General features: G+C 43.4%; 2 protein-coding genes across 11 annotated transcripts in view; one reads left to right on the plus strand and one right to left on the minus strand.

Moving 5' to 3' along the window:
* Positions 1–6,892: 6,892 nt before the first annotated feature.
* GAB3 (GRB2 associated binding protein 3) lies at positions 6,893–119,931 on the minus strand. Of its 10 annotated transcripts, none has more exons than XM_032788217.2 (12): positions 111,165–119,931; positions 86,226–86,282; positions 79,088–79,156; positions 37,078–37,381; positions 24,532–24,748; positions 21,481–21,956; positions 18,015–18,070; positions 16,415–16,670; positions 13,378–13,459; positions 11,379–11,481; positions 9,982–10,095; positions 6,893–8,918 (listed from the first exon to the last, which is right to left on the minus strand). In XM_032788217.2, exons 1-12 carry the CDS (start codon positions 111,234–111,236, stop codon positions 8,802–8,804), a joined length of 1,923 nt encoding a protein of 640 aa, XP_032644108.1. In that variant the 5' UTR covers positions 111,237–119,931; the 3' UTR covers positions 6,893–8,801. The 10 variants fall into 10 exon arrangements, with proteins under 10 accessions (XP_032644108.1, XP_032644113.1, XP_032644109.1 ...); XM_032788222.2 differs by having other exon boundaries at positions 111,539–119,929; XM_032788218.2 differs by lacking the exon at positions 86,226–86,282 and having other exon boundaries at positions 111,165–119,930.
* Positions 119,932–138,686: 18,755 nt separating this feature from the next.
* SMARCA1 (SNF2 related chromatin remodeling ATPase 1) overlaps positions 138,687–140,489 on the plus strand; it is a 76,829-nt gene continuing 75,026 nt past the window's right edge. The window contains exon 1 of the mRNA XM_032788226.2: positions 138,687–138,913. Coding sequence (XP_032644117.1) covers positions 138,833–138,913 — 81 coding nt within the window. The 5' untranslated portion in view covers positions 138,687–138,832. The remainder of the gene's footprint in view (positions 138,914–140,489) is intronic.

Below are 140,489 nucleotides of genomic sequence, written 5' to 3' on the forward strand. Positions count from 1 at the left end.
TGTTCTCATAGGGCAGGCGGTTATAATGAATTAATAATAATACCCTCTGTAGACTGTGCTCGCAATAAGCAAGTGCTCCCAGGTGCTACCTTTTTCCAGCCACGGGTTGACTATACGTCGGAATTAGCCCTCCCTCCCCCAACATACTTCATTTGTATAATCTTGAATATATGCAAAAGGCTACATAAAGTCCACTGAAACCTATTAATAGCCACCTGTTGGACAAGTATATTTCTAGCAGTTTTACTGCGTGGTTTTTTTAAATTTTTGCACATTATGATTAATTCACCAATATTTTCCCAAGCACTGAGATTTTACTAGCTTTCACAATGGGTAACTCATTGGTATTTCTTGACTATTAGCACAGATCTTGCTGTCAAATCTTAAAGGAAATCAAAATTTCTAAGTAAAAAAAGAACAGTAAATTCCAGACTCTGTTGTTCAGTGTTTGCTCCTGCTTTACACCACATCCCTGTAATCAGCTCCCCAGTTGAAACATGGGTTGCAGCATGACCAGACTTCTTTTTTTAAATGTCTAGATGTGGCATTACTGAGACACACACGGATGGATTTTTTAAATATGACTGCTTGAGATTCAGCAACAGACCTTCTATACTGTCTCTTCTGAATAACTGGCAGGGCTGCTTTGGACTCTGGGGTGACCAGATGTCCCAATTTTATAGGGACAGTCCCGATTTTGGAGTCTTTTTCTTATATAGGCTCTTATTAGCCTCCACCCCGTCCCGATTTTTCACATTTGCTGTCTGATCACTCTAACTCTCTTTGAAAAAGAAAGCTTATCTTAGGACATGTCAAAACACAGTTTTATGGTGCTTTAGCTATATTGGTGTGAAACTGGTACAGTTGTGTTGGTACAATGCTTACAGGGGAATAAGCTGTAGCAATATAAAGCACTTTTATACTGTCATAACTGCATCCACACTAGGGGCTGTACTGACGTAACTATTTCGGTAATAAAATAAATATATATAAAATTTAAAAAAAACATAGCCCTAACACGAAAATAGTAAAATCAGTACAAAAACTGTGTGTTGAGCAAGCCTTAGGATTCAGTTCTTCAAAGTGAAGAGGAAAAACTGTTTCATAATAAATCAATGAAGGGGGATGAAGCATTTCCAGGCAAGTCATAGCATCTCCACTTTTTTGCTTGTTATATGACATTGGATATGCTTAGGAATGGAGGAAGGTTTGCACTGTGCAAAAGTAACCAGGATTTGATAACCCAGCAGTTCACTGTGTGTCTTTGTTCTTCAGTCGATTTGTAAAGGGTGTTTTGGAACTGCAAAAATGTTGGTAAAGAAAGGTGGCTAATCTTTACCAAATCTGTGTATAAATCCAACTGTATGAGACCTCTTGATCTGTGACTAGCAGTCAACTTCTCTCTGTGTCACTTTGCACCACTGACTGTGTACCATAGGTATTACATTCCTGGGTTAATAAATAGTTTCTTGAGTTTGGTACCAGCCCAACAGCACTTTTCTCCTATAATATTTATTCATAGATTCAAATTCAGAAATGTTTAAGGTCAGAAGAGCCCATCAGATTATCTAGTCTGATCTGCTGTGTAACACAGGCCAGAGAATTTCACCAGTTGCTCATTTAGGGGGCCCAATAAATTCAGTCTGACAACTGTTTATATGACTCCTTGGCACACGTACCTGAGTTTTCATCAACATCACTCTCAGCCCTCATAGTCCATCCCTCTTATCAACAGCACAGTGCGTATCTAGCAAGGACCTACAGTTCTCAAAATAACAGGAGCTTTAAGTAGCTGGTAAAATATTTTCCAGACCTTCTCATCACTTGTGAATATCTAAAAGAGACGCTAATGTTGGGCCGCTTGGACTGTATCTTGTTTTGGCCTCAGTGCTCCTGAGATATGTATGTTACAATGATCCCAATCTTGCCAGCATTTTGTGTGTGGCAATCCCATTAAAATCAACAGGAGTGCTGAACACCGGTTGATTGCAAGATCGCCCAAATAATAACCAGACTTTCTATTTAGGCCGCGATCCAGCAAAGTGCATGCCTCACTTGAACTTCAAAGCATTTACAAGCAGTTAATTTGTGCGCACGACACCCCTGTTTGGTTGATATTAGCCACATGTTAAAGGTGAAGAAACTGAGACTGAGAGGCTATGACCCCGGGCCTCAAAGGTATCTGGGCACCTAACTCCCACTGAAATCAATAGGAATTAAAGGTGTTTAAGTGATTTCAGTGGGAGTGAGCTGCCTGAGGGTATGACTACACTACCCGCCGGATAGGCGGGTAGTGATTGATCTATTGGGGATTGATTTATCGTGTCTAGTGTAGATGCGATAAAATCAATCCCTGATTGCTCTGCTGTCGACTCTGGAACTCCACCGTGCGTGAGAGGTGGAAGCGGAGTTGATGGGGGAGTGGCAGCAGTCGACTCACCGCCATCCTCATGGCCAGGTAAATTGACTTAAGATACGCCAACTTCAGCTATGTTATTCGCGTAGCTGAAGTTGCGTATCATAGGTCAACTCCCCGCACCCAGTGTAGACCTGGCCTAAGTAACCTCGAGGATCTGGGCCCAAGTGACTAACTACGGTCACCAAGAGAAGTCAGTGCTGGAGCCAAGATTAGACCTAGGACCTACCCACCACCACTCTCTCCCAACTGACACATCCCAAACCACCAGCAAATGATATTTCTGATATGTTGTTGCACAAAATCAGTTTGTAGACAGAAGACACATCCATGGAATTTACCATGAACCTTTCACATGCCAATAGGAAGAAAGAGTGTTTAGGAGAATGAATGAAAAAAGTGGAAGGGGGATACTTCTGTGAGCCGTCTAGATCATTAAAATCACTAAAGATCAAGATTACATTTTATCTTAGTTTATTAGAAAAAAAGGAACACAGTTTAATGTGCAAATATATACAACAAACATCAAATGAAACAGCAGGAAGACAGAGTCACTCCCCTCTGTTTAATGACTTTTAATCCTTCATATCAGAGATGACTGTTTTAATGCTTTTCCAAAGATTTACATATACAAAGTGTAATGCTTTGTTTGCACAAGACTTCCTTTATTTATTTATTACTAGAACAACAAATACTCTGGCTTTGAAACTGAAAAAGTCTGTTATTTTGGTGACTTTTTTTTTTAACCTGAGGAATTCTGCAGAACAGGGGAACAAAGAAAAGACATTGCCCTGCACTTCATTCTGATCACAGCATCTGATGGTCTTTTAATTACTAAATCACTGAATTATTTAAAATGAATGCAGTTCCAAAACCCACATCTATTACAGCACAAGCAACAGTGAAGAGAGGGAGCATTACCCCTGGCTGAAGTGAACTGATTGAAAACACCGATCTTGAGTTAGAAACATGTTGAGATTTTTCAGTTATAATGCTCATTTCTGCCTCTAATGTAATTAATGCTGTTGCATGTGATGGTGGCCTTAGAAATAAGTGAAAAATATATTTTATCCTTCTGAGCAAAAGGGTCCTGCAAAACCCTTGTGCAAATCACATACAGACTGCAGAATATGGCTTAAGCCCCACTCAGGAAAAACAATTTAAGCATGTGCTTAATTTTAAGCAAGTACTTAAATCCCTCCCAGATCAGCAAAGACCTTAAGCATATGATTAAGGAGGGGCTCAAGTGCTTTGCTGAATTAGCACTGTGTTGTGTTGTAGCATACAGGGGATGTCTGTGCTGCAGCTGGGAGGTCTGATTCCCAGTAAAGATAGACAGATCTGTGCTAGCTCAGCTTGCGGCAGCACACTAAAAATAGCAGCGTGGAAGTTACGGCATGGGCAGCAGCTCAGGCTAGCTGCCCCAGTCCAAGCCCATTTGCCCCCGGGTCCAGGTTCAGATGGCTAACCTTAGCCGCCATCAGTTCCACACTGCTATTTTTAGCGAGCTCGCAAGAGCCTGTCTGCTCACACCTCCCAGCTGCAGTGCAGACATACAGAAATTAAGAAACAATAGTTCAAATCTGCCATCTTTACTGAGGTCAGGGGAAGTTTTGTCTGAGTAAAAACAGTGGGGTTTGACCCAAATACCTGCATTAAGAAGTTAGAATCATATGGTCCATTCTGTATTAGGCTGCTATTCCCAGAGGCAGATCAGCTCACGCTAAGAAAGATTTACAAATGGGATGGCAGATTCTTCAGAGCACTGAGTGCCTGGTTTGATGGGATCCTGCCTCTTTAAAGGATAGCAAAGGAAGACACCAGGAGAAACAGTCCTTTTTCCGTTGAGTAGGCATTAAAGCTCTTGCTCATAAATCGGCTATGTCCAATAGCTTGGAAAAATCCAACTGATCAACATAACATTCCAACCACGTGGATCTCTCATGAGAAGCACATGGACTGAAACCACTTTCCTTGTTGACTTTTCACTTTGCCATGCTACTGAGTTTCATCTGAATGCTCCATTGAACCAAGCTACATTTATAATTAAACAAAAGTATTAGGGTTGTCTAATGCTTCCCTCTGGCTTAAATAAAAAAAGAGTGGTTGGATAAGGCACTGCTGAAGGACGTGTGCTGGACCACGCCTTAAGCAGATTCCCCCTAAAAGAAAATTTAAAAAGAAACTACAGCCGCAGTTGCTGTTAGCTAGATTGCCCCACCGAGGGCCACACTTCCCTCTTCATCTCTATTCTTTACTTTTTTAAAAAATAAATAAATAACAATAACTCAATAATAAAGAATTAGCCCCCGGTTAAGGAAGGATGCATTCTGTGCTTCAGTAAGCTGCGGTTTGGCTGACTCAAAAATTAGCACTAAAGAAGGATTCTCAGACTAGCTAACATTTTCAGATGTGAAAACAATGAGGAGTCCTTGTGGCACCTTAGAGACAAAAGATATGTCACTGTTAAAAGATAAATCTATTTCCAAGTGCTTTTCAGCTTCCCTCTCCTCTTTGGCTGAGGGTCAGTGATGAGTGTGTTTAAGTAAATACAGGCTCCATCTTTCACTGTAATACCTTTTTTCTCCTGATATTCTATGATGGAATAGCTGATCTACAAGGGGGTGCAACTATATTCAGACTGAATCCTTGAACTATAGCAGGTTAATGCACAAGTGTACTGAAAAATAATACCATTACTCTAGTGTGTCACATTATGGAATTCTCCATTTGAGTAAAAAGGAAAAACCCAGTTGTTTGCAAAGATACATTTCATTGTGATCAAGGTGCACTCAGCACTGCTTTTAACTTTCACCAAAACCCAAACTCAGTAGCTTGCACTTCCCCACATTATACCCACATGTTAATGCCAATGAGAGTTACCACATATATTAGAGGGAAATGGATTGCTACACTGGATCATGGGGAGAAAAGTTAGTTTCTGGATAAAAAGTGAAGGTTAAAAGCAGCACAGCCTTGTTTGATCAACTGCAGGGTCAGACTGTGGCGCCACTGGCAGGCAGGAGGTACATTGACACTAGATATAGACCCACATTCACAGATATTCAGATCCAGGTTTATGGTTCAGGCCCATCTCTCAGAAACACTGACAGAAAAGGCACCTTCTAGACTCTTCAGTGACCCTCCAAGAGCAGCAAAGAATCCTGTGACACCTTATAGACTAACAGACGTTTGGAGCATGAGCTTTTGTGGGTGAATACCCACTTCGTTGGATGCATGCAGTGGAAATTTCCAGGGGCAGGTATATATACGCTAGCAAGAAGCAAGCTAGAGATAATGAGGTTAGTTCAGTCAGGGAGGATGAGGCCCTGTTGTAGCAGTTGAGGTATGAAAACCAAGGGAGGAGAAACTGGTTTTGTAGTTGGCAAGCCATTCACAGACTTTGTTTATCAAAACTGCTGGCTTCGTTCATCTGCAGACTTTGCCTCATAGCTCGGATTAAACAAGACTATGAATGCTTGCCACTACAAACCAGTTTTCCTCCCTTGGTTTTCTCAGCTACTGCTAGAACAGAGTCATCTCCCTGACTGAACTAACCTCGTATCTCTCTAGCTTGCTCTTGCTTGCTATTATATCTCCCGCCTGGAAATTTCCACTACATGCATCCGACAAAGTGGGTATTCACTCACGAAAGCTCATGCTCCAAAACTTCTGTTAGTCTATAAGGTGCCACAGGATTCGTTGCTGCTTTTACAGATCCATACTAACACAGCTACCCCTGATAAGTGACCCTTCAGTGCATCTGCCAAAGTTTAAATATTTCAAAGTGGGGAAAAACATCCCCCCCTATTTTTCTTTAAAATTTTTGACTTTGTATTTTTCTGCTCCAGAGTATTTTTTACATCATGGAAGAACATATTCCAGTAAAACAGAATGGTTTTTATTAACGTTTTACTTTAAAATGACTGAGATGCTACCTTGTTATCGTTAAGCATTTGGGGGCCAGGGCAGTGTAATGCAATTTCATTCCTACTTCTACAGTAGCGCCTGCTTTGACTTGTACCTCTCCCTGCTCCTTAGGGTTCTGTTGTCTTGCTGTCAAGCTCACCTGGTCTTGTGTTTCCTTGTCAGTATTTCAGTATGCACAAAGCACATTCAGCCACTGATGATCTGCATAGCCCAATAGACACAGGCTGATATCTTGCCTACCTCCTCAAAATTAAGGGAAGGCTTTTGGGCAGGAAGGCAAACCTCAGTGCCAGCATTCACAGAAGCGTGCTCTGTACCACTGAGCACAGGCAGGCTCCCTGAATCCTGCCTGTCGTGCAGCAAAACTGCATCCAGGATAAAGCCGGTTGAAGATTTCCCCTTTTCTAACCTGTTTATTAACAGAAAATTGGTTTTTCAACAAAATTAAAATTTCCACTAGAAGTGTGTTTTCTGCAGAAAATATTGAGCTTTTGTCTATACTCTTCTGGCCAAAATTGGCATTCTTCAGCCTTTTTTTTTGCGGGGGGGGCGGGGGGGAGAACGACAAAAAGTCAACAATTTCCGCAGAAGGCAGAAACACCCTATTTTCCAAACAGCTCTAATCCGTGACACTTGGTGCCTGCAGACTGGGATGTGTGATTTGCCCCCAAGTCAATAAATGCACAGGTAAACCCCATCATTCTCACTAGCAAAAGTGAGCAAACATTCATCGCAGAGTCACAAATGTGTCTTGCTCTGATGAAGTAGCAAGAACTGCAAACACTTCAGCTATCTTGAGGTAGGAGAAAATGATGTTTTCATCAACTAAGCTGCCCTCTTCTAGTGGTACAGTGAGAATCAGGTAGTCATCGCTTTCAACCTTCCTATGGGCCCAAATGTGTGACAATAATACAGAATAAGGGATGCATGACACATACGACAGAAGCTTGAAAGGATGTCAGAGTCATTTCTTTGACATAAACAACATTTTTTCTAATCCCAGTTTGGTAATTCAGCATTTTTGGATGTCAATAATTTACAGTAACATAGTGTGACATCAGTAGAGATGAGGAAGAGGAATGTGAATTTGGATCCAGCATGAAGGAAAATCCTTCATAAAGTTCCTGATTCTGAGGTCCTTGCTCACAAGAGTAGTCCCGGTAAAGCCAGCGGGATCTCTTGCATAAGTAAAGACTTCAAGACTGAATGGGATAACTGAAGGGTGCTGCACTTTCTTGATTTGACCTGCCTGTGCACATCTCGAAATAAGGATTTTAAGTAAATTAACAAAGTTAAATACACTATAAAACATACACTTAATCTGATCCTGAGATTGTCCCCATAATAAACACCAAAGGAGATAAGCTTCCTGAACACATGTCTTGACATTGTTGAAGTGTATTAAGTGACTGTTTTACATAGGCAGAGTTGCTTGCCTAACAGTACTCCTTCCCTCATTCTTACCTGAGTGCCCGACTAAGACTGTGTTTCCTAATTATCTCATTTGCTAGGATGAGACTAACAAAACACTCGGGTGGGGTCAATCACTGTTATCAGGAATTTCATTTGCATTTCTTCTTTTGCAGTTCGGACAAAAACAGTTTTGATATTTTGCCAGGATTTCCAAGACTTGCAGAGTCTTCCTTTTTTTATTTTTCAGCCAGCAAAGAATTGTGTGTCAGCAGCTTCCTGTCAGAGGAGCTGCTGTGTTGTGCTGAAGAAAGTCCTCACACGTGAGAGAAAACATCAGGATCAATTGGACGGAAAAGGTGATGACGTGAACCGCAACAGAAAGAAGAAATTCAATATGATGAACGTCAGTCAGGGTGCTGACTACCACGCATTCCAGTTCCATCAGTGCAAAGACCTATTTGTAGTCTCTAAGAGTGTCACTCAAAGTCAGAGATTATATCTGGGGTGGGAGGGGAATATTCTCCAAAATTCTGTTTGCTTAAGCACTATATATATATTAAAATGTTCTGCTTTTTATTATTTCAGTATTTTAGCCCTTGGTCGAATAGTCACCAACATCTGTATGATACCAGAATCTCTAAGCAGCCTTAGCACCTGCAGTATTTGTAGAATATCAAAAAACAGCCTTAGCAACAAGGAGTTACCTAATACAGGGAGAAGGCAGGGTTAAATAGATAAATGCAACATGTAGTGGCATTTGTTACCATTAAATGTGTGGCTCCCGCGATCAGGCCATAAAACTGTACCATGTAACTTGCTTGCAAGGGGTGGCAAAGAAGACTAACGTGTTACTTTAATAATCTTATAAACCACTCTTCAACATAGTATTTCCAGCTGAACTTGAAGGTTTTTCCTTAAAAATGTCATTCCTCTAGAGACCACCAGGATTTTACACTCTGCCTGCCTTTGAACTCTGCTGTTACAGCTGTTTGGTTAACAATGTTGTTCCAGTGCAAAAAATCAAACCCCAACCCTTCCTTCTTTAAACTTTAGATTGCCTCACATCTGTCCATTCCTGTTTAGTGTTCTGTAGGGCTTGAGTCTTCTGTTCATCTACCTGGACATAGTCTACTCTCTGCTCTTCCGAGAGAAAAGGTTTCTGTGGGACAAATGAAGAAACAATTGTTTTATATTAGAGAGAACATGGATGCTAGTAAAACTGGTTTTGTTTTCTATTCTTCCTTTTCTTCTTTTCCTGGTCATTTCATTTCACCTTGAAGGGACATCAGCTGACAAGAGCATTGCTTTGCAGTCTGCTTTAGATAGAATTATCCATGTGTCACCCTGCCCAGCATAATGAGATATGGAAACACTCTGTATGGGCTTACTCCATCCCAGAGCAAGGATCATTATTCTCTTGCATTTAGTAAGATCCTGCTACACTGACGACCTGTGTGAATTTTAACCATAGGAGGGTTTAAATTAAAGGAGGCCTAGAAAGCATCCAGTCAATCCCCTCAAAGATATATGAGCAAAACTGATGATTGAAATGATGTAAAACGAAAACTCAGCAATCTATCAGGATAGTCTCTACACTTCACAGTAAATTTATTTGCTTTCACTGTATTCCTTCTTTGTCCGTCATTGTCTATTTAAATTGTAAGTTCTTTGGAGCAGCAGAGACCTTATCTTTTGGCTGTGTCTAAAGAATCTAAGACACTTCCGCAATGACATAAATAATATTAATACATATTTTTGCCGTGTTACAAGATCTCCTGTAATGTCTTCCTGTGACCCTGCTGTCAGTCATGCTCACCTCACAGAAAGTTACTGCAGATAGGATTTGTGGGAAAATTGGCAGGAAAGTTTTGTGGGAAACTGTGCCTCTTTTGAGAATGAAAAAAGAGCTTGCAGAATTCCTGCAAGCACCTACAAATTTGCCCATATATTCTTAGTACTATATATTCCAGTGGAGCCATTATGCCTAATGTGATTCCATATCAGCATGATACTGGTACCACTGTAATAACTTTAACTGTGGTTTTATCACATTACCAGTATGTTCACGTTGAGCCTGTTATGAATGCAATCAGCTGGAAGAGGATGACAGATTTCATTCTGTTGAGACTACCCAGAAGTGAGAATCTCTGTCTGTTTGCCTCCACCAGAGAAAGACACCAGGATGTAGAAAAAAGGGTGGTATTTGCATAAATGATTCTTACCTTCTGTACAGGGGATGGGGAAGCAGAATTAAAATCCAATGCTAAGTAATCGAGGTTGGACTTCTTTGACCATGGGAAAGCACCACTGCATGGAGATGTTGCCTGGCTGTGCTCCTGTTGAGGAATGAGAGAAACTTTTAATGAGTAATTCAAAACCCTTAAATCATGATCCTAAAAGGAAAAAGACCAGACTGCTTAGCATTACTCCTAATCCAGCAGTAAGCAAAGAAGGAGAGCTCTGCCCACATCGTTTGTATAGTATGTCAGGGGATGCATTCATCAACTAATTGCAAGATCCTATCAATGTCTAATTACATGACTGTACAAAGAAATTCAGGAACTCTGATTTGGGCTAATTACAGTAATATGGGCAAAATGGGGAGGGGGTGATTTTCATTCACGTTTAGCAAAACATCAGTAAGGATTTTGTTTTGCAAAACCAAAACCTGGGATGGCTTACATCTGGATCCCATTTCATCTAAGTCATTGAAATTCTGGGGGGTAAGAATAAATGGTTCTGGTTCTGATTCATCTCTGTCAATTGCATATCAAAATGGAGAGTCACAGACGATGACAAACATGTTAAAGGTTTTAGCTTTTTGAACAATACAATAGGAGTGTGATTATCACTAGAGCTGAGCTGAGTAGCTATTGTGTAGGTTCAGATCAGCTTCAGGTTTAGTCCGGAGTAAGGAGGTAAGATTTCTGTTTCGAGCAGCCAGCTGTGTAAACTCTTTGTGCAATCATTCCCAAACTGGAAGTGGAAAGCTGGCCCCTTCGAGCTTTGCATTTGGAACCAAATCTGCCACAGCTGGTTCAGACCTAGGAATTCTAGATCAATTCCCACCTGAAAATTCGAAGGGGATTAGGTTCTGGCCTATTTCTAGACATAGCCAAAGAATTAATGAAGAAAAGGAAGCCACAACGTTTTTGTTTTATGTAATGGGAAGTAGGGTTAATGCAACTAAGACTTTAATAGGAGTTCTCTTTCTATACAACATTGTGTGTGTTCCTTTAGGAAGTGCACTGAAGATTGTCTGTCATTTCATAGGAGATTCTGCAGGGGGCCCTTGTAAAAGGTGAAAGGACTTAGTTTTCCTTTGCTTTTAATGAGTTCTCATGTAAATATGCCTGATCCCAGTGATCTCTTGGAACTGCTCAGCAACGGTTTGTGGGGTGAACAGCTGAGATCTGCATAGCAGAAAAAAGGCTTCCCTTATCTCTTTGTAAATCAGAACCAGTGTCTTTAGTTTAAAACCATTTGATTTATTTTTTTTTTAAAGAGGGCAAAGGACAAACCTGCTGAACATTCTTCTTAGAAAATGAGCTTCAGAATTCTCAGGGCATGTGACAGAGCAGAACAGAGCAAAGGATAGCTGTGTGAAAATGAAGATTACCATTTGAATGTAACTTTCTTCCTCTTCTCCGGAAACTGAATTGCCAAATATTCTTGCTGAATTAATACCGTCTCTATCTGGAGAGATAAAGCTCGTTCGATTGCTAGGAAGAAAAACACAGGAGAGGTTAAGGAAGCATCTAACAGATGCTCTGAAAAGAAGCCAAAGTCTGACATGGCCCATATGGCGAATAAACTCAACCTAATTCTGAAGCTTTAATGAAGAGGCTATCCAAAAATGTTTTTTAGCTATAAAGCATGTAACAGTTAAATCAACAACATCTCTGGTGGATTTTCTGGGATTTATCTTGACACTATAAAAGTTTGCCAGCTATGGCAGGACAGAAAGCAGGAGATATCAGAGCAATTCTCTAGCAAGGAACGCAAATGGAGGCAGACATTCATCTGTGTCATATGCGCTGATGGAGCGGTTACATTGTTGTATGGGTACCACCATTTCTGAGATTGAAATGAATTAATCAGCTACTGTAGCTGCCTGCAAAGCAACTTGGCTGGCTTTGAATGCAGTACAAACACATGTTATCTGTGCTTTGGAGCTGTCTGCAACTCAGTTCTTTTAAAAGAAAAATGTAGCTTCTAATCTGGCTGTCAGAAGCAGTCTGTATAATATAATTCAAACCTACTGCAAATCATCGCTAAATTACTGTAGTTTGGCCAATATGGCTAGTTAACCAGAGATTAGCTGTGTACTTCACACAGCATAAACAATTTAATCCAAACAGTTATCCCTTTGGTTTTCACTTTATTTGTTCTGAGCACATTTGGTCATTTAAACTCTTGTTTGAGTTGTTTAATAGAAAAAAACTTGATATTTAGCTTACAATGAATGAACTCGTCAATGCTCCTCTTCCCTGCAGACCTTGTACAGAAGTTGAATGTGTCAGAGTTCATTAACCATAGCACGCTAGCAGGGATGTTCATGAGGCAGCACTGAACTGTGGGATTGCCCAATATGCCAAGTACACAGCACCTCAGGGGTGAGCCAGTGTTTAACTGCTAACCTGGAAGCCTGGGGAAGATTCTGATTGCTGGCACCAGATTACCTGGCCCTGACAGACTGTGTCAGCTTCTCCCAAGAGACCAAGCTCTTCCTCTGAGTACCTGCCACGTTAGCTAAAAAGGCAGTGTTTGACATGCCACTGTTAAAGTGCCAGGCAGTAAAAGGATCCACACAGGAAGGCTTGTGAGAATTCTCTGCTCACCCAGGTATTTTCAAGAGGAAACTGGCAAACCCCTTCCAACTTTCCCCAACAGCTCTGAGAACTTACTGCCACCATTGCCTGTGGTCAGCATGCTTCTTCTCATGTCATTGCTTCGATCCTACCAGCTAAGAATTCCTGGCTGTGACTCCCTTCGGGGCACACTGATACTGTGGCTTTGTCATCATTTGGGGAGAGTGACCTGAGGCATTCCCTCCACCCCACAACTGGTTTGCAGTGACATTAAATGACAAGCAAGAATCGAGTCTCCATTTTGGTATGGCAGCACAGAACGTTAGCCCCAGGTCATCAAGCCAGCCAGGCCTTAAATCAGGTTCGTTTTCCCTTTGCCATCTTAATCTTCAAGAACAAAGATGTCTGTTCTCCTCCGGAAAAATATTAGAAGGCATGAGGGCTAACATTATGGCAGCTGTACCAGAGAACAGATTAGCTCTAGCCTTCTAAAAAGTTACATAAGGAGGTTTCACAAGAGACAATTTAGGCTTTGAGGTAGTGCTAATTTGCAAGAGATCCAAACCACAGAATTTCTCACGGCACAGTCTGAAGGGAGTGTACTGTCTGTCTTTAAAAGGAGCCCTTTTTTTATGGCAGCAAAAGCCTGTAAAATGCTGGAAGGAGTCCCATGGAATTTGCATAGCATGTTTGTTTATAGACTTTGCCAACAAACTATTTCTTGCGGAATGTGATAAGTTATTTATAACTCCATTTCATAATGCTCATGCTTAAGAGGTTTCAATGTCAGGTTTTTCATCCACTTACTAAGGCACAGTCCACATCCTGGTCAAGGTAGCATGTTCCCGGATTGTGGAGAGGTTTCTCAGATCCAGCGGAGGGGGTCGTGCTGCAAATGGGTACAACAGGAATTTTAAAAGCAGGATTTATTAATGTCTCTAACATAAATAAATGGGAGATACCTCCCCCAACTCTGAGGGCACCAGAAGCCTAGTGGTGGCCCCCCATGTGGCCTTGGTGAAAAAACTGCAGAGAGGAACCAGCCAGAAACTCCAGCTGGTAGAGGCAGAAGCAGCCAAAGCAGGAACGTTCAGATGCTCAGAGAACTTTCCACTTTTCTCACTGGATCTACTCTGCCTTGTGCTGAATGGCTGTTTGCTCCAACTCCCTCAGTCTCTTCATCTCAGCTTCACTCCAGACCTGCCCCTCTTACCACTTCTGCCCTGTCATGTTCCCCTCATCTCCCTTCCTTTCCTATTTATCTGGTTGCCTCCTAACTAAACCCTCCATTCCACCCTCCCAAAAGTCCTGGAACTAACATGTAATTTGCTGCCATCACATTGTTCACTTTGCTTGTGCGCTCTACCCCTTCATTGCCTTGCATCTGTGCTGTGTATTTAGACCAGGGGTCAGCAACCTTTCAGAAGTGGTGTGCCAAGTCTTCATTTATTCACTCTGATTTAAGGTTTCACGTGCCAGTAATACATTTTAACATTTTGAGAAGGTCTCTTTCTATAAGTCTATAATATATAACTAAACTATTGTTGTATGTAAAGTAAATAAGGTTTTTAAAATGTTTAAGAAGCTTCATTTAAAATTAAATTAAAATGTAGAGTCCCTGGACCGGTGGCCAGGACCCGGGCAGTGTGAGTGCCACTGAAAATCATCTCGGGTGCCGCCTTCGGCACCCGTGCCATAGGTTGCCGACCCCTGGTTTAGACCGTAAGCTCTTCAGGCAGTGACAGTCTACTCCTGCGTCTGTACAATGCTTCGCACAATGACGCCCTATTTGTGGTTGGCACCTAGGCACTATTGTAACAAACAAGGTTATACAGCCTAGCATTTGTGCAAGATTATACTCAGGAAATCTTGTGGAATAAATGGACCGTTTAAATCTGCCTTGGCGACTAAAGACCTTTGTGGCTCCTAAAACAAGGAGATAAACACGATGAGCAGAAGGAGAACAGACTTTCCAGAATGACTGGGAACACGCCTGAACCCGGGTCAGCAAGTGATGTCTCCACAGGGGAGGGGCTACTTCAGTGTCCATGTCCAGCCAACCCTTGGCCTGTCTTCTGAGACGGTTGCTGCCCTTAGGGGTGCCAAGTGTGATGGTACTTTCTGTGTTGTGAACATCTCTCCACGGGGAAATGGATTGAGGCCTTCAACTCATTTCATCTAGGTCACCAAGCAAGCCAGAGGTAGTAACAAATTTCTATCAATAGCCGCCTGGGCTGCATTTCAACCAGCAACCAGAAGTGAAAGCCATAGCTTTACCTTTCCCCTGAACCATCCTCTCCCATTTCACCAGGTTTCTCCACATTTTCTACATGGTAACAACATCTAGCACTTGTTCTACGACAATGCCGAGTGCCACTCAGTTTGAGATGGAAGAATTCCACACTGGAATTTAGTTTATCCACGGGTGCTAACTCAGGAAGGAGTATAAAACCCTCCAGTCCACTTCAGAACATCACACAAATCCTGTGGTGTTCCAACAAACAGGCAGAACATTCGAGTGTGTGCATATTAAGCAGTTTAATGTAGCTGAGTGAATGAGAAATATCACATATTCTGGATCCCTGTGGCACAGGCTGAGGAAGGCTGTGGGAATAGAAATGAATTTTTCCTCTTCTCTTGTCTACTTAATGGGACAAATCCTGCTCATCCTCTCATGAAAGCAGGCCCATAAGGATACTTGTGTGAGTAAGGCAAGCAGGATTTGGCCCAATACGTAAACAACTTGTAGTCTAAGGAACTTATGCCCCTGAACTCCCCTCTGCTTCTGACAGGGGACGTGAGCTTGCACTTCCTGATCCCAGGTTGAGGGTGTGTGGAAATGGGAAGTGCCACTTCCACGGTATGCTCCTCCCCCTCACCCAGTGGAAGCCCCTCTGTATGGGTTCTCTGTTGGGGTTCCAGCTCCATTTGTGGGAAGAGAGAGCAAGCCTGATTCTCCACTTGCCTCCCCAGCCTTCATGACAAGGGTCATTCCAGGGGCAGCTTAGTTCCTCCAAGGGCCCCCAGGAAGCTAGAAGGTCCATGGGGCTGTGCAGAGACAGAGGGCTTCTGTGAAGATGGATCTTGTCTCCAGGTGGATCCTCCAAATGTGTATGAATCACAGAGAATTTGGAGGTGGCATGGGGCTTGGGGAAAAAATTCTCCCTTTCACCAAACCAGTGGAAGGACATTACTCCTCTCCATCTCCTCAACCCCCGGTGAACTGCGGTCGCGATCCGGGGTTGGGAGTGGGGCTATGGTCGGGGCCAGGTCCAGGGCTGTGGTTGGGGCTGTGGCTGGAGCTGCGGTTGGGCCAGGAGCCAGAAGCTGATGCCAGGGCCAGGAGCAGAGCTGTGGCCAGCCTGTGAGCCAGGAGCTAAGGCCACAGCTGGGGGTGGGGCTGGAGCAGAGCTGGGGACAGAGCGAGTCCTGCTGTGCCCTCCCCAACAGGGGGCATGCTCCACAGTTTGGGGGCCACTAGATTAAAGCATGTCATTCAGCATGCCCCAAATTTAACACAGCCAGTACATAACAGGTTATTGCACTAGGATCTTTCTCCTAGGATCTTCAGCATCCCAGAAGAGTGAATACTACCTTGTTTTTTTTTTAAATTCCATGGCACTTTTAATGAGATAAGAGGTTTGCCCATGTGATCTTGGCCAAAAAAGTCTTCCCCTCAAGGCTATTGGCTACCATCTTCCACCCTAGAGCTGGCTGCATCTATAGTATGTGAAGTGCTTTGTGATGCCCTGGGATGCCAGGTGCCATGACATAGAAGTTAGTGGTCAGTGATAGCAATGTACCTTAGCTTCAAATTGCTTACTAAGTTGGTCTAATGCCTTACATTTCCTACGGGGCTTGAGATCCCGATTCACTGGAGGTGGTTCCAGGTCTGTGGGAAGTTCCGGCAGTGGGCTGGAGAGTTTGTCCTTGGTGACTACAGGAAAGGTAAAGGTCGCTGAGCTTGGGCTCATGGGAGTGTAGCCATCAGGTGAGCAATCTGGTCCTGGGATGGGTGCAGAGGTGCTGGGGTGCATGGGTACATAGCTGTCCTCCGTATTGTCTGATGCTGAAGAGTAGAGTGGGGTGAATCGACATGGCTTCCGAAAGGAGAAGGAAAAGAAAGAGCATTCCAGTCAGCTGAACAACTCTAATACTTAAGGAAGGCTAATCCAGACATTGCTACAAATTAGCCTGAACTAAACCCCATGCTTGAACACCCCCATCTGATTTTTTGGTGTGGCCTATCTCTGGAATGGCAGGAGCCAAAACTACCAAGACAGACATCCATGCCAACTTTGGAAAAGTTCAGATCTGAACTTGGCAGCTGAGGCCCATGATTGCTGGAAACGTGGGCACAAATGAACTGTTGGCATCAGTCGGTTCAAATCTACGGACTTCCAAGGAAGAGCACTTGTCTACAACAGCAGCAAATCTGAGCCACAGGATGAAAGGAGGCTTATAATGTAAGGAGCATTTTCACATGTCAATCATCTAGTGAGTTATTCCGTTGCAAAGGTGAAAGCTCTGAGTGCAGAGACACATGCACTGGGATAGCATTGGGTAGCTGAGGTTTAACCCTGGGGATTCATGTCATGCAGGTTGATGCTGGTTGCGTATCAAGAGGCACTGACTACAAATCAGGTAAGATCAATTTCAAATGTGAGAAAAACATGGCGTCCGTCAAAGACAATGGAGCCTGCATCTGGCCTAGCAGCCTAAAGGCAGCATAGGGCCTTCCTATTTGGGAGGATCCAGATCTGGCTCTCAGGCTCCCCAGACTGGTGAGGCAGAGGCAGCATAATCAGCCCTGGGGGGCAGGGAACACCTGGTGGGAACGTCACTGCCTAATGTGTTTTCACATCAACATTGACCAGCGTCAGCTAATTCTCTGCAGTCAAAAACTGGGTCACCACATTATAGGGGATTTTGAGAGTTAGGACAGTTAACGGGTCCCCAAAAGGAGGTAACCCGCATGACTCCAAAGTGATACAGAAACTTGCAACACATAGGCTCCATTCTCGGTTGTGACCTATCCCCTTAACATGGAAATGGACCCCAGGAAACACCCCTTAGTGCAAGGGCCCCTGTGAAGAGCTGACCTACATGTTCTGCTCTGTCTTCAGGCCTGCAGCATAGGGGATGTCTGATGGGAGAGAAGCAGTATTCTAGGAGCGTGTTAAGAGGGACCCCTAAGGGGCTATGAAAAACCCTAGTACCCTAGTGTGAGGCTTCTCTAACTTACAGCAGGGGCTGGGAAAGCCGTCACACACCCCAGAATACAGGAGGTGCAACTGTGATATAAAGTCACCTGTGCTCTCCTCTTCCATTCCTGTGCTGAGCACAGGAGAGGAGTAACAGAACATCAGGTCACAAGACAATTAACTTTAGTGCTTTAGTCTGTTTTGTGCCAGTGTTTAAATATATGCAAATAGAGTACTTACCAAATTCAAACTAAGCCGCTTATCTCGACTTCTGAGAGAGCTTCCTTCCATGCTGGCTGAAAAAAAAAATCTGCAATGATTAGCAATGTAATAAGCAAAAGGGGAATGGAAGCCGAAGGATATAATTCTGGAGCAAGACATATGGCATTAAAATAATTATGACTTTCTAAAGCTCATGAAATATCTTGTTAGTCTTCCTGGACTGGGAAAACCTGATGAAATACGAGATCAAAAATAACTCTTTATAATTCTATGAGTGGGCTACTTATAATGCTATATTAGTTTTAAGCACATTGAAAACAAGAAACAGTCAGCACATATCTATAAACCTATTCTGAGTTTTCTCTAATCACATTTAGATAAAGAGTAAGATCCTTGTCCATGGGAAAAGAAGTCAGGAGATAGGAGATTTAATTCCTGTTCGGTCAGCAACTTGTATAACCTTTGGACTTTTCTATATCTTAACTTCCCCATCTGTAAAATGAGGACAATTCTACCACAAAGGGGCGCTGGGAAGCTTCATTCATTACTACTTGTTAAGTGCTCTGAGATCCTCAGATCTAAGGCACTAGGGAAGTGCAAATTATTTATAGATGGAATACATGCTAGTATGCACTATGAGAGGAGAAGTATGTGTATAAATCCACCTCTCCAACAAGTGAAAAGGTCTCTGTCACAATGCCTGCTAGTGCAAATTTGGCTTATGATACTTCTAGTGTTTTCTTTTTGGTTCTTAATATGTTTTCTTTTCAAAACAGAGGTAGAAGAGGTTGTAAAATGTATTCAGTGCTGATCAGCTGCTGGACAGAACTTGTGTGATTGTTTCCACTGCATGGTGGACAGAGGTAGTGTACCTGTGGAGCAGTAGTGGGACTCGGTGGCAGATTCTGTTAGCTGGGTAAGATTTTGCTCTAAAGCTATGGCTGTATATTGCCATTTGCTTTTGGGGAGTTTGTTTATAGAAGAAAAAAAGTAACTCAGAGAGTGGGAGGGCAAATGGCTGCCTCTTTCCACTCAAACCTTTATTTTTCTCCCTATGCTTAAACTGTCCATCCTTTTCTCTTTGTAGAAAACATCTGTAAGTAGAGAAATGGGCCATTTCCCTACTGAGATCCTGTAGAGCTTTTCTCTGGAATACCATAAAAAAATTCCACGAGGGTAAATAGTATATAATGGAGTATGACACAATCGGCCTGATGTGGAGTTCTATCCTGTAGTGGGGAATTTTTTTAGTAGTGATAACAATGTAATGGACAATATAAAGATGACAAGATTGAATGAAACTGTGTTATTGGTCCCCAAAATAAACAGCTTTCTAGATAGCTGTTATTAGCTACTTGTACTTTCTCAGTTACACGCAGATTTTGTTCTTGTATGACTGTGTTGATCAGGGGAGCTATTTTTTATCAAAATAGTTATACTGATACAAGTTCTAGTGTGCATACCATTTTACCGCTATAAAAGGGCCTTAGACCAGCATAGATTAGTCCCTTTCCCATGTGGGAATAAACTACACTGGCATAAAGCATCTTTATACTTGCAGAACTGAGTTCACACTAGGGGGTTGTACTGCTTTATCTATACTAGGATAGTTAAAGCAGTACAACTTGTATGTGTAGATAAAGCCTACGAACAGACAACTCACTAGGGGTGTGCTCACCTCACCTTCTCAACTGCTGAGAAGCAGCTGGACCATTTGTATGTCTTTTGCATGTCTCAATTTAGATTCACACTTGTATTTTAAAGTCAGAAATAGTATTTTTATGTCTTATTTTTATACCCCAAAAGTTGGGGTATAAAAATAAGAAGCAATGCTTATTAATTCATTGCTGCCCCCTGTCAGGCTGAGATAACCTTGCAGCACATCCACAGAATACGACATTTGGGCACTTAATCCTCTGAAATGCACTTCAGTGTAAATTAGAACAGAGAGATAGTAACTGTCTCCAGCCAGATTGTGTTTGTGTGTGAGACACACACACACACACACACACACACCCCCATAAGTACCCAGAACATTTCACAGGCAGCGTTCAGTCATAACTGATTATTAAGAATACTATTTCCAGCTATGGGTGTTCCTTCTAAAAGCTTCCAAGAATTCCTTGAACACTGATAAACAGGCTGGGCAAAACTCTCCATGCTTTGGGTTTAATAAGAAGAGCTAAACACCTTGACTCTGCACAATGCACAAGTGACTGTTTAAACTGCAGAATAAAGGAAGCCAATCAATAATGCTGAATACAAATACCTGTTGTTGCCTCCATTTAGAACGTTATGGCTCCTGTACAATACATTTGATAGTTTCCAACTGGACATTTTATCTGCCCATTCTGTTCTAAGACTCTGCAGAATACAACTGTATTTGGGTCACACTGTACCACTTGCTTTTTCGTTTGGTTTTTTTCCTTTTCTTTTTAAACAATGTCTCAAGAAAGGGTCAAATTATCCCACTCTGCTCCAGTGCAGCATAGCATCCCGCTTTATACCCAGTTTTCCAGCTAGGCCTTATTGAGATGCAGGGACATCAGCTGATTCGCTTAATATCACACTGGGCGCCACTGGTTCTTCTGGGATTATGTCCCATCGCCAGCTTCTTCCTGTCTTCCAGTCCCTTGCTTTCTACATGCTAAGAAACATTCTCCTTCCATGGAGTGTACTACCTGCAGCAGCAGAGGTGTTGCACTTAAAGGATCCCTGCATCCGAGGAAGTGGGTATTCACCCATGAAAGCTCATGCTCCAATACGTCTGTTAGTCTATAAGGTGCCACAGGACTCTTTGCCACACTTAAAGGGGCACTTAACTTGAATAAGCCTGAATTTTGACTCATCTAAGGATGAAAAAAATTCCAAGAGCCATGTAAGTGGAAGTAGGCCGTGTGTGTGTGTGTGTGTGTGTGAAATTAACAAACCAAACTCACAACAGCTGTCTGCTGACTGGTACTTACACTGATAATGCCACATACAGGAGCAGGTGCTGTATGTAGCTGAGGGATACCACGTCTGCCTCAATCAATGTTACAATGATACTTAGCCTTTATAAACCACCTGTCAGTGACTGACTGAGCTGCACGGTGGTCCTAGAAGCTGGGAATACTAAGGCACAGAAGGGCCTGACTTTGAAAAGTTCTTGGCTCCTATTTAGGCACCTGAATGCTGTGGCAAGATTTTCGAAAGTTCTTAGCACCTGGGTCTCAAGGGGAGCTGAAATCCTGGCCACTTCATTCAGGGCTCACCCAGGGTGACGCAGGAGGTCACAGAACCAGGAGGAAAACCCGTAAGTCTTGTCTCCCACTCTCTTTGGGCAGCACAACCTGTAACCACTGTCACTTGGACCCCACTTCATGCAGAGCAGGAGCCTGTGCACACTCACAAAGGCATTCTCATGCCTTTAGACACAAGAACCTCTTTAGATGTGATCACACTGTCACGGTACAACAGCTCAGGAGGGGAAAGGAAGAGTTACCTTTCCAGTGCCGCATATTATCCAAACTGGACAAGGAGATTCTTCTCGGCACCAAGGCAATCTGAGCCCCACAGATCCCACCGTGTCCATTCTGAAGAGCCCCGTTGGATAGCTCCTCCCCGCTCCGGTCTGAGAAATAGGTTGGTTTGGGTGGCCGGGGTGGTGGTGTGTTAGACAAAATATCCAGTTCGGTTACACCATAGGGCAGCGCAGTCTGGCTTTTGTCAATCTGAAAGGTTGGTGTTAAAGGAGGCCCTAAGAGTGGAGAGGAGGAGGGGACATCACTGAATGGCCCGCTAACGTCTATGCTTCTGGGAATAATCCCATGATTAGCTGGCTGGCCCCCATCCTGGTGCACGATGCTGTTGCTGGATGACTGTACGTGAAGGGAGGGTTGAGACTGCAAGGCATCAACGAAAACATCATCTGATGAGGTCTGCTCCAGGGATCTGTCAGAATTCGACCAGCTGTCACATCTGGATGGAAGACAAAGACCAAATTTCGTATCTTTATTCTACTATTGCAAGTGAGCTAGTATGTACTCTAGTGAGTTCACACTGTATGAGAGGTACACATACATACCCATTGGTCCACAGTAACACAGCCAACCCAAGGCTTCAACTGCTTCATACAATTTTCTGGGTTTTTAAATTCAAAATCCAGTCTCATCAGATTTAAGTCAGTTCTTCAGACCAGCCTCACGCTTTGGCTTTTCTATCCCACTTTTGAAACTGTACATTGATCATTTAATTTCATTCACCCATTGTAAGCACCCACCCTGGGAGTGCTGTGTGTGTTTGTCTTTACTCATTATTGCAGGAGCCATTTTCCACAAAGGGTCCAATCCATCGAGTGGCAGATTCGGCCCCTTTGTCTCTTTACAAAGGATGTGGGGCAGTGCAGCTGTGCAGAGAGGGGGAACTGGACATAAGGGGACCAAGCAGCAGGCTCTCACGCTGTGTGGTGTAGAAACCTGCTCTGATTGAACTTAGTGTGGGGCAGCATGTTGGGAAACCAGGGCGGAACCAGAAAATCCACTGCTGTGAGGAACCTCCCTTCCACCTTTATCAGGATAGGGGAGATTGCATGAAGCACTTTGTGTAGTCTACGCCAGACATCTTCCTGGCACTTGGGCTGGGGTTCTGGGCTTTGGATGTATGCCTGAAGTCTTAAGTGATATTATGTACATGCTCATCCACGGGACAATGTGCACTTTGGGGGTACAGCTCAGAGTAACCCATGTCATTCACTTTTACTTCCTGTTTACTAAATCCTTGTTTACCAGCCAGTTAACAGTCTATAGCAGCAGCCATGATTCCAACTAGGGTCTGATCCTATTCCCACTGAAGTCAATGGGAGTTTTGACCTTTCTGTCAAAGTGACTGGTAGTATACATGAAAAGGGAAGATGATTCTTGGGTCACGTTGCTACTGGAGTTTCAACCTCAACATCACAGCCAAAGAGGATCTACACACCCAGACTATGGATAAGTGGCCTCCACAACATTACTTCAATAACTCGTGCAGCTCTTCTTGTTGCTCCAACTCAAACCATGGGGGCTTTCAGGACAGCCAGGGAAGTTTGCGACTATGATCCTTGGCTAAGGCTTGTGTCACTTTTCATTGTGTAGTGAATGCTGATGGAAGAATGATGCTACCTGCCCAAAAGTGTACTATGGGCTATATCCTGCCCTCTCCTCCATGGGTACGGAGCCCCTCCCCCCCCGAGAACAGAGGATGTTCCACTTGGAAGATATAGGGGGTAGGATTAGGGGACTCAGCACAGTGCTAGTTCTGCAGGGGCTCCTTGCACCTGAGCACATGGAGAGGTTTGGGAGCAGGCTATGAGCAGCCGATGGAGCCCCAGATACAGGAGTCCGCCAGGCTTTCAACATGTGAAGGGGTAACATGCCAGATACCACCACTACTGCGGCCACTCGGAGGCTTGGGGTAGGAGGCTTTCTCCTCCACAGCCCTCAAGGAGCAGCACAGGCGTTAGTGCTTCCTGCAGGACAGGCGATTGTGTATCTATATTTGACCTATCTATACATAGGAATGATGTCACCCACCACTGAAGAACAACCACTTCCAGGGAGACATGCAGCTACTGTTTAACACCACATAACAACAGTCCTAACTGCTGGGTACTGTATCAACCACAGAGTCAAGTTGGGGGAAGGAATGTTCTAACCCCATCTACAGTGTGTCCTGGACACTGAGGTTAACAGCCTAACTCTGGAAAAGTGCCTGGGCCCTTTAAAAGCCACTGACTGTCAGAACCTCAGTTTTACATCCTGTCTGAGAGATGGCACCTCTGGGAACACCTGGCCCTCTAGCTGCACCCCCTAGGCCTTGCTTCAGTACTGGCTCCCGGGGGGACAGCAAACCCTCAGTACCATTTCCTGAAGCCCAGTGCTCCCTAATGCCATGCTGGGGTATTGGAACCGGAAGAGGCAGAATGAGCTGAGCTTTTCTTGGTTCTTTAAGATTTCATTCAACCATTTAGAGGAGAGGGACAAAGGGACTAAGGATGAGTGGAGTGGAGAGGGGGACTGTCAATTTGTTGGGAATACAAACCCTGCAGCATATTTCTGGAAGTGCAGCAGCCCCTGCAAGCTGCTCTCGGGATGTAAAAGGGCTGTAACCAGCCCCCAGGGAACTTCCTTGGTGCAAGAGGGTATCCGGGGTGGGGTGGGGTGCAGAACCAGGCTAAAGCCCTACTCCTCACCCTCTTGCAGCTCACAAAGGGGACGTTGGGAGGAAAGGGTCATGGCTGGAATATGCTGCACTCCAGCTAGTCTCATCAGCAGAAAGGCCCCTATAGAGCTGTTGTAGCCCAATGTAAGTTAAAATCAGCCTCAAAGGTGCTCTAACCTATGCTCGGGGCTGCAGCACACCATGGCAACATGAATACGGAAAGCACAAAAGTGGAATGAAGCCCCTTTGCCCCCGACTCTGCTTCCTGTGTCCAGTGCAGGAATGGTGGATGTGGCTCATTGGCAGAGAGACATATCACCTGTAAAATGGCTTTAAAGCACGACCTGCGGTTTACCTGATATGATTGAACTTGCCCGTCTCGCAGTTTGATAGGAAGAGGTAATCGGGGAGGAAGACTGACTCCGACTCACTCCTGGTCTCTTCGGAAGCAGAGGCGTCTGTGGTGGCACTGCCTACAGAGGAGGAGGGGTCTGTGATCCTTGAGGTATGGGTGGAGATGGCTGGCGAGGGCTGGCGGGACGAGGTGGTGTGAGACAGGCTCTCCACAGAATCTGCAATGGAATAGGATTGCACCTTGTGATGGATTTGCACAGCCTTCCTCCCTCGAGAACGCTGCACACCCACCCATTCCTTAAGAGCATTGTGCAGTCACAGATCACACCAGGTGTTGATACTGACTGGGAACGTTGCCTCCCTACCCCATAAACAGTGTCTGGGGAAGGAGGCCAAGACATTAACTCATGTAATGTTCTAAGAAGTGCAGTATTTACCCAGTAAGAGACATTAGGGTCCAAAAATCAGCAGCCAAAACACGCTTCCCACAACCACTCTGCATGGACGTTCACTAGAAAGAGTGAACAGGACTAGGAAGCATGGGATTCCAGGCCGGGACCCAGACCCCAACATCTGCGATGAAAGGCAGCCCTAAAACACAAGCAAGTTTGTGTCCATAACAAACTGAATTCAGCAAGTGCCGGCAGCATTTGGAAATCCCCAAGGAAAATGCCGTGCCTCTGCCTCTTGGCAGCCTCACCGTCATTACCACAGTGGTTCCTGAGGTTGGACCTGGTGCTCCCTGCACAGACAGTATAGAGAAGGAGAGCGCTCATGTTCTAACTGTACTGTGCATTACACGTAAGTCACCCCACCCTAACAGCCATTTCACAGCATCCATGTGAACGCAGATCCTTCCTAGGCCAGCCCTGACAGCTCCTGAAGATCCTTTTTGCTCCGGGGAAGCATCATCTTAAATTAGAGATTAGCCTAAACCAAAACCTCAGATCTAAAATACCCCTGAAACCCTGGGGAGCTTTGGATCCAGACTTTCTGGCTGCCCTTCACTCTGAACGGCCTGAACCAGAACCCTAGATCAAAACTTTGCTGAAATACAGAACACTGGGGATCCATCCAAATCGTGTGGCTTGGAGCCATCTATCCTTGAAAGCCTTGAAAACTCCCTTTCTAACCAACTCGGTTGCTGCACTCCTCTCTCAGGTCGAGAAGAAAACAAATCACTTCCTCTGAGGAAAGCACCTAGCTGGAGCAGTCAGTTTTATCAAGTACGGTTTTGGACTTCTCCAGCACAAATAAAGAACCATGAGACCCACTTGAAATTAATGGAGACTAGAGAGGGTTTTCTTCCCACTCTCCAAACCTCTGAGGATGAAACTGATCTTTACTTTCTGCTTGCAGAATATCCAGATTTGTTGCACTGCAGAATTTGTTTGTGGTCTTCTTGTCTCTCTTAATGTTGAACAAAGCCTATATGAGCCAGGGATGTGTTGCAATATGATCCACACAGTTAGGGGCTCAGCAACTTAGTCTACTTACGCAGCAGACACACGCTCTTTTTCCATGAGCCGCAAGGTATTTGAGAAGTGGCGATTACAGCACAAAACCCGATGCTTGCATGTGGCAGTTAGCTGCATGTACAATGTGCCCAATGCTCTTTAAAATTTTGTATGGAAAAAATCCTAAGCTCCAAAGGGTTAAAGACAAGTCTAAATCACTTAGAAATGATGGCTAGAGGTAAATAAAAAAAGTCATCCTCCACTTTATGAGGACCTACAGTTCCCCCAAGGGGCGGTATTTGCAGTGCAGCACCCATAGGAAAATGAAAATCTGGCACCACCAGTATAATGATGACTTCTCTTGATTGGGTGCTGTGACTTTTTCAGTCTGCCCATGTGATGTGCTTGTGGGTTCCCTGACTGCTCCTCTTACAGAGCCCGATCCTGCACCCATTAAAGTCAATGACAAAGTTTGCGTTGGGCTCAATTCTCCCTGTGCCTTAGCTCTACTTGGGGCACAGGCAGGGACATCAGGGAGACAGTTAGGGCCCCCTTATTGGTTGCCACCTGGCCCCAGCATTAGTTAGGGACTCCTGAGAGACTGGGTGCCACAGGCTGACAGATGCCACATCCCCAATGGCAAGGCTGGTGCAGGAGCAGCTTCCACAAACTTGATACCAGCACTGGGTTTCCACCCACTAGGAAAATTCTCAGCAGGCTGATTATGGCCAGGATCTGGCCAATTTGTGTCTCCAGAGCAGCACCAAACAGCCAGAGCAGAAAGTGTGTCCCTTTGATTTCAAAGGGGCAGGATCAGGGCTAGAGTCTCTTCTTCACACACAGTGTCCTTCGTGTTTTAATCCCTTGGGTACATTTGAACATGGAAGTAAATAGCTTAGTGATCAAAAGAACGGAGAACAACCTAAAGCCGGGTCTGAACCATAACCTAGACACGGTCCCCATCCTCCCCAAACTTTGGGGGAGTTTCAATCTGAATGTGATTCCCCCAATTTGCAGTTTGGGCCCATTTGTAGCTGAGCAGCTATGGAACAGTGAGTTCCCTGTGGAATTTGTACACAATTCCCTGAAGGTTCTGGCATAATTCCTCCTCCCTCCGCTCCAACAGGCTGTGCTAAAAGATCAGATACATGGAAACTCCTGAAAGTATTTGAGAAAAAGCCTGACAGAAGCTACAAAAGCCGTCCAAGAGAGAATTATCCTTTTTCCCTATTGGGTTTTGAATGTAATCCAGCAATAAGATTTCATCGGAGTAACTGGTGAGAAATGGAATCCAAAATAATTCCTATGATACTGCACTACCTCATTACGGCCGCCAGATGGTGTGCATCTTGTTCCACGACCCATTGTTTTCCCTATTGTTAGTGTTACTCTGACGTTATCAGCAGGTATTTACCATCCAGGGCAAAGCATATGTCTCAAAAAACCTACACATTTCATAAATGAAAGCAGCTGTATTCCACCAAAAAACAGCAACTGATCAATACAGAACTCCACAAGTACTGTATGCTTTCAAAGTCCTAAGTATTGCTGCATCAAGATTCAGTAGTAGCAAGCTTGTCAGTTTCTCCAAAGTCCCAATTTCAGGGGCTGCCTGTTAGAAATCCTGAAGACATCTCATGGTCAACCAGCATTAAAAGGTGGGCCAGATCTTACTTTGTGGGCTAGATCCTGAGGTCCTTACTCAGATTTTACTCAACTGACATCAAAGTTCTTGTGAAATATTAGATTAAGGTGTATAGTTTCTAATTTTGGACACCACTGCAAAGTTGTTGATAGACGCAAGGTATAAGTGTAAACACATCAATAAGGACAGAGCAAGGATTTGGTCCTGTATACCTTGATGTTGGATAACGCCCCCTCTCCAGCTCACCCCCCCAAACAAACAAACCCCTGCCATATAATGAGCACAGAAGTACACTTCACCCACGGCAGACTCTAAACCAGCTCCTCAACTGGCATAAATGCAGCGCAGCTTCATTGACTATCTAGTCTAAGAGTATAAAAACCCATTCAGAGCCACGTTTTGCCAGCCTAATGCTGAGTAGTACCATACTCTACTGACTTCAGCGAGCCTAAGGGAGCAAGGTAATACTCATACTCAGTATAAGAAATGCCAGCAAAATCTGGCCCAGAGCAATCAAACAGCTACTTATCAAAGGCCCCAGTACTGTACCTTTATCAATGGTTCTCAACCTTTTTTACTGGTGACCACTTTCACACAGCAAGCCTCTGAGTGTGACCCCCCCACAAATTAAAAACACTTTTAAATATATTTAACACCATTATAAATGCTGGAGGCAGAGCAGGGTTTGGGGTGGAGGTTGACAGCTCACAACCCCCCCTGTAACAACCTCGTGACCCCCTGAGGGGTCCCCACCCCCCCGTTTGAGAACCCCTGCTTTATATAAAGTTTAGCAACGGAGTTACTGGGCATTTGTTTTTTTCTTTTCAATATTGTGCCTGACAACTATTTCTTCTTGCTGGATTAGGACCCAATCCTACACACAATTAGGCCCCGATTCAGCAAAGCATTTAAGCATGTGCTTAAATCTATGCCTTTCACATGTACTTTAACTTTAGGCACATGCTTAAGTGCTTTCCTGAATTTTGCATCGAATGGTTTCAATAGCACTGTCCACAGCACGAGGCATTACATCTGAAAGTAAGTGTTTCCAGGGTCAGGCTCTTAAAGTGTATTACATCTCCTGGGTGGTGTTGATGGCCCAAAGCATTACAAACAAGCTAAAGAACTTTTCCGCAAGTTTTACCACCAAGACTCTCTTTACAGGCTCAAATGGTGAACTGAGCTATTCAGACTTTGAATTCTTAGAGCTATATCCTAAGCTGTGGCAACTCAAATATACACTGAGATAATTCTGTGGGAATCTCAGTGTCACCATCTGACTGCATCGAAAAGACCTCACAACAAGCAGAAATCAGTGGCTCTCTGGATTATTAATACAAACACACAACTGATAGGCACTAATTCCATCTGCTATTCACTACCTTTAGCATCGGAGTTGTCCCACTGGTAAAGACTCTTAGGTCTGGAATACATTGTAGTCACAGTCAACTGCACTGATGAGGGGGAAGGTGGCTGTGCCCTTTTGTAACCTTTGGGCTGTCCTGACATCTGTAGTCAGATCGGTGTGCATTAAAGTTATACTGCAGCAGCCGGGGAGAATAAATTATGCATGGCCATTTTCTACAGAGAGAATGCAGAGAATAGGCTTTATGCTGCTTTGCCTCCTCCCACCCCACCCCAGCAAGAAAGCGAGCTGACTCTGCTGCCAAAGTAACTGCTTCATTTAGTATGACTTGCCATAAGGGAGAGCCGGGGAGTGGGGGGCGGGCTGGTTATGTGTTTTGAATGTAGCACCATCCTGTATGGATTTGGGCTCTGTATTTTACAAAGCGGTAACAAAGCGGCACGGTTTTGTAGAGGAGCTCATTTGCAAGTTAAGTGACGGCAATGAGTAAAAACCCAATCTCTGTAGTGCAGTAGATCCTGAAGGACTGATCTCCCCATTGCACCCTCTAGCTGGGTGATCTCCCTTCAATGTACATGCATAACTCCCCTCAATGGAGTTTCTTTGCCCCTCATTTGCTGGTTCAAATCCTGTCCAGAGACTGAAAGTCGTTACCACCTGATGGCTGTTTGGGGATGTAGGTGAAATGACTTCAGCGTTTCAGGACACACCTAGCCGGGTTCCATGTTGGCCATATCAGCAGAAAAATCAAGGAGATGAAAGTACCCTCCCACATCTTGTGGCAATGGGCCAGACCATGGCATTAAAGAGGCCCTGGGTCACACTGCCCCTGGATGAGCTCAGGGAGGGATTAGTCCCTTGCGGAGGGATTAGTCACTGCGTTCTCCAGTAAGCACTGGGAGGTGCCTTGACACTTTCTCTCATGCTCACACAAGGACCAGAGCCATCTAGCCTGATGGGGGTAAGCTGGTTGTGCTGCTGCCTACACCATCCCATGCTGTTTGGAGGGGGGAGAGGGGAGGGCTGTTCTGTGGGGCACCCATATTGCATGAGCACTAAATTCAGAGGGAAAGAAAAAAAAAAAGGGAAAATAAGAACCTCTCCCCTGGAGTTGAAACCTACCCCTGCCCCGACACACACACAGAGAAGTGAACAGCCCCTTTGGAGAGGTGTCTTCAACAGCAAAGTGTTAGGCTGGAGCCTGAGAGGTGCTGTGTAACCCACTCTTCTCTGTCAATGGAGGTTGAAGGTTCACAGCCCCCCTCAGGAACTGCCCCTGCCTGACTACCCTGTGTTTTAACCAGAAAGAAGCAACTGCTACTGCAATAGCGGCATTGCCAAGGCCTCTGTCAGAGTTAAAAGAACAAACCACACCAGATCCAGCAGGGAACTAAACACCAGACAGGTTTATATTTTTCAAGAAAAGGATGGAGGTTCCCAGGCTGAGTCTGCACTCAAAGCAAGAGCTGGTGGGGCCAGAGGACAGAAAAATCCCATTAGAAATCCACTCATTAACTGTGCATGTTCCCAGCCTAGATCCCACGCTGAAGAGCCTCCTGGCTTGCACCGCTCTCACCAACAACTGCTCAGCGCTTTGCACCTGATGAACTTTGCTTTCCCTCTTGTGCGCTGCTCGTGTCCATTAAGATGCCAGCGCTTACCTCTCTTTGCCTTCCATTTGCCACTGATTTCAAAGCACGGGCTAGGGGTGTATTTATTTGTCACCCGTGCTCCTTCCTATTTCCAAACCCTGAAAAAAAAGGGGAATTAAAGAGCAATCATGACAGTACGGACCTTCAGAGACACTAATTAGCTAGTCCTCATTGCACCCTAATAAGTATAATTTCCATTGCACAGAGGGGAACCTGAGGCGGCAAGGTTACTTACCCAAGCATTCAGAGACTCACAGTCAGAGTTCCTGGCTCTCAGCCCTCTGCTCTCATTACTCACTTCTCAAATCAGACTCACTTATTTCACATTTTTCTAGTTACCCGCCACAAACATCATGTCTCAACAGCACTCACAATGGAAATGTAGCATATGCTTTATGAGCTGGAATAAAATAATTCCTCCTAATATTCTGATGATCAATAGCAATCTAAAGGGAGCTAAAGACAAATATAGTTATTCACTAGAAGTCAATTATTCTGCTTGGCAGGTGTGATTTCAGAAATCAAAATGTGGCACCAGGGAGCCTCAGAGGTTGCTGTCTTATGGAAACCAGGGGCTTCTCCCTGGATGGCCCATATGGAGGACCGGAGTATCAGCCCTTCGCCTCCAGAAAGGACGGTGTTAATCCAGCAGCTATTGCTGACTGCGATGGTGCATTTGTTCTGGCTGGCTTGCCACTAGCATTAAACCGTCTCGTTCAAGTGTGTTCCATTGCACTTCCATTTCCAGATTGACTCTCTTCCGTATACTTGGGTTACCCCACTTTTCCCTATTTGCAGATAATATATTGTACAATTTCCTCAATAGACTCCAAGCATGACCTCAAAAAGACAGAAAGACTGTATCCCCATGCAGTCTCTAATGGCCCCTTGAGCCATTATTAACTGGCTGTTTTTATAAGAATTGTGGCAGGTCTGACAGAGGGGTGCATAGCACCTTATGGATCACTTCAGAGAGGGTGTTCCATGCATGGCGGGGAGGGGGTGGTCTGGAAGAAGGCACAGAAATGTGTTTGTGAGGAGCTAAGAAGGGGGCTGATGAGGCTGGCATTACCCACAGACCAGAGGAGGTGGGGGCAGGGCAATAAGACACAGGAGCACACAAATAGGAAGGTAAATGTTATGAAGGATAAAATTACACACAAAAAATTCAAATTTCTTTTTCAAGGGGTTATGGTGGCTAGACAGCTGGACATGAGCTCCCATGAGCTAATGCAATCCTTGGATGTATAACGGGGAACGTAGACTAGAAGTAGAGAGGTTATTTTACTTCTGTATTTGGCACTGGTGTGACCACGGCTGGAATATCGTGTCCAGTTCTGCTACCCACAATTCAAGAAGGATGTTGATAAAGTGGAGAAGGTTGAGAGAGACAAGCCCTGAGAATGGTCAAAGGATTAGAAAACATGCCTTACAGTGATAGACTCAAAGAGCTCAGTCTATTTAGCTTAATGAAGAGAAGGTTATGGGGTGACTTGATTACAGTCTGTAAGTACCTGCATGGAGGAATATTTTGAAATATTTTGAGCTCACCTGTGCAAGGCATCAAGCCCAGGAATTTCACTCTAGACTCTGTGGTACCTGGAGCAGTTTATGGGGCGGGGAGTAACACAGTGATTGCCAGGTGATTGCCTTTGTAAGCAAGGAGCAGAACAGTCACACTCAATGTGAAATGTTACCGGGGTGCATGGAGGAATTTGAAGGGAGAATTCAAGATGAAAGGTCCCTCCTGGGCTGAAGAGCTCCTGGAGGAGTTTTTAATGCAGAGTTATAATCTTTGAAGATAGGGCTTGGTAATGAGAAAGCCTAAACAAACTTAACAGGTTCTCCAATGAAATCCTGTTAGATTATATTGCTCCAGTTAACCATCCTTTCAGCATGCATGCAGTATGGGGGGTGTTGTGCTTCTCTGCTGCCTGGTCCCCTCTTCCTCCTCTCTTCTTGCATGGGCTTCTCTGTTCCTTGGTTCCCTTTTTCCTTGGACATGTTGCCCAGCCACTTACTCCTCTTGTTTCCCTGGGTGCCTTCCTTGTGTAAGCAGCGAGGCTGGCTCCTGCTTCTTCCCATCTGATTTTGCAGTTCTTTGCCTGGCAGCCTGTAAAAGCTGCTGGGAACAAAGATGAGAGCCAGCACCACATGGCCAATCAGCAGCGGATCACCAGCATGTGCTCTGTGGACCACAGTTTGCGAACACCTGGTGTTCAGCAAAAGGGTGACTAAGTAGCAAGTGAGGTTAGAGTCCTCTCTTTGGGAATGGATCCTGCCCTTCATGGTGATGGGACTTGATGATCTGATATGTTTTTCTATGTCCCTGTACACTGGTACCAGCGTGCCGTATTCATGCTGTATCTGCACAGGCATCTGTGGCCTGTGATAGGGAAACAAGGCTTGTATAATCTGTCGGTTTAGGTTTTTATGCCACTTTGGTAATGTCTTAATTATTTCTCCCTGGCCCATTTTAGGAAGTATAGGCAGAAGTGCTTCCGAGGGAGTTCTGTGCTTCTCAGCTATGCCAGAGATGGGAGCAGGCTGTTAAAGAGAGGGAGTAGGGAAATACTGGTGTGGAGTCTCACAACTCCAGCTGGACTCCACTACAGCAGAAAAGGATGCAAAGCAGAAACACGATGGAGGATTGCACAGTTCCTTTTCTAGCTGCCATTTCCTAGTGTAACCAGTAAGTGGCATGGTTTCTTGGGTTACTCAAATGTTGCAGCCTGAACACCCTTGCCTGGTAAACCCTTCCCGACAGCTATGCACACAGGTGCTTCCTGACATCTGTTTGGAACTTGCATTTCTCTTCACTTACTCTTTGCTGTCCCTCTCTGTGTTGACTCAAAACAGCTACTTGCGGTGGGCAGTACAGACCCTGTGTAGGACTCACAAATCACAATTTGTGTCTGGCCCGCCTTGGCTGTAGAAATGCCAGATTAGTAGCTCTTTGATCATATGAGCCTGGCCTATTAACCCCGACTCTTCTCTGTTTGAAGGGGCTAATTTGAAGCACAGGAGCGCTGGGCATATGGCTGAGTCACTGAGTAAACCTGCCGCTGCCCTTTTGCGCCCATCACGCAGAAAGAATCTGAAATTAGATTCTGGCCCGACAGTCACAAACGAATGAAAAAGGTACATGGATTAAGAATGATCGGGTTAGCTGCATAACATTGGTTTGGAGATTAATTTTTAAATGCACAGAAAAGCTTATTAAAATTTCCCACTATCGACATATCTTTGATATGATTATTCACTCCTGGGAATATTTTTACATACAAGACTTCAAATCAAAAAAGCACATGGCATTTTACAACTCTGTTCTCTTCTTATATTCATGTTTAATGGTAATTTGTTGAAATTTACAGACACTTTGGGGATTGAGGTGCTTCTAGTAAGCATGAGTAATCAGCAGCAGTTCAAATGTTGATGTACAACCTATGCAACTTTATAGGTGTGGTGGTAAACTAGCCCAGAATATGGTCCTCAATCCAACCCTTCCCAATCTTCACCAGACTACCAGGCATTTCAGGATAAACCAGGTATAGTCCTAATGACTCCGGAGATAATGACTGCTCTTAAAAGTCTGAATAAGGGGGAAGACTCCTATAGTGTGGCAGCAAGACTCATGGCTTGTCTATATTAGATAAATATGCACAGACAACTACAGATTCAGTAACTGAATTAAACAACATGGATGTGAGGTTTTAAAAACCAATTTAAGAGTGCCCACACAAAGAAGTTGAACCAAATTAATCAGTTTCTAAAGCAGGGGTCGGCAACCTTTCAGAAGTGCTGTGCTGAGTCTTCATTTATTCACTCTAATTTAAGGTTTCGTGAGTCAGTAATACATTTTAATGTTTTTAGAAGGTCTCTTTCTATAAGTCTATAATATATAACTAAACTATTGTTGTATGTAAAGTAAATAAGGTTTTTAAAATGTTTAAGAAGCTTCATTTCAAATTAAATTAAAATGCAGAGCCCCCTGGACTGGTGGCCAGGACCTGGCCAGTGTGAGTGCTACTGAAAATCAGCTCATGTGCCGCCTTCGGCACCCGTGCCATAGGTTGCCTACCCCTGTTCTAAAGCACTTTAGACCTTGCATACAGCTATATAGGCATAGTTAAACCAACAAAACGATCTAGTGAGGACACAGTATTATTAGTATCAAAGTGTTTATACTGGTTCCCTTGCCATATCAGCGCCTAAGGCTACGTCTACACTACCCTTCTGCTGACATAGCTGTGTCACTCAGGGTTGTGAAGCGACGTTATCCCTGATCAATACAGTTGCACTGGCAGAAGCCCGTAGTGCAGGTGCTCGTTATGCCAATAAAACTTCCAAGGATACACAAAAGCTTTAGACTAGAGCACAAACTGTGAGAAGATAAGGCCTGAACGTTGCTTGAGCACTAGCTCTGAAGGTATCCTGACTTCAGGGAAAAACTTACTGCCTTTATAAAAGGATCATTTCAAATGCCATTGGAGAGGTCCTTCGAGCGAAATACAGCCGAGGCCTAGTCAGCTGGGCCTCACTGAAACGAACCTCATCTATCTTGTTCTTTGGCTTTTGATGACTTTACTTCTTTGACTCACTTTGTCTTTAGCTTCACAGGGACAGTCTTACCCTCATTTTAGACTTTTTGTCAAAATTATACATAAAGTAATAACAACAATGCAGCACCCAACCTCCCAAACCTTACAATTTCAGCAAGGTTGAGAGAGTTTGTTTCTGAACCATCCTCATATTTCATCCAAGCTCAGGTGAGCGAGTGATTCCAGCCCTCTCAAGGCTCCTAGCTCATGCTGCCTGTGTCTAAGTCCTACTTTGCTAGTTGGGAGTTACGGCTATACACTGGCACACACCAAACATGACACCAAGTTTTCCTGACAGACTCTAAACTGAATGTGAAAATTGCAGCTATTGGGATTATAATGGGAATTCTGCCAAAATCTCCCCACTCCCTTCCATTCCTCCTCTGAGCATACTAATGAAGAGAAGATTAAAGAATGCATGAACTGGAATAGAGGAAATTAAAGCATCCCAGCATGGTCTTCTGTCTCCTTTCAGGTGTATGAGATTAAAAGTGTTATTATTCCTTTTAATGAGACAAGTCTTTCAGTGAGTTCCCCCAGCATCATCCACTTCTGTTGTTGCAATGGCCTTCTTCATGACCATGCAACAGAGGCCTGGTCTACACCATGCGTTTAAATCGATTTAAACAGCGTTAAATCGATTTAACGCTGCACCCGTCCACACTACACTGCTCTTTATATTGATTTAAAGGGCTCTTTAAATCGATTTCTGTACTCCTACAAAACGAGAGGAGTAATGCTAAAATCGATATTACTATATCGGATTAGGGTTAGTGTGGACGCAAATCGACATTATTGGCCTCATTATCTTACAGTAGCTACCCACAGTGCACCGCTCCAGAAATCGATGCTAGCCTCAGACCATGGACGCACATCACCGAATTAATGTGCCTAGTGTGGACGCGCACAATTAACTTTATAATATCTGTTTTATAAAATCGGTTTAAGCTAATTCGAATTTATCCTGTAGTGTAGACGTGGCCTGAGTCTGAATTATATCCTTTACTGCTTTCAAATCACTGCTGTATCTGTCCCTTGGAAATATCGGGGAAAATACAGTTTGCATTTATCTGAGGCTGAATTGCTCATTTTAAAAATCAAGCTACAGGTCCCTGTGTTAATTAATGGCCAGATTCAACCTGTAGTGGCTAATCCCAGGACCCACTCCAACAAATTCACTGTAATGAACTATCTTACGGGCTCTTTCTCCATATGGGTGGAGGCCTTGACAAAATGCTTTGTCCTCATTTTCACGGGCAGGAATATATCTTGGATCTAGACACACATTCCTACCACACTCCTGGAGCATTTGATTCTCTGCCTCTTTTTTCTGCCTTTTCTTCTCTTTACAAGAGTAAGAGGGCTTTACAGCATTAGCATTAAGATTTATAGATCACATCGTATAATGCTTGAGACAATGTGAACTTTGTAGAACACTTTCTCTCTCTCTCTCTGAGATGGGTGATTGATGTTAAGTCAAACTAAATAAATACCGAGCATGTAATGAAATACAAGTCCCATTAGATAATGTTCAGTCAGTATTGTACATAAACAGTACCGTCTTTTATAAAAAATCTGTTGGTTTATTCAAAAAGGAGTTAGTTCATGGAAGTGAGACCAAAACCAATTGGCTATTATTTATATTCTGCAGAACTGATATCTTTGGTAGTTTTAAGCAATCTTTCTAAAATCAAACCAATTACCACAAGTACTATGATGTTCCCCAGCAGGATAAGTCTCCACTCCTCTCTGGCCACTGTGCTGCCTGAGGGAGATTCCAGCTCCAGGTTATTTCCACAGAGCTTGAGCCATGATTCCATTCCTACCTGTGCCATCTTCCAAGTGTCCAAAGTTGCAGATCTGGCTGATGTTGTGCACCCATATCTGCATTTCCTCCTCCGTTTTCGCCACCAAGTAAAAGGAGCGGTAGGTGGTTTTCACAATGAAGACAAAATTATTCTGGAATTCTTTCTTGATGAAGTTGGACCCTGAATGCTTCAGCACTTCACATTCGTTAAGGTCTATGATCCGAATGGGTTTCTTTGAATGGTTGTTTCTGTAGTACTCCAGAACGTCTGGGTTCCCACTCATGCGGCCCCTGCGGAGCACAAACCAGCGCTTCCGCCATGCCTGCAGGAGACACAATTGGACACATGTCACAGATGGGGAATTTGTTTCCTGCTTTAGCCTTCAAACTGGTTGTCACATTTTTGCCAACAGATCTAAATATGCATATTTTCTTTAGCTTCTATGCTTATCTTAATCACTGCGCTGAATGGTGATTGGTGATTTGAAATCCATTCCCATACGGCGTGTCTACTCTAAGAAGAAAGGTGGGTAGTTGTAATTTTAACATCAGTTTGCAGGGCAGGTAAGCTATAGGCTTCTCCATAGTCTCTACCTCGATCTAGTACCATGTGTTAAAGCTACAAATGGCCTTGTCTTCACTAGGATTTTAGTTGCTACGTTAGCTAACATGAAGTAAGAACACATCTTTTATCTTAGGATAAAATCCTAGGCATGCCTTGTCTTCACTGTGTTAGGTCTGGTCTACACTTGAAATTTAGGTCAACATAGCTACAGTACTCGAGGGTGTGAAAAAATCTACACCCAAGTGATGTAGCTATGCCGACCTAATCCCCAGTGTAGATGCAGCTAGGCTGACAGAAGAATGCTTCCCTTGAGCTAACTACCATCGCAAGGGGAGGTGGTGTTCCTATAGCAACAACAACAACATCAAAGCTCCATCGCTCTAAGCTGTGTCTACATTATTGGGGTATGCCAGGATAATTATGGTGCTGTAGCTATGCCGCTACAGTCCCCATACTGTAGTCATGGCCTTACTTGCCATGTCTTAGCTAGCACCTGGTAGATAACACCTTTTCTCCTAGTGGAGACAAGGCCTTAAGATGAACCCAGCATGTTTCCATTAGATGGTTTTCTGTGCTCATAAAGAGCCGTTAATGAGCTGACAGTTACTTATGCAAATTAAGGAGAACAGATCTTGAGGGGGTTGCAGTGCTAAAAAGTTAAACAGATGACTTCAGAATGCTACAAAATCCTGTATATCTCACATAACGGCTTGTATAACTCTCTCTGCCCAAAACTGTACATTCATAAATATTTATCTCTTTTTGGCCCAAATGATTAATAGCCAGGATTTCACACAGGGTTAAGTAAAGTCACTTATAGATTAAGACACCATATGATTTTATAAAGCTGTATGCAGGATTTGGGAGGAGTGGGGGGGAAGATATTCCCCCCCCTCCATTTCACCAGCTGTTTCAGTTCACGTACAGTGCTGTGTTGGTTACAGCTGTCACCAATATACTTACTACAAGACCCAGAAATGACCCTCCCCTCCATATTCCCTATTCCATGGATAAATATTAAACTAAGAAATTAGGAGCTCTTCACCTACTGAATTTGTATAAAGAATGTGATAGGATAAAATCAGGTCACATGATCAAAAATAAAACAATGCTGTTTTATGGATGGCCCAGGGAAATAGGACATGTCCCTGTGATGTCACCAACCGTAGAGCTGTTTCCTACCTTCACAGAGCTTCAATTACACTGTATAAGAAACATCTAGCCAACTAAGAACATCTGTTACCACTACCCTGCACACTTGGTCAGCTGGAACTTCAAAGTGACAGCAGAGACAAAACTCAGATTTCTTTGCTCCAAAAGCATTTGAATGAAAGGAGCATCTTCACTGGCTGCAAGCACTGTAAAGCTATGTAGAGCTATGACCCTTAGATGAGCAATTCTGATTCCACCCACTAGAGAGCAGTGGGCACACACATACACACGCACGCACACTTTAGCCAGTTCACTACATCTACTAAATGGCCATTGGCTGTGTCATACTTCATAAAATTCAAAAGGAACAACAAGAAAAACAATTTGAACAACAACAGAAGAGATGATCTCCTTGCCTGAATCTTACTCACCTCCTGCTTGCAAAATGACTAGTCATCATAACACAAAACTGAGCAGTTGTCTGTCATTTGAGAAATCTTAGCGTGAGTTATGATCACACCCATTTTGTGGTAGGAGGCTATTTTTAAGCTGGCAAACAGGTCCAGCATCTCTTGAGACCGAGCAATTGGTTGCAAAATGTTTCAGCTGCTATGTAAAAATCCTCGTTTATGTACCTTAAAAGTCAATACAATTACTACAGTTTTTGCTGATTCTCATATCCAATGGGTACAACGGCCACTAAAATATGGAAGAAAATAAACCCTATGGCCTATATTAATCAAAGGAAATGTACCATGACCCCCAAAGTAGCTGCCTGACAGCGAAGGCTTTGAAGCTGATTTCCATTATTCTCATATTTTTTTGATGCAAATAAACTGAACATGAGGGGTGTCCAGTCCTCCTGTCAGGACTCCTCAAAGCTTTTGGAGTCTACCATCAGAGATGCACATGGAATAAATACTCCAATAAAATATTAATTGACTTGCTTACTTAAAAGCATGTGCATTCAGCCAGTGCATGACCTATTTCTAAAGTGCAAGGCTATCCAAATCAGGGCAGAGACTAAAGTAATATGTTAAACAAGGATTTTGCGAGCCTGAACCATCATTTGTCAACCTATGTGAAGAAGTGGGTTTTGAGAAGGGACTTGAATGAGGCATGGTGAACCAGGTTAGGAAGGGGGTGTAGGGTGGACAGCACAAGCACCGGCAATTCAAGCTTTCCCCCCGCCGCATGCTGACCACTATGGTATACTCTTCATCTTTTGACCTCTAAAAGTCAGAGGGTGATTTGATCTCTTTGCCCATTGGCCCTCCTGTTGCATCTTCCAATCAGGTTATTAGCCAGCATGGTTGTGGTTTTTAATACGTGGAATCCTGTCCTAGAGGCCATCAGGGACTGTTTCTCACAAGGCCTGGAGATTAAATCTCTTAAGGACAAATTGTGAAATGTCATGCCTTGAAAACATGATTATGCAAATACAAACACTGTAAAGTTTTTGGTTAATGATTAGGTCTGTAAAACAGGACCGGTCATGTCAAGAGTTAAACATCTGTTTCTTTGTTTGCGGAGAAACTCAGGGCAGCTTCGGGAGAACACCAGCAATTTTTGAAGTGCTGAGGTGTATAATATATTCATAGAATACATATATTTCTCTCCTAACCAACTTCTGGGCTTCTCTACTATCATGCATAGTTCCTGAGTTGGCAGTTGATCGGACAGACATGTCACTAGCCTCAGTGAAGAAGCACAGTTATATTTTTTTTCCACTGTTTCTTTCAAGCCACATGCTTTAATGAAAAAAGAATACTGGTATGTAATATTTGCCCTTCCCTTCCAAAGTGCCCTTTTAATTGCTTTCAAATGCTGCCACTTAGGATATGCCACCAAACTGTGAATTTTTATCCAACCTTTCGAAAATACATAGAACCTCAGAGTTACAAACACTGGAGTTACAAACAAGCCGGTCGACCCCACACCTCATTTGGAATTGGAAGTACACAGTCAGGCACCAGAGACAACAACAACAACAAAAGCAAATACAGTATAGTGCTGTGTTAAAAATGTAAACTACTAAAAAAATAAAGGGAAAGTTTTACAAAAGAGTTGACAAGGTACGGAAACTGTTTCTGCACTTGTTTTGTTTAAATTAAGACGGTTGAAAACAGCATTTTTCTTCTGTATAGTTGTATTAAGTCAATGTTCAGTTGTAAACTTTTGACATTTTGTTCAGCATTACAAACAACCTCCATTCCCGACGTGTTCGTAACTCTGAGGTTCTGCTGTAATTACTGTTTATGTGGGAGAATGCCCAGAAGTTTCAGATGTGTCTGATCTCATTAGAGCCAAAGAATTTATGGACAAAAACCCAAGAGAATGCTGTTTCACAATTTCAAAAGTGGGACGTTTGCTGAATAACCTAGCAGGGAACAGCCCAATACTCAATGAAATACCATGCTTGTATCATGAACAGTCCATCACAAAACAAAATGTGTAGGGCTCAATTCTTTGGTACAATTCTGGCTCTAAATGATCAGCAGAGAATTCCTATTAAACTCCCTGCTGGCATAAACCGAGAGGAAGCACTCCTGTGCCAGCTGCTCTGATTCCCCCAGGGTAGCTAGTCTAGGCTGTACTAACTGATGCTGGAGCTGGGCTGGCACATGATCAGGGAACTGTAAACAGCTTCCTCCACCCCCTCCATGCTGAGAATGAAGCACATAGTCTGAGACATAACATTCCTAAGCAGTTCAAGGTACAGTGCAGGACAGCCCTATGTCTCAGTTTGTTTAGATTTTATGCTTTGCTGAATCTAAAGTCTGTAGGATCTCAAGCACAATTCCAGAGAGCACAGTATCATCAGCTGGAACAGAACTCTGTACAAAGTATTTCAGATCTGCCATTTCATAACCTTCGGCCAGATTCTTCATTGCTGTAAAATGATTGTAATTGGATTGGTTTCACCTTCACACCATTGTGGCCATACAACTCGATTTTATTTTTGTTGTTAGTTACAAATATGTGATAAAATTAATATTATTCTTAGCTCTATCATAAAGAATGTGTGTCAGGGAATGATGGAGGGGGATGGACAGTTAAGCATGCAAGACTCAACTTCAGTGGAGGTCTGGGTGTGCAAGGAATGCCAGGTTAAGTCTCAGGGTGACGTGCTGAATTATGTATGGTGACACAAATCAAAGCAGTTACATGCTTAGCAATGATGTAGATTCCAAGCAGAAGACTCATTTTCTGTCTTCACTGCACAATGTCTCATAAGAGCACAGATGACTCCAAACGTAGTCATATAATCCATGGCCAATTTACCCTCCCTTACCAAATCTATAAAGAAAATCGAGCTGAAAAAGAGAGAAAACAGTGTAGGGCCTTTGGTTCTTGTGAATCCCAGTCCTGACATTCAGAAAGATGACTAAATTCCTAATGCACTTTCGGAGAGCATTTGAAGTAAACAACCATAGCAGAAGGTGGTTTCTACCGCAACACAATTTCTTTTTCTCTGTAATCAAATGTTTGGGGCTAGTAAGCTGCTCTGTGGTTTCTAATGATAAAGAAAATGAGTAATAGAACATGCGTCAGAAAATGCCACTGCCTTCGTCCATGTTAGCATACATAGCAAGTCACATATGTGCTACAGAGCCCACACAGCGGAGACACCCCTAGATTCCACAGAAACCCACCAAAGAGAACTGAAAGATTCCACGGAGATGAGCGGGGTTAGCAACAGGCCCCACAACTCATGACCAGGAGTCAGGGCCCTTGGGTTCTACTCCTAATTCTGGTTCGCCATTTTAGCCTGGGGAAGTGGCTGAACTGTCCAGTGCCTCAGTCTACCCATCAATACAGTAAGTCTAAGACTTTCCTCATGTGGGTGCTGAGACACCGGATTCATTAGTGATTGTAAAAATACTAGCAGTGTGATCCTTCGATAAAGAGCATTACAGTACATCTACCTTCCTTGGTGTTTAGATGGCCTTTACTACCATAGGTATCTGCAAACCTCCCAAACTTGAATGTATTTATCCACACAACACCCCTGCAATCCCTTCTACAGACCAGGAACTGAGTCACACAGAAACTAAATGACTTGCCCAAGGTACCGGAGTAGAGACTTAAATCCAGGTCTCCTAAAACCTAGGCTAATTCCTAATCACTTGGCTGACCCTCCACTTTATAAGTGACAGGTATCATCACTTGTTTTCAACCAACATTATTACTTTCTAAGGGCCCACAACACGGCATGTCTCACACCTCTGGGGAAAGGCAACGTCAGGCTTTTACTTGTATCCGGGTTTTTATTTCGTTAGTGAGCCTGTTTTTCACCTCTTTTCCCTGTTTAAACTTTCATCATACCACCATATCATGGTACAGTTAACAGCTACTGTAGAAAAGGTTATTTCCATTTTAAAAAGCTTTCTTCATTATTATGCCTCTGATCTGCCAAAATATTTTTAACCTAAAAAGCTTTTGCACATTCAACTATGCTAAATGCATTATGTGCTGAGAGTTTTAAGCACCCATGGACTGCATTGCAAAACTCATCTGAAATGGTTACACATTTGCCAATATGTGATATTTATGCAGGTCTATGAGATATGCAAATCTGGCTGACGTTGAATGCATACTAAAGAAAGCCACTCACATGATATCACCTTTATCTGCAAGCAACTACAGGGGTCAAACTTCCTCTGCCTTTTCTTGGGGTGTGTTTACAGATGGTTAAAGGACTCTCCTACCGCAGTGTAAGTGGGATCCAGAGATTGTTTTAATTCATTCCTCACAATCCACTCAAAGTGCTGCTCATCGAGCTACCAGAGTTGCAGGATCACTTTGAAATAAAGTTGCGTCACTGTCTCAGCAACAGTTTCTGTTGCTGCTCTGGTTTGTCAATACAAAACAAGCAAGGGACTGGCACTTTGAGGGGCAGGGCAATATGGTGCATGCTGATCGTGCTGAGCTTCATGGACACTTCAAAAACTAGCAAAACCAGAAGTGGGAGCATGGAGGTGGGGATAGTTTGGTTTCATCTGATCAGAGCCAGTAGAGTTTGGAACGAGATTGTTTTGTTTACAGGCTCAAAACTAAATATGGTATCAAATCTACAGGGGAGTTTAGTTCAACTGCAGTGAGAGAAGGGCTGGTTCCTCTCCAGCAAGGAATTTCCCAGTTTGCATTTGGTTTTGCTATTTTAATCTAGACAGTCTCCAGGAGAAATATTACATGTATTTTGGTGCCTTTCGAAATTGTTGAGGACTTCACTATATATTTATATAGCTTCAGAAGTCTGCCATTGTTGGCACTAGAAAGCCATCTTTGTCAGAAAATGACAACTATCAGACAAGAGGTAACATAAATTAGTAATAATTTTCATCTGTCCTTCATACGTGGAATGGTCCACTGCCAATGAGAGGAGAGGTTTTAGAGCAGCGTTGGTCTGATGCCCAGGTGTTGCTGTGTGCAACACGAGACATGAGTGTTTTCTGCTTGCCTCTGAGTTTTTAATGTCAGGAATCTCCACAGACACTTCTAAAGGAACATCTCGGTCATTATTATTACAATAGCACCTTCCATAAATAACTGCTGCTCCCGCAGACCAATATCTTTATATCTGCCAAATAAGTGGTGTGAAGTTTGTGTGAGCTGTAAACTCTTGGATATTGCACTGTCAGGTAAGACAAGCCACAAACAAAATAATAACGTACTGAAAAACAACCAGAGCACTAGTAAACAACAGAGGAACAATAGGCATGCCAACAAGGGTTAAGTTTCTACTGAAGAGGTGTCTAATGAGCATTTTGTTTGGTGAACATATTTTCATTTGTAAATACTCGTGCAAAATACACACCAACAGGTAAGCACAGATGAGAACACATACTAGCTATGTGATATAACATTAGCATAAAGTACACAGTTCATACTTTGTATTTTTTAATCACAACCCCTTTCATCCAAAGATCTAAAAGGTCTTCACTAGGGCAGATAAAAATCAATGATTTAAAAAAAAAAAAAAAAAAAATTAAAAAATCGATTTTTATTTAGATCAAATTTTTTTGATAAAACGCTTTTTGAGGAAAAAGCCTGTCTAAAGATAGTTTTAATTACGATATCTTTGAGCGATAACATATATCATCATGGAATAGGGATTATTAATTCTATAGTATGAGACAATATATTCATGTAATGTTTAAGAAAAGTTTTGTAAACGAGTTCTAACAGTTCTTGGACTACGGACCCAATTTTATGGGGTTCCAGGGGCGTCTGTATAGATTATTTAGGTTAATCTTTCTATCTACCCAATGGGTCTCAGAGCTCAGTCCAGAAGATACCATCTGAGATGCTTAGTTTTGCAGTTCTCAAACTGTGGATTTGTGTCTCCAGAGATAACATGCTTGTTAATAGCAAAAATATTTTTAAATAAATAAATAAATATATAGAAGTGAGAAATAAGAGACCTCAACCCTACTGTCCCTCTGCAAATTTGTGTACAGAGTCAATCCCTTACCTCTCTCTAAGTGCAAAATTTCAAAAAGTTCAATGAATAGAAGATTGTTGGGAGTGGAATAGATCTGGACAAGGAGAAGAAGTCTGGAGACAAATGTGAGAAGGGAGGGACAGGCAGTAGAAACAAAAGTGAAACTGTTTGAGCAACATATTCCAGAAGTCTTGAGGTCTTTCTGAGTGTAGCTTTCATTGATTTGAGCTCTACCATACCATTCTCTCACTAGAAGGGAAAACCTATAAAGGCAGCGGGCCGTAAAAGAGACCCGGTTTGGGAATATTTTAATGAAGTTCCTCTACCTGTGGGTAAGACAGGCATGCATGCAAAATGCAAACAGTGCAACACAGAAATGCAAGGCCTGGTTGCCCAAATGACACAACATTGTGAGAAGTGTTCCTTCTCAGGAGGAAGCTGTGTTGAAGATGATGAAAGGAACACGTCTGAACATGCAGGATCTTCAGGTTGATCAACTTTTTTATTTCATACTTCTTTCTTAAGGACCGCCTGTCTTTCTTCTGGACTATTTTTGAATTTTTGTGTTTGAGCAAAAAAATATAGTTGTTATTCTGTGGTACTATCATTTTAGATGCAGTTGTGATAAAAAATAAATAGCTGAAATAGGCAGATCTTCCTTTTACAATTTCACCTTTAAAGGAGTACTGAGTGTCAGTGAATGTAATAAGCAATACTAAATGAGCAGTATAGTAATAATAATTAAATAACTGCATTGACTTATTTTGTTTAGGAGAACCCACCCTCAACATACAGGATTCTGAAGACTATCCACCTTCAAGATCACCATAATTTTCTATAGTTTCAGAGTTATCTGCCAGTGATACAGTTTCAATTGCATCATGTATGTCACATAGCCACAGTATATCACCTGTAGCAAAAAGGAAAAAAAAAAGTCTGTCATCCAGAAACAGCCACAGATAAGTTTGTGATAAGAACCAGCAGGTTACAAAAAAAAGGTAATTGATGAAAAAATTGCCCAGTTTCTTTATGCAACAAACTATCCTTTCCATATGACTCAGAACCCACACTTCATTAACATGGTTCAGTCATTAAGACTAGGATACAGTCCACCCAAAAGCGCCGATGTTGCAGGCAAATTGCTGGATAAAGTGTATGAAAGAGAAATTGAGCAGTGTGCAAAAGGTTTAGAGGGTGAAATTGTTAACCTGACTCTTGATGGGTGGAGCAATGTCCACAATGATCCTGTTGTATGTGCTTGTGTGACAACAGAAGAAGGGAATGACTTCCTTACAGAAACAATTGATACATCAGGAAATGCACACACAGCAGAATACTTACAAGAAGTAGCAGTAAAAAGTATAACAAACTGTGAAAAAAAAATTCAAATGTCTAGTAAGCAGCATGGTCACAGACAATGCTGCAAATGTATCCAAGATGAGAAGAAATTTAGAAAGAGTGCAGAGAGTCCCCAGCTAATAACATACGGTTGCAGTGCTCATTTGATGCACCTCCTAGCCAAAGACTTCAGTGTTCCAGAAATAAAGGCTAATGTTGAAATTGCAAAATACTTCTGTAACAACCACTCTGCAGCAGCTGCTCAGAAAAAAGTGGTAGGAACCAAGCTAACTCTCCCACAAGACGTGTGATTGAACTCAGTAGTGGACTGTTTTGAGCACTATATCAAGAACTGGCCTAATCTAATGACAGTTCGTGAACAAAACTGTGAAAAAATAGATGACACTGTCACAGCCAAAGTTCTCAACATTGGGCTTAAGAGAAATGTTGAACACATACTGAGTACCCTGAACCTATTTCTGTAGCCTTGAACAAAATGCAGGGAAATAGTTGTTTTATTGCTGACCCTGTTGAAATTTGGAAGGAACTGAGTGAGATCTTAAAAAGAGAACTATGCAATGACAGAGAAATTACAAGCATTAAAAAAACAAATGGGACAAGCACTATCTCCAGCTCATTTTCTTGCAAATATCCTCAAACCTTAACTGCTGAAGAAGAGGAGTTGGCTATGACACGGACATCCAGCAAACATCCCTCCATAATGCCAACTATAATAAACTTCAAAGCTAAGAGTGAACCAGCCAAGAAACATGTTTGCTGAAGATGATTTAAAGAAAGTCACACCAGTCAACTGGTGGAAGTCACTTAAGCACTTGTACTCAGAGACTGCTGAAGTGATAATCTCATTTTTAACAGCAGTAGCTTCTTCTGCCGGCATAGAACAAAAATAAAACAATTTAAATGTCTGTCTCGCAACGTTCTCCTCCTAACACAGCATGTCAAGAAAATCCTCCAAATATTAATGATTAACCTGTTGAATTGGGGATATTTATGAAGTCATTGGGAGGTGAACTACTGGCTTCAATTACCTTTGGTAAATGAAATAACCAAACAATTATTCATTTTCTGATATAGCTGTAAAACTAATCTTTTGAAAAGTTTTCAAAATAGATTACTTTAAAAATGTATAGTGTGTACCTTCTAAAAATGAAACCTATATCTATTTCTGAGTTGTGAAGAATATGTATTAAGGTTATAACAACCAACAAGAATGCACTTTTATGTAGAAATCAATGATTAAATCGAGTCTTCCTGACTAGTGATTTAAATCAATTTGATTTAAATTAAATCCACCCTGGGTGTTCATCACCAAATTAAGACTCACAGCTCCTCTGTGAGGCAGAGAATTATCTTATTCCTTTTACAGATGAGAAGTTGAGGCCAAGAGAAATTAAGTGACTTGCTCGAGGATGCCTACAGGAAGTTTGGGAAACAACTGATGTCTCCTGACTTCCAGTCCCATCCTTCTTGGGAAAGTGATTTGTGTTAATCTATTAGCCTACAATGGACAGGTTCAGAAATGAATTCGTAACATGCACACAAAAGGGCAAAAGTTCAGCAATGGGTGAAATTTAAAAGAACTGAAAGCTTGCGACAGGTCTACACATAGAAGTTCCCATATTTAACCAAACTCCGCAAGGCCCATCTGAGCCTCTAGAAATGGCTGGGCTGGAAACCTCACATGAACAAGGTTGGGAAACATTTCACTCCTGTTGAAGTTCTGGTGCAATGTGATCATGCAATGAAGCATCAAACTACAATGAAACAATGTAACGTGATGTGTCACAGGGCACAAGGGTGATTTTGGAATCCAGGCCATGAATATTCTGCAAGAATGGCTCAGAAAATGTGGAGTGATGATTGGGCTGATCTGGGAGAGCCCAGGATGGAAAACAATGGGAGAAATGAACTGAACTAGTTTAAACGCTCCGAAAAGGAGTACGTTTGGGTTCAAGTCAAGATCTGACCAAAGTTTTGGATTTAAATTCATTTTAGTTGAGTAGGTTCAAACACTCCTAATTAAGATACTAAGGGCTTAGTTCTGGTTCCCTGAATGGCTGCACTAGGGAGCGTGCTGGGAAGAATCCCTTCCTCCACCACCTCTTACTTTGCAGCCAATAATACAGAGGGAGTGCTGGGGTGTACAAAGGGCTGTAAACTTTCTAATCATACAAAACTGAACATCCTTGACCCACCCCTTCTCTGAGGCCCCACCCCCCACTCACTCCATCCCCCCTTCTTCCATCACTCACTCACCCTCACTCACGTTCACTAGGCTGGGACAGGGGGTTGGGGTATGGGAGGGGATGAGAGCTCTGGCTGGGGTTGTGGGCTCTGGGTTGGGGCCGGGGATGAGGGGTTTGGAGTGCAGGAGGGGAGTCTGGGCTGGAGCCGAATGTGGGAGTGGGCTCAGGGCTGAGGCAGGGATGCTGGAGGAGGTGTGGGCTCAAGCTGGGGCTGTGGGTTCTGGGCTGGGGTGGAGGGGTTTGGAGTGCAAAAGGGGCTCAGGGCTGGGGCAGGTGCATGAGGGGGTGCAGGGTTTGGGCTCTGGGAGGGAGTCTGGGTGCAGGATGGGGCTCAGGGCTGGATTTGGGGTGCAGGCTCCAGGAGGGAGTTCCAACTTGGGGCAAGGGATTGGGGTACAGGAAGGGATTTGAGGTGCAGGCTTTAGCCAGGCGGCACTTACCTCAGGCACGTCCCGTTCTGTGGCGCAGCGGGACTAAGGCAGGTTCCCTGCCTGCCCTGGCTCCACATGACTCCCGGAAGCAGATGGCATGTCTGGCTCCTAGGCGCAGGGGCAGCCAGGTGGCTCTGCACGGTGCATGCTGCCTGCGCCTGCAGCTCCCATTGACCATAGTTCCCAGCCAATGGGAGGTGCAGAGCTGGCGCACAGGGCAGGAGCACCATGCGGAACTTCCCTGATTGCCCCTGCACCTACGGGCTGCAGAGACATGCTGGGCACTTCCAGGAGCTACTTGGACCTTTTAACAGCCTGGTCAGCACCGTCTGACCGGAGCCACCAGGATCCCTTTTCAACCAGGTGCTCCTGGTCCTGGAAACCGGACACCTGGCAACACTAGGTGTACAAGGAGTGGTTGCAACTTGACAGTGCTACTGCTGCAGCATTCTAAGCCCCAGAAGCAGCATTCTGGGAAGGGCTACTAGGGCGGGCCTAGTGTAGTGGGTGTGGCTGCAGAATGGCATGGAGGATAGGGGGAATCCCAAGAGGACAGACTGGGGAACCATATGTACCTGGGGGTTGCTGCACTAGCAGTGTTCCTCGTGTACCCGCTGTGGCTGAGGCTTCTAGAGCGATAAGACAGACCTGAGATGGGTACACGAGCAGAGCAGCAAACCAAGTCCTACGCATTCAAGACTGAAGTTTTCAGTGCTTAAAAAAATAAAGCATGGAAATGCTTTAAAATGGGTCATTTGAGGGGAAAATGTTAAGAGGAACCTTATAGCATTTCCTATAAATGATTTTAAAGGAGGAAGTTGAATTTCATACATAGCTTTGAGAGCAGCTGATGTCTAGCCTGTTGACGATATATACGTCAAACTAGTTTCTCCCTCTGCACCAGCCTGGGGAGAGATGGGACTGAGGAAGGAGATTTGCCTATGTAAGGACCTCAGGACTGAGCTGCAAGGAAGTATGCCTGGATTCAAAGGGAATGGGATGATACAGTCGGTGTATCATGTGCTGTTGGAGCAAACACTCTACAAGCCAGAAATCAGGCAGTAGTTAATAAACCACATTCGCTTGGATTGTAAACGCTTTGTAGCAGGGACTGTGTCTTCCTTTCCATTGCATATTATCACACACAGCACTGTGCACAGAAATCTGAGATGTCAGAGACCAAATCAGCCATCTAGTCCATCCCCCTGCCAGAGCTATTACTGAGCGATTTCAATCCTGGCTCCCGTCAGCTCTGCATAATAAATCTCTCTCTAATGCGGCTGCCTGCTGGTGCCTTCTAATGTGTCTCCTTGCAATACTCTGCAATCAGCTTGGCTGTTTTCCCTCCTGCCCATACATTTAATTCTTCACTCCTATTTTTTGGTAGTTGACTTACCTACCTAGATCCACTAATTATTTATCTAGGATCTCACCCCACACCCATTTCCACAGCATTGACCTACCTAACCCTGTGCATTATGGTTGGAAAAATTCAATGAAGATCCAATTTAAAGGTGAGAACATCCTTCCTTCTGGAGACAAGGATTCCCTCTGTCTCTGTGGCCAGGTAATCCCAGCAAAGATAGCCCAGGGAAGGGCAGAAGAGGGAGTGCTTCTTCTGCAACTGCTTCCTTCCTGTTGACAATCAGGCCATGATCCTAGTGATGAAGGTGAGAGTTTGGCCTATGAGTTAGAGCTAGATGCAGGGTAGGTGGGGTCCAGGAAACAAGTCAAGGGTCAGTATCAGAGGGGCAGAAGCCAAATGCCAGAGCCAGAGGGTCAACTGGAGTCATATACCAGAGGCAGAGCCTCGATTGAAGCCAGAAGGAAGCAGAGGCTGGAACAGAGCAGGAGCAGGGATTGGAAGCAGGCTGGAACAAGGACTAGAACGAGCAGGAGCGGGGAGTGGAACAAGGGCAAGCACAGCTGCAGGCATGGTTTGCACTGACCAGCCACTGAATGGCTACGCAGGCCAGGCTAGTAAGCAGGACTGCAAACCCAGCAGCCCATTGGGCCTGTGGCCACTCAGAGTTCTAAGCCAATGCAGTGCGGCTCACAGGTTGTCCAGCAATGCAATTAGGGACCAGGCCAGCAGCTGTTCCTAGCTCCTCGGGTCCCTGACCAGGGTGGATTTGATTTAAATCACATTTAAATCAAGTGTCAGGAAGACTCAATTTAATCATGGATTTCTACATAAAAGTACATTCTTATTGGTTGTTATAACCTTAATAGATATTCTTCACAACTCAAGATAGATGTAGGTTTCATTTTTAGAAGGTACACACTATACATTTTTAAAGTGATTTAGTTTGAAAACTTTTCAAAAGATGAGTTTTACAGCTATATCGGAAAATGAATGATTGTTTAGTTATTTCATTTACCAAAGGTAACTGAAGCAGATATTTATGAAGTCAGAGCTAACTCCAATTCAACAGGTTAATCATTAATATTTGGAGGATTTTCTCACCATGCTATATTAGGAGAAGAACATCACCAGACAGACATTTAAATTGTTTTATTTAACGAAAACAACAACGTTATGTATTCTGGATTTTTTTCCTTCAACAGCATACATATAATATTTTAACAAAACAAGCATATGAATTATTGAATTCAGTTAAATATTCAAGTTTTTAAAAATCAGGTTTGTTTTCATTAAAATTGTTTTTAACTAAAATAGTTAAATGAAATTAAAAGAAAAATTACATCGACTGTGTCAGCCAGGCCAACATGAAAAATTTAAAATATTGGTTTCTGCAGCTAACTCAGTCATCTTCACCTTCATTTTCCTGTTTGTTCATAATCTGGAAAAAAACAAACAAACAAACAAAACACAAACAAGCTTTCCTGCTTTTTCAGGTCCCAAACAATTTCTCAGTTTGGAATGAATTAGTCCAAAGGAAGAAAATATTCTTTCTACACCAGCAGAGGAAGCTACTGCTGTTAAAAGTGAGATTATCACTTCAACAGTCTCTGAATCCAAGTGTTTAAGTGACTTCCACCAGTTCACTGATGTGACTTTCTTTAAAACATCATCATCAAACATGTATTTCTGGAATGATCTTATTCCCAAACTGGGTCTCTTTTACGACCTGCTGCCATTATAGGTTTTCCCTTCTAGTGAGAGAATGGTATGGTAGAGCTCAAATCAATGAAGGCTACACTCAGAAAGACCTCAAGACTTCTGGCATATGCTGCTCAAACAGTTTCACTTTTGTTTCTACTGCCTGTCCCTCCCTTCTCACATTTACTTCCAGACTTCTTTTCGTCCAGATCTATTCCGCTCCTAACAATCTTCTAGTCATTGAACTTTTTGAAACTTTGCACTTTTGGAGAGAGGTAAGGGATTGACTCTGTGTACACAAATTTGCAGAGGGACAGTAGGGTTGAGATCTGTTATTTCTCACCTCTAGATATTATTTATTTATTTAAATACATTTTTGCTGTTAACAAGCATGTTATCTCTGGAGACACGAATCCACAGTTTGAGAACTGCAAAACTAAGCATCTCTGATGGTATCTTCTAGACTGAGCACTGAGTCCCATTGGGTAGATAGAAAGATTAACCTAAATAATCTATACAGAAGCCCCTGGAACCCGATAAGATTGGGTCCCCAATCCATGAGCAATTAGAACTCATTTACAAAACTTTTCTTAAACATTACATGAAATTATCTCATACTATAGAATGAGAATTTTTAATCCCTATTCCATGATGAGATCTCTTTGAGCTATAATGTATCTTAACTAAAACTATCTTTAAATAGGTTTTGTCCTCAAAAACATTTTATCAAAAAAATCCGATTTAAATGAAAAAAATCCATTAAATTTTTTTTTTAAAATCAATAATTTTTATGCACCCTGTCCCTGACATTTCCTTTAATAAAAGCCCTCCACTGGGTCCCCAAGGATGCTAGCCTCTATTCACATGGGTAAGGGCCTCTGGATCAGGCCACAAGCCAGGAAAAGTAGTAGCAAGATAACATTACGCGCTCCTGTCTTGAGCCCTCTGAAATGTCCTCAAACCAGAAATTCCAAATTTCAGCTAGCTTTAGTGCCGAGTGCTGATTTAGTGCTTTGTGCATGGTCCAGGCACCTCACCAATGTCATAACAAATCTCTGAGGGCACCAGGCTCCAAATAAAACAGCAGTAAAGTCACTTGTGTCTCACCTTCCATGCCAGGTCCTCAGAAGCTTTTGCCAATGCCAGCTCCAGCTGGGTTACTTTCTGCTTTCATTTCAGTAAATGGACTGCCCAACCGTTTCTGCTAGTGAAACAGCTTCACAACAAACCTGACTTTCTGTTACCCTGGTTACCCAGCCACACTGCTGCCAATGCAACTACACCAGCCAAGGTGTGAAGTCTCCCTTTCCTGTCCCCACTACTCTGCAGTTCGGTTTCTGATGGTCCTGCTGTCATCAGCCACCTCAAGGCTAGTGCCCATTTAGGAGCAAAGAGAGTCTCAAGTTACAAAGCTAACTTTGTACTGAGACGAAGAATGGTGCCTCTCATCTTATGGCAAATGACTGAGCTGTGATCATTTTGGGACAGACTGTCTAATCTCATTACATTGCTATCTGATAAGAAGTGAATCATTTACTGAGTTTCAATACGACTCTGAAATGACCTTATTTCAGGAAAGCCTGCAGAAATCTTACTCCGAGGACCTACTAAGTTTCTAGCAGTGCAGAGTCAGAGGGGAAATACCTTGTTCCTTTCATGGTGATGCACACATACTTAATTGACTGAAAGCACTAGTCTGAAAATTTCCTGCACCACAGTGTGTGATGAATGCGTTATAATAAAGCATCTAAGATGACGTCTTCATGAACCAGCAAGATTTTCTCTGTTTCTGTAATGCACAGAAAGAAGCCTATGGTTTGCACAGAAAGAGAAGATTGCCACAAACTGAATAAAACTAGAGAAAATGTTGCCTGCTTCCCCAAACACATTCCCATCACATATTCCACATCCTAATCCATAATATTTATGGTACTTTATATATACGAACATCTGCAACTGAGTGAGTCACTGCTATTTAATAAACATGCAAATTCTTTGTAAAGCTAATGTTCCTTTGGGCATGCAGGGTCAAAGTCAAAGTGACCTGAAAGCTCTGGAATTTCATTACTTAAAAAGACCATTGAGAAGATCTCAAATCAAGTTCTTAACATAGAAAAAATGTGTCTAGATCTAAATAGATTTTTGTGGGGAAGGCAAATGCAGATGTTTGATTAAAACATCATTTAAGTGTCATTTTAGTCAAGAGTGGGCAAAGAAACGGGTGTCGTCACAATTTTCACAAAATTGTTGATCAGGGACTTTCTTGTAGGGCATTGCCAGGAAAGAGACTGTCTCCTTCCTTCTCATGCAAGTACTGCAAGCAGAGATTTCCCATTAGGAACATCCTGGACAACAGAAAGTGGCTCCAGTAACTGCCTCTTCCACTTTGTCTTCGGTTACATCTTAGGGCCTTTCTGAAGACAAGCTGTGTATAGCAAGAGCCTCTCCGGTAAATAAAGAATGCGAATGTTATTGGCACAGGGATAGGGTGAAAGTGTCTCCAATCTTTAAAAGGAAGGATATTGACTGGACAGGTGATTCCAGCATAAAGATAACTTGCTACAATACAAAGCTCCTATGCTGTTGATCCCAGTGCCAGTAAGTTTTATGCCAGTGGGTCTAAATCTGTTTTAACACTGCACAGAATCATGCCCTGTCCTTTTACAGTCTATTCAGTGCTCACAATAGAATGAATGCTATAAGAGAGGAGTTTCATTCTTTGGTGGCTTTCAGAGTTAAATGCAAGCCAGCCTCTGATGGTACACAATTATTGAACATGGGGGTCCAGTCTTGTAAACAGGAGTAGGCGCATCCAAATCCCTGGGGTCGAAACATATAAGTAAGGGACTGCAGGCCTAGACCCATTTAACTGGGCTCACTTAACAGTGAAGTCCAAATATGGATCATAAATAAGCAATGCTACTAGTGGTGATCCCAACCAGGGTTTCCTTAACCATCCTGGAGCAATGATGAAATCTTGGAGCTCTTCTGCCAATAAATGCCTGTGAATATCTGAAGGCTCCTTTTAATTCATTTATCGAAAGCATAAGCATGACTCATTACTAAAAAGATACATGTTTAGTGGGTTGGGTTCAAAGTCTGGGTCCCTGGTAAAACTTTCCTAATGGTTGCTGGTCTCTGGAACTGATCTGGGTTTTTTTTTGGTTCTGTGCTCATCTTCCAAGCTTCAGTAAAAAGGTACAAGATAATAACCACATAAAATGACATCTTTCAAGCACAGTCTGGATATTATTTTGCTATAACTAATGTAGAGTGGAAACAGATTCAGGTGACAACGTTCTAAGAAAAGTAACGGTGATTGTCTTGATTGAGCGTCATTTTAAAAGCAAAACCTGCAAGGATCTGCAGACTGTCAAAAACTCAGTTTGAGAACAATCAAGCCAACCTTTGTGTGAAATCTGCTGAAGCACAGGGCACATCCATCCTTTTTAAGGTATCACCTGGAATTCCTCTGAGGATGGCAATCTCCATTACTTTAAACTGCTCACTTACTGCAGGCTTGACTAAGGTTCCCTGAAGGCTACAGGATTCTTTTCTTTTTTAAATCCAGGTGTAAAGTAGATTCTGGTTCAAAAGGTAGATCCCAAAGGCAGGAGAAACAAGCTGAAACAACTGGATACAAGGGAGTTGGGTTTAGGTCATTTGATGGTCTCCCATCACCCTTGGGTGTATTCCTCTTCTCTCCCCACAATGGAGCACCCTCTTCTCTTTCCTTCCCTTCCAGGGTATGTAAGCTGAAAAAACTACTTCTCTCTGGTCCTCTCCCAAATTGCACCTTCTGAATGCTGCCAAATTCTCCCAGACATCTGAGCTTACTGACAGTGAAGACTTACAGGCAAGGCTTTTTATGTGAGGATGTTTACAGATAAGCCAGCTAGCCAAGAGTTTTAGTTCCATTCCCCTTCTCCCATCAACTGAATATTTATGTGTAATATCTAAGATGACATGGCTGTAACTTAGATTCCTATATTTCCTTTCACCCAAAAATCCTAAAGCACTCGACAAATTGTACATGCTGATTACAAGTTACATATGCAGTGACTAGTTCACTCATCACTGAAATGTGTCCACCTCTGGGGTGGTGATCAACTCCAATGTAAATCAGGCCACTCATTTAAGTGTCCAATTATGGGTGTAGGTGCCTAAACTTTATGCATCCAAATGTGAACACTTTGATGTTCATCTCTATGTGGCTCAGTTTCTCTATCTGTACAAAGGGGAAAATTAAAGCGTAAGATGGTTTGAGAGCTATGGATGGAAAAGCACAGGACTAAGATTGCTATTCTATTCAGTTCAGATATCATTCTGTTTGACCTGAAGTTGAAGTTAAAGTAAAACTTCCACTAATTTCAAAGGTGGCTCGACTAGGGTCTTTACATAAACTGATTAAGAAACAGGAAAATTTATGAAAGAACCAATACATTTTTCCCATGGTGCTCCTGGATTTAGATATGTAGCCGTCTTTCACAATTATGCCAGTGATTATTTCTCCTGCAATATCAATGTCATTATTATAAAATGACATGGGTACACTGGCGATTTCTCCAATTCATTTACAAATGGTTTATTAATGATCAATAAAGCAGTAAGGCTATTTAATACTGAATATAGTACAGGTAAATCCCTATTGCCTATTATGGAATCCCTATTAGTTCCATCTCTGAAATGTCTACGGAATCTCAAGTGATTTTCTGGATGTACCCTGAGAGCTTCATCACAATTGCAGTTACCCTGTTTTGTTTATTCACCCATGTAATTTAAAAGGACAACAGCACTGAAATGCACACATCTGGGGACAAATTCTCTGCTGGTGTAATGCAACTGAAGTAAATGGAGAATTAGCTTCTTATTCTGAGGGGTTGGGTGGGAAGTGGCTTGTATTATGGGAACTGAACTTCTGAGAAATTTGGAGTAAGGCTGCTAAACTAATTGCTTTTATGGAAAGCCTCCAAAGCTTCTTTGCTGAGGAAAAAAGAAAGAGTGGGGGCTAATGCCCTTTCTTGTAGCATGCAAGCTTATTGTAAATACAGATGTGCAGAGCAGTTAAAGGCTGAAAAGATCTGCAGGTGTCTAGAGCCTGTAGATTATGTTGTGTCTTAGGCTATCTGGAGTCTCTCTCCTTTTACTTTACTCAGAACTGGCAGTTTTCTCAGTACATTCTACAGAAACAGAACAAATTTTGCTGTTTCACCTTAACTGAGCATGTGGTATGAGGTCAGCAACAGTCATGCAGCCTCTCTTTAACTGTCTGAACTCACATGATGCTCTAGTTCTCAAGAGAAGGAACAGAAACAGGAAATTGGGCAAAAGTGACTCTGGTAGCAGGAGCCCCACAATACTGTTAAATAAACCCAACTCTTCAGCAACAGTAACATTTTGTATTTAATTACCAAGGTAACTAGAACAGTGGGAGTCCAGAAAAAGCCACAAAGGTCCGTGCTGGGATGGTGATACTAACAATGCTGCTCAACAAGAGTGTAAAGAAAGGATTGACTTTCATTTATCATTTATCAGAGGGGTAGCCGTGTTAGTCTGGATCTGTAAAAAGAGACAGAGTCCTGTGGCACCTTATAGAGTTTTTAGGAAATTCTCACAGCTTGACTCATGGCAGAATAAAAGGATGACAGATGGAATATATTTTCTAAACTATTTTGGGACCAAATCTGGACGGTCTTACTCGCACCTTACTGCCTTCACTAGTACTACCTTCACAGTAAAGTGAACGGGATTTGTCTCTGCATCCTGTTTCCCACTGAAAATTGCCTGGAGAAAGAAAGATTCATCCAAGTGACAAGGGGAAGGTCTCTATAAATAACTCCTTTGGGAGGTGATCAAATCTGGAAATATTTGTGTTGTTTTGAGATTTCTTCAGGAAGCTTCAACACTCTCCCTGTCGTAAATGACTAGGGGGTCCAGGGCGGATTTGTCCTAGAGATTATGCCAAAAAAAAAAAATGCTGAAAAGAAGAACTAACATTACCAACAAATACACAAAGAAAGGAGGATGGAAATAGTAATATAGCATCACTAGGCTCCAATCCAGCGAAGCATTTGAGCACGTGCTTACTGTTAAGCACCTGAGTAGTCCCACTGATTACAAATGGGACTCCCTCACATGCTGAAAAATTATGCAGACACTTAAATGCTTTGCTGGATTGAGGGCAGAGTAGTCAACACCTTGAAGGACTGAAGTTCTGTAGGAAATATCCAATCTTACTGGGTGAAATCCTGGCTCTACTGAAGTCAATGGCAAAGTTCCCACTGACTTCAGTGGGTGCAGGATTTCATAGCTCAGGCCTGTAAAAGTGGGGTAGAAATCTCATGAGAAGAGGTCTTCTGGCCAGATTCCTGCCACTTCATGCTTCAGGGCAGACTGGGAAGGGAACACCCCTGATAAAATCCTGGCCAAACTCCAGTGGGCTTCAGGATTTCATTCCATGTTTTGAACAATTCCAGTACCAGTTGGAACTGAGAAGTGATGGGATGCACCCACTGAGGTCAATGGGAGCTTTTTCATTCACGTCAATAGGGCAGACTGTGTATACAGTTACTCTCAATGAACATTACCTAACTTCACAAATAGCCCTATAGATTTCAATGGGGCCACTTGTGGACCAGGAGTGGTTTTTGTGTTTAATCTACAAATATTTGCCTCTTGGCCTCAGTTCAAGTTTTGGGAAAAGATTACTTTCCCATCTGAACTGGCTTGCACACCCCTGTTGTTATACAGCTATATTGTCCATATCTGTCTATAGCTTTATAAATAGTTCTGGATGATGTCGATACATCCGTCTATACAGGGCTGGCGCAACCCATTAGGCGACCTAGGCAGTTGCCTAGGGCACTAACATTTGGGGGGCAGTGGCCGCCCTGGTCGTCATCGGTATTTCAGGGGCGGGACTGTCCGCCGCCTCTGTCAGGGGTGCCATTTCAAAGGTGGGACCTTCCGCTGCCTAGGGTGCCAAAAAAGCTGGCAGCGCTCCTGCGTCTATAACATACAGAAGAGCGGTATGCATACATATAACACTGCATACTGTTTTCCAGAAGTATGTGTTTTAATTTTGGTACAAATTCCTGTCAGCTGAATTTATGCCCCATTCTCTGAAGATTCTATCCCACAAGTTTACTGATAAGAGGGGTTGTGGAAATAGCAACATTTGAGCCAATACTAGAAAAAGATATGGTGAGCTCTCTGGGAAGGCAGTAGGTTTTCATTTGTGTGTGGACAGCGCCTGGCACATTGTGGGCACTACCAGGGCACAAGTGATAAATAATTAACATTTTAAATTTGTAAATATGAGTACTTGCCCTGGAAACTTGATTCTACTAGTCATGCTGATTCAATCAGTGAATAGAAACACACCATGTGATTTGTGCATCCAATCAAAGCTAACCATCAGAGCTCAAATTTCAATAATTAAATATTTACAAAAACCCAACATTTGAACAATTTACAGATTAAGACTTATGAGTCAGAATTATTCAGTCAATAATTCTAAGCCTGAACTCACTCAAGAAAATAGTTAGCTGCTTGAAGGCAATTCATAAACAAAAACAAACAAGACAAAGTGGTGACATCTGTTGAATACATTATTTGCTCAGATTGTATATACATGTATATTACTGGCATGTATAACATGTTGCACATACATACACCACCCCCTGCCCACCCGCCTGCCCACATACACACAGGATAGGCCTGAACTCTGCACAACAGGTAAGGGAGTTGAATTTGGATCTGAACTCCATTTTAGGCCCATCTGTACTTCGTACATTGGCATTATTTGAAAAACACTGAAGATCAAGCAATAATAGGAACCTCTGAATAGCTGATATACACGAGACTGCTTAATTCAGAGTACACTACTAGGATAATTACAGTTACCCTAAGGAATTTAAAAAGCTCATTTCCGTTGTTTTTAACTAGATTTTTACCACCTAAGAGGTGTTTTTTTTCCTTTCTGTATTTGATTAGGAATAGTTCAGTTTTAAGAACTTACTTTTTCTCTTCTTTAAAAGCTACTCTGAATTATTCTTCCCTGATCTTACATTTCATAGGAGCTGGATGTCTGGACTTTTTTTAGAATGACTTTTTGGCCTTATTTAGTTTGTGGAATCATGCTGGTCATTCATCGGTCTGTCTAGGATAACGCATCGACATTTGTCTGCCTTTTTCATTTCAAAATACATAAATGTAATACAAAATAAAAACAAAACTCTATATGCCACTTTTGAGTTTATGTAATTCATTTATTTTTAAGAATTCCTTGTGAGTTGTTGGTAGTGTGGTTTTTTATTTATTTTCTTTTTTTCTTTTTCTGCATTGTCTGGCTCCTGCAAACAAGCAGCATTCTGAGTGGAAATATAGTTTTAAAAATTCGTATTTTCATTCCCTATATGAAAAAAATTCTACTTTTCTTTGAATTCTAGCTATCATTTCTAGCTGCTTTCTGCACATGGATAAAGTTGGCTCAAGCACCTAAGCATTTATTACTTAAACTTCTCATGCTCATGAGATAATCCTATGTGAAGTTTCACACTCTGGTGTGGAAAGGGAACACTGGATGTGAAATTCTACAGACAAGTGCTTTGTTTCTCAATGTATCGATTTCACCTTCTGCCTACCCTATACCAGTGCACATGTTAAAAGGGTGAATTGGAATTGGAACTTAGGACCAGATCCAAAGCCTATGGAAATCAATGGGAGTCTTTTTGTTGCCATCAGAGGACTTTGGAATGGATCAAACAGGACTGAGCACTTCACTTACACAAGTGGTTCACATATAGGTTAAGTCTTTTTAATATTGTTTGCTAATGTTGGTGTGCATTATGTCTTTCAGTTAGACAATGTGTGACTGACTTGCATACTTTGTATAACGTTGCTTTTAATTTATGGACTGTGACTTACCTAAGGTAATGGGAAGTCATAAGACTAAATCAAATACTAACTATAGTGTATTTGCTGTTTGTTTTAAATTACACTACTCTCAAACTTCCCTTGCTTAACCAAACTATGAAATCATGGTGCTCAAAACTATGAAATCATTTCCTCACCATCAGAAAATAATAGGTCAGACATGGAAAACAATTAAAATTGGCACTGTGCACACTGAAGCTTCTTAGAACTGTGAATTATACATTTTCCTTTATATTTCTGATTCATATACAATGTTACGCTCCTGTCACAATACTATTGCGAGCTAACGTGTCCCTAAATCTATTTCCTTGGAATTCTCAGTTCTTCCCTTCATGGTCTGACTCTTCTAGACACAGCAAAAATGCAACTGCCTAAACTATAGGCAGACAGGACTGTTTTCCCAAACAGATGCTTTCTCTTTGGGGTTAACCTTACGCAATTTGTTAGAGGAGTTTTTCAGGCAGGCTTTTACCAGTGCAGCAGAAGTAAAACTTCATGTAAAACTCTACAATTAATAAAACAATTTTTAGGGGGAAAATGCTTTGGAAAGAAAAGTTCAGAGACTATAGCTTGATTGGTTGGGAACAATGGGCAATTAAATGTGCTCAGCGATACCTTAAATATATGTAATGTGGGAGAGGAGTAATAGCTCCCTTTACTTCATTTCACAAAAACTGTCACAATGCTAAATATTTGAAACAGGGCCAAATTCTCAGCTGGTATAAATGAGCATAATTCCTCTTAAAGTCAATGGAGCTATACTGATTTAGACCCGTTTTGGATCGGGGGTCTTAATCTTTTTTAAAACAGTCACACCATTCTCAGTAATCAGCGTCGATGATAAAAATGTGTGTTTGTGGAATGGTTACTTGAGTCCACCTCCACGAAAGTGCTGATAACAAACCAACAGGGTTTTTCCACAATCATTTTCAGAACTGCAGCACTTATTTCTGCTTTTCTGTAACGTCTCTCTCACTGTTTACTGCTTCATCTCCTCTCCGACCCTTCCCTGTCCCTTCTTTTGCTGAAGTCCCCCAGTGCCATGGTTTTCACTTCCTGAAGTACATCCAGTGACTGAGGTCATAGATTAATTATAAAGCCTCAAATCCCAGTTGGCTAAGCATTTTCTGGTGGCTTTGCATGCACCTTCTGGTTGGCCTGACCCCAGCCACTTATCTCCCACTGATCCTGTGCATGCACCTGACTAGGGCTAGAGCAACAGTGATCACCTGGGGACAGAAATAGGGAGCAATGCTGAATATTTTGTGGACTGGGGCTTTAAATAGCATTTATTCTTTGTATTGCTTGGCATGTCGACCCCGGAGCCCCATTGTGCTAGGCACTGTACAGAAATAGAACAGACAGTTCAGTGTTTTTCAGAAGGTAAGTACAGGGAAGTGGGGTGTTGACATGGGGGCAGATTCTCTGACCTGCTCTGCTCCCATTGTGCTGCAGGAGTTGTGTACAGGGAGCAGAGACTAATCCTAAACCCCTAGCTGAAGCTACCCCTCATGCTGGGGAGACCTCATCTGGTGTGGTGCTGGCATATCTAACTACCAGGCAGCTTCTGGCACAGGGAGCAGGATGAGGCAAGCTTGGAAGATACTCTAACCTATACGCAGGGCTGGGAGCAGGCAGAGAATAAGCAGGGCCGGCTGTCGCCTAGGGCGCTAACATTTGGGGGCCGGTGACCGAGGCGGCCAGATCTTCCGCTGCATCTGTCAGGGGTGGCACCTTCCACCACCTCTGTCAGGGGCGGCATTTTGGGGGCGGGACCTTCCGCCGCCTCTGTCGGGGGCTGCATTTTGGGGGCGGGACCTTCTGCCGCCTAGGGTAGCAAAAAAGCTGGTGACGCTCCTGAGAATAAGGCAGCCATCACCAGCTACCTGTCAGAGCTGTTTACTGACAGAAAACTGGGTTCGTGTTTTTGCAGAAAGCATCTGCTTTTGTTGGTGACACTGATGTCCTAGAAGTGTCTCTAAACCGGCATTACCTTGAGTGTCTCATTCAAAGGGAAAGTTAACAAGAAGGTTAGGGCCAAACTGAAACATGAAGAAAAACATGGGGAGGCCCAGCCCAGTAAAGCATCAATGTCACTTCATGAAGGATGCGAGTGGGTGGAACAGGAAAGCTGATCCAAGAAGGAAAAAAGAGGGAGCAAAATGCAGGAGTCAGTGGGCGTGTGGAGAAATGACTGAGTTCTTCAGAAGCACCAGAAGACCTTCTCCTTTTAGTGGGTCAGTCAGAGAAGCCCTTTCCCAAGGGGGTTCAAGGCTCATCAAGGTTAGGAAGAGCTCTATGCATAGAGGAGACCCCTGACAGGGGAGTGAGGCACCAGAAGTTACTGAGATGGTTTCGGCCTTCCTGCTATACAGCTCTGTCCAGCTCCAAAAGTCAGTGTTTGTGGTCTTAACACACCTCTACCCCGATATAACGCGATCTGATATAACACAAATTCGGATATGACACGGTAAAGCAGTGCTCCGGGGGGGCGAGGCTGCGCACTCTGGCGGATCAAAGCAAGTTCGATATAACGCGGTTTCACCTATAATGCGGTAAGATTTTTGGCTCCCGAGGACAGCGTTGTATCGAGGTAGAGGTGTATCCCTCCCAACTCTCCCTTTCCGTCAGAACACAATTGTGATCACAGAAACATGGCTGCTTTTCAAAATCAGATCCTCAGTCTTTCTGGTGGGTGGAGTAACCCCAACTCACATGGAGCAAAAGTAGAGAGAAGGCAGTTACTTAAACTTTATTAGATTTTTCTGGAATGATAGATCATTGAAACCTGCATCTTCATCTGGATTTTGAGGACATTTAAAAAAATTATGTGATGTAATGTTGATGGATACTAAGGAATTAGGGGTAATCTGAATGTAATGCCACCAAAATGTCATCCCATTAAAAATATCCTACAGGCCAAGAAATCCAAGGAGCTTTAGAAACCACATTGCAATAGGAGGTTTTCCTTATGCAGAATGGCTTTGCTAGCATGCAGGGACTGAAGTGTAAAAACTAAGCAGGAGTCATGTTAAGAGAGCTAAACTATACATTGCTCCGAGACGATGGGGATGTGGCTAGGAGCCAATATTAATTGCTAGGCAAGAAAATATTAGAGTCCTGAGGGACAGCGGGCTTCATGGAGCTTGAAGAGAGTGGCTTTGGTAATTTGGCTGTTATATTTTCTTCTTCTCTCCCAGGGCTGACTGACACAGCTTCCATAGTCTATTCTGAGCCACTACTCACCTTCACTTCCTTTGGGAGCCTGTGACCCACTGGGAACTGGAGTCCAGGCATGTCAGGATGAGACTGAGCAGAAGGCTGGCAGTCACCAGGACATGATTTCTTGCTACCCGCTCCCCTCTGTTCTACCCTGCAGTTGCTGCTGTGACTGCTAGGGCTGATATTGCTGGCAAAGCTTCAGCCTGGTGTTTTTTGACCTTTTACTCTTCCAGAGATAGAAATGGGACTTGTCTGAGGCTTGGAATAACTTCCTGTGATTGTGCTGGAGAGGGCTAGTCTGACTGGCTAGATAGCTATGTCTGTCGGGCCTGCTTCGGAAAGGAGAAAGCCTTTGCTGTGTGACTAACTGGAGAAAGATATAAAAGACCCTGAAGAGGCCACATGTGTATTAGAATTGTTCAAGGACTCAGTTACCCCACCCTGCCGTGTTAGGGCAGCAGTGCTTTGCACTGCCATTGAGCCAATAATGTAGAACCACTGACAACTCTTAAAGCTGACCTCTTGCCTGTAATTTTTATAGCTATTCCTCTGAGGTTAACTTAGACATCCTTTTTGGAGTAGCGAGGGGTATGTGTTTGTGCATGCGTGTGTGTGTGAGAATGAGAAAGGGGAAAAAAAAAAATCAAGCCTTTGGGATTCTAGGAGCATATAATTGTTGTATCATGCCCACACCAGCTCTCCCTAGTTCCCAACTATAGTCAGAGTAAGGCACTGACTCCGGATAGACGCTAGGGATCAGAGGAGGCAGGGTTGCTCCATCTGCATCAAACATTTTACAGCGGGGTCTCTGTTATTTCCCAGATTCATCCCACCCCCTGGAGATCCCTCCAGCACAACTTTCAAGCAGAAGAGATCGTGTCTGGGTCTGGGAGTCGGCAACTCCTTTGTTGTCATTCTAGTTCTGACGCTGACTCCCTGTGTGGCCTGGAGAAAGTTACTTGAGCTCTCTGTGCCCAACTGTTACATCTGCAAAACAGGGCTACTCATATCTACCTGATGGGGGACGATTAGTATCTGAACACCACTTTGGAAGTGCAAAGAGCCATATACCATTGTTATTATTTGTATTACCACAGTGGCCAGGCATGGCCCAGAACCCCATTGTGTTAGGTGCTGTACAAACACAACAGGCACTCCCCAAAGAGTGTACCGTAATAAGCACTGCACTGCAAGTGCTAAATGTTCTTAGCAAGAGTTCCTGTCCCTCTCACAGCAAGATTAGTGCCACAGTCACATATTCCAGACCATGCTCCCTCTGGAGCCCAGGGAACAGCTTTTACCTGACTTTCCAGCAGAGCAGCTGTTAGCATGGTTTTGGTGGTTTTTTTTAAAGCATCATCTCTGATACTCTCAGCCACTTGCTGGCACAGTGAATGAGGAACCAAGTGGGGGACCAAATCTGGATGCTCATCTGTTGGCAGGCAGAGTTGCTGGGAGTCCCTCGTGAAGTGAGGGAGCACATATTTTAAACAATGGCTTTTAAAGCCAAGTCTCAGGCTGTATCAGATAAATTAGTTGCGAATAGTGTACTGATCAGCAGGCAAATGACTGTGTGAAAGTCATATGTGCTGGCGTTTTCCTCTGTGACTCACTCTGCAGACTAACTGATTCTGATATCCTCAATATGGACAGATCCTTAGTCACATTGCCTCTGAATTTAACGATATATCTGTAGAGTTTTGCTGCTTGACACAAGAAGTCAGGATTTTCCCTGTTTTTCCATCCAAAGCTCCTGGATCCACTAAAAACAACACAATCAACTATGGATATATGCACATGTCACATTATGACATTTTGGGGTGATTCTTCTTCATCATTGTGATAGTCTCATGACCCACTGAGCAAATTCTGTTTCAGCAGCAGAAAGTAACACTGTCCTTTTACACCTGTGTTCAAGGGGATCTCAAACCCCTGTGCGAACAACGGTCTAGAGGCTGGATACAGAGCAGATAGCCACTCCGGATACAAATCTATATCACCACAAAGATTTTTGCTGGACCAGATGTTCACAGCAGTAAAATCCCCATACCAAGCTTATGTTAAATAACAAAATTATAGACTATCCCAAGACTGTCACTCATATAGCATTGCAGTTTCAAAACAAACTGCCACAGGCATAAAATGGATTAAAGCCTTAGCACTGCACAAAGGTCCCAATCTTGCAAAGATTTGGGCAGATACACTGTGAGCAACCCCACTGAAGTCACCGGGGCCAAAGATAATCATCAAAAATGCATCTAAAACTGTTACTGAGGCTTTCACCATATTTTGGAGTAGGGTACACAGGAAACAATGTGGTTCCAAAACTCTCTTCACCAAGTGCCATCCCTTTCAAATGCAGGTTTGTTCCAAACAGTACTGTACGGAGTACAGTTCTAATAATGCAACACTGCTTCCTCCTATGACCACTGTCTCCAGTAGATGAAAACAGCATGTATACGTAACATGTATTTGCAATTAAAAAAAAAAAAGTTAAAAAAAACCAAGTGAATCTTCATGCAAAGATTTTTACACTGCAAGCCTATTTACTTAAAACCACAAAAACCTTTTGCATGCATCAGTCTTTCTGAGCAGATTAAAACAAAAATAAGAAAAAAATTCACTGTAATAGGTTAGGGGGAAAAAAATCAGTTGCATCCTTTCCCCTTCCCCGTTCTAGATTTACACACACATGCACACACGCACAGAGGAATGTTTTCTGGGTAGATTTCCTTTTGGTGCAACTGTATGTTTGGAAATAATGGCCAACATTTTCAAAATTGACTAATGATTTTGGGGGCTTCTAGTTTTCAGACAAAAGCAGGCCCATTAAGGTGTCTCAGCTTGAGCATGCAAAACCAAGGAGTGACCCAAAATCACCAGTAACTTTTGAAAACGGAGGCCATTAGATCCAGTAATTCAATAATTATTTGCTTTTGTAATTTGATCTAATTCCAACTCTGGCCACAGAACGAGAAGCTATGCTAATCAAGTGCCGCAGCATGTTCTGCTGTGGTACCTGTAGCTTCACGTAAACAACAAAACTCAAACACAATCTGCAAAGTTTATAGAATGCACCATACAAAGAGCATGTCAGAACCTACAAGAGGAAGCGCGAAGTTCACTGTGACCAAGTTTGCTAGCTGAATCACAGAAAAAGCGATGTGAGAAAAGGGTTGTTTTGAGTACAGAAAAAAAACAAACATGAATCTTTTGATCCTTAAACCTCAATAGAGTTAATGCTATTTAAAAAATACAATCTTTAAATCTAAAGGGAATAAATTCAGGATTCAACCACCCAGACAGAAATCTGAAGAGAAACGACTCCTCTTTGGATGAAAGCAGTTTTCTGTGAGTACCAAAGAAGCCATTTAGCCAATACACTTGTCATCAAAATATAGACCTCAGTCTCAGATGGTACTTAAACATATGACTTCTCATGTGCTTGATGGTAAGCAATCTTCAATGGCAATAGTCATTTGCATGTGCTTATATACCTGCTGGAATTGGGATGTTAATGTGTCTGGGCCACAGAGTTCTTTGCTCTGTTTTCATTGTTTGATGTCTGAGTGTTTGAGTAAAGATTGAATGAGACTGTCCTAAGGATCTTAGGATTTGGTTCCAAGCAACTGAATTGCTCGTATTTGACAGTTCTTCTTAATGTACAGATAGAATAGGAAGGTTTTCTTTCTGAATGAATGAGCCTAACTCACCCTGGTTACACTAAACGTGATCGAGCACTACTAAGGCAAATGAGAAAATCCTCTAAAGCAAATTCCAGGGGAAAACTTGCACCAGATGGAAATATATGAGTGAGTGACTTACATATACTCAACTAAAGCCTCCTGTCCTTACTCAAGACTTGAGTGGGAGTTCGAAAGGGTTGTCTAAAAACGATGGGCCCAATCAATTGCTCCTGTGGGAAGTAGACACCACCAGGGAGGAAAATCTCTGTGAGGGTCTCCTCACAGAGATTTCTCCCTAGATGCTCCATTGAGGGTTGGGGTGGAGTTTACCCATCCACAAGACAAGTCATATATCCAGCCCCTTAGTACGTCTTGGGATCCACATGCACCCAAAGGTGTCAGGGGAAGGAAGAGTATATGGGTGTTTGCCCTCTAAGGACCTTGGGACGTGTTCTACAATACGCAGTTTAAACTGGAGACAAATGTCCAAGGGGAAGTCTCTCGTCACTGCTACACCAATGCAATCTCTCTTCTGTCTCAAAGGCCACCAGGACTATGACTCATGCCCATAGCCATCATATTATTAACTTTATTCTAGCTAGTTATTTCTGGCACTGGGCAGCCAAAATATTTTGTGCTTCTAGTGTAACTATAGAAATGACAACAACAAACACCAGTGGACTGACCCTGGGTCAGGAGAAAAACAAGATCTGAAGACCTCTAATTTTTTGCCTATCGTAATGTAAACGAGAGGAAAGTGAATTTAAGCCTAGATGACAATGCTAAAAATTTACCAGCTACCTGGAAGATGCTTACCAGAGTTAAGGAACATGAGAATACTGGTATTTCCCTATTAGATAAGGCATGGGCCCAGTCCAGTTACTACTGAAGTTAATGGCCATTCCTCCATGAGAGCAGGAGTGGGCATTTTTTGTATTGTGGACTGTATATGTGTTATGTATTGATAGCTGTCTCTCTCTCACATGTTTATGCATGTTCTGGATAGTATGTGTGTTGGCCTTCAGTTTCTTAAGCCCTGTGAAAATTTCTGTCCAGTTTCCAGTCTCCCTTGAGTCATACAGTCTTCCACAAACCATCTGTAGATGTCATAAGAAGTCAGTGCATAATCAGTTGCAAAAATAAACAGATCCTTGGATTCCAGGAAGGGAGCTCTTCCAAAGGGAGCCACCGTACAGGAAAGCTGATTTTTGATTCCAAAACATTCACTGACATTTCAGACCAAAACGTGTGATTTTGACTTGTCGTTCTGCTTTATGCCAATGGATTTCTACAATTCTTCTCCCTAAAAGGGTCACAGTTAAAATGTTTCTATGGATTTGGGGGAGGTGAGGGTTGATTTATGATATTACAAAGAAAGCAGCTCAGGAGTCAAATACTTTCCAGATATGCAAGTCAGAGACTATAGTGACATGGGAACCATAATAATAATAATCACACCAGCAGAACAAAAATTGTTTGAGCTTCAAGAGATTTGAATTCCTACAAAATATAAATTACCAGCCTGATCTCCTGAGGTGCTGAGTGCTGGAGCAACTCTGGTTCAAACAGAGTTGTGGGTGCCCAGCATCTCCTAAAATAAAACTAATATACGTAAGTCAGAACTAATTAAGAAATTGAGCTTATGAAGGAATAATTCCAACTTCTGCAAAATACTGAACTAGTCAGTGATCTTTTTGCTGCATTACACATAGTTACAGTGGTTCCTTACAGTAGCAATTCTGAGGGGGGGAGGGATAGCTCAGTGGTTTGAGCGTTGGCCTGCTAAATTCAGGGTTCTGAGTTCAGTCCCTGAGGGGGCCACTTAGGGATCTAGGGCACAATCAGCACTTGGTCCTGCTAGTGAAGGCAGGGGGCTGGACTCAACGACCTTCCAAGGTTCCTTCCAGTTCTAGGAGATAGGATATCTCCATAAATTAGAAAGTATGGATGGTTATACACAGGGGGAGAGATTGTTGTGATCCATTAATAAGGCACAAGAGAATTCTCCCAGATGAGGGCACAAGACTCTCATAGTGGGGCATGGAGCACAGCTAATCCCAGAAAGACTTTCATTTCACCAGCATGATAAATTCAATTCCATTTAGCAACATGTACAAAAGAATTAGGGGCCTCAAAGGTTTTGAGGATGAGGAAAATATAATGAAGTTGTATTTTCCTTCTGATTTTCATTGAAAAACATCAATGTAAAAGCTGCCTAGAGTCTTTGGACTAGAGCTATGACTACCAGATGGAAATTCCATTTTACAAAGGATTTTGAGATTTGCAATAAAATACAAAATAAAAATGTTTCAAAACAAAAAGTTGTTTCAAAACAAACAAAAAAAATCATTTCAAAAATTCATTTGACAGTGTCAAAAAATGTATTTCCTGGGTTTATTCCAAAATGAAATTTCAGTGAAATCGACCCAGTCTTGCAAAAAACTTTGATTTCAAAAGAACTGCATATTCTGAAGTAACATAGTTCTCGCAAAGTTTATCAGTGACTGAGTCATGGGTGGTCTCGCCTAATGCTTGGCGCAACTGTTCGACCTAACAGAGCTGAATTCAGCTGAGGCAGGGTCCTGGAGCAAAGCCAGAGGTCAGAGCTAGGATCAGAAAGCAAAGCCTAAGCCGAAGTCATAGTCAGAAGGCATAGCCAAGATCCAGAAGCCAAAGCATTAACCAGAATCAAGAGTCTGGAGGCATAGCTGAGGGTCAGAGCTGGAAGTCAGAAGAACATAACAACATAAGAATGGCCATACTGGGTCAGACCAAAGGTCCATCTGCTCACAGTGGCCAATGCCAGGTGCCCCGGAGGGAGTGAACCTAACAGGTAATCCTGCCATCCATCTCTATCCTCTGATGAACAGAGGTTAGGGACACCATTCCTTATCTATCCTGGCTAATAGCCAGTAATGGACTTAACCTCCATGAATTTATCTAGTTCTTTTTTAAACCCTGTTATACTCCTAGCCTTCACAACTTCCTCAGGTAAGGAGTTCCACAGGTTGACTGTGCGCTGTGTGAAGAACTTCACAGGTTCCACAAGTTGACTGTGCGCTGTGTGAAGTCAAAAGCCAGGACAGAGCAGGATGCTGGGACGGGGCATGGAATGACTGGAGCAGGAGCCAGGGACAGGATCAAGCACAGCTGCAGGCAAGGAGCACTGAGCAGCAAGTGGATGGCAACTGCTGGTACTGAGCTTAAGTATCAGCCTGTTGACTCCTACAGCCAACCAGGTAGCTCAAACAATCAGACAACTTCTATCAAGGTCAGCTGTGCTCATTAGGTTAGGAAACTTCAGGCTGGCCTCATTGAATTCTGGGAGGTGGGTGGGTGTCTGAAGGCTCCTCCCCTAGAACTTCAGGCTGGCCCCTGACAGATTCTCCAACTAGCTCTACTTAGGAGAGTAACTTAAGACACTCATTGGAAAGTCTTGGCCAGAGGGACTGGCAAAGAAGGCGTTGGGCACTCAACAGTGTGCTGCTCAGCAACATGTGAAAATGGCCCTTAAAGGAACATTGTCACTTCTGTCTAAAATTTTGTTGTAAATAATTGTTACCTGTAACAACTCCACTGGCGGTAAGTGAATAAAAAGAGTGAAAAATCATTTTTCTCTCTTTTTGAGTTTGTTTGCTTAGTGTATTGGACAGAACTTTATGCAAAGCCCATTGCCTTGCTTCCCCTGCATAGTCAGTTTCCCCTGTTTGTTTGGATGTATCACACAGCAACAGGAGTGAGAACATTTAAAAAAAAACAATAGGAAATGTGTTTGTAAAACCAAGATTGGGAGGGGAACTCAGGGATAGTCAAAGTACCTGAAACTACCCTCACTTCAGTTTTCTAAAATTAACTAGATTTTAGGTTGATGGTGTCCCTTCAAAGAACAAAGCCCCAGTGGTGCTTTGAATAACAAATTATTTATGTTTTATAGTGAAATCAGCACTTTTCTTATTGTCCTATTTCCAGAGCCATAACTCATTTTCATACAATTGCTATTAGCAGCTCTCTTTCCGGCAAAAACAACAACAGAACTACAAACACATCTTCCCTCACCCTAATCAACACCCATGCTATTTTTTTAAGGTAAAAGCCAATCCCCAACCACACAGGCACAAAAGATTTATGTGAAAGGAAAGGTTGTACACAGAAAGCACAGGCTGCTTTCCTTTTTTAGGCTTCATGACTTATTTGTTTAAACCACAGAGAAACATTTGCAGGTTACCCATTTCTGGGCAGATGGAAAAAAAAACAAAAACATGAGCAAATATCACCCAACTGTTTACTTTCATGCTTAATTTTAAGCTATGCATCACTTTAGTAAAGAGCCATCAGTAGAAAATAACATTTTGTAAAGATGCAGCGTAATCACAAGATTCCTTTTCAGAGCAATGTGGAAAGAAACAACAGAGCTCCAATTATTAGCTCTTTTTTATTTTAACTTGCATCCCACACTGGATACAAATTTAGATGTCAACGCTGAATTCCTCCTACTCTTCTCCTTCGCGTATGACTTTTTCAGTGAAGTGGTTTCTGAGAGTGTGTGTTAAGGATACTGTGTAAAAAATAAAAGATATTGTGTGCCACAAACAAAAAAAGGGTTCAAATGAAGAGCTGGACTCGCATGTGGCTGTTAAGTCCTTAAACCCGCAACTAGAATGGAAGGGAGCACAATATATAGCAAATATCAATTACTAATGAAAATAATTTAAATAGTAGATATCTAATTTGCCACATTAGCCAGAGACAAGTGGGTTTTTAAAAATTAAATAGTAATGTTAAGGAACCCAATCAATGAATGGGAATATAACTGAGGTAATGATTATACAGAGGACTCTGATGGCTTCAAGATGTTTTGAATAGAGTCTAAAGGATAGGAAACACACCAATGACCTTGCAGTAAAAAAAGATAAGCAGAATACAGTTTAGAGGGGAAACTGGGAAGGGAGAAGCTGGTACCATATTTGAAAATAAATTCAATAGCAAAATTTCCATGGACTGCAACAGGGCCAAGATTTTACCCTATTACAGTTAACCAAGGGAAAAGCAAGAATAATCAGGAACATACAAACAGCAGATCTTCTATGCAAAGGAAGGATCAGCAAGACCATGCAACACCTCAAAGAATGAATTATGAAATTACTTTGGTGGGTTTGCTTTATAGAGAGCCAATGACGTGTCTTAAAATTGGAAGGAAATTTAAGAAATACTTAAAGCCAAGTGAAATATTTGCAGCAAAACTGATAACCAAGCAAACGGGGGGGTTTCAATTCAAGCACAAGAACTAGTCAAACCATGGGCCACTTATGGCTTTGCACCAAAAAAATGTGTGAAATTTGTGGTTTCAAATCATTTCAGTACAGAACCAGGTAAAACTCAGAAGTAGTTTTGCTTTGAGTTTGAGCCAGAAACGTAGAGGGTTGTGAAGCTCACATAGTGTGGAATTGAAGGAAATATTCACAGAGACACCCTGTATAAACTACATCATAGTGCTTAGTGGAGTGCTCCACCTAATATGGGCAGGTACTCTGGCTGGTGCACAGAGAAGGACCCTAAGTAGCGAACTGTTGTTTTTATTTATATATTATCAACAGCATGCTACCTAGGGTGACCAGACAGCAAGTGTGAAAAATCGGGATGGGGTGGGGGTTAATAGGAGCCCAATATAAGAAAAAAGACACAAAAATCAGGATTGTCCCTATAAAATAGGAACATCTGGTCACCCTAATGCTACCTGCTTTAGAGAAAGGTCTGATGAGCAGGACCCTGCTGTGAAGAGCTTAAAATCTAAACAGATAACGCACAAATGAAAACTTGGGATGGGATGGAACTCCCCAAAGAAGGATGATTGACAATATTCAGCTTTAGATGTCAATACCGCATCAGCTGTACTTCCCAGATGTTTAAAAAGAGAAAAAGCAAACAAGATTACTAACAATAATGCCACTGATTCCACTACCACTCCTAACTCTTGTTGTGTACGGCTTATTCTATACTACAGCCTGTGCCGGCAAAATGTATGACGCTGAGGGATGTGAATATTCCAACTGTGACGGGACCCCCGAGGTGCAGCCTGGGACCGTGGGCCTGCTGTGCCCCCTTAACTCTCTCCAGCCCGGGCTGGCTCTCATAATGCCTTGCTAGTGACAAGCAGCAAACCCCTCCAGGTGCTGTGATCACTCAGCGCAACCACATGTGGAGCCCCACACCCAGCTAAATTGCATGAATGCTCCTGGAGCCACTCATGAATCACACAGAGAAAGGCACCAGAGACAAATCCCTTCCAGCTCCCAGAACCGTAACTCAGGAAGATACCATCTTGCACTGCTCAAGATGAGCAGTGCAAATTTATTAATTGGTTCACCACTTCATCAATGGAAAGTGGATCTACACCGCTTCAAAACCTGAGCAGTTTTGCCACATACTTCATACAAACTCCCTGGTAAAGATAAACAGCTACACAAATTTATTGACTACAAAAGATAGATTTTAAGTGATATTACATTATAGGTAAAGAGTCAGAATTAGTTACCAAAATAAAATGAAATATAAGCATACAGACTAAACTCTCAATCCTAGCAGACTGGGTAACATTTAAATTAAGCAGTTTTTCTCACTCCACTGGATATTGCAGTTCATAGTACACAGATTTCACCTTGAAATCTGGGCCAGTCTCCTCTGCTGGAGTCTTAAATCTTCTCAGTGTCCTTGTTACTTGTAGCATAGGTGGGGGTAGGAGAAAGGCCCAGCATGTGGCCGCTGGGTTCTGTTTTATAACCTCAGTCTCATGTGCTTGGGGAGCACAAGTCCAGGCATGTCTGGGGGCATTGCTGAGTCTCCAGGCAAGGCTAAGCAATTCCCCTGGTGTGGCCTCATGCAGTCATTGAATTATAGCTCCTTTGCTGGACAACGGTTGTTGGTGGGTTGTTTGACACCCTGCCCAGATGTTGGTTACTTTCCTTGCTGTTGCCTCTGGGGAGCTAATATCTGGCTGATTCCCCAAGATTCCCCCCAGCATATTTTAGTGACAACCATACAACACAATTCTCATAACTTCATTTGCATATGATACACATATATGGATAGAGAAATAACTTTCAGCAGATCATAACATTTCCCTTGATACATTTAAAGCATGCCTTGTAAGGTAAAATCACGATTATATAAAAATGAGGAATATGGGGGTTACAGGACGCTCCCCCAAGGTATAGAATGTCACACCAACCCCCCCTCCCCGCCCCAAGTGACATAAGTTATACAGAAATAAGTGTTTGTGTGCATGGCGCTGGGAGAGCTTCTCCCGCCAACACAGCTTATGCTGCTCGCAGAGGTGGTTTTTGTATGCCAGCGGGAGAGCTCACTCCAGTCAGCATAAACTCAGAGAGTGTCTTCACCACATATGCTACAGTAGTGCAGCTGCATCGGCACATCTGCACTGCTGCAGCATGGTTCATATAGACATGGCCTTAAACAGAACAATCATAGAGGGTGGAGTGATTTAAATCAAAATGATTTAACTCGCTGATTTTAATAATGATTTAAATCACCAAGCAGGAAACTTTCATTTAAATTATTGATTTTCATCTTGGTTTGCATTTGTACTTTTTATTTTCCTAAAGAAAGGCTGTTTCTCGTTAGTTGGTATAATTTCATACTTCTTTTTACTAACCAGGAGGAAATATCTATACACATTTATTTAAGCAATTATATAGTAAACATATTTATTCAGATTTGTTAATTTTTATTTTGTTAGAAAATGGTGAAAGACACAATTCTTATCTATTAGCTGATTAATTTTTAACTCATGATTAGTGTAAAGTTGCATTTGTATGGAAACTAGAATTCAATTAAAAATGAACAAAACCAGGATTTTAAAATCGATTCAATAAAACTATCTCAAATGTGCTGACACATAAGAAAAAAGTATGTTTATCAATGCCTGTTTTGCATTTAAAACTAACTGATTTATTAAACAAAAGAAGTATTATCAGTAGTTAATTAATGGAACTGATTGTTTCTGGTCACCACCTCTCATTTTTTCTCAACTCATTTTTATTCATAGACTGGAAGAAGAAAATAAACTTTCCTGCTTTTTCAACTCCCACTTGGTTTCTCAACTTTGAATGAACTAATCATTGCACTGAACTACTTCAATAAACTGAAATGAAGAAAATATTCTCTGCACCTGCAGAAGAGGCTACTGCTGTCAAAAGTGGTTTAGCACTTTAACAAACTGTAGTTCCAGATGCTTAGCCAGTGGCTTCCACAAGCTTAGTGGATTAAACTTCAGCAGCAAATATGTATTTTGCATATGAATCAATTTACATTTGAAAATGGTTTGGGGGCAAACAGTAGCTTATATAGCATATTTAGATTGGCCTTGAACACAAATGAGCATGAAGATGGAGAAATTTTCTGCCTCTGTGTGGCGATCACAGATTCATCTTACAATTGATCCTACAATGTCATGGCTCTTAAGGTCTTAATATCCCCTTTCATGGTAAAAAGTAGCATGCCAGAAGTCCTGACGTATGCAAGAAACCAATGCAATACAATATAGGGAGTCATACTGTAGCATTTATGAGATTCTGCGGAAAAAACAGGGACTTGAAAACCAAAAACACCATAACATTCAGACATTTATTATGAAGATTTAAACTAATGCTTGTATCCCCTGATCTCCCAGTGCTTCATAACTACAGCAATGATTATTTAATCCTAAATTTGCATGTGAGATAGCTATTATTAATTCCATTTTTCAGATGGAGTAACTGAGGGAAGTTTTGTGGCAGAGCTAGGTAAAGCTCCTTGGATACTCATTCTTATGCCTTATCCGTAAGGGTGGAGGGCCAGAGGGAACCTCAAAAAATATTTTGTTAGAGATGTGAGAGGGCTACTGAGTGTATAGTTAGGGCTCGATTTTCAAAGACATTTAGACACCCAAAGAGTGGAGGGGAGCCTAATGGGATGTTCAAAAGCACCCAAGCAGGTTAGGTGCCTAACTCCCATTACCACTAATTGGAGTTAATCATCTAAAATGCTTAGGCACTTCTGAAAATCCCACTAGGCTTCTATCTACATCTTAGGGCACAAAACTACCTTTGAATAATCTGGCCCTTAATAACTAAAAATTGATCAGAAAGTTAATCTCAGGAATATTTTCACCAGCATCGCTCAGAAGGGCCATCTACAAACCAAAGTAATTGGCAGTGAACTAGCAATGTCATGCTCATTGTATCATCTTGGCTCCGCTTTCAAAAGATAAAATATGGATCACTCTCCCCACTCCCCCTGGAAAAAAGACAAGCTCAGAATGTACCTTCCCAATAATTTATTTATGTAATATAATCAACCATGGAATCTGAGCTAGCTTGGCAGAGACATCATTCCCAGATCTGCTATGGCTTTCGCTTTTAAGCATATTTACATAGCTTCTTGCCAGTAATCACTATAGTGATCTCCTGCTTTGAATTTTACCACATAAAGAGTTTTCAGTTTGCTTCTTTCAATCTACATCAAAATATGGAGGTGTAATGGGTTCGGTCACAGAAACCCTCTTGCAGCTGTAACCTGATATGCTGAAATTACCTCTGAGCCAGTTTTCCCTGCCAGCTTGGGATTTCCAGAACCCTGCCTTGTTGAGCCAGACATGCTAGCTTGCTGCAACACAGACCCAGGTCTGGTCCATGCCCCCAAAGCTGCAGACTTTAACCAAAAACTGCTCAGCAAGTTACCTGTCTCCAGCACCCAGACACCCAGCTGGGATCCAAACTCCAAATAAATCCATTTTACTCTGTACAAAGCTTTTACAGGGTAAACTCATGAATTGTCCGCCCTCGATAACATCTCTGATAGAGATGTACAGCTGTTTGCTCCCCCAGGTATTAATCACTTACTCTGGGTTCACTAATAAACAAAAATGATTAAGTTTAAAAAGTAGGATTTAAGTGGTTTCAAGTAATAACAAACAGAACAAACTAAGTTACCAAGTAAAATAAAACAAAACACGCATGTCTAAGCTTAGTATATTAAGAAACTGAATACAGATAAATCTCCCCCTCAGAGATGTTCCAATAAACTTCTTTCACAGACTAGACTCCTTCCTTGTCTGGGCCCAATCCTGTCCCTGGTACAGTTCTTGTTAGTTTCAGCTCAAGTGGTAACTAGGGGATTTCTCATGACTAGTGACCTTTGTTCTGTTCCACTCCCTTTTATAGCTTTGGCACAACGCGGGAATCTTTTGTCTCTCTGGGTCCTCACCCCTCTTTCTAAATGGAAAAGCACCAGGTTTAATATGGATTCCAGCTCCAGGTGACATGATCACATGTAACTGTAAGACCTCATTCTCCATTCTTTCAGGGCTGGTCTGCACCTACCAACGAAGGTTTGCAAGTAAACAGAGCCATTCACAACCAATTGTCCTAATTAATGACAGCCATCAAGATTCCAAGCCACCATTAATGGCCCACACTTTGCATAGTTACAATAGGACTTCAGAGTAATACTTCATATTTCTAGCATCAAATACAAGAATGATACATTCATACAAACAGGATGACCACACTCAGTAGATTATAAGCTTTGTAATGATACCTTACAAGAGACCTTTTGCATAAAGCATACTCCAGTTACATTATATTTACACTCATAAGCGTATTTCCATAAACATATAGAGTTGCATTATCACAGAGGATGTTTTTTTAAGAGTAAAATTAATGGCAAAACCACTTACAAGTTTTTTGGTGGTTTTTTTTTTTAAATTAAATTAAGCGTTAGTGGCTTTAATATCTAACTTCCTGGCCAAAGACAGGCAACAATAGTCTATAACTAGAGGAACAAATGCAAGAAATGCTTGGAAGTGTTTGTACAAGATCTCCCCTAATTTACTGGAAACAACCCACAAGACATTAAAAAATTACTTGGAGAATATTAAACTTGGCAACTTTTAGAGCTTCTGGCCTCATTGATAGTAGTGTGGTCTCGCTTTTCTAAAGAAAAAAAACACATATGAGACTATTTAATTCCAGGAGTTTGTTATTTATAAAGATTGAGGCATATGCATTGTAAGAGGATTGAAGGCTAAGGCAGCACTATTATAGTTATGAATTTATCCCATGCATTGCTCCAACAAAGAAATATTTAAAACACAACATATTTCAAGAAGCATTTTAGCCTGTCTGGGGGCAGGAGTTGAAGAATGTGTCTACTTCATTGGCTTCTTCTCAGTCACCAGATCCAGGACAAACTTATCCCGCTAGTATTCAAAACACTCCATGGGATGATTTTATCCTACTTCTCCGATCTCCAGCTACTGCTGCATCTGCTTACTTCCCTCCTGTCATCTTGGAGCCCAATTCTCCTCTCACCTACAGCCCTATTAAAGTCAATGGGAGTCTTTCTAGGTAAGACTCTTACACACTTTGAGCCAGATGCAACTCCACTAGGGCAGATTCTCAGGCCATTTACACTAGCTGATAACCTGCCCACTGTTTTTCAGAGTAGTTACATCAGTGAAAGGAGAGTCAGGCTCTTGGGCTCCCCACTTTTGCCTCTCTGTGATCTGATGTGGGGCTATGTCCACTCTTTGACTTGTGTTTCTCCCCATCTGGGATTCTTTTTCCTTCTCCTTAGGAGGCACTGAGTCCGCTCTCTGAATCTCATCTTCTCTCTTTACCTTTTGACTGACTCTCTAAAGCATTTTTAAACCTAGCGAAAGCTATATACAAATCAAAGCCAAGCTAGTGTATAAAATATCACCAGTTGGATGGCTAGCTGCCCGATTTGCATCTGCAAAAAGGGAGACCAAATCTTTGAAAATTTAGCTCAGAATATGTTGCATATGTTCCTCATCATCGTACAACAGCATCTATAACAGAAAACTTGCACTATAAAACAGCTAGAGAAAAATTCCAGAGCACTCTATATTCCTACACTACAAGTAACAGAAGGCCAGATTCTGCTCTCCATTATGCAGGTGTAAACTGGAGTGACTCTAATGGAGTTAGGCTTATACTGGAGTATATCACCGCTGTACATACTAGTGTAGACAAGAACAGAATCCAGTGCAGCAATAAAAACAAAACATAACAGTCAATAGAGATTCCTGTCTGTTCTGCTGCTGATGTGGAGTTTTTAAATGGTGACATGCTGTAGACATGGCTCAAAACACAAAAAGCTCTGGCTCCTAATTTTGAGATTAAATTCAGAGCAAGTTAAATAGCTGACCTATTTGGCTCTTACTAAAGAATTCAGAGTATAAAAACTAGAAGATCAGATAAATAGGATGGTGCAAGTCCATTCAATACTTTAAACATCAATAACAAGAATTTTCAAATCAATGTGATTTTATTGAATGTCAGTGCGGGAACATATCAGGAGTAATATCCAGCCTGATCCAGTTCTAGGGAAGTCAGTGGGATTTGAATCAGACCCCTACTGTACTCTTGGAGCATGAGAATAACGTGAAGATGTGAAATACTCGCCCGTGCAGCAGGCCAGCAAAAGGCCTATCCATCACGTAAGTCCACCTTAAATTTTGTTTGGAGCACTGAAATAATACATAGGCCTTGTATAACCCCTCTGCTCTCTGCCACATTCTGCCACATAACTGCCAAAACAACCACATTCACAAGCAGCTCAAAACCTTTGCTGCTGCGCTGTGGTTTCAACCTGACAATATTGTGTAAATGGCAAGAAGACTGCATGAATAAGCCTGAGATGTAGCAGAATAACCTCTACACAAGGCACGCTCGCCAATGCATTGATCACGGAGATAAGGAATAGTGCCAAGCATTGTTCATAACCTTTAACTGACAAGAAATGGAACCACAAGTGAATCAGTAAAGATCACTAGTAAAGATTTCGTCTGTTCCTGTGTTGTCAAGTCTTTCCTCTCACCATCTCAATTTGCATGGTAGACAAATGAAGTACAGAGGTCTCATTTTGAACTTAGACATACAAATTGACCAAACCCAGGGAACAGAGACATAACATTATATGTTGCCAATAGCATAACAAGATGGGCAGGCTTCCTATTTATCAGTATGAGGAACTTGCATTAGATCCTGATAATTAAATAAAAAATAGAGAAAGGATAAACTGGTTATGCTAACGTAAATTTACCTAATTAGTTTTCTTAACTTGAGCTAATATTTTTCCTTAATCTTTGCTTATGAAAGGGCAAAGATCTGTGTGTGTATGCGACGGGGTGCGCTATGTACACACTCATGTGCTTCAGAGGCAGAAAATGGTTCTATTAGAAGTTCAAATCCTACACTCCTTTGTCCTTACTCTCATGAGTTTTCTCTGAATAAGGACTGCAAAATTAGGTCCAAACAGACAGGCTTTATTTTTTACTAATTAAGCCAGCACCATGATTTGTGAAACATTACAAATCATATGAAAACTCTTCCAAACTAGAGCAACGGATTATATTTACATGTCAGTCTTAATGAGAACAGGTTACCCTTGCTGCAACATCATTTAGTTGCATGTTTCTGTAGAGTGCAAATTCTGTGAATCTTACTCAGACTGAGTCTCACTTACTCATTTAAGTAGTCTCATTGAAGAAAATGGAACTATTCATATAAGGGTTACTCACACGGAGTAAGTGTGTCTGCACTAGAGAAAAGGGTGTGTTTTTACTTCATGTTAACTAACTCACGGTGATATCCTAGTGAAGACAAAGCAGTTTTCACATTGCTTGGAAGGGTGGATTAATTACAGCAACAGAAAAACCTCTTCCACAGGAAGCGTCTCTGTAGTGCCTACAGCGTAGACATGGCCTGAACCATAAGTATTCTACATCTCCTATGAATCTAGGGGCCCAGGAAATGGCAGCAGGGTTTATTTCAGGCCTAAAGGCCTCATTCTGGAATTCGCATTCCGAGATGTAGTAGAAAGGAATGCAACTGAACAGATAGAAACTGCAAAAACACCAACTTATGTTTGTTTGCCATTTAGTCTGCCTGTGGTTGTTTGGTCTTCTCCATGGAGATTGGGGCTGGTAGCTCCTATGCTTTCTGCAGCCTAGAAAAGGCTAATGTTTGCAGATGTGTGAATTTTTAGGTTTAACCACTAAAATAACTGAAAGCAACATGCAAGGTGAAGGAGGCTGGTTGGTGGAAGCCAAAACTACAGGCCTAGAAGTAGGATGGAGTTATGATAACTGACATTAGCTAAGGATCTGCCCCAAAGCATCCAGTCCTCAGGTGAGATCAGAACTTAGTTATGGCCAGATGCTGTGAGGACAAGAGTTTCTCCCAACAAAACTGTGTTCAGTAAGGGGGAATTATTACTTGAATTTACATAAGACAAACCACTATTTATATATAATGATAGACTCCTTTTGGTTCCACTGAACTGATCCTTTAAACCATGGAATCTGCACTACATAGCAGGACAAACTGATTGAAAAGCTGAGCAAGCCCTGAAGTTATTGACAGCTGAGTGTATCATACAGTTGAACAGAGGTGTGACAAAGTCAGACCTCACAGCTGTAAGAGAGTGGTCTTATTGGTTTCTGGAAAGTGGGTGGGCACAAGCCCACCCACAGCTACAGGTCCCTCCCCCAGCCTAAGGGGGGGAGCTACTGAACCTGAGACTCAAATAGGTATGGGAGACAACAACAACAACAACTGGGACAGGTGTGAGGGTCAAAGGTCAAGAGTAGGGAATCTGAAGGGGACACTGAGCAGAGAACCGGACAGTGCCCACTGCTCCTCAAAGATGTCAAGGGAGTCAACAGATACGGCCTAGAGGAACTCTGCCCGGATACATGAACAGAAAGAGGAACAGCAATAGCCCCACAGTCACAGGGAATCCCCTCAGTCAACATCCTCTCCCTAGTATTATAAATGGCCACTTTGGCCATCACTAGGAAGACGCTGATGAGGAGATCTCGCGACTTCGTGGGGCATGGATGGGATGAGCATAGATTAGAAGGTGTAGGGAGAAGTGCAGCCAGAACCATTAGAGTAAGTTCAGGAGGAATCAGAAATGTAAGAGAGTGGTAGAAGGCAGGTATGTCAGCCCTAGAATGGTAAAGGCCCTTTCCCCCTGTGAGCTGAAAAGAGGTAACCTCAAGCCAGCTAGGGACACCTGAGTCCAATTAAGGGCTGCCTGTAACAATAAAAACCTCACTCTGGTGAGAGCAGCAAAAAGAGTCCTCCAGATCCAAATCCAGATCCAGACTAACACGGCTATCCCTCTGATACTATCTCTGGTGAGAGGAAAGCAGGAGAGGCAAGCTGCAGCAGGGCTAGTGGCAGCAGGGAGAAAAGGCTTCTCCAGGGTGGAAGGCTGCTCCCTTCCCTATAGGGGAAGCAACCAAGGTAATTGCCTGCTTGAGGAAGGACTGGCACCCTGGGGCCTGCATACTAAGGCAGTACTCCAGAGAGGGGCCAGGGAAAGATATTCCCTTTTTGTGCATTATGAATCTGTTTTTTGGTTTGGTTGAAGAGTACTCCTTGGGCCTACCCTGAGGCCCACCTTGTAAATATCGAAAAATAAAACCCAATTGAGAAATAAAAACTCTCCAGAGTGGGACTGATTTATCCCAGCCCTCCTCACCCCACCCCATAGCCTGGCAAGACGATGGAGGTGCCTTGCCACAGTAATTTCCAAAGAGTGGTGGGATAGAGCCATAAATGTCTTGTGAAGGCCCAGTTAGATATGTAGCTATCCGATATCTCACCTCTTTGTTCCACATAGCTAATAGATACTGCAGTCTTATCACACTTGTGGTCTTGAAAACAAATTAGATGCTAAGCACTAGAAGAATGTCATTACCAGTTCTTTGCTAGAAGTTCAGCAAGTCAACATTCTTGTTGAATAAGTGGATCATTAGTGAACATTTCCCCCTTTCTCTTTCACTGACTCCCTGAAGTGCGGCTCTGGTATTTGCTGACTAATTAAGAGTGCTCCATAGCATGTTCTCCAAAGCAGAGAAGTACAATGCATGGCTCAGCATTTTTAATCTGGAGACAAAAAAGTAACACACTTCATTAATTATAGGCTAGATGGCAACTTCAAATGGAATGGTTTTTTAAAATGTCAGAGGAATACTTGTAAAAACAAAACCAAACCCAAAACACTCCCCTTGTCCCCTGTCCTCCCCCAAAGACAGGGAATCTCCTCCCCATGCCCACAATCACTGGTCCTGGTCCTGCTCCCATTGATGTCAATAGAAAAAATGCATTTTACAATTGAATTCAATGGGAGCAAGATGAAGCCTTTGGATATAGCACTGGGAGACATTTTTGTTGGCTGAAATTTTTTTCATAAAAAAAATGCAAGTTCGGCAACACTGAAACATTTTGCAAATTCATGTCAATTTCACCAAATTGTTTGTTTTTGAAACAAACAATTCAGAAAAATAATCAGAATGTTTCCATTTTTCAGTTTGAAATGACTTTCCATTTCAGTGTCCTTAATTTTAAAAATGTCAAAAACATTTAAAAAATGGTCAACATTGAAATGCAACATTTCCAGTTGTTGAAACAAAAGGTTTCAATGTATCAAAACAAAACATTTCATTCAACCCGAAACAAATCAATTTTTGAATTTGCTGAAAATTTCAAAAATGTTCATTTTCAGTCTGACCCCAAATGATTTTTTTTTCAACTTCTTGAAAGTGCCCAACAAACCAAAACAAACAAACAAAAAAAGTGTAATTTACTCAGCTCTAGGTGGATTTCTCTAAAATCACCTTACAAAGAACTGGATCCTCTGACTGACTTGAGACTAATGCTAAGTGATGCTTTGTGTTTAGCTGCTTCATGTGGAGGAGACTGCCTATATCACTAAAGACTATTCACATGAGTAAGAGGTCACAGGCAGGAATCCTTCAATTGTCTCATATTTGGTGGAGAGAATTATCAGATTGCCTGTAGTGAGACATGCATATGCAAAGCCGTCCCTCTGGTAGGGCGAATCGGGGCGACTGCTCCAGGCCCCATACTTTGGGTGGCCCAGTGGGCCGGTGTGGTCGCTCCCAGAAGAGACAAATCAGTCACTTCCGCCCCGTGTCCCACATACCTTAGGGACGGCCTGCATATATGTTCTGCATTATGAAGCCAGCTCTGAAGAGGTCTCAAATGCATTTTAACTGAAACATGTTGGGCCTGTTCCTGCTGTTCTCATGGGGTATGTCTACACTGAAATGTAAGTCCAGGGTTTGAACTTGGGCTTGGACTTGGACCCAGGGCCCCACAGGGGTGGAGAGTCTGAGCCTGAGTCAAGCTAGGACCCCAGCACTCAAACCCTATTGCTTTGCAGTGTAGACACAGCCCCACAGGACTTGTGCTCTGGGGGTATGTCTTCACTGCACGAAAACACTCACGGCTGGCCTATATCAGCTGACTCAGGCTTGCAGGGTTTGGGCTGTGGGGCTATAAAATTGCAGCGTAGATGAGCCAGAGCCCTGTCTCCAGTCCAAGCATGAATTTTATAGCCCCGCAAGCCTGAGTCAGCTGATGCAGGCCATCTGTGGATGTTTTAATGCAGTGTAGGCAGACCCTAGGGATCCACTAAAAGTATCTCACAATCCCACGGGCCAACTTCCTTTGTCAAGTTTGGTGGACAGTCAAGTTTTCTCACACTGCACCACAAACAAAGGGTTAGAATAGCCACATTTTGGGAGAGCGCTAGGAAATCTGGGATATGGGTGGCTGGAAGTGGACCCGGGTAGCGCACTGTAGACGTTGGAGTCCTATGCCAGGACTCAGATTTCAATAATTCCTAAATTGTGGTTACAAATGAGTGTAGATTCTCAAACCCTAAATAAACAAACCCGGGGTCTGCTAATGTGAGTTCTAAAAACCCCGGGCTTATATTGCAGTGCAGACATACCCATGGAGGCAAAACTCACATTCAGTTCAATGGGAATTTTGACTGAGTGAAGACTGCAGGACCAGGCCCACTGAAAGAGACTGATATTATCACAAAGTAAGAACAATGCCAAACAAGATCATTAGACCGAAGGTGTTTCCCACTGTTGACAATTCTATTTGGCTGTGTATGGCAACTACAGTTTTAGGTTCCTTAGAAGTGACTAGCCTGATTGCTGGACTTGTTGAACCATGTAATTTTCCAGGTGGCCACCAGTGCTTCAAGCTGTGGAAAAAAAACACAGTCAGATTGTTGCATTCTAACGATTCCACCTCACAGGTATGTTACGGCGGAAAAACCCATTTTAATTTTATGATGCATTTCATTATTTAATTGCTTTAATATATAAAGGTCCTGAGGGTTCATCTTATTTATAATAAAATAATAAATCATAGTAATGTATTTTTAAGCACCCTTCTGCTTCCTCTCATTAAAGCACTCATATCAGACGAGGTTTCAGTCACCATGTCCCTAGAACAGACCATTTCACTTCTACTCATAGCCCTGTCGCTTGAAAGACAGTTTGGGCAGCATCAATATATCAACTATTTTTTGGAGTTTAGTTGATTTAGGATGACAGTTAACATTACACCAAATTCTCTGACAAATATTTCCTCAGGAAGCACCAGAATGCACCACGCTCATTGTTAAGCACCCAACAGCAGTACAACAAATAGACGATTAGCAGTGTCACTCACATATGTTTTAGAGAAACTCCTCTGTCTGGGGGAGTTCATGGCTCAGGACAGTGGTCCCCAACCTTTTTCGGGTGGCAAGTGCCAGACGACAAGCCACCGAGGACTGTGGCTGGTGGACAAGGAACTGCCGAAATGCCGCCAAGAAGTGGCAACATCAAAAGGCGTTGCCGCCAAAAATTGGCATTTCGGCGGCGACGCCTATTGGTGACGATGCTTTTCGGTGGCATTTTGGTGGTGACGCCTCTTGATGATGCCACCTTTCGGTGGCATTTCGGCGGATGCTTGTCCGCCGGCCAGTACGCAGGCGCACATAGATTCCCTGGCGGGCCCCATGGTGCCCGTGGTCACCGCGTTGGGGACCATTGGCTCTGGAGATGAATAGGACATTAAGTGGGTTCAAATGATGAATAGGTAGTTGATTCAAAGGCAAGCTAGAATAAGTATGACAGGAAGAGGCTAATACTGGACTATATGAAATAAGTTTGGTGATCACGGTCCAGTTCCCTTACTGGTGCTAAAGGACACCGTTTTTGGTAGGCTAACCCAGGGAAGACACGAAAACTGAACTACCCTCTTGTGACCAGAGGCACATTGGGTGCTGCTGCCAGCCAGGGTGGGGCAACATGGCATCAGATCACCCCTCATATCATTCAGTCAAGCAGGGTTGTAAATCTTTTGTACACAGCCTCCCTATTTCACTTAACAGTCTCATGTTCTCACACAATATTTGGATACCTAACAACTCATCTGCTAGGCCATCTGCTGAGCTGTCTGCATTCTAAATTAGGAATGCAACTCTCAGTTCTGCATGCAATCCTTACACTCTCCCATTTGGAAACCTTCTCCTTCCTGCTTGGCCTATTATAGCCCCTCCTCTTCAGTTGGGATAGACTTCGGCATCTGCAGCTGCTTTTAGAGCTAGTGCCACAGCTGCTCACTTCACATATTGTCCTGTAGAGGGGAAGGGCAGTAAATACACAGACATGGCACACCTTGTTCTGCCCCATCAAATAAGCTTTTTGTTTCAAGGATGCTATGAGAATTCTCCAGCTCGCAGCCAGCATCTGCTTCTGAATTCTCTCTGTCTCAGTCCTCAGCAATAGGTACTGCTGTTGTGTGTGAGTCATACAAAACCCACACTATGCAAAGCAAAAATGGCTACTCTCTGTATAAATTTTGATCCCTCAGTTAGAAAGTGAGAGACTTTTCAAATAGTGACAGTTTGTTCTTTCAAAGGGATTAGTTCCTCTCTGACTCTGTTCTTATTTATCACCAGAATCATATCCAAATCTAATGGCTTTGGTGGATACTGTTTGTATGAAGAATGCTGTTCAAAACACAGATGAACTGTGCTATATTTTCCTTCACTATTGATAGATTCTTAGATGCAATTTTTTTTTTTGTTTTCAGTGTCCACTACAATGCATCACAATTTCTATATCAATTACTATATCTCACAGTTACACTGAAGACACCACAATTTCTGGCCATGGCAGCACATTGATATTTTCCTTTAGAAGACAGAGCACCCATGGACAATGGAGGCAATTTTAAAAGCATATGGGAATGATTTTAAAAACGGACACCAGTTACTTCAGGTACCTGGACTTTTAGTGTCCAGTCAGCAATGCTGATCTGACACAGCCAGGTTTCCTTTTTGACCGGACTTTCCAGTTGAAAACTGGAAACCTAGCAACCCTAACATAAACCATTATGCAAGGAGCTCGAAAGTATGCAGAGCAGGGGTTTCATAGCACCTGTAGAGACTAGTATAGCCTGGGTAAGCAGCATAGCAGTGTAAAGAAGCCAAATTACACATCTGCATAGATGCCACTATCCACTGCCCATAACTGATGACATCTTGCCAGAACTTTCTAAAGTCAGAATCTTTACAGTCTGTGAGATGAGGAACTGGTTTCTGCACATAAGCCCAGATAAAGAGTCCAGCAAGCTTTGCAACACCATTTGTTTGCCACAGATGGTTGTGCATACCAGTGGGCATAAGCCCAGCACCAGAGGTGTTCCAGAGAACACTGACTGAAGTGCGGAAGGATTGCCAGATCATATTCTCACTTTAGGTGAAGGTGAATGATACAGAAGCTGAATGACAGAAAACAACAATCTTTTCTACAGCAATTCAGTGACAAGAACGTAAAACATAACCCAGAGAAAATGTGACTCAAGCAGCATGAGGTGAAATACATTGGACATCGGCTCACAGGAGAGGGACTGAAAAGAGATCCCAACAAAATCAAGGCAGTCAGAGACAGGCCAGTTCCAGTGAATGTGAAAGGGGGTTTAGCACTTCATAGGAATGACAAATCTGTCCACACCTGGCTGCAGCAGCAGAACCCATATGTCAGCTCACAAGGCAGGATGTTGAGTGGGACTGGGCAGGTGCCCAACAGCAAGCATTTGTCACACCGAAACAAATGAAAATGGAAGCCCGTGTCCTGAAGTACTATTTGCCAGGAGAGCCACTGACACGCCAGTATGATACCTCAGAGAAAGAACTGGGTGTAGCTCTTTTGCAGGAGCAGCTGGCTTCTAATGCCAGCAGACCCCTTTCAGAGACTGAATAAGAGTATGCCCAAACAGGAAAAAGAGCTTTTGGCTGTGGTATCTGGAGTGGACCAATTCCCTCAGTACATCTATGGCCACCCAGCAATAATGCAATCAGGCCACAAACCTCCAGAGACAATCATGGCAAGGCCCCTTCTTAGTGCTCCAAAAAGATTGCAGAGTGTGTTGATGCACCTCCAGTGCTATCACACAGAGATCAGGTATTATTCTGGATGATTACTGGCGTTAGCTCATATCTTGAGCAGGGCATATATACCCAGCATCAGCAAGCTGGGGAAAGGAGATCAAGACACAGTATAGCATGATAATAGATTCAATCTCTCAGTTTTAACAGCATAACTGATGGAAATCAAAGAGACTACAGAAAAAACAGTCAAGATAGTAGTTCTAGCAGCATGGCCAAAAGACAAAAACCAAGTCCTGGTAGGAGTAGAACCATATTTTCAAATTAAAGGTGAGCTGAATGTGCAGGATGGGATCACATTTTGAGAACAGAGAGCTGTTATTCTTGCCTCATTACAGAAGGATGTCATGCAAAAAATATATGGCTCGCACTTGAGCATTGATAGCTGTCTTAAAGGGACTCCAGAGTGTGTTTACTAGCTGGGAATAAATACATGACTCCGCACCTTGACAAAAATTTTACAAACCAACATTAAAACACATAATTGATGCCCAGAACCCCACCCTGTGTTTCTTCAGCCAGGGGTTGTTAGTACATAGCCAAGTTGGAGTCTCCTCTTTACTACAGACTTAGGTGGTTCCATAGTCTCCTCCCCAGGCAACTATGCCAGGAGCGACTTATCTCTGTCTCCCTGTTACCTATCTCCAAGTTTAGCAAACTTTTTCTCTGTAGAGTCTCCTCCTTCCCTGTGGTGTTGGCCCCCGATGGTTCACTCTGGGTGTTGTCTGGTGACATGTATGCGCCTCCTGTTCTTTGGATCACTTGTCCTTCTTTGTAGTCACTTCATATGACCTGGATGTCACTGCACTCCTCACGATTCCTTTAGTTTACTCCTGATGTCTGTAATGGCTATATCCTCACAGGACAGCCTGTCTCCAGGGCTTGTAGGTCCTTGGCTGACCTGTTGTTCTCCAGTGCCTGCTTTCTCCGATTGTTGGCCATCTCCTTTCAGCCATGTCCTGATCCTTCTGGCTGCAACAGGTCTCACCACACTGGTTTTGGTCCTTCATCCCATCAGGTTCCGCACTGGACTGTTTTGGCACCCCTTTGATGGGGTATTGCTGTGTGTCAAAAATACTACCAAGGGGGCTGAGCCAGAAGTAACAGCCTTGTGTAACAGTCGCTTAGTGGTTTTCACAGCTGATTCCACCTTACCATTACCCTGTGGGTTGCTGAGGAGGAGGTGTGATGGTCAAATTCCCTTTTGCACACCCAATCCATTAATTCTAAGGGGTCCGTTGTCATGAACATAGTGTGCAGAATGCCACAGTTTGAAAAGTGTGCCTTCAGTTTTCCAGTCATTGACTTGCTTCTTGTATCAGGCAGAGGACTGACCTCCCAAAAATCTGAGTAGTAGTCATCTGTAATCAAATTCTGCTTTTCTTTGGAAGTAAATAATCCTACTTCCACCTTTTCCAGGGTCAGGTGGGCAGCTCATGTGATAACAGAGTCACTTTCTACTGGTGGTTATCACATGACCAGTAGAAAGTTATCACATGACTGGTGGTTATCACATGAGCTGCCCACCTAATCCTCGAAAAAGGTGGGAGTAGGATTATTTACTTTCAAAGAAAAGCAGAATTTGATTACAGATGACTACTACTCAGATTTTTGGAAGGTCAATTATGAGTTTTAATGTTTGTATTAAAAATGTCTGTAAAATAGAGAAGATGTACCGAGATTAGTGGAATGGAGTCAAAGGGCCAACGTTCCCCAGAGAGACAGTTACTGAAAAGTCACCAGAACAAGAACAGGGAACCCAGGGAGTCAGTTTGGAAGCAGCGCTGCCACAAAGACAGAGCAGTAGGCAGTGTTTACTAAAGTAGTGCTTGCGCAACTTCTCCTGCATTCAGCTTCACTTTGCCAATGAAACAGATACCAAACTCAATCACTCTTTAAAGGGAAAAACCTGAAGATCAATTCTTACAATCAAGTTCATTTTTCATTCATGAAGACAAGTATTAGTGATCAGAAACTACAGTCAGAAGCAAGGAACAAGTAGAGCAAATATAAGTATTGTCCACAAATTTTAGTAATGTCAAGATCCCAAAAGGTTAAGACTTGAGGAGACTCTGGCTTACCTGGGTTCTCCTCAGTCTTCCACCTTTCTAGTTTCCAGAATATGTAACTTGGATATTCCTAGTTTTTCAGAATATGTAACTTGGATATTGTAAATTATTTCAATGAGCATGGGAATCTCACATGCAATCCTTACTAACAAGAACAAAAAGATATTTCGCAGACGTGGGAACCAATGGGAACCAAACTAAAAACACAGATCTAAACTCCGTGAAACTGGATGGAGTTTGACACTGGAGCTGAACTTCATGACCCGAGCTAGCACATTGTTACGTTTAATTCTATCAGTTAATGAGAGAAGCTGTCAGTGTTCCTTGCGATTGTTTTATTATTTGCAGTGGAGACGCTCCCAGTCAGAGTGCTGAATCAGCCAATGCTCAGGCCTCGCCTCTCCATACCCAGTTGCTGGTATGGGTGTATCGCTGGAACCTGCCCCCTTTTGTCCTGGCACTACGACAATAATGACCCTGCCCTGCTGACAAGTCTATCCAGGATTTTATTTAAGGTGACCCCACAATGCCATGTTCCCAAGCACTATTCACAGCAGATGGAAGTGACAAGCTGCTTGATATATTCTGCCACAAACAGATCCCTGACACAAGGCAGATATTGGAATTTGCTTTCATCTATTGAACATTTCTAAGGGTGTATGATTTTTTTAAAAATTTGCTCTCTCCAACGACTACATTCTAACTCAAAGCAAATTCTCATAGAGCACTGCTGGTCCCACTGCTGGAAGCAGGAAACCCACATGAACTAGACAAACTAAACCTTGCCCTGGGCTCACAATAAATTCTGTGCTTGGGAAAAATAAGCTTGATACTGATCAAATATTTACATAATTCAGGGCACTATAACATATGCAAATTGTCCGTGGATGGTGCTGAGATGTTGTTTGGATGTGAATTTTCACAAAGTTCAGATCCACAGTTTAGTTCAGTAACTGATTCTCCCTCTTAACTACTCTTCTGAAAGGACTATGCATAGTTCCAACTTCAAGAAAGCTCTCTCCATTTCCCCACTTCTTTACCTTGGTGCATCTGCACTTCCGCAGTGTATTTAAGTCTAAACAACCTGAACAGAAGACAAGGATAGAGAATGTGTTAGAGTGTTCTACGGTTCACAACCCTGACTGTGGTGCCATGTAGTGCCCCAACTCAGTATAAAAATCACACCTTCAATTAAACCAGTTCAGCTTTGTGTGTAGACCAGACCTTAAACAATACAGGCCAGTGAGCTTAATCTATATCAATCAGTCTCATCCCTCTAGCAGGAAGGTTTGACAAATTATATCTGCTCTACTGCATGGACCAGGGCTATCGGCTCTCATGCAAGATCAGCTGTACCAAAACAAAGGGATAAAGGCCACAGGCATGACAAGAATGGACCATGAAGTGAGCAATACAATCACACAGACATGTGAGACAGTATGCTTTGGGGATACAGGTATTTAGTAAGAGTTTTGTGGCTAGATGAGTGCACTGTAGAAATGTTCAGCAAGTGGAATAATACTTGAGTAACAAACGGGTATGTAGCCAAAGGGCATTCACCATAAGCAATACCAGGACTCCATTTGCTCCCATTCACACGAATGGAGGCAGGATCAGGCTCACATTCTGGGAAATGAAATGACATCAGAACTTCCACAGGGATAATCGTTCATTCTGAAAGCACAAGGTACCCATGACTTGCCTGGTTTTAAGTTTTGCTACAAACTCTAAACTTGCCTCATCCTCACTGGTTTATTGTCTGTTATTTGTATAATACAGAGGTGGGCAAACTACAGCCTGGGGGCCACATCCGGCCTTTCAGATGTTTTAATCCGGCCCTAAAGCTCCTGCTGGGGAGCGGAGGCTGGGGCTTGCCCGGTTCCAGGCCATGGCTCTGTGCGGCTCCTGGAAGCAGCAACATGTCCCCCCCACCCCCAGCTCCTACATGTGGGGGCAGCCAGGGGTCTCCACTTGCTGCCCCCACCTCAAGCGCTGCCCCCACAGCTCCCATTGGCCAGGAACCACAGCCAATGGGAGCTGCAGCGGCAGCACCTGTTGATGGGGCAGCGTGCAGAGCCCCCAGCTGCCCCTATGCATAGGAACCGGAGGGGGTACATGCTGCTGCTTCCGGGAGCTGCTTGAGGTAAGTGCCACCCAGAACCTGCACCCCTGACTCCCTCCCATACCCCAAGCCCCTGCCCTAGCCCTGATCTCCCTCCAGCCCTCCGAGCCCCTCGGTGCACCCCCAACCCCTCATCCTCAGCCCCACCCCAGAGCCCGCATCCCAAGCTAGAGCCCTCACTTCCCCCTACACACTCCAACCCTCTGCCCCAGTCTGGAGCCCCTTCCTGTACCCTGAACTCTTAATTTCTGGCCTCACCCGAGCTCTCAAACCCTCCTGCACCCCAACCCCCAATTTCATGAGCATTCATGGCCCGCAATACAATTTCTATACCCAGATGTGGCCCTTGTGCCAAAAAGTTTGCCCACCCCTGGTATAATAGTAGCACCAAGGTCCTGTTGTTCTAGGCACTGTACACATGGAGAAAGGGATAGTCCCTGCCATGAAAAGCTTACAACAAGGACAGATGAGAAGGGTAAAGGAAGTAGAATTACCCATTTTACAGATGAGAACTGCCACAATGAGAAATTAAGTGGCCAGATTTAAAAGGTATTTAGGCACCTAGGTATTTAGGCAACCAGTGGGATTCACAAAATTGCCTAAGCAGGTTAGGTGCCTAACTACCATTGAAAGTCACTGACACTTAGGCACCTAAATCACTATGGCACCTAGTGGGATTCACAAAAGTGCCTCTTGTAAGCCACCTACATACCTTCGTAAATCTGGCCTTGGGCCACAAAGGGAACCTGTGGCGGAGCCAGAAAGCAAGTCCGCGTTGCTCAAATCTCAGTCTGGCACCTTAAGCACAAGACCATCCTTCCTTCAAGTCTACACTATTCATGACTTTTACTGTCTGAGCAAATCAACTTGCGCTGCATTTTTTGGACAATCCCCCTCCCCAGAGGCTCCTGGGAGGGCCTTATTCTCAGTTTAAGAAGCATGCAAAATCCAGTAATTTTGCCAAAGTTTCCTTTGCAGATTTGGATTAGAATCTGAAACAAACACAACAAAACACACCAAAGTGAACTCTTGGGGCACAAGAGACCCAAAGCCTCTGGGGTTAGCGCAGCACCCACTGTGTGCCCAGAAACACTCTGGTGATTTCTTGCAGAGCCGTCTGGGGTGAAGAAGCAGAAGAGGGGGATAGGAAGGAAAAGTAATAATGATATATATTTTTTCCCAAATGTCACCTCTGACCTGGCTTTCTATTTTTGGCATGGACTAAACTCCCTTTATTTACTTAGCAGCCTACACACTATTACAGTAACATAGCAACAGTATTTTCAGATGTCAGGGGTTTTTTTTTTAACAAAACCAACATGTTTTTCATAAGAAAAGTCTGTTAAAGAATTTCAGTGTAATAACTTTCTAATAATGGTTTCATTTTTCCTTTTAAAAGCCAATATTACCATGTTTCCAGTTTGGGCAAATACTCAAAGTACAGAAAGATGCAGATGGAGTCACAACCAAAAAGCCATCGTGGCAACTATTCCCATAATAAACCTCTTACCTTCCCCCCCACCAACCTTTATTTTACAAACATGTGAGCATATTTAGTATGGTTTCAAAGCACAGGAGTGTGATTTGGGGGTGGGGGGGATAGTTTGCATTAATAATGCAACTTAGTGGAGGAAAGTGGTTTCCCCCCCAACTTTTCAAAAACGGTTCACTGTTATTTGACCATCTATAGTTCCAAAACAAGGAAGGTCATTGTCTAGGAGTAAAATTTTGAAAAATGTCCAAGAGCTAGATCCACAAAGGGATTTAGGAATCTGTCACTTTAAGTGCCTAAGTCCAAAATTCAGATCACCACTTCCCCTTCTCAACTGCCTTTAACCCTGTATGTGCCTAAAATCCCTAGGTTTTTCTGCTGATATAAGTCTCCTAAATATCACCAGTGAGCATGTACACAGTCACCTAAGTTTGACACCCACGGTCTTATCTCACACCTAAGCAACAGTGGAACCTCAAACTAGGCATCCTCTGCAGGGCCTGATCCAATATGCATTCTCACAGGCTGCCTAACAGATTGTGCCCAGGACAAAGCTGCTGGAGGAGATGGTAGTGGTGCCACTGATTTCTTTATAACCTTTAGTCCACTGGTTAGAGCATTCACCACTGATGTGGAAACCCTGTGTCCAAGTCTCACTTCTGCCTGATTTGGAGCAGGCATTGGAAGGACTCAGGAGATTAACCCAAAATATTCTGGAGAGTGTTATCTTTTGGTCTCTCCTTTTGAAGCTATTCCACTGTGCATAAATAATTAAATATTCATTGGGCCAAAGGAAGAGTGAAAATGACTCTATAGCCAGTAGTTAGGGCACTTACCTGGGAGGTGGGAGGCCCAAGTCTTTAGTCCAATGGAATGGCTTCAACTTGAAAGACTGAGTAAGTCCCACCTCAGAAAATCCTGTACCTCAGTAGTTAGGATATTCCCCTGAGAGGTAGGTTCAAATCATTGCTCCAAATAAGGCAGCTGGAGGATCTGAACCCAGACTTCCTGGGTGAGTATGCTAACCACTGTGCCAAAGGTTATACAGCAGGTGCTGCCTCCACCTCTGTCTTTTGCAACAAAGGGTTTAGGCATCTGAGTTCAGGAGAGTCTGTAAATCCCAAGTGGAGAGAGGAGCAGACTGCAGTGCCTAGCTCCCTTTGAGGGATGAGGCTTAGGCCATACTGCTCTCCTTGGCATTTCCTATTGGCTATCTTAGGTGGCTTTCCAGTCACCTTGATGGCTTTTGTCAAACCTATTCTTAGGCACCGCCTAGTCTCTACCTGCATTTTATAGGAAGCTTGGACATCTGACTCTCAGTTGTGAATGCAGTTAGGTCACAGGGCACCTAAGTTAGGTGTTGCAATGCTGAGCCTAAGTGCCCTTTGGGGAAATAACCCCAAGTAATTTAAGTGCCAAAGTCCCATTTTTAAAAAGCATTTTGCAGTCTAAATCCCATTGACTTTCAATGAAAGTAAGTCTCTTTAAGTGCTTAAATCACTTTAAAAAAAAAGGAACTTAGGCTCCTAAGTCACTTAAGTGAGAATTCAGACAATTATGATGTTAGGTTTGGGTTATTAAAAGCAAAACTACTTATGGTGGAGAAGCACCTAGCTACCGCTGTCCATCTCATCAAATAATAGATGGATTAGTAGGATTAATTATGAATCATGAATTAATCATGAATTAGGGTATGAGCTCTTTAAATATTGTCTCTTTGCTGCCACTGAAAATGTAGTTGCCATCTTAGTGCTAGTTTCTCTGCTCATACCTATTATATTAGTGCACTACCTTTATGAACTCATGGCTTCTCTGTGGAATTTGCAGTGGATCATAAGAACATAAGAACAGCCGTACCAGGTCAGATTAAAGGTCCATCTAGCCCAGTATCTGTCTACCAACAGCAGCCAATGCCAGGTGCCCCAGAGGGAGTGAAGCTAACAGGCAATGATCAAGTGATCTCTCTCCTGCCATCCATCTCCATCCTCTGATGAACAGAGGCTAGGGACACCATTCTTTACCCTTCCTGGCTAATAGCCATTTATGGACTTAGCCACCATGGAATTATATCTATTCCCTTTTTAAACATTGTTATGTCCCAGCCTTCACAACCCCTCAGTAAGAGTTCCACAAGCGACTTGCGCTGGTGTGAAGAAGAACTTCCTTTATTTGTTTTAAACCTGCTACCTATTAATTTCATTTGGTGACCCCGTAGTTCTCGTATTATGAACAAGTTTAAATAACTTTTCCTTAGCCACTTATCCTACATCACTCATGATTTTTATATGCCTCATTCATATCCCCGCTTAGTCTCCTCTTTTCCAAGCTGAAGAGGCCTAGCCTCTTTAATCTTTCCTCGTATGGGACCCTCTCCAAACCCCTAATCATTTTAGTTGCCCTTGGATCTTAGAAATGATATTTCACACCTTTTATAAATGTTCAGCTTTTGCAGAGTTTATAAGTTTGTGATCTCAGGGATAACTAACTCAAGGTCTTTATTAACTCAGTTGCTTTCTCTGAAGAGTTTTGAATGGCTGCAAGTATAAAAATAGCAAGTTCATGACCACTATGAACTGTTGGTTTCTCTTTGGCACGTGTAGATGTAAAAGCAGCTGGTTCATGAGGTAGATAGTCTGCTGAGTTTACAACAACTCTGACTCTAACGGTCCAATTATGACCATTAAAAAGCCTGTCCAAAGAGTTTATATAATCCACAATAACTAAAACATGGGATTCACAGAATTTATAATGTTTGCCATTTAGAGTTTATGGTAACCACTGATTTTAGACAATACATTTTAAACATTAACATGAGACATTATAAAATTATTTTTAGGGTTCAGTTCAACTCCTGTTTAAAGTATGCCCTTGATTAATTCAATTTTAAATCTGTTCTACTAAAAACAAATATTGTACTGTTTGCAATACTGTTTTGGCTGCATTGGTCCCAGGACATTAAAGAGACAAGGTAGGTGAGGTGATGTCTTTTATTGGACCAATTTCTGTTGGTGAAAGAAACAAGCTTTCAAGCAACACAGAGCTCTTCTTCAGGTGTGGAAAAGGTACTCAGAGCCACAGCTAAATACAATGTAAAACAAATTGTTTAATAGAAGTAGTTAACACATTGTCAGCCAACTGGGATGAGGGTGGTGTAACCTAGTGACTGAAGCAGGCATCAGGCCCCAGAGACTAGGGTCAGAGCCAGAATCAGGAGCCATATCCAAGGGTCAAACTGGAAGGCAGAAGTTGGATACCAGAGCTGATGGTGAAGCCGGAGGAAGCACTCAGGAGCCAAAGCCAAGGTCGAACTGGAGGGCAGGAACTGGAGCGAGCAGGGTATCAGGCAAGGAGAGTTTTAAGGCTGGGGCAGGACAGAGGCAAGGCTGTGGGCAAGACAGGAGCAACGGGAACTAGATAACACAGGGAGAGGCACAGCAAAAGGCAAGAACGTTTAAGACAGCAGCACCTTGCTGGCTGCTCAAAGCCAGTCTCCGGGCTCCTGCTGAATCAGGTGACATGGCCAATCATGCAGCCTGCTGCAGGCCACCTGTACCGATGAGGTTGCCTGGAGATTCGCTCTAACGAACCATTCATGGTGAAGTGGTCCATTAACACCAGTCCCTGTCTTTTTAACCTCTTTTCATCTGGAGGCAGTTCCATACCCCAGTCATTTTTGTTGCCCTTCTCTGTACTTTTTCCAATTCTACTATATCTCTTTTGAGATGGGGAACCAGGACTGCATGTGATATTGAAGGCATGGGTGTACCATGGATTTACATAGTGGCATTATAATATTTTGTGTCTAAACAATCCCTTTCCCAATGGTTCCTGACACTGTTAGCTTTTGGGACTGCTATTGCACATTGATCAGAAGTTTTCTGAGTACTATCTACTCCAAGAACTCTGTCTTGAGTGGTAACAGCTAATCTGGACCCCATCTTTCTGTACGTATAGTTGGGATTATGTTTTCCAGTGTGCACTACTTTGTATTTATCAACAATGAATCTCATCTGCCATTTTCTTGCCTAGCCACCCAGTTTTGTAAAATCTCTTTGTAGCTCATTGCAGTCTGCTTTGGACTTAACTATCGCCACTAATTTTGTATCATCTGCAAACTTTGCCACCTCACTGTTTAACTGTTTTCCTAGATCATTTTCTGAACAGTACTAGTCCCGGTACAGACCTTTGAGGGGCCCTGTGAAAACTGACCATTTATTCCTACCCTTTGTTTCCTATCTTTTAACCACTGATCTATGACAGCACCTTCCTTCTTATCCCATAACTGCTCCCTTTGCTTAAGAGCCTTTGGTGAGGAACCTGGTCAAACGCTTTCTGAAAATCCAAGTACACTATATCCACTGGATCACCCTTGTCCACACTTTTGTTGACACCCTCTAGCAGATTGGTGAGGCATGATTTCCCTTCACAAAAGCCATGTTGACTCTTCACAAAACATAGTGTTCAGCCATGTGTTTGATAATTCTGTTCTCTACTATATTTGCTTGGTACTGAAGTTAGGCCATGTCTACACTACCACTTATATTAGCAAAATTTAGGTCGCTCAGGGTGTGAAAAATGCACCCTCATGAGCGACATAAATTTATCCAGCATAAGTGACAATGTGCACAGAGCTAAGTCGGTGGGGAGGTGGTGTAATTATGTCAACAGGAGAGCTCTTTCCCGTCAGCATAGAGCAGCTACATGAGAGATCTTACAGCGGCGCAGCTGCAGCGCTACTGGGCTGGGGGTGCGGGCTCCGGGCTGGGGGTGCAGGAGGGGGCTCAGGGCTGGAGCAGGTGATTGGGGCTCGGGCTTACCTCCAGTGGCTCTCGGTCAGTGGCGCAGCGGGGTAAGGCAGGCTTCCTGCCTGTCCTGGCTCCACGCTGTGCACGAGAAGCGGCCAGCAGGAGGTCTGGCTCCTAGAAGGGGGTGCCAGGAGGCTCTGCAGGCTGCTCTCACCTGCAGACACCGCCTTCCCCAGCTCCCATTGACCGCAGTTCCTGGCCAATGGGAGTGCAGAGCTGGCGCTCTGAGTGGGGGCAGTGTGCGGAGCCCTGTGGTCCCCTCAACTAGGAGCCGGCCCTGCTGGTCGCTTCCGGGGTGCAGCGCGGTGCCAGGACAGGCAGGAACTAGTCTGCCTTAGACCTGCAGCACTGCCAACTGGACTTTTAACCGCGTGGTCGGCAGTGCTGATCGGGCGTTACGGTCAAAAAACAGACACCTGGCAACCCTAGGGTGAATCCCATCTGGTTCTAGTGATTTCTTATTTAATTTATCAATGTGTGCCAAGACTGCCTCTATTGACACCTCAATTTGGGACAGTTCCTCAGATTTGTCACCAGAAAAAGATTACCTCAGGTGTGAGGATCTCCCTCACATCCTCTGCAGCGAAGACCGATGCAAAGAATTCATTTAGCTTCTCCTCAAGAGACGTTTATATCCTGAGTGCTCCTTTTATCACCTTTATTGTCCAGTGACCCCAATGATTAGAAGCAGGAAACTTGCCAAACAATGTACTTAATAACTAACAGCAAAAAAAAAAAGTGTCTTTTACTAGTTGCTCTTCAAATTTTTTTTTGGCCTGCCTAATTATACTTTTGCTTGCTTGCCAGAGTTTATGCTCCTTTCTATTTTTCTCAGTAGAATTTGACTTCCAATTTTTAACAGCTCATTGGTAGCCAGCCCTGGAGCCACAGAACCAATGTGGCTGGTGGATGCTGAGAACCTCCTATTTTTTTTTTCCTCCATGAGTGCTTGAGCCCTGGGGTCCCAACCCACAGAATTGGCACCTATTCCCCTATTGTAAGTTAAATGCTACTATGCTGGGTTTCTTTGGTATTTCCTCCCCTACAAGGATGTGAAATTTAATTAGATTATGGTTGCTGTTACTGAGTGGTTCAACTGTTTTCACCTCTTGGACCAGATTCTGTGCTCCACTTAGTATTAAATCAAGAACTGTCTCTTCCTTTGTGGGTTCTAGGATTATCTGCCCCAAGAATCAGTCATTAATGGAGTGAGTCTAGAAATTTTATCTGTGGATCCCATCCCAAGGTGACATGTTCCCAGTCAATATGGGGATAGTTGAAATTCCCCATAATTCTTGGCTTTTCTGTTTTTTCAGACTTGTTAATCTCCCTGAGCATTTCACAATCACTGTCACCATCCTGGTCAGGTGGTCAGTACTATATTCCTGTTGCTATACTCTTATTATTCAAGCCTGGAATTTCTCTCCATAGAGATTCTATTATACTGTTTGAGTCATTTAAGATCTCTACTATATTGACTCTATGCTTTCTCCCCACTTCCCCACCTGCACAATGTATAGTTATTCCTATGTTTTGTACCCTGGTATTACAGTGTCCCATTGATTATCACCTTTTCACCAAGTATCTAGCAAAGTTACGAATTTAAGCTCCGACATCTTTTGAAGGTGTTATGCAGGTTTCTTTTGAGGATGAGATCATATATACAGTGATTGCTTTGTGAAAAGTGTTTGCCTATTAACCTGAAGAGGTTTACCTTCAACTTTACCTGGAATGGTCTCAGAATATATGTTCACTACATATGCTAAACAATCTTTTCCACCTTATATTTAACTGTAATACTGTGAGTATCTTTCCCACACCTGAAAAAGAGATTTGTGCAGCTCGAAAGCACAAAGAGAAGTATTTTGCTGGATTCCTAGAAAACAGACAATAGCAAAGTAACAAAAATTAAAATAAAAAGTGATAAGTTTTGAATTCTTTAACAAGGAAGTGAACTTGCATTCATAGACATAACATCAACATTATTCTTCTGAATGTTACCTGTGAACTGCAAGTTCTGCAGGAAGGGAGCCCCAGAAGAGCAGGACTCACGTAGTCTGGACCTTAATCAGGGGCCTAAACTGCAGGTTTTCATGCAGCAAACTAGACATTCTGTTGCACATTCTGGTAAATTTAGGAATGCAGGTTTTTAGTGAATTAAAACGTCAGTAAATCAGCTGCTTCTTATGCTATTTGATACTGAATTGAATTTTACATTGCTTCTCTATTTTCAGTTTTCATGGTGCTTCAGTATTTGCCATGAAAATGCAGAACTGTGCTGTACAAGTTGTTGGGAGGGAAGCTGGAGGTAGTTGTGACAGACCAGGGCAACTGGGGTTGTTGACTCCCAGATTGTTATTGGTCAGGGATGAATCTTTCCCCCGCCCCTTCCCATTTTGGGAAGGGCAATGATTACTTTAAATGCTAAATGAGAGGAAGTTCTTGAATCCCTTATTTCTGCAACCTATGATAGCAGTTAATTGCCCCCTCCAGTATCTGCCAATACATCCAGTAACAATGGTTAGGTATATTAGCTTGATGTTCCTGCTAAAATCACCAGCAGGGAGTAACTAACAATATTGACATTACCATTTGCCCTCACAATTCAACAGCCTGTTGACACAAATGAATGGGGCAGCTTACACCTATAAGAGCTATTGTTTCAGCTCTGTCTCTTTGCAGACTCAGGAAGATAACACTGCTCAAGTCAGCCTTCAAAACGGTAAAGAGAGCATTTCTCCACCACCAAGGCTAGATTTAATTTTAACTGATAGCTCCAGAGCACAAAGAAACACCCTTTCTAAAAAAAAAAAAAAAAATTGACGGCAGAAGTAAGCTATGTTCAGAGCCCTGCCTAACCCCTTATATTGTAACACAGGGCCCTTACCTTTGAGGCTGCAGGATCTTCTGAACTATATTTCAACCTTACTCCACTTTCAGTGGGAACTTTACAACACTTTACCCTCTGCACCTTTTAATGTCCAAACCTTACACAGTGCTGCCAGCTGTCATGATTTCATTGCAACTCTCATGACACTTGTTTTTCTTAAAGCGTCAGCTCAGAGTCATATGACTGTGAGAATCTCGGATCTAATTAAAAAAAGAATAAGTTTCTAGCCCTCATGATCATCATGGTGGAGAAAAGCTTAAAAACATGGACCCCACAGGTGCAAAAGCCAGAAGGCTTCTTTAAAAAAAAGTTAATTCTTGTTAAAAGAATCTCATTACTTTTTTGGGATCTGACTCGTTACTTTTGAATGCTTGGGGTTGGTAATACTGTAATTTACACAATTCTTAACAATACCTCTCAACCCACATTACATTTTAATTTTCTCTTGCTATATGTTTGGAAAGCCAGTTGTGTCCTGGGGCAAGTTGTGTGAAATAGAAAACCAACCAAGGCAGAATTTTTAAAATATAATAAAACAAAAAGTTGAATTAAAGCATTTTATTCAATAGTCAAATAAGATAGAGCAAGTTTACATCATCTGCGGGGATGCAATGTTTTGACATGCAAATTTCATTTCTAATTTAGCATGTGTGGGATTTTTTTCCTGCATGACCATATTACTAATTCACTTCCAACATAGATGAAAATCCTCTCTTCTAAAGAACTTTATAAGTGTAAATTTGCTACATAATCTCCCTTCCTCCTTAAAACAAAAAATCATAAAACACATTAGTATACAACAGATTTAAAGTGACAGATGCTCTGAGATGACTAATACAAATATTGCTCTATTGTAATGTTTTAAATAATAATGGGTAGAAGTAATATTGTTAGGTGCCTTAAAATTTTCATAGGCTATAACAAAGAGTCTACCACAGGGCCACTACTTTAACAGCTTTTTCCTCTAATGTATGTCTGACTTCATCACTAGATTAAATTACCAGTAAGTCAACATTTCCTTCTCCACTTTAGTTTGTGGAACTACCTTTTTTTCCTTTTTTTTTTTTTTTTAAATTTATATATAAAGTCCTTATTTTCAAATGTAAAGACTTGATAACTTCTGTGTTGCTGTTTTGAAAAGAAACCAATAGCTGGACATTCCAGGGCACTGAAAATATGTAGTCAAAGATTAAACAGGGACTTCAGAGCTATTACAGCTCCACCCAAATTAATAGTCTGATGGAAATTTTGATATTCAGGGTGCCAAGAACAGCAGTGGTTATTTTTTTACAAATTTGTTTCTTAGAATTCATCGCCATGTCAGAAGAGTAAGCATTGTATCAAACTACCAAAACATGGTTAAAATAGGATAAAATTATCTAACACTCACCAAATTATGAACATTTAATACTAGAGAAGGAAACTCTGCCTTAAAATAACTTCACACTTATTTGCTCAGAGACATCAACTAGTGCTTCGCAACAGAGGAGAACATGGTCCTTGCTCAAAAGTAACTTCCACTGCAACCAGTCTTCACTGGTACTTATTTTTCTGCATCCTTCTCGGAAACTAGTAGCCTGATCAGAACCCCAGCCAGGCAGATGTTAGATTAGGTTTTATATCGCCAGATAGAATAGACTACATAGGTGAAGAACACACAGTTTATAGCAAGGAGACAGGCTCTATGACCTCCACATAAGGACATAGGGTTCTTCTGTTGTTAACAGGAATTAACCTTTCATAAAGTGGTTGAGTCCAATCAGCTGTCTCACTGTGACAAGTGCAGTTTGTTAACTTCACCAGAACATAAAGGGTAGGGGGACCAGGGCAAAAATGGGAAGATTCTGCAGGAAATAAGTTGGCTTCGAGAGAAATTTAAGTTGAGGGTTCTCATCTGTTATTTTTCAAGAGCTACCAGGAAGTCATACCTTACTAATGGGGTTAATTTGGCCTGTACCTAGAATGTGCAGACTTTGTTTGGAGCAGGGAGGATGTGTCTCCTGCTGCCATCAACTCAACTACTAGGGAATCAGACAACCTTCTGGATGATATTTTACATCCCAGCAGCCTCCAGAATTTGTGTGAGATTTTTGTTTCCACTGCTTTAACAGATTTTTCCCATAATTACATTTTTCTTGGTTTCTTCGTAGCTGCTAGCAGCTTCTTGTATGTTCTACTGACAAATACCAGAACTTCAGCAAAAAATGGAGAAGTTGTTCAGAGGAAACAGTTAGCCATTTTCGTATCTTTTTAAAGCCTCACATTCAGTGTCAAACCATATATGTGGATCATGAAGCTTCAGCTATCTAGAACTGATGTTAAAGCAGCAAAGAATCCTGTGGCACCTTATAGACTAACAGACATTTTGGAGCATGAGCTTTCGTGGGTGAATACCCACTTCGTCAGATGCATGTCACTCACAAAAGCTCATGCTCCAAAATGTCTGTTAGTCTATAAGGTGCCACAGGATTCTTTGCTGCTTTTACAGATCCAGACTAAACACAGCTACCCCTCTGATACTAGAACTGATGTTGTTTACCACAACCTAGCCTAGACACTTAGTTAAACCATCAAAAATCTAAAGCAAGCGTCAATTCACGACATTTCTAACACACAAACTCCAAGGAGGGTTATGGTGAGAAATGCAACTCAATCTCTACTTACATGGGATTCATTTTAGCCTATATTTTCAAGCTCTGGATAAAGAATCTTGATTGTTGGTAGTGTGTGAAATATCCACTTACCCAAGTCAAGTGGGACCTTGGACCTGGTGAGAAAGGGGACCTACCCCATCAATTTCTATAGTACAGGGCCACCTAGAAGATTCAGGAGGCCTGGGTCTTTGGCGGCAGTGGACCCACGCCGCCAAAGACCCGGCACTTTGGCGGTGGCTCCCAGAGTGAAAGGACCCCCATCGCCGAAAACCGGAGCGGAAGAAACTTCGGGGGCCCGGGCTCCACGAGAGTTTTCCGGGGCCTCTGGAGCGAGTGAAGGACTCCGTTCCAAGGCCCCTGAAAAACTCTCATGGGGGCCCCTGTGGGGCCCAGGCCCTGGGGCAAATTGCCCCACTCCACCCCCCTTTGGGCAGCCCTGCTACAGTACTGAAGGTGAAAAACCGAAGGTCAGATTTTCATCTGCTGGTAATCTTTGCAACACTGACTTCAATGGAGCTACTATCCTGATTTACACCAGCTAAGAATCTGGCCTTAGAGTTTATAGTTTTTATGATTTTGGGGGAGGGGGTGAAGGGGAGACACCAAAAAGTATCTATAGGGCTGGCCTTCTGACCTGGAGTTCACTGGCACAGCTCTGGATCCTCCTCTTTTCTGTCTTTCTTGGCTAGTAGTAAATCTGGTAAATTTCAGGCCCTGACACTCTCCTAGGCCATGAAACAGCTTTGTTATTTTTATCAGCAATGAGAAACTGGTGGTTGTTCCCAGCTACATCTACAACACTAAGAATACCCAAAAGCTCCCTATTGCTCAGGGATCATATTGTATAACTGATTGTAGGTGGAACATTCCTGCCAGCTCTTCCTTTCTGAATGCTCATTGCCTTATCTATAAGTAGCTAGAGTCGGCTTTGGCTGGAAAGATGCACCCTTAGGCCTTGTCTACACAGCCACTTTACAGCGCTGAAACTTTCTCGTTTGGGGTGTGAAAAGACACCCCCCCCCAAGCGATGCAAGTCTCAGTGCTGTAAAATGGCAGTGTAGACAGTGCACCAGCGCTAGAAGCCATGCTCCCAGCACTGGTAGCTACTCCCCTTGTGCAGGTAGGTTTTTTACAGCCCTGGGAGAGCTCTCACCCAGTGCTGGTGCCGCGACTACACAGCTACGTTAAAGTGCTGCCGGTGGTAGCGAAGACATACCCATAGTTTATTCTACAATAACTGCTCTCTCCTGTGAGATGTTAAAACAGGGGTTGCCAGCCTAAGAAGGCGCCAGAATTGACCAATGTACACTGCCACAGAGCCACAGTAATACATTAGCAGACCCCCATCAGCTCCCGCCCTCCAGCCCCCAGCGCCTCCCAGCAGCTCCACCAGTCAGCGCCTCCTGCCTGATGCAATCAGCTGTTTCGCATGCACAGGAGGCTCTGGCGGAGGAGGTTGGAGGACTGAGGGCATGGCAGGCTCGGGGCAGGAGCCTTGGGGGAAGGGATAGAGTGGGGGCAGGGCCAGGGGCAGAGCAAGGGGTTGAACAGTGAGCACCACCCAGCACACTGGAAAGTTAGCAGCTCCAGCCCCGGAGTCAGCGCCTATACGAGGAGCCGCATATTAACGTATGAAGAGCTGTATGTGGCTCTGGAGCCACAGGTTGGCCACCCCTGTGTTAAAAGCTTGACCAAATTTGGTGTTTATTAAGTGCTAATAGGGGCAATAAAAGCACCCCAACAAGAGACCTAAATATCCAGGGCCCATTCTCCAAACAAGCCCAGATAATCCCGTTTCATCCAGTATGGAACCCCTGGGCCCACTGAAGTCAATGACAAAAATCCTATTGACTTCTATGGGGTCAAGATTTCACCCAAAGTGTTGAAATATCAAAATTTAATTAAATTGAGTCTGATACACCTCTACCCCGATATAACGCGACCTGCTATAAAACAAATTTGGATATAAGGCAGTAAAGCAGCGCTCGGGGGCAGGGGGGACTGCGCACTCCAGCGGATCAAAGCAAGTTGGAATATAACGCAGTAAGATTTTTTGGCTCCCGAGGACAGCGTCATATCGAGGTAGCAGTGTATTTAGTATTCTTATTCTAGGAAACTATGGTCCCTAGTATGTAACCACTGCTTTCACTGTAACACTCAGCACCTTGCCACCCTCATCAAACCCTACACCAGCACCTTACAGAACCTTCCCCCCAAACCTATATAGATTAAACCAAGGAGAAAAACCCACAATGGAACACAGTGGGGAAATGAGAGCTCAGCAGTTTGCAGGTCACATTTATGGGACAAAGAGCTGCAGCAAACATCAAATAGTCTCCAGGGAGATTCCTTGCACAGTTGAGCCTTTAGATAGGCTGATGAAAGATTAATGTTTCACGATAAGAGAGCGGTACAATACTGCATAGGATATTAGAATACTGGTAAAATATTTCCTTATAAAAAAAACCAAGTGTCCTGTGTTTCTAATGAAGTCTCTGCATTTAGCATTAGCCTCTGTTTTTACAGAAAGTTACATGTTGGTAATTAATCTCATGTTCATTTCCTGCACATGTAAGACAGCACCCTTTGTTAGGGAATGATAAGACACTTCTAAGAATAGTAATACTAAGAGTGTCAGCTTTGTGAGACATTAGAGGAAAAATACAGACTCCAACACCTGTTTTTCAGTTTTCACAGGCTTCAACATAATTTTATCCTTATTTACTGCTAAATTCGGACTTCCTTTATGCTCACATAACCTAACTGAGTTCATGGGGTACAAGCACGAGGCCATGTCTACACTTTACGGGTGATACAGCGGCACAGCTACAGTGCTGTAGCTATGTCACTGTAGCTCCTATGTTGTAGACACTTCCTACAGCAACTGAAAGGGGTTTTCTGTCATTGTACTCCATCTCCTAAGTGATGGTAGCTGGGTCTAGCTGTGTCTACATGGAGTTAGGTTGGCATAACTACAGCACTCAGGGGTGTGAAATTCATACCTTTGAATGCCGTAGATACTTTGACCTAACGTTTAACTACAGACCAGGCCTCAGTGACGGCAGGCTTTCACCTTTAGGTCCCTATCCTGCAAAGACATACACGTATGCTTAATTTTTACACACTGTAAGTAGTCCCAGTGAGTTCAGTGGGACTACTCACAATGCGTAACATTAAGCACCTGTAAGTCTTTGCAGTTTCAGCACACTAAGGCGTAGGTTTGAAACTGAGGGTCTATTCCCTTTCCCTCAATATACCTTTGCTCCTTGTCCCATGGAAATCACTGAGAATTCCCCAATGGCTGCAGGATTAGGAACCATTTGTGTGTATAACAGGAAGAGTACCTGAACCTATGTGGGACTTGTCCTATGCTCAGGTCAGTATAAACTGGGAGCAACACCAAAGAAGTCAGCTGAGTTACTCCAGTATAAAACTGGTGCAAATGACTGGCACATCAGACCCATGTGTACAATTTCCACATTATTTTTAAAATCTGTGAAAGCTTCAGTATCAGAGTGTACATTCTGACAACTGGGCACAAAGAGCGGTGCAAGTCTTTGGGATTAGTGGATGGTTTCTGTCCACAATCACAGCCTACAGCATTCTGCAGTAAATGGTTTATAATTATACCTACAGAAATGAATTTAAATTAGTCACTCTTCGCAGGGGTTTTTGTCTTTATAACAAAAAATTGTGCGGATGAAACCATAACAGGAAAAAAAATTTCTTCCAAAGTGCTTTGAGATCTATGGATGAAAAATGCTAAAACTAATTATTATTATTATTGTTACCAAAAATTACTTTACCACTCAGATTACACCACCCACACTCTAAGCACGGGGAAAAAAGAAAGGATGTTAATCGTTGCTGTACTTAAAGCAGATTTGCTTCTGCTTTACTCTGAACAAGGCGTTAGTTTATCCCATTGACCAGAAAACAAACATTAATCAAGAGAAATCCAGCTAATCTAATGGCTCAGGTTTGAGGAATAATGTAGACTCAATTCCACTGGGGATTGTAGTACAAGATCTAGGGACAGCTTTTGCAGATTGCAACTAGTTTTGTGAGCTGATCAGTGCCCCTGCTGTGACTATTATCTTGATTGTATAATGGGGGCTTTCAACTCCCAGCTTTGTCACATTCTGTTTTCTCTTCCTTGCCTTTTTACGAATATTGAGTCATCAAAAATAGTTTCACTGACAGAGTTTCTAATCCTACCAGCTGGATGAATCAGTGGTTTATACACTGCTGCAAAACAGTCTTAGTATGCTATTTATTAAAGAAAATACTACAAAAAACTAGATTTCCCTATTTATATGCTGATCTCTCAAGACAGATTTCATGGGTTATTTTAGTTAGAAAATGTTAACTGAACAAGGCAAATTTAAATGCACTACCATAGTGTGAGAGGAGAAACTGATGCTTAGAATAAGTTTGATGTCAATTTTATCATCAGTAAATTACTCCTTTTCTAAGAGCAAACAAAGAAGTCCATTGCAAAAGAGCTGTGATTTTAGTCTTCAGAAGACAGAGTGGTTCCCCAAATTACTACAAAAAAGCTAGCATCAGCAACCCAGGAAAAAAAAATGCTGATAAACTCACGCAAATATGACAAATGATGTAAGCCATGTAAATAGCTACAAAACTGTGATAGAAACATATGGTGGCATCCTTCTAGTCTAGGGAAGTGCTCTGGGGCAAGATAGATGTAAAGTGCATTACTTAAGGGAACATCACAAGGTTCCAAAAGACTGAACAATAACGCCTCGATAAGGATTTTCATAAACGTGCACGCAAAATGTCCCAAGATGGGTTTAAGTTTAGTGCTGTTCCAAGCAATTTTTTTTTTAAAAGGTCATTTACTTCTGCCTGGAATGCCTTCCTTTGCAGCCCTGCAGTGATGCAGTTTCCTATGTTTGTACACACACCCTTTTTTTTTTCAGAAAAACAGGCAGACAGATAGAAAATGAAACAAGGGGTCCCCCTTGTTCAGAATGCCATTGCTGCTATCCAGGCTTGGAAATCCTGGTTTGTTTTGTTCAGTCCATTTTACCTTTTGACCATTTGGAACTTTATAGAAAGGCATCTCCTTGCACTTCTTTATGACAGGCAAAAAGTGTAGCTGTTTAAATGCAACTGGAATGTTAATTTGATAAACAAGAATATCACAGGCATTGGCATTATCAAGTGTCATTGCCATTACATTAGCATTTTAGCAAAACATGCCACCCTAATTCAAGCAAGGAGTTAAAAACCTTGGGACAGTAGGTTCTTCTTAGCTTCTGAACAAGATACCACTGAGTGGCTGTTACAAAACTGTTATAGTTATGGCAACATTAACTGAAACTGAAATGTGGTTTAAACCTAAGCTCTGTTGCATAACATACAATTTAAGTATTCTGACCTTGCGAGCCTCAAAGATTCCTTTTAAAAAGGCACAAAAATATTACTGAAAATTAAATTGCTTAAGAAGCCCATCAACTTTTCTCTTATTGTTTTGGTCCCGACAAAAGCTTATATCCCTGACACATTTCAAAGTAAGAGTTAGACACGGAACAGATGCAAAAATGCTCTTGGATGGAACAATATCAGGAGAGTCGCTTTACTTACATATCTCTTCAGTTTCTTTTCGGGGGGTGATTTGATGAGCCAGCCAGTGCAAACAACGTCCCCCGAGCTCATCTTCCCCCCCTCTCAAAGAGAAGCGACACAGAATCCAGTGTGTGTGTGTGTCTGTGGTTGTGTATTGTTCCTTCCCAGCCAATTTGAAACTAGCAGCAATCGGTTTCCTTCAGCTGTGTTTCCAATGCTGCTACAGCGCAAGAAGGAAGTCACAACATTGATCACGGACACAGGCAGCTCCCCCCATCCCCTCCCCTCCCCTCCCACCCCACAGAAAACACAATGCAACACACAGAGCACGTGACGGGGCCGAGAGGACAAGGATAAACAAAAACAAGCGTGTGCAAAATACCCACACCCACCCTGATACTGACACGCCGCCGGTTATTCTAGCAGCTCCGGCGGGCAGAGCGAGTTCTCCCACGCCCCACGCCCACACTCTGGTGCAATAGTGTCCCTGCTGTTTAATCACCCCGGAGCAGGCGGCCTGGCACTGGGATAGGCAGGGCGCTGACAAACACACACACACACACACGGGGAAGCCGGTTCGAGCTGCCAGCACAACATTCGGAGAAGGAACCTGCTGCGGATTGGGGCGGGGCGGCTGCGAATTTCGCTGCATTGATCCGCACGCTAAGCAGGGTGTGGGCTTGATACACAGCAATTGCCGCCTCCCTCCCAAACCGCAGGGCACTGAGTGGCGACAAGCGGGGCACTGGAAGCCCCCCTGTCTTGCAACGAGCTGCCAGCAACGCTGACCACAAACCGGAGCCCTGGAGGTGTCGCATTGGACCGGAAGAGAGGGCTAGGGCTCTGTCTCTCTTTGAGTGAAATGAAGCGTCGCTCTCCCGGTTTGGAAATGAAATATTCATCTATCCCTTTGATAGCGACCATCCCTGTAGCCTCTGTGTGCTTCCCTATCAAATTAACTGATCAGGTATCTAGTGGACTTCAACATAGAAGCTGGAACTAGGGGGTGCTGCAGCCCCTGGCTTGAAGTGGTTTCCATCATATATATACAGGGTTTACGGTTTAGTTCAATGGCTCTCAACATCCCTGTTATGAAAATTGTTCCAGCATCCCTGGGCTTCAGGAGTCTCCTGCTCTTCCCCGATACAGAGGTTCCCAAGGGCAGTGGTTTTCAAATTTTTCAGACCAGGTACCCCTTTCCAAATAAAGTAGTCTAGTGTATACCCCCATCTGGTTATAAAAAACGTGATTAGACTGCCAAGTGTTGTCCAGGATTTTTCTTACATACCCCTGGCAAGAGCTTGAGTCTCTCCATTGGTATGCATACCTCAGTTTCCAAAAACAAACAAACAGTGCCCTAGAAGTATATTCACTCACACACTCCTATGAGTTTGGTTATGGTGGGAAAGAGAGGAAGGGTCTGTGCACCCTGCCTTGAAAGTGATCAGATGCTGGCTTAGTCTGAGCTCCTCTGGAAGCTCTCATCACTGCAAAGACCACTCAGCGGGCAGCAATTTGTCCCCAACTTTCAGATTCTTGGTTCTGAGTTTTGTGAGCAGAACTGACCCAGCGACATGCAGCTGCCTTGGTGAGTCATAGATGACATGTTGTCATTACAGCTTGAGCTGACAGCTTGCCTCTAGGTGAAGGATACCTGTGTGTACGTCTGCACCCTTAGCTATAGTTTCAACCATCCTTTACTTTTACTTGTAAACAGGGTACCTCCTGGTGCTTGTTTTTTCATAGGACCTAATCACATCAGCCATACCATCAGGGGCTCATTCACCTGCACATCTACCAATGTGATATATGCCATCATGCGCCAGCAATGCCCCTCTGCCATATACATTGGCCAAACCGGACAGTCTCTACGCAAAAGAATAAATGGACACAAATCTGACATCAGAAATCATAACACTCAAAAACCAGTAGAAGAACACTTTCATCTGTCTGGTCATTCAATGACAGACCTGCGTGTGGCAATATAAAAGCTTCAAAAACAGACTCCAAGGAGAAACTGCTGAGCTGGAATTGATATGCAAACTAGATACAATCAATTTAGGCTTAAATAGGGACTTGGAATGGCTGAGCCATTACAAACATTGAATCTATCTCTCCTTGTAAGTATTCTCACCCTTCTTATCAAACTGTCGGTACTGGGCTATCTTGATTATCACTTCAAAAGTTTTTTTCTCTTACTTAATTGGCCTCTCAGGGTTGGTAAGACAACTCCCACTTTTTCATGCTCTCTGTATGTGTATGTATATCTCCTCAATATATGTTCCATTCTATGCATCCAAAGAAGTGGGCTGTAGCCCACGAAAGCTTATGCTCAAATTAATTTATTAGTCTCTAAGGTGCCACAAGTACTCCTGTTCTTTTTGTTTTTTCCTGTATATGATCTTCCCTGGAGACTGCAATCACTTGATTAGTATTTTGCTCAGACAGTAAACAGGCATTCATTGTGACATATACAATACTCCATTTACATATAGCCTAACAGAAACCTGCTTATCACCTTCTGCTGACCAATCCCAACTTACAGACTTTAAGAGCATAATTTTCAGCATATATACACATGCGACTCCTTACATACATTTCACAATGATTATGATGATCAGTGGGACACAGGCTTTCATTAGAGACTTTACCTGACACCTTTTGACAAACTATGGAGGTCAGACCCACAGGATCCCTGTAACCCTGTGCACCCAGGTGCCCTCTGCCAGTGTGTACCAAGAGGTCCTTGGGTCACACATGGTGATAAGAATGTCCTCAAAAGAAGATCTAGATTGGGGTAGGCAACCTTTCGGCAGTGCTGTGCCGAATCTTCATTTATTCACTCTGATTTAAGGTTTCGCTTGCCAGTAATACATTTTAACCTTTTCAGAAGTGTAGTAAGATACGCATGCAGCCGACTGTTATCATAATCGAACAAGAGCAGCTCACCACATCGGTAGCTACTGATAACAAGGTCTCTTTCTATAAGTCTATAATATATAACTAAACTATTGTTGTATGTAAAGTAAATAAGGTTTTCAAAATGTTTAAGAAGCTTCATTTAAAATTAAATTAAAATGCAGAGCCCCCCGGACCGGTGGCCAGGACCCGGGCAGTGTGAGTGCCACTGAAAATCAGCTCATGTGCTGCCTTCGGCATCTGTGCCATAGGTTGCCTACCCCTGATCTAGATGAAATAGTAAATAGTGGTATGACCAGCTAAGCAGGCCTGGAGTGAAAATGAACATGACTAAGACTGAAGATATGTGGGTCAATAGAGGTGTCATCGGGAAACTGGATATAGAGAATAATGGGGCGTGACTGAACCAGGCTGACCAGTTCAAATACCTTGGCAGGTGGGCTATGGAAAACAGCGAGCTTGTATGAAATACAGTCCATACTAGGGTGTGCTGGAAGAGTGTGGAATAACATCTCGGGTGTTGTGTATGACAAGTGTATGCCACTGAGACTAAGCCCAACTGTACTGAACAGTGGTGTGTCTCTCAAGGCTATATGGTTCATAAGCATGGGCAGCAGAGAGACAGCAGGTTCAAAGCTTACAGGTATTTGAGATGAGATGTCTTTGAGCAATAAGCAGAGTTACACCAAGGGTCAGAGTTTGAAATGAAAGCGTTAGAATGGAAGTCAATGTCTGTAGTGTGACCGACCAAATCCAGGAAGTGCAGCTTCGCTGGTTCAGACACATAAAGAGGATAAATGAAGAGTACCCCGTGAAGATAGCAGGGCAGGAGAGGGTGGTTGGAAAGAGACCCCGAGGAAAGCCAATGAAGTGAAGGATGGCCTGCATCAGAGAAGATGGAAAGCAGGTGGACCTTGGTGCTGCCTCAGATGGATGACAGATGCTTGCGTGACAACCCAGCCCTAGATAAAGAGATAAGAAGAAGATATTGCTAGGTTGGTCCTGACCAGCCGATAGCCTTGAAGATGAGTACTAAGGCCTTGAACTAGTCCTGGAAGCCCCTTGTGAGCCAGTGGAGAGATTGGAGCTCAGGGCTGGTGTGTTCTTGTCAGTCCCTCCCCTCTCAATATTAGCACTGAGTTGTGACCTTCAACTTTCAGTGTATTGTAGCAGGTGCAGGCTGTGTCCTGGTCTGAAGCCTGATTGTGAAGTATTCAGGAGGTTGGCAGGTGGCACAGAGTTTTGTTGTCACAACTTTGTAAATGATTTTGCTTAAGGATGGGAAATTAAGAACAAGGTGGTTGTTGCAGAGGTCATATGCATTGATTGTTAGCTTTTTGAGGCTAGAGAAGACTTTTTCCAGGGAGGTTGGCAGGTTCACTTCTCTGAAGGAGATGCTGATAATTTGAAAGTAGTGATGGACATAGTTCTTCACTGGCTTTCACCAGCCAGGTGGTGGCTTACTTAGTCTTAAAGGCTTTCACCTGTGTGTGTATGTGCTAGGACCCAACTCCAGCAGGGGTGATTAGAGTTTAACTGCCTTACAGAGTTCCTCACTTTTGTGGTTAAGATTTTCTGCAGAATATGATGAAAATGGTTTACATTAGTCAGTAGTCTAGTCTAGTGCCTGCATCACAGTCTCAATTTACTCACTGCTTCCCTACACAGAATAATTTTGCTGGCTATGATTTTGAAGCTGTGATGACAATGGAGTAGAAGGCTCTCTCTCCTTCCATTATAGCAGTGGCATAGTCCTGTAAGTAGTTGGTAATCTTGGCAGATAGATTCCAAACATATTTACACCAACCACATTCTAGTCTACTTCTTATCCACTTCATTCAGTATAGTTCATTTGTGAACCCCCTTGATCTTTCCAGCCAGTTCAGGAGAGAGGCTGTCTCAGGGACAGGCATTGGTAGCGATAGTCACTGGGAAATTATAGTGTTTATGAGCAAGTAGAAGCCTTGTACGTGAATAGTTGGCCTGTCGAAGGTGTGCTGAAAATATGTGGGATGAAGCAGTTCTTGGCTGAACCAGCTTTGTTGCTTCCTTTGCCTGGTAGAGGAAAAGGAAGGCCATAATCTTTGCCTGGGTGAGTGTCCGTTGCTGTGTCTCCACCCAGACTAAATGTCAGGTGCAGAGTGTGTCTAATTGAATACGTGGGACGGGAAATGGTTTGCATGAATTCCGTGGTTTTCATACAGGGGAGGAGTTTGGAAATTATGGCATCCTTGTATTGTCTACATGGAGGCTGTAGTCATAAGGAACAGTGAACCTGTGGGATTTCAGTGTGCTGCTCGGTTAGTTTCTCCTGAAATCTGCCAGATCTTTGTCTGGAAATCTCTAAACCACCGAAAGCCCTAGATTTTTTTGTCTTTAGTCTCTGACCACATGGATGCAATCAGAAGTTTCGGTCATGTCTCTGTGCTTTTCCACCCCCCCACCTCTGTAGTATTTTGAGTATCTTGTCTGTGGATAGAGGGCCAAATCCTATTTGCCTTACTAGAGTAGTAGTATCACTGAGTTTAGTTAGATATTCAACGTATGCAGGATGTTTTGGTTCTCCCCTGAACATTACAAGCTATATTTTGTTTGTTTTTAAATTAGATTTATTAACTGGAACTGTTGCGTAAGTTTGATCTTTGTGAGTGATCACTTCCATTGCCTATGTGTATGTTCAACAGACATACAAATGAGAGAGAGATCCTGCAGTACAAATAAAGCATAGTTATACTTATCCATATAGGTGTGTCATATGGGTGATGGGGTGTGTGTATGTGCTGGGAATTCAGCAATACTAGAGACCACACCAAGGGACAATCCTTAACAAACTACTTCAGAAATTCCCATGCAGAACATTTTTGTTCAGTTTCAAGTTAATGCAGCATTTCTACTGATGGTAGACTTCTCAAAAGCATCTATGTGACTTAGGAGCCCATGAGGTTTAAGGGGAGGAAACACAAGAAAACAGGTCAAGGCTAAAACAAACCTAAAATCATACCACAATGATGATGATAAAGTTGGCTCACTTAATTCAGTTCCTTATAACTCAGTCATGGCTTAAGCTCCTAAATCACTTAGGTGTTTTTGAGAATTTTGTCCTAAGAAACTAGTATTTGCTAGTTCCTTGCTAGTTGCTTGAAGTGAGTTTCAGTATCATTCATCAGTGGTACAGAGGCCACTTTTTTTAAAACCACAATGATTTGCAACAAGGGTGAAGTCCCTGTAGCTGTTTGGTTATTCTGAAAGGGGAGGGGAGGAGAGGAAAGCAAGCCTCATTTCAACTAAAATCTCTCCACAACACTAAACAGTCTCCAGCAACATTATGTAAGCCTGGTCCTTGGAATATACTAATGTGTAGGTAGGTGTGTGGAGGCACCAATAGATTAAAGAAGAGTTACAGTTTGTTTTGGTTTCTTGTTTTGTTTTTTCAAAGACAAACGAATTTATCCTAGCTAGCAAATCCACGTTTAAGGTTGCAACAGAGAGAGAATAGTGAGTGATGCTTTGACTCAAAGTGGGAAACATTTTGCTGCTTCCCTTGGAAGGAGAGTTAGTCTGGTTTTAATAAATGTTTAAATGACTAATAGATTACTTCTCTTTTATCATATGCAATACATCAGAATATTAAGAAAGCCTGTTTTATAGATGTGGCCAGCCATCACACCACTTACGAGAAAACTGGGCCAAAATTATCCATCTGCTTTTAAGAACGACTTTCTGTATTTTTGCTGACACTAGCCAGGATGAAAATGTATCCTGTGCATGCAGGTTTCCTATGAAATTTTGGTCTCAAGTTTATCCATATGACTAAATTCACTCAAGGGTGAAGTTTTACCTTACCTCACTTTTCCTGATCCAAAGGAATCATACAGAAAGCTCGAGCCTATTAGGCCTTTGTCATAGGGCCTTTTTCCTCTTGTAGACAAGTCAATAACTGGGTCAGAATGTTTTCAGTGCTGTTGGTGTTTTGGTAACTTGAGTGGGCACTAGTAGATCTTACTAAATTGATTTAAATAGTAAATAGTACAATAACAATGTCACGGGTAAATTGTTTGGAGTAATGCTTCTTCAGCAGTGTTTCATAGCATTACTTTATTTTTACTTTTATGAAACGCATCCAGTATCAAGGTCTGAACTCATGAGCATTGTTTTGAAGGAGCTGACACCCACGGAACAAGACTCTTACCCAATTCCCCTTTCCACCAGTCACAGGCCTGAGAAAAAGAAACCACAATGGTCTGAAGAGTAACCTGACAGGAATCAGTACCCTGACAGGAATCTGTCAGATGTGGAGGGGAAGAAATGAATGCCTATTGAAGGGCCCTGTGACAAAGGGCCCAAAACTCCTAGACATTCAAATCTGTGGACTTGTTGGCACAGTTGGCTCAGCTGATCTCAGCTGCAGTAGGATGGGGCGGATGTGGTCTCTCCGGTGACCATATAGAACTCCATAGAGCAATATCTAACCCCCTGGAACTTCACCAATGAGCAAATAGGAAACCAGTGCTGTTTGAGAAAAGTAATTCAGCTCACACCTCGCCACAATTATTCTTATCTTTAACCCTACCTAAATCTCAGAAATAACAGGATAAAAATAAATCATGTCAAAGTCAGATTCGGCTCCTGTATCTGGAGTTGGAAAGCAGGCTTAGCCACCTCAGAGATTCTCTCAACTCATGCTACATAGAGCAAGTCTGGAGAAAGTTGAAACTAACAAAGGGTTAGTTACATAAACAAAGTCAAGAGCTTTACCCATGATTTAATCATGGATGGAAGATACCTTATTAGCCACCCCAGGCTTATATTTAACATGAACAGATTCAGCCATCTCCCACAGATTCAGAGAAAAGATCCATGTGGCAGTTGTCTAAAACCAGGTGTCTAGCTGATAAGTGGCCTGATAGGAACATTTTTGCTCCCACACCCTCAACTGCATCTTTCCATTGTCCTCCTCCTTAATCTTCTTCATATCCTCTGCAAAGCTGCAGCATTGCTGTGTTATTCCAGACTCTTAACTGACTAGGAAGGGACTCAATGACCATAGCTGAGTATCCAAGGCAGGTACATTTCCCTAAAGGTGAGTTATCAAAAATAAATACGTAAATAAAATCCCATTTGGCAACATCTAGAAGTTATGTAGCGAATAAAGTGTTTTAGAATAGCCATAATGTATCTCATATTCCACGTGTACACATCTAAACTGAGCTGTATTAGAACAATTTTTGAAGTGTCTAATTACAAAGCTGCATCCTTGTTTAATTACTAACTCCCCTCACTGGATAGAGGTAGGGATGCATGCAGAAGACAGCCAGTGCCATGCCTTTTTTGCTCATCTGGTGACTGATCCTTGTTTACATGAGGAGCTAGTGCCACACTTACTCAGCAAAATGTAACATGCTTCCACAGCATTCCCACAGCAAGCAGAAGAACTCAGTCTCACAAAAAAGAAATGATATACTATATATGTTCCAGCTGTCCCTGACAGTCACCACTCTAATCCTTCCTACAGACTAAATATTTCACTTCTTTTCTGTTTGAATGAGGAAAGTTAGAGGGGATATTGTCAGCCCTTGTGCCTCCCACTTCTTTGTAGTAGTAGACCCCAGCCTTAGGAATCAGGTTTGTTAGAGGGAAGCATGCAGATTAAGTGCAGCAGGATATATTCATTGCATAAACTGGAGTCAAACCCCTGTCTGCTGGTGAGCACAGCAATACCCAGCATATGTTTACACCTCTCTGCTGGGTTAGTAGGTGCATTTCTGAATGCACAACGCTGGCAAGGAGGAGTCCAGTCATTCTGTGCCAACGGCAGTGGGGCCAAATGGCCAGCTACCTGCTTTTGAAAGACGGAGCCACTGTAAAAATAAAAGATTAAAGCAGACACTTGAACTTGTGTCCCCATTGTGTTTGTGCTGGGAGAAACACGTCAAGCTGGTGAGTAGCCTGTGGGTGGTGTCCATTGTTGACACAGACAGGGAAGAATCTCACTTTGCCAAAAGCTGGCTCATGCTATCGTAATACACAGGCAGGCTTTTGTCAGTTTCTTCCCCCCAGCTCACAGAAGTGGGAAAGCCAGAAGTATGCACTTAAATACCACTGATCCTCTGGAGAGTAGCAGCAGGTCTCCCAGGTCAGACTTCCGTTCAGAACAGAAATTTGTGACGAAGCTGGCGTTTCTTCATGTATTCGGTTTATTTACAGAAGCGTGAGTCCTGCTTTTTGAAGCAGGGGTGGTAACAAACAGTGCACAGGGAACCCCACTTTGACGAAAATCTCTGACCCTGCACTTCTTTCCTGTTCCAAAAGATGGCTCTGTCTCCTCCCTCTCCCCCAGGGATCCACAAGTCAGAAACTGTCTGCTTCTCTCCAGCCCCTGATTCCTCGTGCCAACTGCTTAAACACACATGGAACTAGCCCCTCCCCTCTGCTATAGCTGTACACTGACCAGGAGAACCTGGGCCTCTAACCTTAGGTTGCCTCTGTACTGTATGTGTTTGTATGGGCTCGCCACTTTCTGTGGGGAGTGTTGCTCTGGGGTGACTATGTCAATGACCCTTAATGGGCAGCCATTACCCACTTTTATAGCAATACTGTGGTGATGGGGACCAGAAGAGGTTTTTTATTAAAACTGTTCTTTGACTTGCCTTATTTTTCTTACAGGTTTAGACCTTAGATCCAAGGCTGGTTATGTCCCTCTAAGTGGTAGATGGTAAGAGTGATTTTAGCACAGTTCTCAGGGATCCACCAATAAACCATCACAGCTGGATTTAAGTAGCACCTTTGTCAGCAAAAGTACAGTAGAGAAAGGAAAGAGATTAAGTAGGCCATAGACAATGAGCTGTTTCAGCAGTTCTGGTCTGAGACATCAGCAGGAGCATCAAGCTCCTTTCATTATCATTCATCAGCCCAAATTTTGCCTCAAACTTCAGATGAAGTTTTTTATGTAAATATGAGACGCAACTTCTCTGGTTATTTTTCTTTAATAAAAACATGTCTGTCTCCCAATGAATCATTTGCTGTGCTTTGCTGGGGGGGGTGCTGCACGTATTGATAGGGCAGCAGCATTTGTTAAAATGATTGGGAGCTTCCTGAGTTTAACCTACATGCAACAAGTGCTACAAACAGAGGATTACCCGCATAATACTGTTATGTTGGGGGTTGGGAGATGCTGGCAGGATTAAAAGCCATCATCCAGTCAGGATAATCGAGGGAATAATTAAATGGCCCTTTCTTTAGAGATAGCTGAAACAATGGGAGACAGCACATAAAACAAGGGCCACAGGTAAAGCTCCTCAGAAATTGGGCTCTGTGGGAAGAGAGGTTTCACAGTGGGCTGAATGGAAATGCAGGGAGGGAAACTGATTTTGGCTGCAGCCAGGTGTGTATGAGAGAAAGGGCAGCTACATCACAGAAGCAGACAGAGAAGGAGCAAAGCCCCAAAGGATAGGTCTACACAGCAAAGGAAAAAGAGCCAACTGGGCTTGTGGGGCTCAGGCTGAGGGTGGGAGGGTCGCAGAACTCGGGCTCCAGCCAGAGCCAGGAAGTCTACGTAGCAGTGAAACAGCCTTCCCCACAGCCCGAGCCCTGCAAGCCTGAGTAAGGTGGCACAAGTCGGCTGTGGATATTTCTTTGCTGTGTGGACATACCCAGAAACTGCCAGAGAAGCCCTGGTAATATGGCTGAGAAAAAGCCTAGAAATAACTTTTTGGGTAGAGTACAAGTTGAAGGAGCCTTAGAAATGTCAGCAAAGAAACTGTTTCCTGCTGTTTGATTCCTCCTGTGTTTTGTATATAAAGGATTGCATCTAAGAAATAACTGACTCCATCATCAATTCCTCCTCCTAATGGAAACAACCTGCAAGACCCCTCAAATTAGCTAAATGTTTGGGTCAAAAAGAGGGTAACAGTATATTTAATCCACGCAATAGATACCAGAGAAGAGATCTAAGCAAATGGTCAAATCATAACTTAAAGCTACAGAAGAAAGTCCAGATCCTTACCTAGTATTGTTTATGACAGGAGGATTTCTAGTCTAATCATCTTCCAGAACTGTTGTTTCTGGTCTCTGAGCCACCTGGCATATAGGTCAATTATTGTTCTCCATATTTTTTGTAAGGGAAGATTTCCATGCAAATCTTTATACATTTTTGCAATACCTTGGAGCTATAATTTAATTGACCTTTTTTATCTGGTTCTGGCTCTGAGATTACTTGAAGACTGTACCAGTAGATCTCCTTCTGCATCCTGTTGGGTCCTCAGCTGCTTCGAGACAAAGAGAGCTTCCCATGTCTTCGTACATTCCTATTGAGTTTGTGATATTTCTTTTAGATATAATCTATGTCTGTGTTATCTTTGGACTAGACTTTGGCAATGCACGCTACTTGAATTGACCATTACAAGCCCCTCAGTATGTCTTCATTGCAAGGGGTCTGGGCTCTTACCCAGGTTTTGCCTCTAATTCCCCTCCCAGCCACACATATAGTTCTTACCAGAGTTAGAGGATTTTCAGTTTAGGCTATCTGGCATGCAGATATGCTGTAGGTTAGAACCCAAGTTCCACTTTCATTTGGAGTGGTAACCCACCCTCACTGCAGTGAGGATGCAGGCTAAATCATTTGAGTGTTGATAGTTCTCCAAGGCCTTCCCACAATTCCTTCATGTGCCCAGAAGGACAGATAAATTATCCACAATTCGCTGGGAAAAAATCATACAGCAGCTTGGGTGACTGCAGCACAAAGAATTACAGGCTATGCTCCCAGAAGTCCAGTGACACACATGGGGGAATAAGCATCAGAGGGGTGAAGAAGTGGGTTTTTTATCCTAGAAATAAAGCTGTTAGTCTTTAAGTTCCCACCGGACTCCTCGTTGTTTACATGGGGGAATGCAGCACCAGTGAAGACACAGTAACTCTGGTAGTGCTTTGCAGTGTGTCTACTCATACCAGGCTAAACTAACCTGGGTGCTGATCATCTGGAAGAGTGCTGTAGTGAAGATAGACCCTCAGAAATCACCTGCTTTTACAGCAAACAGTGGACCATTTACATAGCAGTACTTCTTGGGGACTGCCCTAACTCCTGCTTTGTTCCCAGATGCTATTTGAAGTGTTAGTTTTGATCTATCAAGCTAGGTACGGTTTAGGGCCTGTGTATTTATAGGCCTCCTCATGGTTTAACTCCACAGCGAGAGCCCTTGAACTGATAGTCTCTAGTTCTGTACAGATAGGTGTTGGGCCACAGCATTCAGTAGAAGGCCTCTTGAATCTGGAATTTGTTCACCCCTTGGTCCAAAACCCAAGGGCTTGTCTTCATGTACAGCATTACAGCAGCGTGCCACTGTAGTGCTTCAGTTAAGATGATTTTATGCTGATGGGAGGGCTTCTCCCATTGGCATAGTTAGTCCACCCCACTGAGAGGCGGTAGCTATGTCAGTGGGAGAAGTTCTCCCGCCAACATAGTGCTGGCTACACTGGAGGTATGATGGGGTATTCTCCCCCACTTCCCTGAAAGCGTTAATGAAGACAAAGAAGGGGCTAATTAACCCAAGAGGCCTCAGCTGAGAGAAATCAGGTGGCTAAGTAATCCCCTGACTGAGTGAGGGAGGCACCTAAGGAGGAACAAAGTGGGTTGGGGCTATTAAGGCAGGAAATTCGCAGCAGTCACTCCCTGGGAAGATGGGGGAGGAGGTTTTGAAGCTGGTACACTCAGACAGAGGGGGTGGGGGGAATGACCAAGAGTTGTAGGAAGCAGTGGGTGGGCCTTGGCTCTCTTCCTAGCCATTGAAGAAGTGGCAGCTGGGGAAGTGAAGAGGAAGACTGCCTAAGAAGAAAGGACTTTGATAAACCCTGGAAGGGGAGAATGCTGAGTGACCTGGCCAGAGCGATGAGTCATGAAGAAGATGCTGCAGTTCCTGGAGGAGAGGGACTGCAGAGCAAAGAGAGAGAGAGAGAAGTGATAGAGTGCAACAGCGGGACTGAGGCTGAGTTGGAGGCATGAGCCCCCTCCAGCTGTGTGCCATAATGCAAAATATTGGGACAATTTGCGGCCCGACCGATGTTTGGTTGGGACACGAGACAAACAAGTAAATACCAGGACAGTCCCGATAAAATTGGGACGTCTGGTCACCCTATGCCAGACTAGCAATGAGAGGAGCATCCTGTGATGGAGGTTAGGTCAGTTAGCTGGACCGATGTAGTTGTGCTATAGCACGTCTGGTGAAGAGGCATGCTCTCACGTTGGTATAATTACTCCATCTCGGCGAGAAGCAGAAGCTATGTCAGCGGGAAAGTGTCTCCCGCCAACATAGTGCTGGTGTGGACAGTGTGAAAGTTGTGTTGCTTGGGGGCAGGGAGAGAAAGCTTTTTCACACCCCTGAGTGACATAAGTTATTTTGACTTAAGCAGCAGTGTAGACGTTCCCTGAGTGATGACTGCAGTACTAGGGCATTTACAGTGTATTTAGGTAAGCAATCTTTTCAGCAAGCTCTGGAGCTCAGCAGGTAAAACAGAGTTGAAGTATTGTACCACCACAAAGGCAGCTATAAGAGGGTTTATTTTGATACTAAGAAATGGATGTCATTCTTAGCATGAAACTAGAAGTTTTATATTTAAGACCAAGTAAATAGATTATAGTATGACACTGCTATCTAGTGGCAATTGAACAAAATACTACTCAGTGCTATATTATCTAAAGTCCACCAATGTGACAGAAAACTGTGATGACATAATCTGTTTCTGCTAATACATGTTAGCAAGTTGATGAAGGCAATACGTCTGCACTTGGGAAGTTAAAACCACTTATTTTCGGTGCCTGTTTGAGGAAGGAGTTGAGCATCCACAACTCCTGGACCTCTAAGGAAGCTGCAGATGCTTAGCAATGCCTCAAATCAGAACTGTTTTGGGTGCCTAAAGTGGAGTTAGGTGCCTAATTTGCAGGTCCAAAGTTTGAAAATGTTGGCCTTAATGTATAGTGTTGCCAAAAATATTTTTTTGCAATATATATTATGCATGCACAGAGTTAATGCATGGATTAAGATAGGATATGTATAAACTGCTGGGGAGTGGGCAGCCTATCTAGTGGGTGGAGCAGGACATTGTCTAGTAGTTGTGGTGACAATTCAGCGTAATGGTGGGCATAGATCCAGGAGTCAGGTACTGGGCTGCGGGTAAAGCCAGAGTCAGCGTGGAGGAGCCTGTAGCGGAATGCTAATCTGTATTATACTGTTCCGCCACTTGGTGGCACGGTGCATAAGAAGTACATGACAGAGCCAAGCCAAAGATCAGAACTGGAGACAGGAATGGGAACACCAAGCCAAAGGGTAAGCCAGAGTCAGGGTCGAGGAGCCAAGACAATGGTCAGAACTAAAGTCAGAATCAGGAGCTGGGCACGGTGCAAAGACTAGACTGGAGTTGAACTGGAGCAGACAGGAGTCAAGGCTGGAATGGGACTGGAAGCAGGCTGGAGGAAGGGGTTGGAAGCAGGATCAGGGCAAGCACAGCAGCAGGCCTGGTATGCACTGGGCAGCCACTGTGCTGCTGTGGGTGCAAGGCTGAAGTACTAGGCTGCAGGCCCCTTTGCCAATCGGGGGGACAGCCATTTGGAGAAGGCACACTGGGCCCAGCTGAGCTTGGTGGGTTGCTTGGCAATGAGGCTGGGAGCCAGCTGTGCTCCTTACAATACCGACTAGTATTCATGCTAAATCGGAAGTTCATTCAGTGGCACTGGGCTTCTTACCAAAGCGTTGCCGCAGACCTTTGCTGCCGGAAAGGCCCGCTCAAGTGTCGTATCAGCTTCTGACTAGAGGTCTGGTACAGGCCTTTGTGGGGCTAACTCAGGTTAACCCGTAGAAAGAACATAGGGTTTCCTGCTGCCTCCAGAGTCCATGAGGAGGCACAGAACAGGAACAGGCTTCTACAGAGCTAGCTCAGATCAGTCCCACAGAGAATAGAGAACTCTTCACGGGCCCCAAGCGTCTAGTCATGGCCGTCTTTAGGATTTATGGGGCCTCATGCAGTATGATTAAACTGGTGCGCCTATGGCCAACTTGAGGCACAGCCACCACCCCCACCTGCAGACCCGCAGAAGAACGCCCCCATTGCTGACACACACCTAGCTTCGCACGCAGCAGACACTGCAGCAGCCTGGGGGTGGGGCGGAGGGAGGAGGCAGCAAAGGATACCGAACCGCCTGGCCCGCCTCATGGGGTGGAGGGTCACAGTTCCCCGCAGAGACCCCTATACCTCCTTCCTCATGCAGAATGTGTAGTGCCGGCGCATTCGGCTCTGTGAATATGGCCCCTTCCTAAGGAGACTGCAGTGCATGCTGGGTGTGAGGGACCCAACCCACTCTTACCTGCTGTTCCGGTGGTGCCCCAAATTTTTGGGTGCCCTACACAGCCGCATACGCTGCGTATGCCTAAGGAAAGCCCTGCTTCTAGTCTTTCTCTCCCTCATTTAGAGGGGAATCTGAACTGGGGCTGACGTTAGCAGCCTGGTGTTAGCAGCCTGTGAGGGTACATCTTTGTGAGTTGGTGATATCAGGTGGGAATGAGTTCAGAGGTGGGATGTTTCTGATGGGGAAGTGTCAGGGGTAAGAAGTGGAGGGATTCTCAGCCTGGTGGCAGGGATACAAGAGTGTTTGAAAGGGTAGGTATTAGGCAGGAAAAGGTAGGGAGATGAGGTTGCTTGGGGTGGTGGTGGTTCTGAGCCAGGATAGGAATAGATGGGGCTGAACATGCATGTGTGAGGAATGGTACTGACAGAGCTAGACTGGATGGGAGAGGGTGGGACTCCGTACAGGAGTAACAGAGGGACAATCACCATTTTCTCCTACTCTTTTTCTTTATAGTAAAGTGTTCATCTAAAATCACCTCTTTGTTTCCACTTCCTAACTAGTCTTCCTTTCCCCCACCCCAGCAAAATGCTTCCCTCGAACAAAACCCAACTAGAATTCCAGTTTTTACACTTAGAAAGTACGATCAGCCTGCAGGGAGGAAATTTTTCTACTTGCAGCTCCACCACTTAGTTTGGGCATCAGGTGCCACTGGGTAGATGAGAAGGTTACGCACTGGAAGTAGTTTCTTGGAGTCCTCCCTTTTCCATTACATCCACCCACCCACAATCCTAGCTATCAGCATTGTGATTCCATTCGCCTGAGGTACTCAGATCTCAGTACAGCTGCTTTCTATCAGTTAGGAGTAGAGAAGTACGGAATAAAGAGAATGGACAGTATACTCCAGCAGTGTTGCTTGGAGAAAAGAATTGTAAGATTAGATGAGAGAGGATGTTACATTTCCTGTAGGCAATCTTCACTTGTATGTTTGTGTGTCTGAAATCTGTCAGATGTCCCTTCTTGCAGCATATCAGGCTCAGAGTGCTAAGGTATCTCCTACTTCCTGTAATGGGCATCTGGTCCTCCTTTTGCACATTTATCTGCCCCTGTTAGACCTGATATATGTGCAGGGCTGTCTGTAGGATTTATGCGGTGCTACGCAGTATTATTAAACTGGTGCTCCATGCCCAATGGCAGCCTAGGCTTGCAGCCTGGGGGACGGGAGGAGGGAAGGGACTAGGCAGCAAAGGATATCAAGATGCCTGGGCTGCCTCACGGCGGCAGAGTCACAGTTCCCCGCAGAGACCCCTGTACCCTCTCCCTCACGCAGAATGTGTGGCTCCGGCACATTCGGCTCTGTGACTACGGCCCTTGCCTAAGGAGACTGCAGAGCACACTGGGTGTGCGGGAGCCGACCTGTTCTTACCTGCTGTCATGGGCAGTGGGTGAAGCTGTCACTTGGGGAGGCTAGCTCCCCAGCCCACCTCTTCTGCCTGTGGCCCCACCCATACTCCACTCCTGCTCTGCCCCAGGCCTCGCCCCACTCTGCCCATGCACCCTCCTCTCCACTGGCTCCCTCCTCTCTTCCCTCCCCCACCCTGCTCGCTCCCTTCCAGCCAAATCCCTGAACCCAAATGAAGCAAATGACATTTGAAAAAAACACTCTTCTGCAATTTCCTTCTAAAGAAAATAGGGCATGTTTTCCAGTGCACGCCAGATGGTGAAGACTGGACACGCAGAAGGTACCTAATAAAAAGCACTAAATTTGGGAATAAAAAATGTCAGTCATAGTTTTTTTGATATACCCTGAAGTTTGTCAGAGATTTATTTGCAAAAACTTTGTAGCAAGGGCGAGTCAGCTGTCTTGCTGAAAACAACATTAAATATTATGGCATACATAATGCAGCTCTTCTCTGTTTTACATTTTCTTAATCACTATTTTTCTAAGCTGATTTCATATTTTAAATGTATTCTTAAGCTTTCATAAAGATTACTACATATTTAACTTACTGAAACAAAGATATTATTTTAAATTAATCAGTCACAGAGGTTTAGTATGTTCATAACAATGTTCATTGCATTTAGAAAAAGGGAACACTAATTTACTTTGTGTGATCTCCATAACAATAGACATGTTTATGAAATTTCACCAACTTTAAAAAATGTTTGCAAAGAATTTAGGCATAACAAAGGAATTTATATCTTACTAGGTACTGATTTTGCTGGAGGGCTCTGTTAAAACTAATTCACCAGGCAGAAGTAAAGAAAGGGAAACTCTTTGTTCCACTATCTGGAAGGAAAGAGGTGTTGTCCCTTTACTGGCTCTCTTAAGGCGGGGAGGCGCATTGAAGGGAAAAAGGGACAGACAGAAAGGACAAGAAGACTTTGGAAACAAGTTTTTTTTACTATCATAATTAAAATTAAAATGTGTATTTTAGATAAAGGTGATCTTTTGAAGAATTTATTTAAAAAACTGTATGTTTGAAGATCCAAGCATTTAAGGCTAAAGATAACTGTGCATCTAAAAATCTACGCAAGGATTTTTTAGAGATGTGATTTTATAATCTTCACCAACTCACTAATGACATATTTTAAAGTGAACATTAAAACTAAGGTCCTGTAGTCCGAATGGTGGGAATCTGAGTGGCTTTTTTTTTTTCGTTTGGGGCAACAAAAATGGTAGAGCCTGCCCTGCGGCACAGCGGGGTGGGGGAGGGGTACTCAAATTTTTTTTACTGATAGGATTGCGTGATCAAAAAAGTTTTGAGACCGCTGCTGTAGACTAACGTTATGAGTAAATATTACAGTAATGCGTAACTGTTGTTGTCAGTAAATTCAAAAACTGACAGTATATACCTGGTGGTTGGCAAATGCCTGTTAAATGGCTTCATTGCTACTTGAATGGCTCTTTAACAGTTTCAATGTTGTGCTAATAGGTCTGGCAGGCTGGAAGGCCTTTTCACTTTTAAGTTACTAGATGCCCTCTGGAGTAAGAGCCAGCTGTGGTGGGAGCCCGCAGGAAGGGTCAGAACAGGGATAGGAAGAGCTGGGAGGGTGGACACTAAGACCCAATGGTGCCCCAAATTTTCAGGTGCCCAACACAGCCTTGTATGCTGCCGATGCCTAAGGACGGCCCTATATATGTGATATCCATCTGCTGACCTGACCTGAGATCCAAAGAGGTGTGCTGCCTGCCTGGAGCCCACATCTGAGATGTCACAGAAAGGTTGCTGAGGCTCATCTATCCCTCTGCCCGCTACCCCATGGTGCTCAACCATGTTGGTATTAAGGATACTGTCAGGTATGACCCTGAGCAGATCAGTAGTGACTACAGGGCACTAGAAGCAAGGGTGAAGGACTGGGGGCGTGGGCAGTGTTCTCATCCATCCTGCTGGTTGAGGGTAGGGGCTTAGGTAGGAACAGACACATCTCGAGGTGGAGAGCTTTGGCTCCCTTAACTATGAAGAAAGACTGCTGGGAAGAGATTGGGGTCCACCTGACCGAGAAGAGGAACAGCATTTGGGACATCGACTCACCAACCTAGTGAGGGGGGCTTTAACTAAGGTTTGAAAGGGGTAGGTGACAAAAAAACACAGGTATGCATTAAAATAAGACCTTGTGAGAGGGCTAGATGTTGTGGCAGGAGAAGGGAATGGAAAATTACAGAAGGGTCATAGGAGTAATGAAAGAAAACAGTGGGGGAATCTGCTTAACATAGACGTCTATACACAACTGCAAGTATAGGGAATAAATAGGAAGAAGTGGGAGTATTAGTACATAAACTAAATTATGACTTAATTGGCATTATAACTTGGTGGGATAAATCTCATGACTGGAATATTGGTATAGAGGAGTATAACTTGTTCAGGAAGGACAAGAGAGGAGATCTTACATTATACATCAAGAATATACACACTTGTTCTGCGGTCCATAAGGAGGTCTGAGGCAGACCAGTTGAAAGTCTTTGAGTGAAGATAAAAGGGGAAACAACAGGGGTGGTATCATGGTAGTGTTTGTGTATTTACATATGTATGAGTAGGGTCAACCAATAGTCCCTGTCTATGCTGTATTCTGAACATCCTAGAATTTAAATGAATTGTAAACACGGGATATCTCAGTATTCATATCTTTTTGAAATGTGCTGTGGATGGTGGAAGAACAAATTGCCTTATGTTAATTCTATATCTAAGTACTGGTGATGGATCTCTTTCCGAGTTATCCCAATACCTTTTGTTCATTTAAGATTTTTACTTCATTTCACTCTATACTTTTTTTCACATGTGCCACTCCCCCCATCAGCACAACCTGTTCTGTCCTTTCTATATATTTTGTACCTTAGTATTACTGTGTCCCATTGATTATCCTCATTCTGCCAAGCTTCCTTTTGTTCCCGGAGGAACTCCCAACTTATCAAAGAGGACAAGAAATTGTATAAAAGATCCTTGGGTCCTGATTCTGTCATCTCAGATCTGCTTGAGGCTTCATACAGCCGAAGCTTAGGCCATAAGGACTGAGATCCCAGTCCTAAACTGGAACACCCTGCAATGACATTGGACTATAACCTAAGAACTATTTTTGAACTAACTCTTTGCAACTACAAAGCTCACCATCTCTGCTATGAATCTGAATCTTAAGAATTGAACTAATGTCTGTATGTATATTGATCTTTTAACCATACTCTATCTTTTGTTTTTTAATAAATTTTAGTTTAGTTAATAAGAATTGGCTGTTGCATGTATTTGGGTAAGATCTGGAATATTCAGTAACCTGGGAGGTAGTGTGTCCGATCCTTTGGGACTGGTAGAACCTTTTCTTTTATATGATGAAATAAGATTTTCAGAAATTATCATATTTGACTTAGGTACCTGGATGGAGGCCTGAGGCTGGGTACCTTTAAGGAAACTGTGTTTGGACTTCTGAGTAATCAGTAAGGTAATAAAGAATCTGCTTTATGCTGTCTTGGTAAATCTAACTATTGGAATATCCACCAGCTTTATGGGGCTTGTCTGCCCATTCTTTGCAGTTCACCCTAACTGAGTGACCACCACAGGCACCAACTTTTGTTGGTACTGGTGGGTGCTCATGCCCCCCCCACCCCACTGGATCCCTCCCCAAATCCCCGGCCCCCTCTCTGCCCAATTGGATCCCTCCCCAAATCCCTGCCCTGGCCCCGCCTCTTCCCCAAGCATGCCGGAGGAGGCGGAGCAGAGGTGAGCTGGGGCGAGTGGGGTGGGTTGCACCCACCAATTTTTCCCCGTGGGTGCTCCAGCCCCAGAGCACGCATGGAGTCGGCGCCTATGGTGACCACAACTGGCCTCCACTAGGACCTTGGTCACAGACTACTACAGACCACCAAATTAGGAGGAGGAGTTGGATGAGGTATTTCTAAAATAATAGAAATATCCAAAACACAAGACCTAGTTGTCATAGGGGACACTAACTACCCAGACAGCTGTTGGAAAAGTAATACAGCAAAACGCAAAATCTCCAATAAGTTCTTTGAATGTATTGGGGACAACCTCTTGTTTCAAACGATGGAGGAAGTAATCAGGGGGACAGCCATTTTAGACTTGATTCTAACTAACGGGAGAACTGATTGTGAATCTGAAAGTTGAGGGCAATCTGGGTAAGAGTGACCTGGAAATGACGATTTCATGATTCTAAGGAAAGGAAGGAATGAGAGCAGCAGAATACAGATAATGGACTTTTAAAAAGCAGACTTAATAAACTCTGAAAACTGGGAGGTAAAGTGCCATGGGAAGAAAATTTAATGGAAAAAACGAGTTAAGAAGTCAATATTAAAGGCACAACTGCAAGCTACCCCAGTGCAAAGGAAAGATAGGAAGAATAGTAAGAGACTAATCTGGCTCCATTAGGAGCTCTTTAGTGACCTGAAAATCATAAAAGGAATCCTACAAAAAGTGGACATTGCTAAAGATGAGCACAAAAGGGCAGCACAAGCATGTAGGAACAAGGCTATAAAAAGCAGTAAGAAGAGGGTCTATAAATACATTAGGAGCAAGAGAAAGATGAAGGAAAGTATGGTCCTCTACTAAGTGGGGAAGGAGAGCTAATGATGGATGCCATCAAGAAGGCTGAGGTGTTTAATGCCTATTTTGCTTCAGTCTTCATTAAAAATGTTAATTGTGACCAGATACTCAGCACAATTAATATTAATAAACAAGGGTGAAGGAATACAAGCCACAACAGAGAAAGAACACTTAAAGAATAGTTAGATGTATTCGAGTCAGCAGGGCTGAATGAAGTTCATCAAGGGTACCTAAGAAACTAGTTGGAGCAATCTTGGAACTGTTCGCAATTATCTCTGAGTACATGTTAGGTCCCAGAGGACTGAAGAAGGGTAAACATAGTATCTGTCTACAAAAAATAAGACTGAGCTGGGACCTGGTAACAGATTCCAAATATGTTAAGGGCTGTTATAAGAGGATGGTGATCAATTGTTTTCCAAATCCACTGAAGGTAAGACAAGAAGTAATGGTCTTATTCTGTAGCAGGGGAGATTTAGGTTAGATATTGGGGGAAAAACTTACTAACTATAAGGATAGTTATGCACTGTAATAGCCTACCAAGGGAGGTTGTGAAATCCCCTAGCTTTGGAGGCTGTTAAGAAGAAGTTAGACAAACACCTGTCAGGGATGGTCTAGATTTACTTTGTCCTACCTCAGCACAGGGGGTTGGACTACATGACATCTCAAGGTCTCTTCCTGTCCATTACATTTTTAAGATTCTCTGATCAATTTATCTTTATAACAATAAAGCGCTGGTTAGGCCTCAACTGGAGTATTGTGTCCAGTTCTGGGCACCGCATTTCAAGAAAGATGTGGAGAAATTGGAGAGGGTCCAGAGAAGAGCAACAAGAATGATTAAAGGTCTTGAGAACATGACCTATGAAGGAAGGCTGAAAGAATTGGGTTTATTTAGTTTGGAAAAGAGAAGACTGAGAGGGGACATGATAGCAGTTTTCAGGTATCTAAAAGGGTGTCATCAGGAGGAGGGAGAAAACTTGTTCACCTTAGCCTCTAATGATAGAACAAGAAGCAATGGGCTTAAACTGCAGCAAGGGAGATTTAGGTTGGACATTAGGAAAAAGTTCCTAACTGTCAGGGTAGTTAAACACTGGAATAAATTGCCTAGGGAGGTTGTGGAATCTCCATCTCTGGAGATATTTAAGAGTAGGTTAGATAAATGTCTATCAGGGATGGTCTAGATAGTATTTGGTCCTGCCGTGAGGGCAGGGGACTGGACTCGATGACCTCTCAAGGTCCCTTCCAGTCCTAGAGTCTATGAATCTATGAATCTTGTGAGATTAGGTGGCATTATTATCCTCATTTTACAGATGGGGAATTGAGGCACAGAGAGATGAACATTTTAAAAAGAAAAATATGAATGATAATTGGGAACTGTTTAAGAACTCTTTTACTGGATGCTTAAAAAGCCAGAATTTCACAATTGAGAAAGAAGGCTATACTGATAAATAAAACAAGTTGACTCAGAGGGGAAGTGAAAGCAACTAATAAAAGATGGACAGACACACACACACAAAACAAATGGGAAAAAGGGGAATTTGATTGCTGTGAATATAAATTGGAAGCTAGGAATTGTAGAAAATTGAAACAAAAGGAGAAATCTATGGCCAGCAGAATTAACGACAAGAAGAAATAATTTTTAAGTATATCAGTAACAAAGGGAATCCCGATAATGGTATTGGCTCATTATTAGAAGGTATTGGAAATAGTAGAATTTCAATAATAGGACAGAAGTATTCTATAAATATTTCTTCTGTTTGGGAAAAACCCAGATGTATTTATAGCTGATGATGAAATAACTTACATTACAAGAGTCACTCAGGAGGATGTTAAACATCAGCTATTAAAGGTAGATATTTTTAAATTAGCAGGTAAGGATAACTTGTATTCAAGAATTTTAAAAGAGCCGGCCAAAGAGCTCTCTGGACCATTAATGCATATTGTCAGTAAGTCTCAGAACACTGTGAAAGTTCCAGAGGACTAGAAGAAAAAGGGTAAATAGGATGCCTCTATTTAAAGGGTAAATAGGATGACTTGAGTAATTATAAGCCTGTCAGCTTGACATCAATTGCAGGCAAATGAATCGAATATCTGATGCCAGACTCAATTAATAAAGAATAAAAGGATGGTAATATAATGAATGCCAATTAACATGGATTTATGGAAAACAGATATTGTCAAACTAACTAGGTATCTTTTTTTATGAGATTACAAATTCTGTAAGGCATTTGACTTATTTTGTATCATTCTAATTTCTTAAACAAAAATCAGCATAGCACATGCTAAATAGATTAAAAACTGGCTAACTGATGGGTATTAAAATATATTTGTAAATGGGGAATCACCACTGAGAAGACATGGTCCCATTGTTTGCCCTATGTTATTTAACATCTTTATCAATGACTCAGAAGAAAATATAGAATAATTACTGATCAAATTTGCAGATGACACAAAGATCGGGGGAATGATAAATAATGAAAACGATAGGCCACTGAATACCCAGCAGATCCATATGGCTCTGTAAGCTGAGTGCAAGCAAACAATGTGCATTTCAACATGGCCAAATGTAAAATCAGACATCTAAGAAGAATGAATGTAAGCCATACTTACAGGATAGGAAATTCTATCCTCGGAACTCTGAAAAAGACTTGGGTGGGAGGGAAAGGATAGATCATGATGGATAATCAGTTAAACGTGAGTTCCCAGTGTGCTATAGCCACTGCAGGAATCCAGTGTCCAGTTCTGATGTCCACAATTCAAGAAGGATGTTGTAGAGAGATCAGAGTAGAGCTATGGAAATGATTAAACAATAGAAAACATGCCTTATAGAGAAAGACTCAAGAAACTCAATTTGTTTATCAAAGAGAAGGGAAAGGATGACTTGACCACAGTCCACAAATACCTACATGGGGAAATTTGGTAATAGATAGCTCTTCAGTATTGCTGTCAAAGGTGTAACAAGATATGCTCTAGTTCAGACAAGAACCAATTTAGGTAAGTCCAATAGCTTATGTTACGCAGGTGGTGATCAGAGTGGTCCTATCTGGCCTTTTAATCTACAAATAAGGCCAAAATTATCAAAAGTGTCCACTAATTTTGGGTGCCCAACTTGAAACATGCATGGCCCAATTTTTCAGAATACTTAGCATTTTTATTGCACTTTCTATATTAAAAATACAGCTCAAATCAATTTCAATTGTGGCCTTAAGCACTCAGCACTTCCACATATCTGTCGCTGGGTGTCTTACACTGGGCACCCAGAAAGTGAGCACAGGTAATTGCTGACCAACTCCGAACATTCTGGTTTAGGTAACTTCCCCAGCATCACATACTCTGTGGCAGAGATAGGGTGAGAATCCAGTTCTCCAGGGTCTCATCCAACTGCCTCAACCATAAAACCATCCTTTTTCCTTCCTGAAACCTCTGGGTCATTCACTGCAACATTCCAGCGTCTGCAACAGGTAAGATAGGAGTCTTCCAGATAACAGCCTTTTTCACTATACGGTCCCAGTTAATTCCTTGAGCACTATCTATTCTGTGCACTTAAGAGGGCTGGGACCCTACCGAAGAATGGTATGTGATCACTGAATAATTAAAGATGGTATCATAATGCATAGCCAAAAGAGCTGTATTAAGGTTGTGCAACCTTAATTCTAGCAGTTCCTAAATTCTGAGTGCTTAACTTCGCAACCTTAACCTTCCTTTAGTGTAGGTTTTTTAATGTTATTTCCTAAATAAATTAAAAAATGATATACAGAAATTCTATTGCGTGGAACTAACACCCAATTTGGGTTATCACCATGGTTCAGTTCTTTAGATCTCTACCACTTGAGCTAACAGACTAACTGGGAACGATCAGGTACTAGAAGGGGATGAGATATCCACTTTTCCAGATATATGCTGATAGCAAATGAATGTAGAGACAGGAGTCCTGGGTTCCATTTCAGGTTCTGTAGGGAAATGTGCTCTAAGGGCTATAGGCCCTTCTGCCCTTTGGCTGTCTCTGCCCTTCTCTGCACCCATCCCAAACCATCTTATGTTGTCCTCTCCCTAGTTCCTTGCTGAAAACAGGAGAGAGACAGTTTCCTTGCTCTCAGTTCCTGTGCCCAAGGCCATAGCAGCTTCCAGCAGTTAGGAGGCTCAATTGCATGGGGTAGTACTGCTCCCCTCTTCCATTCCCAGGAAGGAGCATGCTCAGGTCACTCTGCGGAGAGGTGCTGCATACACACCCTGGTCAGCACAGCAGAGGTGAGAGGAGATGCAGCACGCTCAGGTCACTCTGCGGGGAGGTGCCCCGTACACACACACCACCTGGCCAGCACAGCAAAGGTTGAAGGAGATGCAGCGCGCGCAGCACACATATCACACACAACAAGCTAGATCCAATTCGGCCAGCACGAGCAGATGGTTGAGGATGGGATGATGCAGCGCGCGCACACACATATACACATCCTCACAGTCCTGGCCAGCACAGGAGAGGTGAGAGAATGGCAGACGCCAGGTCACTCTGCGGGGAGGTGCCCGCACACACTCCACCACTGGCCAAGCACAGCAGAGGAGAGATGCAGCGCGCGCGCAACACATACCAACAACACACACATCTTGGCCAGCAAAGCAGAGGTGGAGCGAAGCAGGCGCGCGCCGCACACAACACTACACACACACCCTACATCATCTGCCACTACAGCAGAGGGGAGGAGATCAGCGCGCGCAACACACACACAGCACACACACACTGGCAGCACAGCTAGAAGGTGAGAGGAGATGCAGCACGCTCAGGTCACTCTGCGGGGGGTTGCCGCCGCAACACACACCAACTGGCCAGCACAGCAAGAGGTGAGAGAGAGCATGCGCGCGGCCACACAATACTACACGAACACACACATCTGGCCAGCAACAGCAAGATGAAGGAATCAGCCGCAGCGCCCACACACATACACACACACACCCTGCGCCGAGCACAGCAGAGGTGAGAGGAGAATGCCGACAGTCAGGTCAACTCGCGGGAGGTGCCCCGCACACACAACACATATATTTTGTCACCCTGGCCAGCAACGCCAGTGAGAGGAGATGCAAGCGCGCACACACACACACATCACCTAGCAGCACAGAGAGGTGAGAGGAGATGCAGCGCAGCGCTGCCGCACTACACACTACATACACACACACACACCTGCCTAGCACAGCAGAAGGTGAGAGTGAGAATGCAGCGCGCGCTTCGCGCACCAACAACAGTACACACATACACCATCACCTGGCCAGCACGATCAAGGTGAGAGGAGATGCACGGCGCACACAACACACGACAACCTGCCAGCACAGCAGAGGTGAGAGGAATGCAGCGCGGCACGCGGCACACACACACACACACACAACACACCTGGCCAGCACGCAGAGGTGAGGAGTTGCGCGCAGCGCGCGACACCACACACACACACTGGGCCGGTAGGAGCGCCACACACACACCACACACCTGGCAGCACAGCAGAGTGAGAGGAGATGCAGCACGCGCGCGCACACACATTGTCTTCACACACACACACACCCTGGCCAGCACAGCAGAGGGGAGAGAGATGCATGCGCGCACACAGACACACACACAACACACACACACCTGGCCAGACAAGCAGAACGCGTGAGAGGAGCTGCAGCACGCGCGCACACCCACACACTAGAACAGCAAACTGGCCATCCACAGCAGAGGGTGAGCAGGAGAGCAGCATGACTCTAGGGGGCAGGGCAGACAAGTGAGTCAGACTTTGGAGAATTGCCAAACTGTCACAAGTCTCTGTCTAGCGTTGCGCAAACCGAGATCGCCGCTGAGGTTTAGAACTGGACCCGAACTGGGTGAATTACCGTGAGGCTGCACCAGGCACATCCCAGACACCAGAACCTCCCCGCCATGTGTCAAGTCCCTGACTGAAAGGACGAGCCCTGCTCGAGCGTCTCAACAAGGCTGGTGCAAGGTTGTTTTTTAACACGGACAAAACAGATCTTCCCCGACTCTCCTTTTCAGAAAGGCCAGGACTGGTTAGCGGGACCTGCTCCTCCCGCTTCTCGCCCTGGTCGCGGTTCTGCCCCGTTCTCCGCCTCGTTCCCCTCCCCCATTCCCCGCATTTCGACCCTTCTGCTCCATCCCGCTCCCCTCATCCCGCAGGGCACAGCGGGTGAGGGCAGCGGCTTCAGCAAGCGCCACTGCGCACGCTCAGCGTTGCCGCGCATGCCCAGTAATGGCCGATTAGCTGGATTCCCTTTCCCGGGCTGTCCGCCGCTCTCGCAGAGCCTCTGCTTCGGAAATCTCGCGATCTCTGCAGAAAGCGGGAGAAGTGGGCGGGGCCGTGCCGTGTTTTGGGGGCGGAGGGGCCCTCACCGCGAGCCGGTACCGACACAAGATGGACCCCGGCCCCGCCAGCTCGGATGGCGAGGAGCCATCCACCTCCACCGCCGCCTCGCGGGAGCCCGGCGCCGAGGAGGTACCGCCTGGGGGGGCGCGCGTCGGAGTCCTCGGGGCGGGGGCGCCCGAGCCCTGCTCCTCTGCCAGCCCCATCCCGATACCCCGGCCGGCTGCTGCAGTCCGCTCCGCCGCGCTGCCCCCGCCCCTTCTCGCCCCCGCCTCGGGCGGTGTAGCGTATTAAGCGGCTCCGCGTAGGAATGCGCTCCCGGGAGCGGTTCCCGGTACAGGATGGATTGTAAGAAACTGCAATGGTCGCAAACTGCTGCCTGATGTGGCAAATGCCTACAGGTAGCACACTGCGGTGCACGGAGCTATGTGCAATTGCTGCGTGTGGAAATGTGCTGTCTGAGGCAGTTATTTATTCGTATAGATTGTAGGGAACAGATTTTGTGAGAAGATGCTACTTTAATACACTACACCTGCCACAGACTCCTTGGGCCCCTGCCCACCCCAGCCTCCGTGTAACCTGAGTCTATCTACAGATCTGCCTACCTTCCCCCACTAGCCCTGGCTGTGCCCTCAGCCCCATCCAGATATCCCCCACCCATCTACACCCCTTCTCCCCGGTACTGCCTGCCCCCAGCCCAGCTGCAACCCTGCAGCCCCATCTACACACCAACCTGTCTGTACCCCCCTGTACCCCCAGCCCATCTGCATCCCTCAGCCCTATCCAGATATCCCCCATCATCTACACCCCCTTCCCCCAATACTGCCAGCCCTATCGACTCCCTGTTCTCAGCCCATCTATAACCTGGCAGCTGCATCTGCACCCCAGCCTATCTGTACCCCCCTGTACCACCAGCCCTGGGTGTGCCCCTAGTCTGTCTGCATCCCTTGTACCTTCAGTCCTATCCATTCCCTATGACCCAGCCTATTTGCTCACCCTGGCAACCACCTCTGTGCCCTCCCACCCAACCCATATGTTACCTCTGCACACAGCTCATCAGCCCCTTCCATATACCCCTGTTCACAGTCCATCCGTGGACCCCAACAGCCCCTCCCTGTCTGTCAGCCTTCCCCTTGAGTATTACCAGTCCCATCTATAGCCTCCCCTCCTCTTTATTGCTGGGTGAAGAACTGCAGTTGGGGAGGGGTCCTGTCTGCCCATGTGGGAAGGGAGCAGTGACAGGGTGCTGTATGGCATAACCAAAAGCTGGACATTTGGAAAGTGTGTGGGTTGTGGCTGGGAGAGTGAATTGCACCATTGGGTTTAATTGGAGGCACTCAGTGGGTGCGAGGGAGAAGGGACCTAGCTGGCCATTTAGCTAACCTTGTGTAAACAGTTAGTGCCAGGGATGTGGGGAGATTTGAGCTGTTGGGATACACTTCACACTCCCCTTCAAAAGTGTGTGATACTTCAGTCCTCCCCCACTAACTGCCTAATGTATCTGGCTCAAAGGGGTAGAGGGTGGATTGCCAGTGGCTAAATGCTGTTTGGAGGGGTGAAAATAGCAATAGCTGACTGGTGGGAAGTATCAGAGGGGTAGCTGTGTTAGTCTGGATCTGTAAAAGCAGCAAAGAATCCTGTGGCACCTTATAGACTAACAGACGTTTTGGAGCATGAGCTTTCATGGGTGAATACCCACTTCATCAGA

The sequence above is a fragment of the Chelonoidis abingdonii genome, chromosome 8 (assembly GCF_003597395.2).
Source record: "Chelonoidis abingdonii isolate Lonesome George chromosome 8, CheloAbing_2.0, whole genome shotgun sequence".
NCBI classification, from domain to species: Eukaryota; Metazoa; Chordata; order Testudines; family Testudinidae; genus Chelonoidis; species Chelonoidis abingdonii.

Bases quoted from the DNA above. Each gene is read 5' to 3' on its own strand.
- GAB3 (XM_032788217.2), bottom strand. From the start codon at position 111,236: ATGAGCTCGGGGGACGTTGTTTGCACTGGCTGGCTCATCAAATCACCC. The intron at 79,157-86,225 runs GCTAGTCACTTC...TTTTTTCTTTAG, and splicing joins TCAACAAGTCCAGCAATCAG to AAAAGCGAGACCACACTACT. The intron at 10,096-11,378 runs GTAATCTTCATT...ATTCCTCAACAG, and splicing joins AAGAAAGTTACATTCAAATG to GAGCACAGCCAGGCAACATC.